This window comes from Saccostrea echinata, unplaced genomic scaffold, assembly GCF_033153115.1.
Source record: "Saccostrea echinata isolate AGI-Se365-2 ecotype Australia unplaced genomic scaffold, CSIRO_AGI_Sech_v1 ptg000034l, whole genome shotgun sequence".
Taxonomy (NCBI): Eukaryota; Metazoa; Mollusca; class Bivalvia; order Ostreida; family Ostreidae; genus Saccostrea; species Saccostrea echinata.
The window spans coordinates 6,615,158-6,759,336 of record NW_026889783.1 but is presented as its reverse complement, the minus strand read 5'-3'; the positions used below and the strand labels follow the sequence as shown (position 1 = coordinate 6,759,336).

The 144,179-nt window shown below is 33.6% G+C and overlaps 7 protein-coding genes across 7 annotated transcripts in view; all 7 read right to left on the bottom strand.

Moving 5' to 3' along the window:
• The window catches only part of LOC133199452 (uncharacterized), a 1,894-nt gene extending 128 nt beyond the window's left edge, over window positions 1-1,766 (bottom strand). The window contains exons 1-5 of the mRNA XM_061335253.1: window positions 1,535-1,766; window positions 1,297-1,323; window positions 704-838; window positions 449-599; window positions 1-278 (exon numbers count right to left, since the gene is read on the bottom strand). The exon at window positions 1-278 is cut by the window's left edge and continues 128 nt beyond it. Coding sequence (XP_061191237.1) covers window positions 74-278; window positions 449-599; window positions 704-838; window positions 1,297-1,323; window positions 1,535-1,580 — 564 coding nt within the window. The 5' untranslated portion in view covers window positions 1,581-1,766 and the 3' untranslated portion in view covers window positions 1-73. The remainder of the gene's footprint in view (window positions 279-448; window positions 600-703; window positions 839-1,296; window positions 1,324-1,534) is intronic.
• Window positions 1,767-5,558: 3,792 nt separating this feature from the next.
• On the bottom strand, window positions 5,559-11,900 carry LOC133199319 (uncharacterized). Its single transcript, XM_061335132.1, has 3 exons — window positions 11,783-11,900; window positions 7,464-7,632; window positions 5,559-5,976 (listed from the first exon to the last, which is right to left on the bottom strand). The coding sequence occupies exons 1-3, from the start codon at window positions 11,898-11,900 to the stop codon at window positions 5,697-5,699; spliced, it is 567 nt and encodes a 188-aa protein (XP_061191116.1). The 3' UTR covers window positions 5,559-5,696.
• Window positions 11,901-14,565: 2,665 nt separating this feature from the next.
• On the bottom strand, window positions 14,566-15,808 carry LOC133199451 (uncharacterized). Its single transcript, XM_061335252.1, has 4 exons — window positions 15,672-15,808; window positions 15,429-15,587; window positions 14,889-15,174; window positions 14,566-14,758 (listed from the first exon to the last, which is right to left on the bottom strand). The coding sequence occupies exons 1-4, from the start codon at window positions 15,754-15,756 to the stop codon at window positions 14,566-14,568; spliced, it is 723 nt and encodes a 240-aa protein (XP_061191236.1). The 5' UTR covers window positions 15,757-15,808.
• A 57,281-nt stretch (window positions 15,809-73,089) lies between these two features.
• On the bottom strand, window positions 73,090-101,419 carry LOC133199318 (uncharacterized). Its single transcript, XM_061335131.1, has 31 exons — window positions 101,414-101,419; window positions 95,894-95,990; window positions 95,503-95,700; window positions 90,646-90,776; window positions 89,989-90,097; window positions 89,746-89,906; window positions 89,472-89,600; window positions 89,259-89,370; window positions 88,892-89,082; window positions 88,536-88,646; window positions 88,134-88,217; window positions 87,153-87,288; window positions 86,038-86,202; window positions 85,558-85,785; window positions 85,165-85,274; window positions 84,320-84,359; window positions 84,120-84,217; window positions 83,790-83,901; window positions 83,489-83,667; window positions 82,138-82,248; window positions 80,214-80,294; window positions 78,022-78,145; window positions 77,619-77,798; window positions 76,094-76,318; window positions 75,715-75,833; window positions 75,533-75,593; window positions 75,097-75,333; window positions 74,768-75,010; window positions 74,214-74,450; window positions 73,663-73,752; window positions 73,090-73,351 (listed from the first exon to the last, which is right to left on the bottom strand). Exons 1-31 carry the CDS (start codon window positions 101,417-101,419, stop codon window positions 73,137-73,139), a joined length of 4,320 nt encoding a protein of 1,439 aa, XP_061191115.1. The 3' UTR covers window positions 73,090-73,136.
• Window positions 101,420-102,720: 1,301 nt separating this feature from the next.
• LOC133199317 (uncharacterized) lies at window positions 102,721-113,657 on the bottom strand. Its single transcript, XM_061335130.1, has 20 exons — window positions 113,461-113,657; window positions 111,841-111,937; window positions 111,272-111,426; window positions 110,907-111,094; window positions 110,524-110,725; window positions 108,305-110,310; window positions 108,059-108,116; window positions 107,592-107,842; window positions 107,397-107,454; window positions 107,009-107,277; window positions 106,853-106,931; window positions 106,503-106,708; window positions 105,996-106,044; window positions 105,654-105,898; window positions 105,478-105,544; window positions 105,153-105,376; window positions 104,947-105,010; window positions 104,676-104,850; window positions 103,203-103,294; window positions 102,721-102,972 (listed from the first exon to the last, which is right to left on the bottom strand). The coding sequence occupies exons 1-20, from the start codon at window positions 113,655-113,657 to the stop codon at window positions 102,783-102,785; spliced, it is 4,872 nt and encodes a 1,623-aa protein (XP_061191114.1). The 3' UTR covers window positions 102,721-102,782.
• A 14,836-nt stretch (window positions 113,658-128,493) lies between these two features.
• On the bottom strand, window positions 128,494-135,767 carry LOC133199449 (uncharacterized). Its single transcript, XM_061335251.1, has 3 exons — window positions 135,744-135,767; window positions 129,881-130,106; window positions 128,494-129,782 (listed from the first exon to the last, which is right to left on the bottom strand). The coding sequence occupies exons 1-3, from the start codon at window positions 135,765-135,767 to the stop codon at window positions 128,731-128,733; spliced, it is 1,302 nt and encodes a 433-aa protein (XP_061191235.1). The 3' UTR covers window positions 128,494-128,730.
• Window positions 135,768-138,342: 2,575 nt separating this feature from the next.
• On the bottom strand, window positions 138,343-140,315 carry LOC133199316 (uncharacterized). The gene is made up of 2 exons (XM_061335129.1): window positions 140,216-140,315; window positions 138,343-139,532 (listed from the first exon to the last, which is right to left on the bottom strand). Exons 1-2 carry the CDS (start codon window positions 140,313-140,315, stop codon window positions 138,343-138,345), a joined length of 1,290 nt encoding a protein of 429 aa, XP_061191113.1.
• Window positions 140,316-144,179: the final 3,864 nt, after the last annotated feature.

Here is a 144,179-nt window from a genome sequence, read left to right as displayed (position 1 = left end):
TAGGCTTGGTCTAAAAGTCACTACATCTGCCGTAGTTATTTCATACTGTACATTTATAATATTTTTATATTTATTATGTCTTTGTATACACTGGGGGAGGACTGCTGATATAATAGGCCGGGGTCACAGAAAGCCACGCCTGTTCACTCTGTTTTCCTCCCCCTGAAGTGACCTTTGTTGGCGTGTAATCTTTGCCCAATTTGACTTCACTCTTCTCAATATTCAGGTCTGTTTGGGAATCACTTATCTTCTTTTTGCAATACTTCACTTTGATAACGCTGTAAAATGATTTATTAAATAGAATTACTTTTATTTTAAACAAACGAATATAACGATATACAAAAATCAGCAACAGAAATTTCTGTTGAAGGACACGTTCACTACTGCCTTTTAATTTAAAAAAAAAAATATAGATTTACATGGCAACAGCTGAAAGTCATCTACTCACCATCCAACAACAAAACCAACGACGACGACAGCAACGACCGACACGATGATTATAATGACCTTCTTGTGATGTTTTCCTTTTCGACAATCATCTTTGCTTTTCCCGTCTGATTTTTTATCACAGTCATCGTCATCATGGTGATTCGGACTCCCTACACATACGGTTATATATTGTTATAAATCATGCTCTCTGACTTTTTATTTATTTTTTGTGAAATTTAATAAAAGTTCGCAATTTTTAAAAGGAATTGATTACCTGCTTTGATGCAGACTTTTCCGGAGCCAGTAGTGACATTGCAGCATTTTTCCCCTAGTACGGTACACTGGGAATCGTCCGAGCATGACAGCAGCGCTCCACCCCCTCCAGTAGAAGGTACTGTAGCTGGGCATACTATAAATATCATAATAACCGCAATAAATGAAATTTCCAAATTTTTATCTTAAAAATTGAAGATAAATTTCAACAGCACAAATACAAACGAAAAAAATGTTCATGTTTTGAAAGGAAACATTAAAAAGATATATAAATAAAAAAAAATAATTAAAAAAAAAATAATGAAAAAAGATGTACGAGATCAATTAAAATGAATTAAAGAAAGAAGACATGTCGTTAATAATTAAATCACAAATAAACCTAAGTAAATGAATGGAATTGTCCCTAAAATCGCTAAAAACAATTACGCTATTAATAAATGCCCACTTTAAGGATAAAATCGCTTTAAAATTTGCCAATCGCTAAAAGAAATATACGATATAAAAAAGAAAATGAAAAATGGTAGCATAGAATTTGGAGGAGCAAGAACAATCACTTGGATGATAAAAACAAGATGCACTGAATTTCTGTTTTACCTTCATGAGATGATGCAGCAATTTCACCTGTAAAAAAAATATACACAATAATAATATATTTTTTCCTCTTTTGTCCATTTTGATTATCATGACTTTATTAATAAAAGTAAAAAACAGTCTGATAAATAAATGAAAATACCCTTAATTTGTTGGATAATGCAATATCATTGTTTAGATGCATTATATAAAATGCAAAGAGATAAATTCATAAAAAGCAAAACTTCCACATTATTCTTACCTGCGAGAAAAGTAAGGAAACAGAAGATTATGATTCTACTATCCATGATAGAAAATTTACAGATGCTTCTTTAATAGTCCGCTTCCCAACTCTGTCTGGGCCTCCTCTGGTGTGTGCTCGATGATATAGTTAAACCCCGGTTTTTTTAACAATAGATATTGTTTAATTATCATGCCTTCAGTACTCTATCTGTGGATCATTGGTTTTGTTGGACAACTTCGTGCACAAGTACCTATTTCTGATTGCATCTTTCAAAATCTTTATATATACATGTATATCAAAACGCATTTTAAGGTAGTTAATAGAAATCGTGACTTTGAAGAATCCACTGCCTATGTGCAAATTAAATAATATGACCTTGAAATGTCTGGATCATTCAATGAACTCAGGTTAAAAAAGAATTCTCTCTATGAAACAATATAATCCAAATAAATATAAAGATGACATTTAAAAAAAAAAAAAATTATTATTATTATTATTATTTTACATTATATGTATATGCAAATAACCATTTCCATAGAGTGGAAAATGTAAGTATGAGACAAAAACACAAAGCCAGTAAAATACATTAAAATCCAATAAACTCAAAACAAACGATCATGTCGCTCATTGTATTCATCCTCCCGAGAAACGAAAACAGCTTTGATTTCCTGTTTGTACGGAAACATTAATCGATTCAATAATGAACTTAACATATTAAATCGTACTCTGTGAAAAGGTTGAAAATGCAGATCCAAAACGTATTCCTTTAAAACACAAAACCGCTTTAATAAGAGTATAATTAAGAAATGAGCACACATTTCTCATTCTCTTCATAGAATATATTTCTTGCATAAATATTACCAAGTTCACTTAATTTCGAAAACATTATGTTTATGAAACCTGAGAGTAAAAATAAAAACGTATATATTAACAACCTTGAATATTTGTCAAGATCGTTTCAAGGTTACTATATCTATTTCAACTTTCATCACAAAACAACTAAAAACTTTGCATAGTACAGGTTAAGTGCCCCATTTGCTTCAAATAAGACCCATTCTTTTCAAAAGAATCTTTCTACACATACATGTGTTTCTCCTTTATTTGACAAAAGAGATTTCATCTCTTCCCCTACTTATACATTCATCCTCAACAATGACCTGCATATTATGTTGTTTATGTCTCACAACTGATTCAATACGTAAGAGCATGTTCTGAGTACGATCAAACCGAGAGCGGCTACTGACAAATAAGTTGATCTTTCTCTGTCGTTTAAGCATTTCACAAATTCCATGGTGGTTAAAATGGTTATAAATTTTAGGAAGGGGGTATATTTCAAATAAATAACATCTGGTGCCTATGGTATTATTATGTTTCATCAATACAAGACCGACATGTTTATCAATTGACTGCCTTTAAGAAATTTGGTAATAAGCGAATTTCCAAGAGTTAAAGAATCAACTGTAAAATACTCTCTTATGACAAATTATTTCATCTACAGGTAGGTATAAGCTAAACACCTTAAATTGCAAATGTTGCCAATATTCATACAATAAATAATACTTGTATTATACATGTATAATAACTATTTCATATAAAAAATGCATTTATAAAGATCTGTTTAGATGTTAAAATAATGATTTCTTTTATGAAATATATAAATAGTGGTGCATTATTAATTGTATTTAATAAATCATCTCTATTAAAAGCATGGTGTAAATTATACTTTAGAGGGTTGATTTGATAGCAATTTTGAGCTGTGATTTGAAGGGCAACAAGGCAGGTCTTAATGACACATTGAATTATTTCCCATTTTTAGATTTGAAAATCAAGCAACAAAGTTTTTTTTCAAGGTTATACCATAGAACAAAATTTTTGATAAACATTAAACTTGTATTTATATAATTCAATATGTGCATTATGATTATAAAGTAAACTAATATAATTATGATACGCCATATATCAAATTCATTTATTAGTTTAAGATTTTGAAAAAAAAACCCAAAACACAGAAGGCTGTGGATATTCTAAACGAATAAAAAGAACTGTAAATCAAGACTGTGATGGAAATATTTTCCTAATAAATGCATATAATATGAAAAATGTAAAGTAATTGAATTGTAACCGAAGAGTAATTGAAATTACATGGTATTGTTCAGTGTAATTAATTAAATTACAATTACAAGTAATTGAAATAATGGTCAATCACAAATTACTTCCATTCACTTTTAAAAATATACTAGTAATTGATTACACTCAATTACTTTTTTTTCAAATACCCCATCCCTGTTATCTTCAACATTTTTTTCTCATTGACGATCACTAAGTGGATCTTATAATTACGAAAGCCCAGAAGGCTCATTCGAGATTTGAGTTTTTGAAATACGAAATTCGAATTTCGAGATTCAAGATCTAATTCGGATTCAAGATGCAATTCTTGATTCCGCCTTCTGACTGGTTTATTTAGATATTAAATCTCGCAATTCGAATTTCAGACCTGGTATTTTGAATTTCTATTTCGAAACTCGAATTTCGAATGTACCTTCTGGACTTTCGTATATAATGATGGGAACTTCATGTTCATATTTGTCTTGATTTTTACTATAAAAATAATTAAGTTGTCAGTTAAATTCTAAGTACAACAAAATATTTAAGTATGCATACATATATGGCAGACTCAGGGGTGTCTTATTTTCACTGGGATATATCGAGTTTACATATGAATGAAAATTATTGTTAATTGATGAAACGTCGTTTTTTTTATTTTAAATGATAAATTCTGCTTTATAAGATTATAAAAACAGGTAGATTTTTAAAGGAGCACAAACACTGCTTATTGGAATTTCAACAGATAGGTCTCCAAAGACTACATAGATATTGTCAAGACGATCTCAATTCGAATCGGTAAGAGACAAACCCACACAGTTCTATAAAATACAATAGCTGAACATGCAGATCTCAGAAATCGAAAGAATTGAGTCTTAATTTTGTTGAAATGCTGACAAGACCCTATCTTTAAAGTCATATATGGCGTTTTTTCCCGATAAGTTCAGACTAACTAAAATTAAAAAGATCTTTCTATTTGTTTTATTAATTTATATAAAGATAGGACTTTCCTGTAAATTACACAATTTAAATCAATCGCGTTTCATAGATATTAGAATTTTAAAACACTATCCGATTTATTTACCGACTCCGCATTTAAATGATATATGTGGAGATAACGAACAGTTTTCGAGTTCAAAAGTCCATTAAGCATTACAAAAAAAGGAGCAGAGCAAACACGGACCTCTAAAACTTCAGTAGTGGGATCAGGTGCCATGGAGGAGTAAGCATCCCCTGCCGACCGGTCACACCCGCCGTGTGCTCCTTGTCATCATCGGGAAATAACGGAAAAAGTCGTCGGCAATTCAGTGTATAGATAGTGGCCTAACAAATAGTATAAAAAAGGTCAGTCAGCATTTGACTTAATGATAGATTGTATTTGCTGACAAGGTCATTGTCATTGTATCGACCATAGAACTTATGAAATGGTGACTTTAAACGAGACTGTTGATATTCTTGTTTCATCAACTTGTTTGTCAATAACTTGTACCCCGTTTTAGAAATTGTTCATACGTAGAACATGCTCTGGCGTATCGAATCAACTGAGAGATATAAACCCCGTGTGCAGGTGATAAGGGTATATTGCTGCATAAGTATCAGACACCGTTTAAAGTCAATTTAACTTTAGAAATATGGGGGTTATGCAAGTTCAAAATCGGTGAAAATTTTAATATGAACGTAAACAACAAATATCATGTTCATCTACACTCAATCTCGTATTTTTATTTTTTTAGCTCAGATACGCCATATATAGCTTTAAGAAAACATGGAAAATACAAATGGATTACAATTTGTTTATGACTGAACTTAATCTAGAGACCTTTCAACAGTTTGATATTAATGTGGTTTACCTCAACTGAGATTAATTGAACTTGGGACTTGGTAAGAATAAATGGGATAAAAATTTCATAATTTGCGAAAAAAAGTCAAACAAGCTGTAAATGCTGAAAAGTGAATCTTTAATATCAAAGTTTATGGCCGACAAAACAACTTATGGATATCATTAAGTTTATTAAACAATAACAAGGCAGTATTTAACAAAGAAGAACCAGCAGTAAAATCACTGCGTTTAAAAAAATCAGTATTTGTCCACATGTCCACTCATTTTTGCCTGATGTGAATAGCTCGGTGGCGGATCTATAGAATAAGCAGGAGGAGCGGTGGGGGAGATGAAGTAGGGAGGTGGTGGGTTATCGTCAATCCAGCATTCTTCTTTTCTGGTGTTTTTTGTAGAATCATATAAACCTGTGGTTTTTGGTTTAACGATATAGTTTGAAGAACGTCCAGAGGGATCTTTGCCACGTATGTTAATTTGTGAATTCCCTATTTTGCTACGAACACAAAATCTTTTCACCGAACTGAAAATAATTAAAAAAATTAACATTATTCATAAATAATAACCCGAGATAATCCTCAATAAAAAATATCTATAGGTATTATTTTCAGACTTGGTTAAATGAAAATCTGCAGCAAATTTTTATTTGACAAAATACAATCCATCAAAAAAGACAGCAGGTGTCATTTTCTGTCTTCGGGATTTTTCTTGTGAAGAGGGTGAAAATAACGGACAATGATCGATCTAAATAAACCTACAAGCAACACAAATCTGTAAACAGTAGGGATGGCAACGAATATTCGAACATTCGAATATTCATTCGATGAGTTGATATTCGAATATGAATTTAAGATTCGAATATTCGGTGTTTTTCAGATTTCATTTTTTGATTAGAACAGTGCTTGAATTATCCCTGTTTAATTTACTAGCGATCAATTTCGATCACCTGATTTCTTTCACTACTTTCTTATCTTAAAGGTATACTAAATTACATTTATTTTGTTTTGAGTAAGGTGTTAAAGAGTTGTACAATAATGCTTTATGTATAATGCAAAACGCACTTTCATAATTTTTATTAGTTAGATACTATCGGATCTAGAATCGAGGACAGCAAAATGAAAACCTTCTTAGAATGTCTAAAAGACGCGAAGAGTATACTTTTCAAAATAAATTTAATTGATCATTGAATGAATGTCCGATAGAATTAGTCTGTAATTAATATTGCTCAATTTCAGAATAAATGTGTAAATTACTTGATTATCTCGTGTTGTACATAATCCTAAATTTTATATTCATTATCGGGAAATTAGTTAATTACCTAGGAAAATTGTCTATGGAAATATTTGTTTATATTTTAAAAACATTGTATCAAAGATTATAATCATATCTCTTATGAGGCAGATAATTGTAATTTATTACACGTATTGAAATCTGAACAGCTGTACACCGTTACGACTATCTTGCCTTTGGTAAGACGACTGGTTCCTCAGTTGGAGCTACTTTAAATACACATGTTTCATTTGTTAAAATTATACTTTTCTACAATGAAATCAATTATTTATTTCAAACATTGTCAAATATCAAATGGAATTTCTTATTGTACACCTACAAAAGTCTTCATACAATTTTACTTCCAATATAAGTATACCTACGCTAAACCTTTCATGAGAGTAGGATGGTGCATATATAAATTAAACAGATTTTATTTATTTTATCGAATATTCGAATATATTCGAATACTTTCATTGAATATTTGAATATGAATTATTGACAAAATTGACATCCCTAGTAAAAAGAGTATAAAACACAGACCCCTGGAAATTCCAGAGGTGGAATCAGGTGCCTAGGAGGAGTAATCACTCCCTGTCGATCAGTCACCGTGGGCCCTATATGTTGATCACGTAGAAGGAATAATCCGTAGTCAAATTTTGTCTCAAGAACTAGTCACAGAAAATGTCTTACTGATAACCGACATCACATAAAAACATGAAACTTCTAGCAGTTACTTACGTTATCATAACGACAAACAGCAGCACCACCCCTAGAACTATAGCTGTCACAATCACTGGATTTATAAACCCATGTCTGTGACATTTAGAATGGCGCTCTTTATTGTCATTTTTCTTATCTTCATCATCACAATCATTGTCATCATCATTTTCCTTCAAGTCATCTTTGCCTGGAAGAAAGACAGTGTTGACTCAATCACTTTGTTTAAAACAAGGTTAACTTAACCTTGGTAAGCAGAATGAAATAATAAGAAACCCATGGTGTGAGTATCATTAAGCAGCTTTCTTTCAGTAGGAAAAAAACCTTTACAGTTTCTTATCTATGTAAACTAAAGCCTGAATGTGTTCCAGTAAAGCGCAAATGGACATGATTAAAGGATTTCCGCTCTTCAGTCAGGAAAGATAACTCTTAAAATTATTATTTAATTTAAAAAGTTCCAAAATGAAGCTTGAAATTGAAAACTCTTTGTGCAACGATTTTCATTCCATGCATCTCAGTATGGATCAAGGTTCTTTGAAGTCTTAGAAACGGTCCTTTAAAAAGTAGACATTTGTACCCCATAAATACTTTTTTGGAGAAATCGAATTTCCTTAAATCTAGCCCTAGATATCAATGTCTATTAGCATGATATGAAATTAGAAATGATATAAGATGTCTCGCAATGATAGCACAAACTTTTTATTCTATGTGTCATATATCAGTTGCAGTAATTAGAAGAATGAAAAAGGTAAAGAAAACTAACAGTGATCGATCTACAAAAAATATAAACAATACAAATATGTGAAGATGGCATAAAACACGGATCTATGCCATTACAGAGGTGGGATCACTAAAGAACTGACGACTAAGACAAAAATTTAATTTTGAAAACTCTTTTTTTTAATTCGACCTGGAAATCTTTTTGATCTTTTTAAAGAAAAGGAGATGGGCGAACATAGCGTGCAGAAAGCCTATAGCTTCAGAAATATAAAAATCATGTTTAATTTGTAAATTTAATATTTAGAGTAAAGTTCCCATTATTGAAATTTATGAAATTGTGATAAACAAAACTTTTCTGAGAAAAATTTTCTCGGCAAAATTTATTCTTTTCTTAAAAAAAATTAATGTGGTATTGGTGGTGTTCGAACCCTAGCAATAAAAATCCTGAGTATCATTTTCTTTCGAGACTAGCACGCTAACCACTAAACTACACAAGTGTTGATGAACAGTGGCATTTAAATCATGTTTGTGATATGACCCTTGACTTGATGGACTTAAGTATTTCTCGAAAAGATGCGAATGTTATGTCATAAAAGTATATTTTTAAGGTATAGTGGGTCATTGCTCCATATTTTTGGTAACCAAAAAATGTATATTTTTATGCAAACTTTGAGGATTAAGTTTCAAAAAGATGGAGCGAAGACCCACTCATATCGAAAAATAGTGTTATAGTATGAGAAAATGACTCTTTTTGCCCGCTTTAGTGTGTGTCTAATATTTCACAGGCAAATAATTTCAATCTTTGAGGGATTTTTGCAAATTGCAGAGATTTTACATAAAGTATATTTTAATGTTAACCGAAATATCAAGGAAAATTTTGATATAATTGAAATTTAATTTTTCATCTTCAAGTTTGTCCCACTATAGGCTTATCGCTCGTCATGTTCACCCATCTCCTTTTGGAATATATATTTATGAATATAATTTTAAAATAGAATTATTTATTTTACAAGATTTTACAAGCAACTTAAATTTTTGGTCTTAGTCGTAAGTTCTTTTGTAAAACGGGCCCCAGGTTCCTAGGAGGAGTAAGCATTCCAAGTTGACCTGTCACTCTCGCCGTAACCCTATGTATCAATCGAGTAAAGGGAACATTCCGCAGTCAGATTCAGTATAAAAAAGGGCCTAACAATACGAATGAAACACGGCAGCCACAATATGACTCAACGATAGGTTATATTTGCTAACGAGGTCCATGATAACCATAGAATGTACGAAATGCTGATTTTAACGAGGTTGTTGAAATCACTGTAATATCAACTTAACTCTTAGTAGCCTGTCTCGGTTTAAAAAAAATTGGTCGTACTCGGAGCATTCTCTTGAGTGTCGAATCAGTTGGGAGATGTAAACACCTTCTGCAGGTGATAACGCGAGATTACTGCATAAATAAGGAAAGTTGACGATGAAAAAGCTGAAGTCATCTCGTTTGTCAAACAATTTAGTTGTTAGTTGGCCTTATCATCTGTAGTCAGTAAAACATCCTAGTAAGAAACATACGTGACAGACTTTGTGGTGTCTTTTATTTCAAGTTTAAGTCGACATATGTATTGAAGTAACTATTGTTAATTGATAATACGGCGTCGTCGATATACTAGTATCTAAATGTTGAGTTGAAGGCTACAGCAAGCGTTTTCTTCCCAGGTAGAATTTTTGAATAAACTCTGCTTTATAGAACTAAAGTAATGTATGAGTAAAGAAAACAAGTAATTTTCTCCGAATGCCTTGATACCTATAGTTTTTATCCTAAAATATATTTGTTGATCATTTTCAGTTAAAAAATGTACAGCGAGTGCTTCTAGTCGCGTTTCCTGGTACATTTAAAATATTTGAGATTCTATAATTTTCCCTATATAATATGATTAACTATAATGATGAACTTCGAAGAAATACCACGGGTAAAAACACATTACTTTTAGAATTCGGAGACATTTTTGTGGGCATTTTCAATTACTCAATTCGTGATTTTCAGAATCTTAGAATCTGATTTCCTTAAGCAAGCATAAATTAACGTTACATTTCCCAGCTGTATGTTACGTTAACATTCAACCCCTAGTATAGTCCAATCCCTATCCCGAGGATCACAGTTCAAAAAAGTCGTGATTTTACACTACATGAGTATGCTTTATAATACGACTATTGGCAGCCTTTTAGAATATATACAAAAACTTGGAACTACACGAGAAGGAGAAAACACTCGCTGTACCCTTCAACTCGACATTTAGATCTATCGACTACGTATTATCAATTAACGATAGTTACTTCCATTCATATGTCGACTTCATATATTCCGGTGAACTTGAAATAAAAAATACGACAGAGTCTGACACATGTATCATATTCGAATATTTTAGTAGTAAAAAATGTTAATGATAATCTAACAACAACAGTTTATGATAAACGTGATGACTTCAACTTTTCGATCGTCAACTTCCCTTACTTATGCAACAATATACTAGTACCCTTATCACCTGCTAATGGGGTTTATATCTCCCAGTTGATTCGATACGTAAGAGCATGCTCCATGCACGAACAATTTCTAAAACGAGGCAAGCTATTGAGAAACAAGTTGACAAAACAAGGATATCAATAGTCTCGTTTAATGTCAGCATTTCGCAAGTTCTTTGGTCGATACAATGACATCTTCAGCAAATACAATCTATCATTCAGTCGAATGCTGACTGACATTTTTCATACTACCGGGTAATTGTTAGGCCATTATTTAAAAAACACTAAATTGTCTACAAATTTTTCCGTTTGCCCGATCATGACAATGAGCACATGGCGGATGTGACCGGTCGACAGGGGTTGCTTACTCCTCCATGGCACCTGATCCCACCTCTGGTGTTTTTTAGAGGTCCGTGTTTGCTCTGCTCCCGATTTGTATTTCAATGGACTTTTGAGCTTGATTACTGTTCAATATCTCCATATTTCATCTATATATTTCTTTGTACATGTAAAAATGTTCTCTTTGCAGTTCCATCCCTTTTTCGGGAAAGATAGCTTTTATTAACATGAATCCACACAACACAGCAAAATTTGTATAGAAAATTGACAAATTGTAGTGTCGAGGGGATGTTACAGAAATATACAATTTTCGTACCCTTTCTTGTTCCATCTGTGTGATAGGACCTTGCTTAAACAAACGTAGATCTTAAACACAGTAAGGTTACTTTAAAAAAGCACTCTACATATCTCTGTCTGTGGACTTCTGTGGACTTCTTTTGAGACCTTGTGACTACAGTAAAACTCGTTTAGTACGAATACAGATATAGCGAAATCACGGATATTGCGAATTTTTCTTGGATCCCCAGCTATATAAATTTAACGAATTTCTTATACGGATAAAACGAATTGCAGATATAGCGAAGTAATTTCACAGGTCCCAGTGACTTCGTTATAACCGAGTTATAACGAGTTTTACTGTATTTTGAAGAAATTAGAATCGAAAGATTCCATTAAAGTTTATCATTTCTGACAAATTGTTTATTCAGAAAGTTTTATGTAACCCCACCGTATTTTCTTTTACTTCTGAATGATGTGGTACATGATCCGACACAAACCTGTATCCTGAGTGGCGAAACATTTTTGTCCTAAGGGTGTTTTACAACATTGCTCCTCCTTCTGACAGTCTCTGTCCCTGTTACACCACATGGCAGTAGTGAGGGTCACTGGGTCCATCTTCTGCACCTCCTCCCTGGAGGGACATTTTTCTTTATGTGCTATGATGGGTTACAATCAAAGAATATTTTACATCGAGGAGGTTGATTCAATTCCTATCATCATTTCTTCAAATTAACTAGTCAATCTTGTTTTTTTTTTTTTTATATCAGTGTCATTATTAAAATTGTGAAGTTATTTCAGAGGCAGATTACGAAATAATGTTTTTGGAATATAAAATAGGTAATCCCAGCAAATCACTGTTTTCCATAATGAAACTTATAAAAAGAAATAACCTACCTTGTACAAAAACAAGAGAAAGGACAAAAACCACTGCAAATGCGAGGGTTTTCATTTCGATTCAATTTATCGAAAACGTTTACAATGTTTTTTGTGCCATAATTATTGGCTAAATCTCAAAGAAGTTAAGCAATTAACAACACATGAAAAATTTAAAAGGCCTATGGTCGCAGCAAAAATAGATCAATACATGTACGACAAGCGATCGATATATCAAGCTTATTCTGTGCATTGTATGTAGTTTTGATATACATTTCATGGTGTATGTGTCACGTTTTCAAATAGAATTTTTTTTTCATCTCTCGTATTCAGTTCTTTGCTTTTGTAAGGGTATTTTCTTGGCACTGTATCAAAAAACGTGACGGATTATCATACCTTCAATACAGATTTTTTTTTCTTGTTTACAGTGTCATTCATCTCATATAACACAAAAAGGTCGTCCTTTTTAATGATTTATATTTAAATTACACAGTGCAGACTTCAGCTCTCATGTAATTGTTTCTCGCTTTAAAACACTCGGTATTCGCTTTTTTTGATATTGATCATTATAGCATTACCAGTACTTTACACAGTGGCGGATCCAGGAATTTCGTGACAGGGGGGCGCAGTATAAGGCAGGGGAAGGGGTTCTGGTGGATGCATTGAAGCCGCCAGTGGGTCTAGGGCAAGGCCCTGGTGGGGGTCCGAAGCCCCCGGAAGCTGACAAATTCTTACAAATAAGAGATGTTTTTCCTTGATTTTAGGATAATGGACATATAAATTCTACATACAAAAAAATTCAAACGTGGGGGGGGGGGGGGGGCACGCCCGGCGCGCCGGCCCTGGATCCGCCTTTGATTACATAAATCAAAGATACAGAGAACAAAGTACAAGGTATATCTATCCAGCTTTTATTTTATTTCTCTGTTTTAAGGATAGATATAAAAAACGTTTTTCCCCAGAAATCAGCAAAATTTCTCATAGATTTATATTCATAGGTATCCTGAATAATGTTTGCCAGGTAAAAAGGGAGAATTTTGCAAGACTTTGTCACAATTTTAAGAATGTGTACAAAATTTTGTATAGAATTACAAAGAAAACGACACAAAGTCGCATACCTAAGCACCGAAGAAAACTTATGATTTCTTTATATTTTAGGAATTTATTATGTCGTCATTTCCATTCAAATTCAGTCTCTCTCTCTCTCTATCTATCTATCTATCTATCTATCTATCTATCTATCTATCTATCTATCTATATATATATATATATATATATATATATATATATATATATATATATATATATGCATCAAATTTTTGTTTGTGTTATGTATTCTTGAATATCACTAATGAATGCCATACTGTAGATCTTTAAAAAAAAATTAGACATCCGGACAACAGAACCCCTTGGAAGATATATAATTATGAAATCTTGGCTGCTAACTAACCGTATATCAAATGATACCTTGGTACAACAGAGAAATTTTTCTCCTCCAGAAATCATATACATATATGTGTTTTTTTTTAATTTGCCTCACGTTTTTTCTCCCTTTCTCTTCACGTTTTACCATGATTGTTTCTATTCACGGCTTGTAAGCATTCCCTTTTCAAGAAATAGCTTCAACTTCCTGAATTCCTTGTTAAGAAAAATCAAAACGTTACAATTCCATATTCATAATCCGGTATAATGAGTGTTTCAAATGTGTACTGTATATGTATTGGTAAATATACTATAGTACTCATTAAAGAATTTTATTATATGCAGTACTTAAGGCAATAGAGATTGAGATACATTTATTTTATAAAACTCAACAAATCTACCAAGATTGTTCCTGTCCCGCAGGTATCTAACATTTTAAATGACCCATTAGGTCTACAAATCCTCTTATTAACGCCTTATGAACAAGAGTAAAAGTACATTTTGGAGGTGAGGTCATTCAAAACAAATGTAAATATCAACTGACATTAATAGTAGGCATATAAACGTACTGAATCCAAAGAACCTGAAAGAATTTGTAATTTACTTATACATATTGACAACATCACGTACATCTGTAAGAAGGAAAGGCAAATTCACAGTAGAATTTTCAAGAAAGAAGAGATTTCCATGTTGTACATTGATAGTAGAGCAGCAAGGATATTTCAGTATATCATGTGTCATATATACTTATACTTCAACAAAAAAATTCAATTTTCATACCGATATATATTTACATGTAGATCAAATGCTAAAGAACACGTAATTGCGAAAAGGAATCTATATATACACAACATGTGTCAAAAACAAAAGGTGCATAATTTATAAAAAATACAGATGTATAATATTTCAAAAAAAAATCATGGAACGTATACATGTTCTTTTTCGTAGTCCAAATCGAACCAATAGAACTTTTATTTCAGTTATTTTAAATGCGCTCTTTCTCTTCCTCCAGTTTCTTGTACGAGGGCTCAGAAGAAACAAAAACTTCCGGGGAGAATTCCAGGCCAAGGATTCCTTTCATTGCCGCCTTGTCTGGAACCGGGGCGATGTTTTCAGGTGTGTAAACGGATTTTCTGGCTTTCTCAGCAGCTCGCCTAATGCGTCGGCGCCGGATGCAGCTATAAAACGAGGAAAACAAACAATAGAATAAACACATTTACTTACATGAATACCTGTATGAGAAACATGCATCTTATATGAAATTTTATGATCATCCACTATTACATTTATTGAACAAATATAACATACCATGCCACAGTAACAGCAATAGCGACCATGATGATCAGTCCGACTACTGGTGCGACGATCCGGACAATCTTGTGCATTCTGTGTTTATGATGACATCTCATGCGATGTTTCTTCATCCCTGTGTGTCCCTTTTCTTCCTCAGCTAGACGATCCATCTCGTATACTCTATCGCCGTCCTCCTTCCTGTCATCGTCATCGTCACAATCGTAATCATCATCCTTGTGTTCCATAAATTCCCTCTTCAATTCCTCCCAGAAAGAGTCACTATCATCAGTGGATTGGTCTTCTGATTAAAGTGAAAAGGGATTTCATATAAATGATTGAGAGGATCAATAAAAGGATGTATCGTGTTTACTTAATTTTCTTAAAGCAAAATGTTACACGAAATTCAATCGATGACATAAAGCAGACATGTTAAACATAGAAAAATATCTTGTTTATCCTCTGTAAATTTGAGAAGAACAGAGATGACTCAGCGCTATGGATAGGTAAATTTATAAATTGTGGCAGAGCCTGACGACTCTGTTGATTACCACTTACCATCCATCCTGGGTCGGATACAATATTTTTTTCCTGTTTTAGGACAAGGACAACACATGAGACCCTTAGGACAGTAGGGTTTTTCTACATGACATGGTTTAGGCTTCATCACGTACTCGATCATCGGAAACTCTTTGGGACATTTTCCCGCTGATGGCTCTGAAAAAATAACAACCAAATTTTTACACTCAGTTAAGAAAAGCCGTCCAAATAAGATAAAATAGACAATTTTTCGTTCCTAACCTGCTGTTGGGACCCCTGGATAATCCTGTGCAAAGCACAGTCCAGCGAAAAAAACGACAACAAGGAGAGATAGAACGTTCTTCATGGCGGCAAACTCTAGTCCTCAGATCATCGACCGCACAGCTTTATACTAGTTTCAGGCACCCGTTCAATATACCCAGCTATGTGCAGTCGAACAGAACAGAAGTCCCGTGACACTAAGCTATATATATACTTAGTCATGATCCATGAACAATGCACTTCTTGTTTAAAAGGATCGAGGTAAACATTTTGTAGTGCAAAGGAATCGGAAAATAGACCATTTTAAATTTGTGTTAATTTTTCTGCATGGTGCATTACTTAAACTTCAGAAGCTATTGCTTCCACCAGTAAAAACTAATAGAAATACATATTCCTACTTTATTATAGATTTTTGTATTATTGTTTAATATTGTATACCTAATGTGGATCACTAAACTTCGACTATGTTCTAATTTTTGGCCCTAAGCTAAAATCAGAACATAGCTAAAACGAAAGTCTTGATTAGGGACCTTTTTTGACTCTCATCATAGACAGATGCCACAACAGACTTACTTTTCAAATTTCTTCCTTTCAGGGGATTCTTTATTATACATATCTTAAAATACATCATGAAAACAAAGACCCCAGTCTATCTAAGATAAATTTTGATTTAAAGATTTAAAGATAAACCTGGTAGCTGGACTATTTTGTGCTTTCTGTTTTCTGAAAAGAAATGTGTCTTTAAATTGACGAAAAATTTCAGATTTTTTTTAAATCTGAAAGGAATAAATGCATGATTTACCTTAGATCCTTTGCAATCCATTTAATTAAATATAGAATAAAAATATAATCACATACGTGTATGTTTGATTTCAAACTATTGCAATATTTCGAGAGAAAAAGGGTATGGAAGAGGTGGTATTTAAAGCAATATGAGCTGCATTTTTGAGAATTTTATTTTGCTGTTAAAATGTGCTGTTATGATAAATCTGTATGTAATTTAATCCTTTTTGATTCAATTAGACTAAATTAAAGCATTAAATTTTTTTTAGAAGAAAGATTTCTGTACAATGGAATGTACGATATTATATAAGAAATCAATATTGTACAGGACGACAATAATGTAATTTTGATTCAATCAAAGCTTATAAATAGTTCTTCCATCGCAAATATGAACAACAGAAGTTTTAAAACGTTCTTTTTTGTCATTGAAATAGTAAATTACAATATCACAACAAAAATTTTCCGACATCAAAGTTGCAGCTCATATTGCTTTAACTTGTTCTGGGTCTTAATAACATGATAGAGATATTAGTTCAGAATTGTTATCTTAAATGGAAACGAAGAGCAAAATCGTTTACTGAAGCGTATTTTTACTGTATTTATAAGTCAATATACACCTCTCTTTCATTTATGCATTAAGTAATTCTAGTATCTGCATTAAAATATTATAATTGTTTGAGGAAATTTGATCAATTTTTACTATTTAATTTTTTCTGATTGCTTTTTCTGGATTTTTTTTAAAACAAGGACTAGTAATGAAAAAAGAAAGAGTAAGTAACGTCTTTTAGACACTCTGAAAAGTTACATAACTATAACTTTCAGTGAAAAGGAGGTGGTGCTTTTCGATTTTAGGTAAAAGAAAGTTATTGTTTGATTTATTTATAAACAAAAAAATATGGAAACCACACACACACACACACACACACACCCTCACACACACACCGTTAGAAGCATTACCTAATATAAAATTTAATAGGAGTCTGCATAGCGGAAGTAAGGTGTTTGAAGCTGCTGTAGGGTTTGGAGCATTTCAGGAAAAAGATTGATGATATCCGAAATTGCAATGATTTCTTCTTAATAAGATCAGTAAGGTTAAAGTAATTTCTTACTAGTACGACTTTTCAACACTTTCTCCAAAATAAATTGAGGACCAGACCTTTTGACATCATAGACAGCTGCTTCTTCAATAAAAATGGATCAAGTAAATTTGCATACTTTGCCATTGTCATTCTGAAATTATTTTTGTAAAAAAAAAATCCGATTCTACATACAGGTACTCAAAGGTTAGTATAAAAATAATAGAGTTTCTCTTTAGTAAAATTAATGTACCTTGGATAATAACTGTGCTTCTTTTTTAGCAGAGCTGTTCTTCATTCAGATAAATAATGGGGGTCAGCAACTTTTATACAAGCATTTTAATTTACCTGATCATTCTATTTTGTCAATGAAAGTTAGAATTCTAGAGAAGATTTACCACCACACAAACAGCCCATCACCGAGTACACCTTTCCGTAGACAATGAGAAGAATTTTGGATTAGAAAGCTAGGGACAGCCTTTCCCTATGGATGTAATGACAATGTCGATAGTGTTGGAAATCTTTCCAGTCCACAGTGTAACAATGTAAATGTGATGAGACTTTTTAACCATACACAGAGACGTAAGCGTAGTCATGGGCATCGGTCTTATAATAAACCTTTAATACACGATGTCTCTTTTGATTCATTACTACCTTACGTAAATCAACAGTTAGGTCTACATCATATTCGCACCAAACTTTACTCTGTCCCTTTGAAACTTTTAAATAGTCTTCTTGAAAAGGTCAAGGAAAGTCCATTTTTTGATTCCTCGACACCAGAATATAGGCTCGGATCTGTGGTTATGGATATTGCAAATCATAGGCTTTTTAAACCCCCACGTTTTACTGAGGAAAATGCAGCTAAAACAATCCGTTTTTTCCTTAAACTTCAATATGCCAACAAAGGAATTGACGCGGTTGATATAAGTAATATTCTTAATCACAAAATGGTCCAGTCTTGTATTCCACCATATTTCAAGTTAAAGTCTACACCTTGTATTTCCTACAAATATACATCGACTATTGCTCCCAAACTTTTTAATTGCAAGAAAACTTTACAGGGCCTGGATATCGAATATTTGAAACATAATCCTCCATCGTGTTCATGTTCTTCTTCACCCTATAACTATAGTCCTGCTGGACAAGTTATTACTGGTGACGTAAATATAGTTAATAATGAGGACCTTAGATCACTAATTTTAAAAGGTCCTAAATATAGGGAACCCCGATCCTTCAACTGGCGTCGGAATTTCATAAATATTATGGATTCTGTAGAGGACTACGCCAGGCGATGGGCCAGACATGAAAAAGAAGACCTTGACACTTTGTCAGAATGGATTAAATGTATCAGATGTATGTTAAAATCGCGCATAAAAAGATTGAGGGGCAATATGAGAACCATCTATTCTTCTGTATTCAATAATCCAGAAGTGAAAAAAGAATTAGATAGATTACATGATCAGTACGTACTGGTCCCTGCTGACAAAGCAGGTAACAACATTGTCTTTGTTTGTAAGGCTCATTATATTAAATGTATTTTAGAGGAACTTGGATTTAATTCTACAAGTGGTAATCCAACTTATACTCTTAGTTCCCTTTCTAAGGAAGAAATTCTTCAAAATCATATGTCAGTTTTGAATATTTTTAATATTCCAAACAACCAAAATGAATTTGAATTACCATATCTATATTGGATTGCAAAACTTCATAAAAATCCTTACAAACAAAGATACGTAGCGGGTTCCAGTAAATGTTCAACCAAGCCCCTTTCTTTACTCCTCACTTAGATATTAACAGTAGTGAAGGAGAAACTTCAAGAGTACTGTGCAACAATATATTCGAGAAGTGGTGTAAATCAGATGTGGATACTTAAAAATTCCAAGGAACTTTTGGAAAATTTGAAATCACAAGATTTTACTAAAATCAACAGCTTAAAAACTTACGACTTTTCAACTTTATACACAATCATTCCCCACGATAAATTAAAGTCCAAGCTTTTTGATATAATTGACAGCTGCTTTTTCAATAAAAATGGAACTCGTAAATATACTTACCTTGTCATTGGTCATTTGCAAAATTATTTTGTTAAAAAACATTCTGATTGTACACACAAGTACTCTGAAGTTGACATTAAAAAGATGCTTGAGTTTCTAATTGACAATATCTATGTGGTTTTTGGAGACCAGGTCTTCCAAAAATCTATTGGAATTCCCATGGGTACCAATTGCGCTCCGTTATTAGCAGACCTTTTTTTGTATTCATATGAAACAGAATTTGTCCAAAATCTTGTACGTGAAAAGAAGAAAACACTTGCAGTGGCCTTCAACTCGACATTTAGATATATCGACGACGTATTGTCAATTAACAATGGCTATTTCCATTCCTATGTCGATATGATATATCTTTGTGAGCTTGAGATAAAAGATACCACAGAGTCTGACACATCTGTTTCATATTTGGATATTTTACTAGAAAAAGACGTTAATGGTAATCTAACAACAAAGCTTTATGATAAACGTGATGACTTTAACTTTTCAATCGTCAGCTTCCCTTACTTATGCAGCAATATACCTTCATCACCTGCATACGGGGTATATATCTCTCAGTTGATTCGATATGCAAGAGCATGCTCTACGTATGTACAATTTCTAAAACGAGGTAAATTATTGACAATCAAGTTGATGAAACAATAATATCAGCAGTCTCGTTTAAAGTCATCATTTCGTAAGTTCTATGGTCGATACAATGACCTTGTCAGCAAATACAATTTATCATTGAGTCAAATGCTGACTGACGTTTTTCATACTAATTGTCAGGTCATTATTTACACACTGAATTGTCGACGGATTTTTCCGTTATTACCCGATCGTGACAAGGAGCACACTGCGGGTGTGACCGGTCGGCAGGGTATGCTCACTCCTCCATGGCACCTGATCCCACCTCTGATGTTTGGAGGTCCGTGTTTGCTCTATTCCTATTTTGTATTGTTTAATGGACTTTTGAGTCTGAATACTGTTCGTTATCTTCATATATTTCATCTTATGAAGTAGAATTTATTCAATGACTTCTACATGAAAAGACGAAGTCTCTTGCTGTGGTCTTCATAGTTCAATATTAAGATATATCGACTACATTAAATCAATTAACAATATTGATTTTTATTCCTCATTTATTCCCTTGAATTCAACTGAAAAGACACTAAAGAGTCTGACACATGTGTATCATATTCTTTTTTTCTACTAGAGAAGGGTATTACTGGCAAACTAAAAACTAATCTTTTGATAAATGTGATGACCTGAACTTTTCCTTATTTATGTAGCAATATACCACTATCATCTACATATAGGGTTTGTGTCTCTCAGTTGATTTGATTAAACGAGGTAGTCTACTGACAAATGAATAAAACAAGGATATCAATGATTTCCTTAAAAATCATTATTTCGCAAATTCTGTGGTCAATACAATGACCTTGTTACAAATACAATCTGTTGATAGGTTTATCGTTGACTAATGTCTTCCATTAAAATTGTAAGGCCACTATTTTCACAATGAATTGTCAACGGATTTTTCCGTTTACCCGATCATGATCTTGACAAGGGGCATAAGGCGGGTGTGACCGGTCGACAGACAGGGGATGCTCACTCCTCCATGGTACCTGATGTCACCTCTAAATTTTGAGGTCCGTGTTTGCTCTGCTTCAAATTTGTATCGTTTCATTGGACTTTCGAGATTGAATACTGTTCGTTATCTTCACATTTCACTCTGTTTGCTCTGCTCACTCTTTGTATTGTTTAATTGGATTTTGAGCATGATTTGAGCATGATTATCATTCGTTATCTTTACATGTCATTCTAGTAAAACACAACAATACACCTGATCCAAAATGAGATGTTTTAAGAGGTTTCTGCATTTGCTCTGCTTACAATATATATGGTGTCAATGGACTTATGAGCTTGATTAATGTTTGTTGTCTTCAAATTTCATTGAATCACATAAAATGGTGGAAATTTTATATTTGGAATTTTTTATTTTTAAATAAGTATTGAAAATTATATATTTTTACGACTTGAGGAAGGAACTCGAGCATGTGAACAAGATAAAACACATATCTGTATCCATTCTCTATGTCTCGAATGATCGTGCATTGGTGATTAGAATATATATATATATATATATATATATATATATATATATATATATATATATATATATATATATATATATATATATATATATATATATATATATATATATATATATACACACAAAGCACTAAAAATGACCAACGACACGAACAATAATAATTGTCAAATTTTCGGGACGACCTGCCCCTTCCTCAGGACAAAGAAAAAGTTAAGAAGTCATAAAAACAAAGGAAATAGAGAAACAAAAACAACTAGCACTACTACTAAACTACCAAACACTAAATATTTACAGTGTTACATGTTTAATTTCAAGTTAATAAACAGTCGTTAACAAAGAAATCCGGAGCGTTATGAATTGCGTCCGGTCTATCGGGTGAACTCTGGTGAAGTGCGATTTACATAATTGAACGAATTAATTATCGCTAATTAATTACGACAAGCAGTAAATCGTACATTGTCTTATTCTCTCAAAATAGCGTAACTATACATGATAAAAAGAAATTAAAGAAAGATAATATGGAAGGGCAATTTTAAAATTATGAATTTGGATATATTATAAATTTGGAAATCGGATAAAAGAAATACACAAAAATGTAAGCTGTAAATATCTGGGTAGGTTGTTCCAGAATTGCTAATGCGAATTAACGGTAAAGTTTACACTATATAGAGAGAATGAACTTGTTTGTTACAATCCGGGATTGGGTCTAGTTCACGTTCATCCTGGTGAAGTCATTAAGTTTGTTAATACCATCAGGGCGGAATGACTTCAGCCTGTGCATCCAGAACTTTTCCTTGCCTTTTCTCTGAGCGTCTGTCCATCTTGGATTATGGTCAATAACCACTACTGTCATGTCCTCCCATTTGTGACCTTCGAGGTTGAAATGTTCCCCAACGGGTTCAATGAGTTTTTTGGTCCTAATGGTAGAACGGTGATTATTGACTCTCCTGCGGAGATCTCCTGTTTCACCAACAGACTGTTTGGAGCAAACTTTGCAACTGATGAGATAAATGCAGTTGTCTGTTTGACAGGACAAATTCCCTAGTATTTTATAGCTGCGGCCTGTAACGGGACTGTTAAAGCTGTCTGTGTCAGAGCTGTGCTTACAGAGAAGACATCTTCTGTCAGAGCAAGTTTTAAAGCCCCCGTTAGGTCATGGGTTGTCCAATCTGGTTCTTACTACCATATCCTTTAGATTCCTCGGGTGTCTGTATGAGGCAATGGCGGCTCCTTTAAGACCTCTGCCATTCGTTTATTTGAGTGGAGAATTGGCAGATTCTTTTGAAGGATACCGCTGAGGTTCTTAAGGACGGGATGGTATGTGGTTACCAGAGGGACCCTGCCGCTATTGTCTTTTTCCTTGTAGCGTAATAGGTTTTGCCTGTCATGTCCCGCCATCTCGTCAATAGCAGTTTGTACGGTGCGGGCATTGTAGCCTCTCTTGCATAAGTGGGACTTGAGGAGACCGCTTTGTTCCTCATATAAGGCAGGGGATGAACAGATGCGCCGAATTCTGGTGGCTAGACCCTTAGGCACACCCTTAAATGTGTGTGGGGGATGACAGCTAGTTGGCATAAGATACAAATGGGAATCTGTGGGTTTCGTGTGGAGACTGAACTCGATTTCACCATCAAGTGGGTGGAATGTCGCGAGAGCCTCGAGGCATTCATTTCGTTTGCCAACACCTTTCATCAGTCTATCAAATTTACAGTAGACGTATCTAATTCGAAAAACATATTCCTAGACACTACATCTACCCTGACTGATGGTGAAATCGAGTTCAGTCTCCACACGAAACCCACAGATTCCCATTTGTATCTTATGCCAACTAGCTGTCATCCCCCACACACATTTAAGGGTGTGCCTAAGGGTCTAGCCACCAGAATTCGGCGCATCTGTTCATCCCCTGCCTTATATGAGGAACAAAGCGGTCTCCTCAAGTCCCACTTATGCAAGAGAGGCTACAATGCCCGCACCGTACAAACTGCTATTGACGAGATGGCGGGACATGACAGGCAAAACCTATTACGCTACAAGGAAAAAGACAATAGCGGCAGGGTCCCTCTGGTAACCACATACCATCCCGTCCTTAAGAACCTCAGCGGTATCCTTCAAAAGAATCTGCCAATTCTCCACTCAAATAAACGAATGGCAGAGGTCTTAAAGGAGCCGCCATTGCCTCATACAGACACCCGAGGAATCTAAAGGATATGGTAGTAAGAACCAGATTGGACAACCCATGACCTAACGGGGGCTTTAAAACTTGCTCTGACAGAAGATGTCTTCTCTGTAAGCACAGCTCTGACACAGACAGCTTTAACAGTCCCGTTACAGGCCGCAGCTATAAAATACTAGGGAATTTGTCCTGTCAAACAGACAACTGCATTTATCTCATCAGTTGCAAAGTTTGCTCCAAACAGTCTGTTGGTGAAACAGGAGATCTCCGCAGGAGAGTCAATAATCACCGTTCTACCATTAGGACCAAAAAACTCATTGAACCCGTTGGGGAACATTTCAACCTCGAAGGTCACAAATGGGAGGACATGACAGTAGTGGTTATTGACCATAATCCAAGATGGACAGACGCTCAGAGAAAAGGCAAGGAAAAGTTCTGGATGCACAGGCTGAAGTCATTCCGCCCTGATGGTATTAACAAACTTAATGACTTCACCAGGATGAACGTGAACTAGACCCAATCCCGGATTGTAACAAACAAGTTCATTCTCTCTATATAGTGTAAACTTTACCGTTAATTCGCATTAGCAATTCTGGAACAACCTACCCAGATATTTACAGCTTACATTTTTGTGTATTTCTTTTATCCGATTTCCAAATTTATAATATATCCAAATTCATAATTTTAAAATTGCCCTTCCATATTATCTTTCTTTAATTTCTTTTTATCATGTATAGTTACGCTATTTTGAGAGAATAAGACAATGTACGATTTACTGCTTGTCGTAATTAATTAGCGATAATTAATTCGTTCAATTATGTAAATCGCACTTCACCAGAGTTCACCCGATAGACCGGACGCAATTCATAACGCTCCGGATTTCTTTGTTAACGACTGTTTATTAACTTGAAATTAAACATGTAACACTGTAAATATTTAGTGTTTGGTAGTTTAGTAGTAGTGCTAGTTGTTTTTGTTTCTCTATTTCCTTTGTTTTTATGACTTCTTAACTTTTTCTTTGTCCTGAGGAAGGGGCAGGTCGTCCCGAAAATTTGACAATTATTATTGTTCGTGTCGTTGGTCATTTTTAGTGCTTTGTATAAATTTCCATCCGTGACCTTGTATCTACTTAGTAGATCCGACACTTAGGATATACAGTGTTGTTGGTTTTTAGTGCTTTATATATATATATATATATATATATATATATATATATATATATATATATATATATATATATATATATATATATATATATTAGGGATGTCAAAATATTTATTTTCTGTAGTCGAACATTCGATTGCTTTATTCGAACGATAGTCGAATATATTCGAAACTTTTTCGGAAACTAAAATTTTATTTCAAACTTCAATTGTACATCACATATTTAACCCGAAGTCCCCTTTTCTTAAATTTATTAAAAAGTAACATCAAATGTTACACACATATGTTTACATGGACCTAAAATTATGATTTCCTCGTCAATCATGTTCATAAATCGATCTGTAAAATCGATTTTTAGAAAGCATAAAAAATGACAGTACGATATATTTTTTAAAGCTTATTAAAATGATTGGGGGGGGGGGGAGCACACACGGTAAATCTGTGATAATGTTGTATTGTTCAATATTTAAGGTCTTCCGTTTCCAACGGAAGACCTTCTACTGATTCTGATGGTTAAGATTATTCTTATTAAGGTCTTCCGTTTCCAACGGAAGACCTTCTACTGATTGTAATGATTAAGATTATTAAGGTCTTCCGCTCCAGGCGGAAGACCTTCTACTGATTCTGATGGTTAAGATTATTAAGGTCTTCCGCTCCAGGCGGAAGACCTTCTACTGATTCTGATGGTTAAGATTATTCTTATTATTCTTTTTTTTTTTTCCTAGACGCCAACTTTGAGACCTCATATCTTGCTCATTTCTCAACGGATTTTGCTCAAATTTGCAGGGTTTAAAGACGTTACAAAATTCTATCAGAATGCTGTCAAACATTTCAAAAACCCACTTCCGCTTTTGGGTTATCTCCCTTTAAATGAAAATTTACTAGGCTTCGTTTCCAGACAAAGGCTCAGAGACTACTGAAGCTGGAGTAGAAATTCTACCGAATTCAAATAATAGAAGCACTGAAGTTGTGCACATCGGTTTTTGTTTTTCAATTTCTGTATTCAAAATGGCGCTAGAGAGGGGTCAAAAATTAGAACGCCAAAAAGAGCGAAAATTTACACATATTTTCCTTTTTATCTTCTAAACTAAAAATATTTTGATAAAACATGTAGAATAAAAGTTGTGCACAATTTTAAGGCCTTTCATTTGAGACCACTAAAAAGGGTCTGGCCCCTAAGATTAGGGATCTGGAGCCCTTTAAAGTTTTTGCTTTATAACTCAAAAACGGTAAATATTTCGAAATAGCTGCCGTAATTAAAGTTGTTATTTAACATCTTATTGATCTCAAGAAAATGTTATTTTGTTTGAGTCTTGTGTTCTAAATGAGCTAGAAGCATAACACATATACAGGTAAGTGTTTTCATTCAGCAAGTAAACAAGAGCTCTTCATGCGTGTAATTAAAATAAACTTACTATAAATAATAAATCTTGCTATATTAGATGCTAATATTCTTTAGAATCAGGTTTTTGAAGTATTTTGTGCTTTATTTCCAAATTATTTACTGACAACTTTCCCTTTTATTTCGTTTGTCTTCAAATTTGGATAAACCAGTCTACTAAACAGGGAAGAAAAGATAACCTTTTCTTCTTATCATATAAAAACAAACAATAAAGTTAGAAAATAAAACAAAACTTTAAACATAGACTATTCACAGCCATTAAGTACACGCCTTTTACATTCACCTCGTGTGTTTACAATTATGTAACCCCTCCCTCGATAGCGCGTGGCAAAGGAGGTCACCGAGGATCAATCGGCGTGTGAACCAGCGACCTAAGGTCATACACAAAACAAACCATAGAATGACCATTCCAAATACATTTTAACTAAGTGATGAGTGGATAAATATGTTTAATCTTTCAGATTATTTCATATCTTTGATTAAGTCGCTAGTACATTTCGATTTATATTTTATTCGCTCAATTACAAGAAAGTTGCATATTTATTCTTATAAACATTGCATTGTTGAGATAATTGCGCTTTGTGGAAAATTACTTTAAAATCATTTCGAATCTTTCATATGATTCCGTCTTACTGTTTAATTATCACTCGCTCGTTTTAATCAGCTAGTCTTAAGTGCCTTTCACTTATTCACTTCAAATTCAATGCATTTTGAATGCCGAAAAGACCACTTTGTTTGCGTATTAAAGAAACAGTTTATTTATCTCTCTTATATATGTTATTATTTAACGAGTTGCTATTTCTTTCATGAACATTAAACAGGATGTATATAATTAAAAACGATAATTGTATGTAGAGGTCACATTTTTAATCGTCAGGAAAATCGAAAATAAAATTAAGTACTTTTGAGTTTGTATTATTTTCTTCCTAACTTACAATATTATTGCATACAAAATACTAGGTCGGACGCATGTAACTTAAGCGCCTCAATATTTCACTTGTATTTGAAAATTCTATCGAGCGTCGAATGAATTTTACCCGTTCAAAAGTGTACCAAAAAAGAACCCTTCCTATGCAGTTTTCTTTGGGAATCAATTGGCTTAGATAGTCTACTCCGACATGTGTTGACAAAACTCACGCAATGAGAAGCATGGATACATTTCAAACTTGTGACCTCTTGGTCCGTGCATGTGAAGATTACGCATGGCAATTAGTGTCTGGAAAACGAAGTATGTTTTATAAGTTATTTGACAGGTTAAGATTTGTTCTCATTCCAAATTAAATACAAACACAAACCCTTTATTTTCTTTGTTATTTTATACCGTCAGTTATATCAGATAGATTGTTTTAAAAACGCGTTGTTTAGGAAGATTAATCTTATGCATTTGTTTTATTTCATCTGATAAATTGAATTTACCCATGACACAAATTATTGGTACATGCATGTAAGTACGCGTAAATGCGATTTAACTTGTTTATGCGGAAGAGCGCCCAAAATAAATACACTTCGAACTCTGGAATTTCCCTATTTTACTGTTTAAATCATAGGTCCACTCAGCTGACGAGTTGTTTTAATAACGGTAATAAATTATATTCAAATCCTGGCCAGCGATCGTTACGGTTGGTGACATTGCAATTAAACAGGTCGATACTAAGGTACTAAGATACTAATGGGTGTATATATTTTCACCTAATATGTTTTCATTGAGTGTTTTCATAAGAAGTAAATTGCTGGAGGATATCATGTTCTCCCTGATCACATCGATACCGTGTAGAAACAGCGGTATATGAACACACGCTTTTGTGTACAAGCAAACGTGTAAACCAAAAGGATGGGGAAAAAAACGACGAAATAAAAACATTTCTCTATTAACTGAAATTATTGTCTTTAGACAGATAAAAATAAATGATTATCCGCCTGAGAACATGTGAAAATCATACCCAAATACAATGTAACGAAGGATTTTGGGTTTAATCCCGAGTACACAATTATAGTAATGATGTGTACATGTACATGCAGAATACCTCTTTTTTTATCCTTCGTCCATGTGTTCCTCCTTAGCGGAAAAAATTATCAGTAAATTATATTATACCGAACGAGGTTGAAAAATGCCGAACTTTATTTCTTAAAATTAACAGCAATTATCCGACTTTTCTCATATCACTATAAAAATGCCGTAAAAACTAAAACCGTCTGGTTTGACTTTGTCAACGCGTTTTAGATCGGGTTTGAGATTTTTATTAAATGTCCGGAGTATTTCGCTTATTCTGCAAGTCCGTATAATGAAAGAAAACACTGACAGATTTAGAGAAGGTTCAGGGGGCCTGCCCCCACTGGCGGATTTAAGTGGGGCTTGGGGACGCAGCCCCCCCCCCCTAAAATTTTCAAAATATGACATGACTAATATTAATAATGCCATACTTTGGTTTTATAATTAATGGTCAATTAAAAAATGGTAATTTTATTTTACGACCAAGTATCAGTTTTCTTTAAATCAAGTCTGAAAACCTTGCATTCCCTAGGCTATGAATATTATCTCATAATTATTCAAAGCGGAAAACGTCTCCCGATTTCGTTTGAAGGGTAGACAGCACTTGTCAATTTCCTATGATGATGCAAAGAAAAATACTGCAATATTTAAAGGCTGGTCGAAGGTAAATAACATTCGGCAAACCTCGGCTGATTCCGTCACCTTCATCCAGATGAGGTACGAATCGGCCGAGGTGTGCCGAGTGAGGTAAATAAATGAATTCAAAATCAGAAGGTCTACGTTACAAACCTATCCACTGATTGATGTATTTATTTATCAAATGGTGTAACTATGCAGTAATTTAGTTACATAGATACAAGACTTTTTTTTAACGTCAGGATATAGGTTAGGATGGTCACAGACGAGTGTAACTTCGACCACTTGGTTAATTTCGACTGTTCATAAATACCTTAAAATAATTTGTTTATAACCCATTATAGTGTACACGCATCTATTTTATGCAGAAAGAAAATGCATTTTTCATATACAAATCAATGTTGATAATAATAGGCGAAATTTATTTTTTTACTGGAAAATTACACCCAAGAAGAAACTTTATCGCCCGAAAAATTACGGACGAGTATTTTTAAACCATTGCGGGGAATTATCAGTTTATCACGTCTAAAAATATCTTGTATATACAGAAAGACACAGTGGATATTCCTGGCGTGAAATTTATCAACTATGTTTAAATTTGCAACTTAAATTCATACCTTTTAAATTTATAGTATTTAGTTTTTACAAATAAAATGCAAATCAGCTGAACAGAAATCGGCCGAAGTTACCCTTGGCATGAATACGGCGTCAGCAGGTAACTCAGTTCGACCAATGAAAATGACGCAATGCTATTTGTTACCAGAAAAAAATCATGACCACCATCCGTATAAAAAAAGTATTAGGATAATATTATGTACAAGAATACTCCGTAGAAACTAGTTCTATAACCGTGAAAAAATCATCTGTTTTGTTTACATGCGGTTTAGATGCCTGCGCATATATATATTTGTAGCATGCCTTGATAAATCGGTAAATAAGTCTCTAGGCACCTGGTGCACTTAATGTCTTCAAATTAGGTACATTTTGAAAATTGCTTTTTTTCTTTTTGTCAGCATTTTTTCACAATCTTTTATGTTTTACAACAGAATAATTTAAATTAATATATATGTATTTTTTTTAAATTAGAGATGACGCGAATAATTTCATTTATATTTGCACATCGATCGAAAATACCCCGTGTGCAGTTGAAGTTACCCAACACACATATCTTGTAAATCGAACACATTTATTTTATAGCATGACGAATAATACATATAACACAATGTAATCTGAACAATAAAAGGTATTCCGAAGGAAAAATAATCCAGTAAATGTTGAGCGTAATACATGTTTCACAGTGACTTTTTCGTCTGTGAAGTTTGGGGTAATTAGCCTTGTAGGATAGCTACTCGCTTTTTCTACTGTAATGCTAAATTGGCAAAGAGAAACAATTCCGATAAAAGTTGAACGATGTTTATTGTAAAGTCAGCAGATAGAAAGTGAATTTTATAGAAGTTGTTACACAAAAAAATTATAATAAACAGTACAAGTAATTATCGAATAAACAATGTCAGATAAGTAAATAACTTTTGAAACAACCTGTAGCGAAACCCGCTAAGAGAAGGTACGATTACTAAAACAACAAATAAAGATCGATCAGTTACGTGAAATCAGTCATGCATAGCGCTTATCAAAGTTTTTACGGTTACAAAAGTTAAAAATCAAAAGTAGACAATAAAATCAGAAAAATTACAAACATTTGACTCCAAAGACAATGTTTACAAAACTTCGGGAAAATTTAGTTACCTTCTCTGACTAGAGAGTTCCGAACAGGAAACATAATTCATAAGCGGTAAAATTAAATTGCCAAAAATTTATACAAATAGAAAAATTCCAAAAACACTATTTCGTGAGTAATTCAACAAAGAAATGATTGCTAATAATGTAATTATATAATTTTAAACATTATATGAACATTAAATGAAACCAGCAATTTGAAATTAATAAAACATTTCAGATATTTAAAAATGAAGTGTAAGTCAAATGAACAAAGTAATTTATCCTAATTCCGTATCAAAAATACTTTATAGGAAATCATTAAAATATAAATTAAAAATAACTATAATGAAAATGAAATTAAATCTAATCTTTAACTTTCAAATAAAAAAAACACAAGCTTACCTAAACTGGCAAAGAGAAACAATTCCGATTAAAGTTGAACGATGTTTATTGTAAAGTCAGCAGATAGAAAGTGAATTTGCTAAATTCACAATGTATCCGGACTCTACATCGGAATTGAACTCTTGACCAATCAGGAAGCTTGTTACAAAAATTACTACAGGTAAGTCGGCAATTTCTTTTGATAGGCTTGACACTGATTACTTACATTATCAAAGAGCCGAAAGGTGATGAAGTCAAGATTGTTATAGTTAGTTTTAAATTCTATGAATTCTAAAACTTTAATGTAACACATGTAATAGGCAGTGACATACTTGAACAAATCTAAATATAAAAAAATAACCGGTCGAAATTACACCACCCTACCCTACAGTGTATCTGTGATATCTATACTACTATATTAAAATAATAGACTCGAATTTTTGGCCTTTAATACCGATAAATCGGAAGAGTACTGTCTATTGTTTTATATATTTTAAACATCATTGGTACTTGAAGATTACCAATTTGTTTTTATTTTTTCTCAATTAAGCTTCGCTAATTAACAATCAACGAAAATTCCTCAAAAAATTCCGGAAATCATCTGGATTTTTTGGATTTTACAATCTTGCGCGTGCGCATTACATTCACGCTAAATCACGGTGTTCAAATCAGAGAAGACAAAAGAACTAAGTAGATATATATTTGTTATTTTATAATTTCTCTAATAAGAAATCATAAATATATATGAACAGAATATATAGCAAATTTCCAATGAAAATTTACACGTATTTGTATTATCGTTTTTGAGTTCATCCATGCAAATGTGATATTGTGGCCACGTGGATAATCATTCGACACATTTATTATATGTTATTTACGTCTCTGGCCATCTCAACGGAGGCAAAAACCTCATGATCGTAGGAGCAATATTAATGTAACTACCCGATTTTATTTTATCCTTCCTTTCTTTTATGCTTTTTTGAGGGGAAGGGGGGGGGGGGTGTTACAACTCCAGCTAGAATCACATTTTAGTGAAGTAGGCATTCTTTTTCCGCCAAAAATTACAATAACATTATTTTCATTTCTTAACTTTGAAATAAATCGAAATAATCAAATAACGTCAATATAACCGATATTTTCAATTTGAAATGTGTCTAAATGGTTGTACCTTGAATTTGTTCGCCATATTTACTATTACCTTCACTGCTGAGATTCATAACGCGGTAAATATGAAACATAAACTAAGGACAAAGAAATATTTGATTCCATGCAAAAAGTTCACATTATATTTCTTACGAGAGTGTAGTGAAATTAATAGCATTGCTTAGTTATGTAAATACATGACCTCTGACCCTGACGTTATATAGAAGGGACAGCCTGTTCTTCTGAATATGTAAAGATTGTCGAGGTAACTACGCTTAATAGGTAGTCTGAAGTCAGCCCTTGCGGCCCGTACAGTTCATTTTATCTATGCTGCTAAAATATCGATCATTTGCATAGGCGTCGGAAGCAAATTAAAAGTGGGGTGGCTAAATGAAAGTGGAGGGGCTAAACCAACGAAAAAAGGTAAGCCCCAATTTTCAATACCTATACTATGTCTATCTTTGCAAAAAAAAAAAAAAAAGTGGGGGGGGGGGCTAAGCCCCCCTAGCCCCCCCCCCCCCCCCCCCCGGTTCCGACGCCTATGATTTGTAAAATATAATCCATGCATAGTAAATCTCAAAACTATGAGGTGGGACAAAATTAGGATCATAAAGAATATTTATTCATTGATGAAATGAATTATATTTAATCGTAGCGAACGAACTAACGTTTAATTAAATCGCCAAAAGAAAAAATACACCAGCGTGAAACAAGTTGTCTTCTTCAGCAGCCATGACAGTTCTCATGTGATGTAATGACTTTTGATTGAAAACGTTTAATACTGCAGAAGATTAACTTTTGTTATCACTAAACAGATATATAAATGTTTATGAGGTATGTATTTTATTTTTGCTGCATTATTTACGTATGTAGTAAGAAAAATTCCCATATTCAGTTCAAGATCCGCTCCCAAATTCTCATTGGCTGTCCCAAAATAAAATCGGTCAAGGTCAGTAAACTTTAAAGTTTGGTAAACTCAGACTTTACTAAATATTTTGAAAAAAATATATACTTTGAATAATTACATCAAAAACATTTATTTTAAAATGTTTCTGATTACATTGTATGATTTCAATTAAAAAATGGAAATGATATTGTATGATCCAAAAAGAGTTGTAACCCCCCCACCCCCACCCCACCCCCACCCCCATGAAAAGGCTTCATTATTGCAGCAAGAAGTACTTTCAAGTTCATACTTTCCTACTTGGGATACCCATGGTAAATGTCCGATATGCACATGGATGCATTCATAACAATGTCAACCCGTGCACGCACGGGTCAAAGTCTAGTATGTATAATACTTATAAAAACAAACGTTGCAATATTTAATTTTTTAATATTCAGATATTCTTTGTGTATCATTGTGCTCGTTTATTTCATACTGCTATAAAGGGAACTGCACGTTACAGCGTGTTTGTTTATATTGTTTCGTTGGCTGCGGTGGAGATACATGTGTAGGTCAGTGAATGGAATTTAAAAAAAAACAACAACACTTTTTGGAATAACATTAGAGTTACATACAAATATCAGGTTTACTAGCATCCTTGCTGAAATAATAATGATTCAGAACGACTTCTGACATACACGAAGTTCGGAGATTCACGAAGTTCCGAGATACACAAAGTTTCTGCTTTCTCAAGAGTAAATTTGAAATAAAAATTATCAAATGATTAATAAATTTGTACATTATTCTTAAGCAGACGTGAAATTCCTACAAAGACTTTAGAGTATTGTAAGTTACAAACTTAATTCATATCTTATAGGCTTTTGTGTAAAGGAAGTAATCAATACAACTATTTTTGTGTCTGGTTTTACTGACTCTTAAAATTCACGAAAACCCAGGAGCTTCCGGGGGCTTCGCGCCCTGGGCCACCACCAGGGCTTCGCCCTGGACCCACTGGGGGCCTTAAGGCGGCCCCCAGACCCCCTGCCTGAACGAAGTTATCCACGCCCCCCCCCATCACAAATCCTATATCCGCCCATGGCCCCCTTTTGTATCCAAAATATACACAAGATTTAATAAATCAATTTATAATGTTGCTTTGGGCCCCTACCCCGACACAAAACTGGTCGGGCCCCCTTTTCAAGATTCCTGTTTCCGCCACTGAAAAAGAATGTGTTGTTCTCTTGGATGTCGATATCTGAATTATGTTTTATTTAAACACATAGTCTTATATATCATGGGCGCCAATAATAGGACGATTATTTGTTTTTTAAAATAAAGTGGTTCTTACAGATGTTAAAAAAACTTATAAACGGCTAAATAATTATTTAATTCATCTACAACAAATGTTAGTTTAGTTCTTTGCTTTCATAATCTAACTTTTTATAAATTAACACGAAAGTCGTGCGATCGTATACAAATACTCAGAAGCAATCTTTCATATTTAATGAACGTATAGGTGAATAAATTTCCTCTCATCACTATACGTAAACCCCCATCCTCGAAATAAATAGAATGTTTTCCTTCGCAGTCGGTTGGTTTTACCAGGTACATGTCAGTACAAGTGAGGATGGAGCTTTATAGAAGCAGGTGATGAATTCCGAGAGAAAGGCACTGCCTTTTTTATATACATGTACATTCTTAGGGACCTGGTTTTCTGAACCGATCTCACTGTTATTCAAAGACCTAGCTAGAAATTCTCTCTTTCTCTCTCTGAAAAGCAGGCCCGTCGATTGTAAAAAAAAAATGACAAAATAATTTCAATTTTTAATAAGTATCTCATCTCCCAAGCCAAAGACCCAAGTAAGCTTTTGCTGTTCATAATTCTTCATCTTTGTTTGCTATATTGGTGTATATGAGCATTATCGTCGTTGTTGTTCTAAAGCTACTCGTAAATTTTTCTCATTTTTATCTTATCAAGAACCACTGGACCATAACAACGAAAATTAACACAGAATATTTTTGGTAAAGTTTTGTTCAAATGAAGGGTCACATCCCCTTTTAACGGATACATGTAGAAAAAATTAGATGGGGTCCAGGCGCAGATCAAGGATTTTTTTCCCACGGAGGGGGGGGGTGGTGGAGGGGAGGGGATCCCAATAAAAAAAAATATTTCAACCCAGAAATTTCTTGACGAGCCAAAAAAAGAAACTCTTTTCCCAAACGTGAAAAACCTATTTCGTGTGTGTGTTTGTGTGTGTGTATGGGGGAGGGGGGGGGGGTCGTTGACTTTAAAGCTTCATACCTAAGACTTTTCATACCATTTTAACACTGATCCGCGTTTTCGAGGAAGGGTCCGTGTTTTCTAAGGGGGGGGGGATGGTCAGTTTTACTTGTTAGCTCACCTGAGCTGAAAGCTCAAGTGAGCTTTTCTGACCACCCGTCGTCCGTCCGTCTGTCTGTCCGTCCGTCCGTCTGTAAACTTTTCACATTTTCAACTTCTTCTCAAGAACCACTGGGCCAATTTTAACCAAACTTGGTACAAAGTATCCTTGGGGGAAGGGGAGTTTAAATTTTTAAAATAAAGGACCAAGTCTCCTTACAAGGGGAGATAATCAAGAAAAAACAAAAATAGGGTGGGGTCATTAAAAAATCTTCTTCTCAAGAACCACTGGGCCAGAAAAGCTGAAACTTACGTGGAAGCATCCTGGGATAGTGAAAATTCTAAATTGTTAAAGTCATGACCCCTGGGGGTAGGGCGGGGCCACAATAGGGAATCCAAGTTTTACATTGAAATATATAGGAAAAATCTTTAAAAATCTTCTTCTCAAGAACCACTGGGCCAGAAAAGCTGAAACTTATGTGGAAGCATCCTGGGGTAGTGTAGATTCTAAGTTGTTCAAATCATGACCCCTGGGGGTAGGGCGAGGCCACAATAGGGAATACAAGTTTTACATTGAAATATGTAGGAAAAATCTTTAAAAATCTTCTTCTCAAGAACCACTGGGCCAGAAAAGCTGAAACTTATGTGGAAGCATCCTCAAGTAGTGTAGATTCTAAATTGTTCAAATCATGACCCCTGGGGGTAGGGCGTGGCCACAATAGGAAATACAAGTTTTACATTAAAATATATAGGAAAAATCTTTAAAAATCTTCTTCTCAAGAACCACTGAGCCAGAAAAGCTGAAACTTATGTGGAAGCATCCTGGGGTAGTGTAGATTCTAAATTGTTCAAATCATGACCCCTGGGGGTAGGGCGTGGCCACAATAGGGAATACAAGTTTTACATTGAAATATATAGGAAAAATCTTTAAAATTCTTCTTCTCAAGAACCACTGGGCCAGAAAAGCTGAAACTTATGTGGAAGCATCCTGGGGTAGTGTAGATTCTTAATTGTTCAAATCATGACCCCCGGGGGTAGGGCGGGGCCACAATAGGGGGAATCTCAAGTTTTACATTGAAATATATAGGAAAAATCTTTAAAAATCTTCTTCTCAAGAACCACTGGGCCAGAAAAGCTGAAACTTATGTGGAAGCATCCTGGGGTATTGTAGATTCTAAATTGTTCAAATCATGACCCCTGGGGGTAGGGCGAGGCCACAATAGGGAATACAAGGGGGGAAGTCTGGTAATGAACAGCATGGCCAAAGTTACTCAGGTGAGCGATGTGGCCCATGGGCCTCTTGTTTAGTATATACATTTAACTGCCCCCAACCCCCTCTAGATCCGCGCATGGGGTCATTTGAAAATAGTATTCTCAAGAATCCCTGGACTAGAATGAGAAAATTTCCAACATAGCATACATTCATTTTTTTTTTTCAAATATTGATTCCAGGGAGAAGGTTTGGGCCGGAAAGAGTTTTCATAATTTAACAAAGGAATTTATATATCCCCCCAAACGAAGTGTGTGTGTTTGGGGTGGGGGTGTTTTGAGTCTTTTGGAATCTCACTGTCCGTCTGCCTAGCTGTCCGTCTGTACGTGATAGTTCGCCAAGGATATTATAACTTTGTTATGAAGAAACTGGAAGGTCATACTTGGTTCAAAGATTACTAATGATCCGAAGGTGTGTCATGGTTTTGATCCAACATCATTCCAGCAAGTTCAAGGTCATTGGAAAAAAATAGCAAGTATCATACTTGATACAGAAATTGCTTATGACAAAATTAAAGGGTTTGACACGACTTTCATCCAAGGTCATTCCTGTAAGTTCAAGGTCACTGACAGAAAACTGTAAGATTACTGTATGTGTTATAACTTTTGAAGCTCATACTTGGAACAAAGATTGCTTATGATCCACCGGTTTGAGGTAACATAGTACTAGACTGGCAGAAGAAGTGGCAAAATTCGTGCCTGGATTATAAATTTATAAGGGGTGGGAGGAACACAGGAAACTTTTTCTCAGATTGCTTGAGATGGGTTTTCCTGACCTTGAACAAAGGTTTTTTCGGCAAGTTCAAGGTCACTGGCAGATAAATATTATTTTTTTTCCACATGCTATAACTTTGTTATATAAAATCACTGGAAGCTTTTACTTGATACAGAGATTGTTTATGATCCAAGAATGTGTTTTGACCTTGATCCAAGGTCTTTCTGGCAAGTTCAAGGTCACTGACAGAAAAGTGCAATATTCTTTTTCAGGTATATCTTTGTCATTGGGTATCACTGGAAACTCATAATTTGTTCAAAGGTTGTTTTTGACATTAACGTAGGTCATTTAGGCAAGTTCAAGGTCACTGATATAATAAGTGTAAAATTCAAAAAGGTTTAGTCACCCAAGTGGCGCAGTGGTAAGAGTGTCTGCTCTAGAGTCGTGGATTATGGAGTTGATCCTTACGTCGCAGGTTCGAATCCCACTGTGGGACGCAGAGACTGATCCTTCGGATGAGACCGTACAAACTGAGGTCCCGTCTGGCAGTAGGTGCTGGCACGAAAAGATCCCTCACTGCTAAATGGCCATGTGTGCCGAGTATAGGTCAAAATTTGCAGATCTCCATCGGCAAATGGTGGCGTCTCCATATGATTGAAAAATTCTCGAAAGGGACGTTAAACAACATACAAACAAATAAACAAAAAGGTCTATACTTTTGTAATAGAAAAAATTGCATGCATTTGCATTTCACTGAAAAGATGATAAATATATCATCCAGAGTGTGTAATGGCCTTGACTTAAATTCGAGGTCACTTAGAATATGATGTTTTGGATGAATAGTCTGAAAGAATACGTGACTGTGATTTTTTTTTTTATGTCGGTGACATAAAGATGGTGTTTGCTCTTAACCAGCTGCAGAATGTGTCATGGCTTGACGCAAAGTTATTTGGACAAGTTCAAGTTCACTGACAGGGGAATTTTACATTCCTTTACTGTCTTTCTACTGTTGAAACATTGAAAGTTGATGCCCCTTACAGGATTGTTTATAACCTTAAAATGTTGCATGACCTTGACTCAAGGTCGCTCTGTCCTGTCTGGAGCTCCGACGGAAGACCTATTCGTTGCATTGCAACGAGCTCGGCTCTAGTTCTTATTATTCTTTTTTTTTTTTTCCTAGACGCCAACTTTGAGACCTCATATCTCGCTCATTTCTCAACGGATTTTGCTCAAATTTGCAGGGTTTATAGACGTTACAAAACTCTATCAGAATGCTGTCAAACATTTCAAAAATCCACTTCCGCTTTTGGGTTATTTCCCTTTAAATGAAAATTTATTAGGCTTCATTTCCAGACAAAGGCTCAGAGACTACAAGAGCTGGAGTAGAAATTTTGCCGAATTTAAATAATAGAAGCATTGAAGTTGTGCACATCGGTTTTTGTTTTTCAATTTCTGTATTCAAAATGGCGCTAGAGAGGGGTCAAAAATTAGAACGCCTAAAAGACCGAAAATTTACACATATTTTCTTTTTTATCTTCAAAACTAAAAATATTTTGATAAGACATGTAGAATAAAAGTTGTGCACAATTTTAAGGCCTTTCATTTGAGACCACTAAAAAGGGTCTGGCCCCTAAAATTAGGGATCTGTGGCCCTTTAAAGTTTTTGCTTTATAACTCAAAAACGGTAAATATTTCGAAAAAGCTGTCGTAATTAAAGTTGTTATTTAACATCTTATTGATCTCAAGAAAACGTTATTTTGTTTGAATCTTGTGTTCTAAATGAGCTAGAAGCATAACACATATACAGGTAAGTGTTTCATTCAGCAAGTTAACAAGAGCTCTTCATTCGTGTAATTAAAATAAACTTACTATAAATAATAAACCTAGCTACATTAGATGCTAATATTCTTTAGAATCAGGTTCTTGAAGTATTCTGAGCTTTATTTCCAAATTATTTACTGACAACTTTCCCTTTTTATTTCGTTTGTTTTCAAATTTGGATAAACCAGTCTACTAAACAGGGGAAAAAAAGATAACCTTTTCTTCTTATCATATAAAAACAAACAATAAAGTTAGAAAATAAAACAAAACTTTAAACATAGACTATTCACAGCCATTAAGTACACGCCTTTTACATTCACCTTCTGTGTTTACAATTATGTAACCTCTCCCTCGATAGCGCCTGGCAAAGGAGGTCACCGGGGATCAATCGGCGTGTGAACCAGCGACCTAAGGTCGTACACAAAACAAACCATAGAATGGCCATTCCAAATACATTTTGTAAACTAAGTGATGAGTGGATAAAAATGTTGAATCTTTCAGATTATTTCATATCTTTGATTAAGTTGCTAGTACAGTTCAATTTATATTTTATTCGCTGAATTACAAGAAAGTTGCATATTTATTTTTATAAACTTTGTATTTCTCGATATCGAGATAATTGCGCTTTGTGGAAAATTACTTTAAAATCATTTCGAATCTTTCATATGATTTCGTCTTACTGTTTATCACTCGCTCGTTTTAATCAGCTAGTCTTAACTGACTTCAAATTCAATGCATTTTGAATGCCGAAAAGACCACTTTGTTTGTGTATTAAAGAAACAGTTTATTTATCTCTCTAATGTTATTATTTAACAAGTTGCTATTTCTTTCATGAACATTAAACAGCATGTATATAATTATCACGATAATTGTACGTAGAGGTCACATTTTTAATTGTCAGGAAAATCGAAAATAAAATTATGTACTTTTGAGTTTGTATTATTTTCTTCCTAACTTACAATATTATTGCATACAAAATACTAGATCGGACGCAAATAACCTAAATATTTCACTTGTATTTGAAAATTCTATCGAGCGTCAAATGAATTTTACCCGTTAAAAAGTGTACAAAAAAAAAACATCCTATGCAGTTTTCTTTGGGAATCAATTGGCTTAGATAAGTCTACTCCGACATGTGTTGACAAAACTCACGCAATGAGAAGCCATACATTTCAAACTTGTGACATCTTGGTCAGTGCATGTGAAGATTACGCATGGCAATTAGTGTCTGGAAAACGAAGTATGTTTTATAAATGATTTGACAGGTTAAGATTTGTTCTCATTCCAAATTAAATACAAACACAAACCCGTTATTTTCTTTGTTATTTTATACCGTCAGTTATATTAGATAGATTGTTTTAAAAACATGTTGTTTAGGAAGATTAATCTTATGCATTTGTTTTATTTCATCTAATAAACTGAATTAACCCATGATATGAATTACTGGTACATGCATGTAAGTACGTGTAAATGCGGTTTTATTTGTTTATGTGGAAGAGCGCCCAAAATAAATACACTTCGAACTCTGGAATTTCCCTATTTTCCTGTTTAAATCACAGGTCCGCTCAGCTGACGAGTTGTTTTAATAACGGTAGTAAATTATATTCAAGTCCTGGCCAACGATCGTTACGGTTGGTGATATTCCAATTAAACAGGTACTAAGATACTAACGGGTATATATATTTTCAGCTAACATGTTTTCATTAGAAGTAAATTGCTGGAGAATATCATGTTCTCCGTGATCATATCGATAGCGCGTAGAAACAGCGGTATATGAACACACGCTTTTGTGTACAAAGCAAACGTATAAATCAAAAGGATGGGGGAAAACGATGAAATAAAAACAATTCTCTATTAACTGAAATTATTGTCTTTAGACGGATAAAAATAAATGAATATCCGCCTGAGAACATGTGAAAGTTATACCCAATACAATGTTACGAAGGATTTTGGGTTTAATCCGAGTACACAATAGCAATGATGTGTACATGTACATGCAGAATACCGCTTTTTTTATCCTTCGTGCAAGTGTTCCTCCTTAACGGAAAAAATTATCGGTAAATTATATTATACCGAACGAGGTTGAAAAATGACGAACTTTTTTATTTCTTAAAATTAACAGCAATTATCAGACTTTTCGCATATCACTGTAAAAATGCCATAAAAACTAAGACCGCCTGGTTTGACTTTGTCAACGCGTTTTAGTTCGGGTTCGAGATTTTTATTAAATGTCTGGGGTATTTCGCTTATTCTGCAAGTCTTTACAAGGTTAGCTTTTTAAAAAAAGCTGAGAGTCAGCCACTGGAATACAGAAAGTTTCTTTCATGATTTGTGATGGTATATGACTTGTTTTATTCATCATGTTGTGTTTCTTAAAAGTCATTGTAATCTACATTAAATTCGCCTAATCGTTTTCTTACTTGGAACACAATGTTGTATAAATAATAAAGCATAGAATAAATTTTAGTTAGACTACATCGTGATCATTATAATGACCTCCAATTAATTTCTCTTGGGCGCGGACATCAGAGAAAGTTCGTCTCAGAAATGAACAAAGCCAGTTAGAGCCCAGTCAATGAACGTTGACGGATGTATACGAGGGTTGTCCCAAAAAAAAAAAAACGCGAACATTTTCAATATTTTTTGTTTCACTAATATTATAAAGTTAAAAATTGGCATGCATTAAAATCAACATTTTTGAAATAATTCACAGAAATTTCAGTAAATAATATCTATAAATAGATTTTTTTTTATTTTGGTAAAGGAATCATTCAAAACAGCTGCCGGCGCAACACCGACGACGTCAAAACGTAATTCGTGGAGTTTTTGAATTTGTTCAGGAATCGTGCGTCTTTAAAAAATCGTTTATGCATAAATTCGATAGTGCATTTTATTTTCTTTTAGTTACCGAGTTATTTATTTCACACGTGTACTGCAGTTAAGAATAAATCAAGGATTAAATTCTTTTAATAAAAAATTTCCCAAACCCGATCATAAACCTAACTGCTCGAATACTTAACGATGGTCTCCATGCATGACGTCCAGCTCTAGCCTTTTCAGTTTATCGTCTTTTTTGTTGGTCAACCAAACGCTTCTTCCATCGGATAACCAGTCCATTCATATTTGAACCTCTTTTACTATGTACGAACCTGTGATCGATACATGTATTTGTGTCGTTCCCTCGTTCCCAGCTCTTTTTCCGTATGAACAGGAGTCAAACCCCGCTCCACACAACACATAGTGATAATTTGGTGCACCGCATTATCGCTCGACATTGCCATTTTTAGCAATATCTAATTATAAGTGTTTGTGAATATAACGGAATATTTTTGTTATTTATGAAGTCAGAGTATTGATTTTTTACACACGAGTACTCTAGATCATAAAGTTTCTATAATTTTTGTCACATTATATATCCGTATAGCCTGGTAATAAAGAAAACATTGCTGTCAATGCTATTTTTGAATGTCAAGAAATTGCCGTGCGCCGGCCACCGATATTTAACACATTGAATGATGTTTAAAAATGCAAATGGCATTGAAACCTTATTATATTTAGCCAAAGTTACAAAAAAATAATTTCCCAACTTTATGCAAAAATGAATAATTTTGGTCAGGTAGTTTATGTTTAAAAAGTTCGCGTTTTTAACAACCCTCGTACATTTTCATTGTTAAATTCTATAAATGATATAGATAGTGATACAAAAAAAGAAGGTAGACTTTGGGTTAGCTTGTTTTAATTATTATCAAATAAAAGTTTATAATCGTGCAGGTTCCAGGCAATGCATGATGGGGGGGTGGGGTGCATAGTACATGTATATTTAAATCAATTTCTTAGTTTAAGCATCCATTTTAGTGTTATTAAGAAAGAAAAGAATTGCTTCCAGAATAAGGTAGTGAAAGCCATGGAAAACAATTCAAACTGGAAATTCAAAATATGTTTATACATGCAGTGCGTATATACCCTAAAATGTAACTGATGATGTCTACCATCAAACCAAAACTAGATTAATTAACATACTGGATTTCATCTCTCTCACTCTTTCTCGTTGGGGGGGGGGGGGGGTCCTGTCTATAAATCCGCGCAGTTTCTCTCAACTATCGCAGTTCTACTGTGGTCATTTTTTCATCATCATGTAAATTATAAAAATCTATCTCTGATGTTTTCATAACTTTCATCATTAAAGTGAAAAGAGATTTTTTCACTGTTTTGGGACCTTTGTAGCCCCGGACATGTCTTATGCAAAGTATTGATCGCGGGAGTCTTGCATCAGGTACACACAAATCCTTGACTTGCAACGGCAATTGAGGGTTTATATATATCCATTTGTTATATGTGCTCAACATACAAACTTCGCATCTTTTATAAGAAACACTGAAATATTTTCATAGAATTATATAAAACAGCGCAAATTTCCTACTTAGAACAATCTATGTCTTTAATTTTTCGTCGAGAACGAAGCACACTCACGGCCTCGATCTATTTATAGACTGTATTGTGTGTGAAGAAGCACGCCCTCTGGTTGGAGTAAGGTGTAAATCTTTTCCCCAGAATTCCAAATTACGCAAGCGCACTTGCAGTTTCATCCCACCGTAAATAGTCAGCCCGCGGGCTGACTAATAATGAAAAAAACACTGGCAGATTTAGAGGAGGTTCAGGGGGCCTGCCTCCTTTTTGTATCCAAAATATACACAAGATTTAATAAATCAATTTTTTATGTGGCTTTGGGCCCCTACTCCGACCCAAAATTGGTCGGGCCCCTAGATAGAATGTTCTATCGTTAAAATGATAAATGTCCTACGGACCCGGTTTAACGATAGAATGCGTTCCGTGTATTGTCTATGTAGCAAAGAAAATACGGGAGATAACTCTAACTCAGTGCATTTACTATGAAAAATCCCGACAGTTCCGAATGTCAACATTGTGTATAAATTTGAAACGAGTAAAAAACGTTGGTGAAAAAGTGTTGAATTCTTCCATTATATGGATTAAATTTTTAAATGAAAGGTATTTACTGTCTCAAAAAGGCTTGTTATGATTAATTTGACTGTTATTTTCAATTCAACTTCATTAATTTTCTCAAAAATTGTTCCGGAGCGATTCTGCAATTTTCTGCTACATTACGGGTATATTGGAGGCATTCTAACTGTGGTGAGGGCCAGTCCCGAGACACAGTTAGATTATTCTAACTAGTCGGGTCCCCTTTTCAAGATTCCTGTATCCGCCACTGAAAAAGAATGTGTTGTTCTCCTGGATGTCGATATCTGAATTATATTTTAATTAAACATCCTGTCTAATATATCATGGGCGTCCATAATAGGACGATTATTTGTTTTTTAGAATAAAGTGGTTCTTACAAATATAAACGACTGAATAGAACAAATGTTAGTTTAGTTCTTTGCTTACATAATCTAACTTTAATAAATTAACACGAAAGTCGTGCGATCGTATACAACATGTACAAATACTCAAAAGCAATCTTTCATGTTTAATGAACATATAGGTGAATAAATTTCCTCTCATCACTATACGTATACCCCCATCCCCGAAATAAATAGAATGTTTTCCTTCGCAGTCGGTAATGTAAGTACAAGTGAGGATGGAGCTTTACAGAAGCAAGTGATGAATTCCGAGAGAAAGGCACTACCTATTTTATATACATGTACATTCCTAGGGACCTGGTTTTCTGACATGTCACTGTTATTCAAAGACCTAGCTAGAAATTCTCTCTCTCTCTCTTTGAAATACAGGCCCGTCGATCTTAAAAAAAAATGACAAAATAATTTCAATTTTTAATAAGGATCTCATCTCCCAAGCCAAAGGCCCAAGTAAGCTTTTCTGTTCATAATTCTTCATCTTTGTTTGCTTTCTTGGTGTATATAAGCGTTATCGTCGTTGTCGTTCTAAAGCTACTTGTAAATTTTTCTCATTTTTATTTTATCAAGAACCATTGGGCCATAACAACGAAAATTAACATAGAATATTTTTGGTAAAGTTTTGTTCAAATGAAGGGTCACATCCTCTTTTAACGGATACATGTAGTAAAAATTATATGGGGTCCAGGCGCAGATCAAGGATTTTTTTTCCACGGCGAGAGGTGGGGGGGGGGGGGTGATCCCAATAAAAAAAAATATTTCAATCCAGAAATTTCTTGACGAGCCAAAAAAAGAAACTCTTTTCCCAAACGTGAAAAACATATTTCGTGTGTGTGTTTGTGTGTGTGTGGGGGGGGGGGGGAGGGGTCGTTGACTTTTAAAGCTTCATACCTAAGACTTTTCATACCATTTTAAAACAGATCCGCGTTTTCGAGGGAGGGTCCGCGTTTTCTAGGGGCGGTGAGGGGGGGGGGGTTCATGGCCACTTTTACTTGGTTTAGTATATACAGTTAACTGCCCCCAATCCCCTCTAGATCCGCGCATAGGGTCATTTGAAAATAGTATTCTCAAGAACCCCTGGACTAGAATGAGAAAATTTCCAACATAGCATACATTCATTTTTTATGCCCCCGTATCGAAGATTCAGGGGTATATAGTTTTTGCCCTGTCCGTCCGTCTGTCTGTCTGTTTGTCCGCAAAAACTTTAACATTGCCCATAACTTTTGATTGGTTTGAGTTATGGCTTTCATATTTCACATGTGTATTCCATGTGACAAGACCTTTCTTTGGGTATCACCATATTTGACCTTTTTACCTTGACCTTGGAGTTTGACCCAGTTTTGCAAAATTTTACCCAACTTTAACCTTGGCCATAACTTTTGAACCGTTGGTGCTAGGGCTTTCATACTTGACATATGTAATCCTTGTGGCAAGACCTTCCTTTGGATACCAACAACTTTGACCCTTTGACCTTGACCTTGGAGTCTGACCTACTTTTTAAAAACTTTTAACCTTGGGCATGACTTTTGAACCGTTAGTACTAGGGCTTTCAAAATTCACATATGTAATCCTTGTTACAAAACCTTCCTTTGGATACCAACAATTGTAATCCATTGACCTTGACCTTGGAGTTTGACCTACTTTTGAAAAACTTAAACCTAGGTCATAACTTTTGAACGATTGGTGCCTCAGCTTTCATATTTCACCAGTATATTTCATGTGAGAAGGCCTTTCCTTAGGCACCATTAATTTTGACCATTTGACCTTGACTTTAACCTTTTCCATATCTATTCAATGTTTGCTGCTAAGGCTCTTATATTTCACAGGTATATTCCTCGAAACAAGACCTTACTTTGGGTATCAACATATTTGGTTTGCATTTGAGAAAGTTTAACATTTGCTATAAGTTGCCATATGGGGGCATCAGTGTTTCACAAACACATCTTGTTATTTTCAAAGCTTGATTCCAGGGAGAAGGTTTGGGCCGGAAAGAATGTTCATAATTAACATAGGAATTTATATATCCCCCAAATGAAGTGTGTGGGTTTGGGGTGGGGGTGTTTTGAGTCTTTTGGAATCACACTGTCCGTCTGCCTAGCTGTCCGTCTGTACGTGATAGTTTGCCCAGGATATAACTTTGTTATGAAGAAACTGGAAGGTCATACTTGGTACAAAGATTACTAATGATCTGAGGGTGTGTCATGGTTTTGATCCAACATCATTCCGGCAAGTTAAAGGTCACTGGAAAAAAAATAGCAAAGTTTTGTCCGACCCATTTATTTGTAATAGAGAGTCACTGGAAGCTCATTCTTGATACAGGAATTGCTTATGACAAAAGGGTTTGCCACGACGTTCATCGAACGTCATTCCTGTAAGTTCAAGGTCACTGACATGAAAGTGTAAGATTACTGTATGTGCTATAATTTTGGAAGCTCATACTTGGAACAAAGATTGCTTATGATCCACCGGTTTGAGATAACATAGCACTAGACTGGCAGAAGAAGTGGCAAAATTCGTGCCTGGATTATAAATTTATAAGGGGTGGGAGGAACACAAGAAACTTTTTCTCAGATTGCTAGAGATGGGTTTGTCCTGACCTTGAACAAAGGTTTTTCCCGGCAAGTTCAAGGTCACTGGCAGATAAATATTATTTTTTTTTCCATGCTATAACTTTGTAATATAAAATCACTGGAAGCTTTTACTTGATACAGAGATTGCTTATGATCTAAGGATGTGTTTTGACCTTGATCTAAGGTCTTTCTGGCAAGTTCAAGGTCACTGACAGAAAAGTGCAATATTCTTTTTCAGGAATATCTTTGTCATTGAGTATCACTGGAAGCTCATAATTTGTTCAAAGGTTGTTTTTGACCTTAACATAGGTCATTTAGGCAAGTTCAAGGTCACTGATATAATAAGTGTAAAATTCAAAAAGGACTAGTCGCCCACGTAGCGCAGTGGTAAGAATGTCTGCTCTAGAGTCGTGGATTAAGGAGTTGATCCTTACGTCGCTGGTTCGAATCCCACTTTGGGACACAGAGACCGATCCTTCGGATGAGACTGTATAAACTGTGGTCCCGTCCGACAGTAGGTGCTAGCACGAAAAAGATCCCTCACTCTTCAATGGCCATGAGTGCCGGGTATAGGTCAAAATTTGCAGATCTCCATCGGCAAATGGTGGCGTCTCCATATGATTGAAAAATTCTCGAGAGGGACGTTACACAACATACACACAAACAAACAAACAAAAAGGTCTATAATTTTGTAATAGAAAAAATTGCATGCATTTGCATTTCACTGAAAGGATGATAAATATATCATCCAGAGTGTGTAATGGCCTTGACTTAAATTCGAGGTCACTTAGAATATGATGTTTTGGATGAATAGTCTGAAAGAATGCGTGACTGAGAATTTTTTATGTCGGTGACATACAGATGGTGTTTGCTCTTAACCAGCTGCAGAATGTGTCATGGCTTGATGCAAGGTTATTTGGACAAGTTCAAGTTCACTGACAGGGGAATTTTACATTCTTTTACTGTCTTTCTACTCTTGAAACATTGCAAGTTGATGCCCCTTACAGGATTGTTTATAACCTTAAAATGTTGCATGACCTTGACTCAAGGTCGCTATGTTCTGTCTGCTCCGACGGAAGACCTATTCGTTGCATTGCAACGAGCTCGGCTCTAGTTCTTATTATTCTTTTTTTTTTTTCCTAGACGCCAACTTTGAAGCTTCATATCTTCCTCATTTCTGAACGGATTTTGTTCAAATTTTCAGAGCTTTTAGACTTTACAAAACACTTTCAGAATATAGTAATACAATTCGGAAATTACCTTCTGTTCACGAGTTATTCCCCTTTGATTGAAATTTTTATGCCTCTGGTTTCCAGACAAAGGCTAGGAAACTGTAATAATTGGAGCACAATACCATTTGAAATTGAAAAGAAGAAGCATTGAAATTGTGCACATCGGTTTTTCTTTCTTGATTTTTGCATTAAAAATGGCGCTAGAGAGGGGTCAAAAGTTAGAACGCGAAAAAGAGCAAAAATTTTGACATATTTTCCTTTATATCTTTAAAACTAAAAATAATTTGTTAAAACATGTAGAATAAAAGTTGTGCATAATTCCAAGAGCTTTCATTTGATATCATTTAAAAGGGGCTGGCCCCTATAATTAGGGATCTAGAGCCCTTGAAAGTTTTCGCTTTATAACTCAAAAACGGTAAATATTTCGATATGGATTTAGGAATTTTAAAGTTGCTCTTTAACACCTTATTGATCTCATAAAAATGTTGTTTTGTTCGAGTATTGCGTAATATGTCGTAATATGTAGGTAAAAAGCAGGTCCGGTAACAGGTAAGCGTTTTCATTCGGCAAGTAAATCAGAACTCTTCATGTGTATAACTTAAACAAACTTGCTATAAATAATATACCCTACTGTATTTAATGTTAATTTTCTTCTAAATAAGGTTTTAAACGTGTTCTGTGGTTCACTCATAAATTATTTTTTACAACTTTCTTTTCTTTTTTAATTTAGTTTTAAAGGGAACAACGTCTTCAAATAAAGGAAGGAATTAAATGTATCTATATAACTATGTAAGTAATATTAAACTCTAAGCTTCGAATAATTAATGATCATTAACTGTACGCATTTTACGTTCTCCATGTTCACCTAGATGTTTTTTGTTATGTAACACAATCCGCGATCCCACGTTGCCGAGGTCACCATCGACCAGCCACCTGCGGTCATAAACCATGTAAACAAAACAAATATCTGTGAAGACTGTGATCACGTTTTAAATCCATCGTGTAGAAACAACGACTAATGAAACATTGTGGTTTTTTTTTTAATCTTTAACAGTTTAAGATAACTTAATCTCATCTTTGATTTAATCTTAAATTCAAACACTAGTGCATAAAATCATTTCGAATTTTAATCGCTTTTACCGGCCTGTTCACTGTCGACACAGCAATACGATTTTTTAAAGTAAAAACAAAACAAACAATTTATTTCTCTGTCCTGTGTAATTGCATCTTTGATTTAATCTTAATTTCAAACACTAGTGCATAAAATCATTTCGAATCTTAATCGCTTTTACCGGCCTGTTCACTGTCGACACAGCAATACGATTTTTAAAAAAAAAAAACAAAACAAACAATTTATTTTACTCTATCTCACGCTTATTTTTATCAATCCTTACCGCCCGTGCATTTATTCATTTCAAGTTTTACGCATTTTAATTGCCGACTTAACCATTAAGTTTGCAACAATTTATTTTTCTGTCTCATGTTTTAAACTGCATGTACACATGCATGATAATTGTAAGTGGAGGTGACTTTTTCAATTCTCGGCATCCTCACAATGTCAAGGTATTGTGATTTCGGAACCTGAATTGACATTGTGAGGATGAATTCTCGGGAAAATCGAAAAGTTTTACGGATACATACATACATACATACATACATACATGCAAGTACAGAACATGCTCTTTTTATAAGCACGATCATGAATTCGAATGTACAAGTGTACATGTATATGCAAGAGCGCCCCAAATGTACGCATATCGAGTGTTTACTGAATTGATAATGAGTTGTTTTTATAACGGGTACATTTAGAGTATTCCGATTCACTTTTTACATTTTGACTGTAAACGATTTTATTAACAAGTTTATAAATGGTTGGTTGGTATTAAAGGAAAGCCAATTCAATGAAAAATCAAATCTACAGCACACGGCGAGTCTATCTACGATACAGCGGCCTTGACAGGGGTTATATTTACATCACCTTTTTAGTGTATTGCAGGTCACTTCCGGGTATTTCGAATCACCAGGTAAATGGCTAAAAACAGTCAGATAACAACATTATGATTAATGAATTAGTTGGTATTGTTTACCAAAAGAAAAGAATTATTTTCTTGTTGAATGTTGTTGTTTTTTATATTAAGTTATTAACCCCCCCCCTCCCTCCCTTCTGTAGACACACTATAAAACAGCGTTCTCAGAGGCGGATCATGCAGAAAAGCAAATACCAACAGAATATTACTTTCTGAAATTACCTGATTGTAAATTGTTGTCCTGTAAATATAATCATGATAATTATGTAATTTTTTTTACCTATATGATTTTTTTAATGCAAATAATTAACATTGAACAGTCATAATTCTACGAGTAGGCTACCAAATAATGATATAATGATGATAAAAAAATTGTGAAAAGGAATTAAACCAACTCATGTTTAGATTTCATGATTATCAAGAATGACGTATATCACTGCATACGTGTACTCGTACATATCACCATTGATCAACACTGATCAAGTGTATACCGGGACCCGGGATAGTCTTATTATAGCTCTTGCTTTGTCAAATCATTACTTTCATACCCTTTGCATTTAAGAAAAACAATGTTATAAAAAAACTAGTGCTAATTGTAACGGGAACCGTTACAGATGTTCCCCAAACGGCTCCCCAATCCCTTGTGATGCCCCATTCCCTACAAGCTTCAATAAATTAGACAATACTTTTGTAATATAGATGGACACTTTATTTTTAAGGGTATTTCATTGGAAAACTACTCCGATATAGCCATATGGGTATGAGCCAATCTAATAGCTACATTTTTTACATTAATTATCTTATAGTGTCTCACAATACATACATTTGTTTTAAATATTAAAGAATTTCATTGAAAAATAAGAGAGATGTAACCCTTTAAGTATTAGCCAATCAAAATTCAGCATACCCGCATGCATGGCCTTGCATTCAATTTTGATAGTATCATAATGTAGGAGCTCTATGTGCCTATCCATGTCTTAAATTTCATCCTGTTTTGTTAAAAACCAAGGGAGTTAAAGACATTTAAAGTTTCAACCAATCAGTTTGCAGCACACCTGCATGCGCGTGTTTTCAAGAAATTTCCTATATAACATGTTGTAGCACCTTATAATATATACTTATATTCTAAATTTCAAAGTATTTTGTCAAAAAACAAGGAAATTATTGAGATTTTTGTATCAGCCAATCAGAGAAGAGCGCACATGCATGCGCGTGAGTTCACGCTAATTTGACCATGTTGTCTTGTCTAGACTACTAATATATCTTTATATTTTGAGTTTCAAAGCAATTGATCAAGAAATATAAAAGTTACGGCTTCATCAAGTATATCAGTCATTTCACTCATTGCACGCGCGCGCACGTGCATGCATGTGCGCGCAAAATGACCTTCGTTCCACACACCTACACAACATGCCTATTAACCCTAAAAAGGTTTCATGTCAATCGGATGAGTGGTTCTATGAGAACACTCCCGGACAAAAAAGTACCGGAGAAGAAAGTAGAAAAAAAGAATAATAATAATAATAATAATAATAATAATAAGAAACAGAGTAAAAACAATATGTTCCCAAACTTCGTTTGGGGAACATAATAATAATCTGACATATAACAAGTATACATGTAGCTTGTGCAATTTATTTGGCTAGGGGCATGTACACACGTGGTTCGAAACTGTAGGGGGCTATAAATGCGGCCATAACTAGTATATTTTTAAGGTGTTATTAAAAACAAATAATACTCACAAAAGCTTATAAGATTGCCGTTCTATCGATACCTTATATGCCATGTTTCATCCACCAACAACGCCACGACATCGATGAGAAATACCATGCAACGTTTCCACACGGGCATTTTCTTCGAAAAGGATAGGAAGTTAATGAATTAAAATAATTAATTCTTTTACTTAACGCATTATGTTTACCTCTTTATTTGTTGTATGCAATAAGTATAGACCTTACTAATAATGACTGTTTGGTTGTCACACCTGTGCATGTGTCGTGCGAGGTACAGCGGTAACTAAGGTAAATTACCGAGAGTCGCGATTTGCGGGGTGATTCGGAATACCCTAAATGACTGTGGTCCATTGAATTTCTACTAGTAAATCAACCTGTCAAATATAACATGGGCCCACATAATACGACTAAATTCGTTTCATGAATGAACTGGTTCTTAACAAATATATGTACAGTATACAATATCTTTTCTTTAAAGCTGTTTGTTTATTATTTTCAACCACAATCTGCAGTACATGTATAGTTACACGAAATGCATGCACAACGTCGCTACACCTGTCAATCAAAATCACTCGATATTGTGAACTCAGTCTGGTGCTACGGTAGCATTTCCGAAGTGATTCAAAATATTCTTTCGGCTAATTCTAATTTTTCGCGTTGAATAATAATATTTTGGAACAAAGTTGGAATTAAGGCTGGAGCTGCATGCTGTGACTTTATCACACCTGCAGTCTGAAGTCTTCTCTTCTTACATGTATGTGAAGCATCTGTTGAGTAATGAATCAGAGAGCATAATATGCGGAACAAGTTTGATTGAGATTTTTACTTTTTGTTTAAGATAAAATGATTAATAACATAATTTATACATCTAATAGATACATATAAATGTACATGTATAGCTTTTTAAAAACAAGAATCTGTAATTGAAAATGTGAAAGTGAAGAGTTTAGGTAATAGTTCTTAACCAAAATTTAATGACAGTTCATTCCTTCCTAGTCTCTATATAACTTTTAATTACGGCCGTGCCCTCTCCCCTTCAATTGATGTCTTATACATGCTTTTAAATTCTGTTTATGTATCAAGAAATTTCCACAGGTACTTGTGGACAGGATCCCCCCCCCCCCCCCAAATTCAACCCCGATGTTTGTTGGACATTTTTTTTCCCACAAATTATATTTATTACACTTATTCATCATGTGTACCATAGGAAAAAATCGAGTACAAGTACCTATGGAAATTTCTATTTGCCCCCCCCCCCCCTCCCAAAAAAACTGAAATTGCTTTCTACGGGATTGACAACAGGTACTTGTTGACAGACCCCCCCCCCCCCCGATATTCAACTCCGGGGCTTGGACATTTTTTCCACAAATTATATTTATTGCACTTACTTATCATGTGTACCATATGAAAAAATCGTGAAAACCCCAAAATAATCGTTCCACACAAAAATGCCTCACTATGTATAGTTAAAACATTAAATTTTCATATTTCTTGATGAAATTAACATTAAAAAAATCAACACAAAATTAATACCGAATTACATATCACTTGAATTTATCATAAAGCAGAAAATCTGTTTTGCGGGCTTCAAGGCCAGCTCAGGAACCTAAAGATATCCTCATTTTCCAAGTCCAGTACAGAACGTAAAATAAATGAAATAAATCACACGATCACTGGGATGAACTCAAAGAAAGAAGACTCTTGAGGAAAAGATATTTTGGTTCGAATTATAGACTGAAATAAACCGATATTCTCTTTTTGCCACTCTTTCCTGGTGCCCTGGGACTCTGAATGTAGGATCAGTATTTTTTCACAGGTCCGTTGTACGGATTGTACGGGGGGGGGGGGGGGCAGACCTTCTGAAAATAGTCTTTTGCTGTAGTTTTAATATGTAAATTTTGATTTAGTTGCTGCTTGCCCCCTCCCCACTCTTTGTTTCTCTACGGTCATACATAGGCGAATCCCAGCAAAAATGTAATGACCTCCCCCCCCCCCCCCTCCAACACACACTTTTTTTTAATGTGTATTGCGATAGGACTTAAAATTGGAAAACATTTTCTGTATATCTCTACATCGAAAAATATAAAACAAATATTTTTTTTTATATTTCCTTTTTAAAACAACATAGATAATTATGCATAGCTAATTAAATACTGAATTAAATATTTATCTTTGCAGACAATATGCTCTGGGTTATAGAACATGATGTGAAAGCGTATCGTAATGCACCTTGTAATCCTTTGGATTTTCAGATTTAAGGCCAATGCAAAAACCCAAAGACGCCGACATTTTTTTATGCTGCTGTAATCGAAGATCCGGGGGGCATACAGTTTTTGTCCTGTCCACCTGTCTATTTGTCTGTTAGACTGTGTTAGCCTCTTTGTCCGCAAAAACTTTAACTATGCCCATAAAATTTGATTGGTTGGAACTACTGCTTTCATATTTCTTATGTGTATTCCTAGTAACAAGGACTTCCTTCAAGTACCAACATATTTGACCTCTTGACCTTGAACTTGGAGTTTGATCCTCTTTCGCAAAATTTTACCGAACTGTTATAACCTTGGCCAAAACTTTTGAACAGTTGGTGCTAGGACTTTTATACTTCACATCTGTATCCCTTGTGATAAGTCTCCTCCTTGGGTATAAATATGTTTGACCATTTGACCTTGACCTTGGAGTTGACCAACTTTTAAACAACTTTAGCCTTGACAATAACTTTTGAATGACTAGTACTAGGGCTTTTATATTACATAGGTAATTTTCTTGTGACAAGGCCTGTCATTGTATACCTATAATTTTGACCATTTTACCTTGACCTTTGAGTATGTCCTACTTTTGAAAAACTTTAACCTTGGTTTTAACTTTTGAACAGTTGGTGCTAAGGCTTTTTTAATACCACATGTGTTTTCCTTGTAACAATTAAGACCTTCCCTCAAGTACAAACAATTATGATCCCTTGACCTTGGAGTTTGACCTTTTAAAGAAATTAACCTTCGCCATAACTTTTAAACTGTTGCTGCTGTGGCTTTCATACTAGTATATATTTCACAGTATATTCTTTGTTCAAGACCTTTATTTGGGTAATAACATTTTTTTTTATCTTTTGATCTTGACCATGGAGTTTGACTTGCATTTGAGAAACTTTAACTTTTGCCATAAGATGCCATATGGGGGCATCAGTGTTTCAAAAATCACACGTTGTTCAGTATCCAAATCGGGCATAAAACATTTACAATGATCCTTTAAAGCAGTGAGTTGAACCTAATAAATTACGACTATAGAAATTATGATAATTTATTTCGATGTATGGTCTAAAAAAAAAGTTTATTATACCTCTGTGAAAACTAGCTTACAAGTGAAAAATCACTAGTAAAATAGAATTTGATTGGCCGAGAAAGTCACGTGTCCATCATGTTTGCTCTGCAACAAAACGTCGTGTTTAACGATTGTGACGTCACAATTAAACGAGTTAGGAATTAGATTGTTTATAGCGACGCTGCTAACTTCGTTCGCGCGGTAACAACAACTAAAAATTCACCCCAAAAAATCACCTTAATTAATAGAATAGCATACAGATAGTAGATTAAACGTTCTTTGTTAAAATGTTTGCACTTTTCAAAATTCGTTTATGGAAATACAGCTAACATACGTCATGAGACGTCACAGTCTAGACGTTCCAAATGTCTTGTGCTGTTTGAAGAGGCGGATCTTAAAATTAAGTGAACAATGCACTCACCCCAACGGTCGCACCGTTAACATATTATCGTTGATTGATTGTGTCGATTTAAATGTGTAAAAATGTAATGGTGGTGTTTGAATGTTACTGGTGTGATCACACAAACTTGTCACGTAGGAATTTTTTTTTTAATGAAACGAGGCTATTGGTATACCTGTAACTTACATATCTTTCATATCGTTCTCATCAAATGCATGTTTGCTTTATTCATTGGATCTCCTTTGTAATTCCTACATTTTGTTTAATTCGGTATTATAAACAATTTATTGCATAATAGTGAGGGAGACATAAAGATTTCTTCGCAAATGAAAAATCATATTTCCCTCGGGCGTTGCCTTCGGGGAGTATGATTTTTCATGGGCGAAGAAATCTTCATGTTGCCCTCTTGGAATATGATTTTTTATGGGCGAAGAAATCTTCATGTCTCCCTCACTATCATGCAATAAATGCAAACTGTGAACTTGTCAAGTGCGAAACACACAAAAGGGTATCGCTGATATCATACAGAGTGTTATCATTGCCTTGATCAGGCCCATAGGAAGCAAATTCAGGTTTTTTTTTGGGGGGGGGGCACAGCCATACACTTTCAGTTGACAGTTACGGGAGCACTACTACCATAAATTTCCTGACAAGCAAAAAAAAAAAAAGGTCACCAACTACCAAAAATTCCTTGACAAGCAAAAAAATCAGACGTTTTTATTGAGGTGGCACAAGTATAGTATCTATGTCTACTATAGTAATCTATATATCAGCAAAATTATTGGGGGGGCACGCCCCCCGTGCCCCCCCCCCTCGGTTTACGGCCATGTTGATTAAATTTAGGGTCACTAAGGAAAGAATGTTTTGACTGGATGAATGGTCTGAAAGAACATGTGTTAACTTGTCGAGTCTGTAACACATAGATAGGGTTTGCTTATAACCAGAGTGTGTCATGGTTTGATGCAAGGTCATTTGAACGAGTTCAAGGTCATCAACGGAGAAACAACATTCCTTAACTGTCTTTCTACTGGTGAGACATTGCAAGTTGATACCCCTTACAAGATTGCTTATAACCTTAGAATGTGGCATGACCTTGACTCAAAGTCACTTCTTCCCGTTCGCAGCTCCAACGGAAGACCTACTCGTTGCTTTGCAACGAGCTCTGCTCTAGTTATTCTTTTTTTTTTCCTAGACGCCAACTTTGAAGCTTCATATCTTCCTCATTTCTGAACGGATTTTGTTCAAATTTTCAGAGCTTTTAGACTTTACTAAACACTCTCAGAATATTGTAATACAGTTCGGAAACTTTCTGTTCACGAGTTATTCCCCTTTGATTGAAATTTTTATGCCTCTGGTTTCCAGACAAAGGCTCTGAAACTGTAATAATTGGAGCACAAAACCCTTTGAAATTGAAAAGAAGAAGCATTGAAGTTGTGCACATCGGTTTTTGTTTTTTGATTTTTGCATTAAAAATGGCGCTAGAGAGGGGTCAAAAGTTAGAACGCGGAAAAGAGCAAAAATTTTGACATATTTTCCTTTATATCTTTAAAACTAAAAATATTTTGTTAAAACATGTAGAATAAAAGTTGTGCATAATAGCAAGAGCTTTCATTTGATATCATTTAAAAGGGGCTGGCCCCTATAATTAGGGATCTAGAGCCCTTGAAAGTTTTCGCTTTATAACTCAGAAACGGTAAATATTTCGATATGGCTTTCGGAATTAAAGTTGTTCTTTAACACCTTATTAATCTCATACAAATGTTGTTTTGTTCGAGTATTGCGTAATATGTCGTAATATGTAGGTAAAAAGCAGGTCCCGTAAACAGGTAAGCGTTTTCAATCGGCAAGTAAATCAGAACTCTTCATGTGTATAACTTTAACAAACTTGCAATAAATTATATACCCTACTGTATTTTATGCTAATTTTCTTCTAAATAAGGTTTTAAACGTGTTCTGTGGTTCACTCATAAATTATTTTTTACAACTTTCTTTTCTTTTTTAATTTAGATTTAAAGGGAACACGTCTTCAAATAAAGGAAGGAATTAAATGTATCTATTAATTATTCGATGCTTAAAGTTTAATATTACTTATATTAAACTTTAAGCATCGAATAATTAATGAACATTAACTGTACGCATTTTACCAGTTTACGTTCTCCATGTTCACCTCGATGTTATGGTTATGTAACACAACCCGCGATCCCACGTTGCCGAGGTCACCAGTGTACCAGGCACCTGCGGTCATAAGCCATGTAAACAAAACAAACATCTGAGAAGACAAATCCATTGTGTAGAAACAACGATTAATGAAACATTATGTTTTTTTTTATTTATATCGAATCTTTAAGATAACTTAATCTCATCTTTGATTTAATCTTTACGAATTTTAATCGCTTTCATCGACCTGGTCACTGTTGACACAATACGATTAAAAAAAAATATTTCTCTATCCCGTGTTATAGTATTCTATTTCAATTGTAATTGAAAAGGTGCTACGGCAAAGAATTGTATTTAGTGATACTTGTGTAAAGTATAATTTTTACTATCAGTCTCTTGTTTCTTCATTTAATTTTTCATTTAATATTAAATAAACTATATACGTAAAATAATACTTTTAAACAAACAATAATTCGCGCCTTCTTACAGCAGACAGTTTATATTCCGCTCTGTCTCTGTGTTTAACTTCAAAATTTGTAACCCACTCGTCGTTCACACGTGGCCGCAGAGATTAGCGAGCCGCGGTCATATCGGTGTTAAAAATTTAATGCACTGTGTACTCATAGCGATTAATGGAAAATTGTACATGTGTTTGAAATCATTTCAAATCTTAAATATTATTTAATTTCACTCTATCTCACGCTTATTTTTATCATTATCTTATCCGCCTGTGTATTTATTCATTTTAAGTCTTATGCATTTTAATTGCCGACTTAACCACTAGGTTTGCAACAATTTATTTTTCTGTCTCATGTTTTAAACTGCATGTACACATGCATAATAATTGTAAGTGGAGGTGACGTTTTCAATTCTCGGGAAAATCGAAAATTAAATTAATCACTTCTGAGTTTGCATTATTTGCTACCAAACTTACAATTGTATTGTACAGAATGATATACTTATGCATTTCTTTTATTTCGTCGAATAAACAGAATATCCAAATACACGATTTTACGGATACATGCTTGTAAGTACATGCAGTTTTACATGGAAGAGCGCCCAAAGTAAATACATCCTGAGCTTTCAGAATATACATGCTTGTGTACAAAGCAAACGGGTAATTCACAGATAAGGAAAAACAGAAAAAAAACATATCTCCATAAATTAAATACACAATCGCAATGATGTTTTGATTGATCAGCATACGGTTTTTTATCCTGCGTCCATGCATTTCGACTATACGGAAAAAAGATCCGATTCGGTAAAATTATAGCAAACGTGGTTGAAAATTGTCGGACTTTTTATCCAAATTAAAAAAAATGTGTTGGTCCTTTGAATGGCAATATATCCGAATAGTAATTAAACAGCCTATCAAATATATCACGGCGTCCATATAAGGGTGAAACTTTGTTTGGTAAATAAAGTGGTTCTTACAAATATGTCACAAATCTTAAACATCTAATTTAAATAATTATTTAATTTATCTAACAAATACTAATTTGGTTCTAAGAAAGCCACGCAGTTGTATACAAATATTCCAAAATAATCTTTCATGTTTAATGGACTGACAGGTGATCAAATTTCCTCTCATTACGATACGTACCCCCCCCCCCCTTTAAAGAATACAATGTTTTTCTTTAGAGCCGAAAATGTCAATCGGTTGGTTTGTTCAGGCACGTATACATATAGGTGAGGGCTCGTGTTGAATTCCGAGAGATATCCACAACCTATTTTAATGTAAACCAATAATCATACGCGACATTCGTTATTCGCGAATCGTCAAATGAATGAAAAACAAGGTCTGCAACGATTATTATCTGTGACTAAGCTTTCCTATTTTATAAACTTTTTAAGGTCTTTTATTTTATTTTAAAACTCAAAAAATGTAACGATTTAATGTGTTCATTGGAGTGGTCAATTGAGCGTCGAAGTGTTTACTAATAGTTTCTTTGGGTGAGGGGAGTTACCATTTTCGGTTTTTGCATTTGATTTCCGGAATTTTGCATTGCACTTTCGACAATTAATAAATTTCACTTTTAACATTTATTATTTTCATTCCTGATTTTTGACTATATTTCCAGAATTTAATGTTAACAAAATAGATGGAATTAAAATTTTGATAGGATATAAATGGTGAATGGCTGAAAATTTATACATTTTATAATGTACATGGTACTTACGGCCTTTGAGCAATAAGGGATGGAAATCGGAGAAAATGATCAGCATTCCACAGGTGAAATGTTAATGAAAAATGTACTTTTTCTTTGTGGAAAAGAGTGAAAGAGAATAATCTAAATGTGGATACTACACTCTCTTTATTTGATACATATGTAGGTTCTGTTCTTCATTATGGATGTGAGATGTGGGGATTTCATAAAGCCCCACATGTTGAGCAAGTACATATTAACTTTTTGAAGAAAATTATGTCGCTTCGAAAATCTACAAATAACTTAATGGTTTATTTCGAATTTGGTAGATGCCCAATGTATGTTCAAAGAAAACTTCGAATTCTGAATTATTGGTGTAATTTGCTCAATACAAATAATTACATTCTGCGGACATGTCATAAACATATGTGAGTATGAAGAACAACAGGGAAATTGTACAAACTGTTTAAATGCAGTTAGAAAGCGTTTTTTAAAACGCTATTTGGTTTGAGTAATAAAATCCTTTAAAAAGAATATTGATGACTACCCTAACTCATCTGGAAAATCTGCAGCAAAATTTAAAATTCTAATGAATCGATTTCGACTTCTTTATCAAAATTTTTCCCGAACTTTTCCGTAGACCTCTGGCTTTTCCCTTTAATTCTGTAACACTCGGAACTCGAGAGTTACCCGCTAGGTGTCGTTTCTGCATCACTTCCGTATAATTTCTACTTTGATATTTCCAAATCTTACATTTCTTACGTTTGACGATGAATACTCGGATTATTGTGGAATGCATAGGCAATTAAATAGCACGATTAAAGACAAAAAATATCTACCGAAACAAGATATAATAACATATTTTGGTGACATGTGGTAGGTATATGATATTTTAGGCCCGATATCCAAGAGAGGTCCAGTGTTAACAAAATAAATGGAAGTGACTTACCTTCTCTATTTCATAATACCGCGGGTATGATTTTTGAATAAAACGTTAATTCTACGGTAATTTTTGATTTTTCATATGGAATACATTGTAAATGTGTACTAAAAGATTAATTTATGGAAAAAGACGAATAAAAATATTCTTGGACCCCGGGGTGTGTATTGGGTGTATATTGGGGGGGGGGGGGGGTTCCTGTCCACAAGCACCTGTGCAACATTCAAGCTTAAAAGACCATTCAAACAATATATACAAATTAGGAACAGTGCAAATCTTTTGAAAACAGAGGTAGAATCAAGTGCCATGGATCTGTCATGTTGTAAATTTTGAACTTACCTGTTGTCAGTAAATACAAAATTTACATGTCATGTTGTAAATTTTGTATTTACTGCCACCCGGTAAATTCAAAATTTATAGCATGAGATCACTCATGCTATAGCACTTACCCCGACACGAGACCTTATACGGTCTCATCCAAAGAACCGCTCTCCACGTTTTACTACTTATCCAAACTGAGCATAAAACATTCTCAATGAATTTTTAAATCATTGTGTTGAACCTAACAAATTATTCCGACTCGCTCTATGGTCTGAAAAAACATGGCTGAACTTATCCATTCAGAAACTCAGACTGGGATTGCTCTTAACCAGTGTGTGTTATGGTCTTGATGCAAGGTCATTTGGTCGAGTCAAGGTCACTGACAGAGAAACTGTAATTTCGCTACCGTATTTGTACTAGTGAAACATTGCTGGTATCATGCAGAGTGTGACATGGCCTTGACTCAAGTTCAAGGTCACTAAGGATAAGATGTTTTGACTGTATGTATGGACTAAAAGAACATGGCGTGTCACTGTGAACTTTTCAAGTCGGTAACACACAGATTGGGTTTTATGACGAGAGTGTGACATGGCTTGTCATTTGGTCATTTGGAATGTTCAAGGTCACGTACATTCCTTTACAGTTTTTCCTAGCGAAATATTGTAAGTTGCTTCCCCTTACAAGATTGCTTACATGTATAACTTTAGAATGTTGCATGACCTTGACTCAAGGTCACTTCTTCCTTCCGCAGCTCCAACGGAAGACCTATTCGTTGCTTTGCAACGAGCTCGCTCTAGTTGAATTTACTTTTTGTACCAACTATCAAAATGTCTTTAAAATATATAAAAGAATATTAATTTTATAATAATCATCTTAGTGTCCAAATATGTCACGGCTGTAATGTGTACATGGTATGAGATGAAGTCCAATTAATAATTTTACAAAGAAAGCGCAGTATAACGAGATAATTTTATTACAAAAACAACACATTAATTGACAAATAATACTCGCGGAAGAAAAGCGTTTATAATTACTGTACTTTCTACATATTCAGCCAGCAGTTTTTAATGAGGAAAATTATCTTTTTGACTGTGTCTGAGGAAAGACGGTCGGTTTCTCAATTTTAGGATGAAAATTCCATCTCTTTTTCACTCTTTTATTGAAATTTATTTATTCGAATGTTTTCGTTATTCGATCGTCGGTCCATTCGACTGATGGTCGAATAGTCGACTATTCGTTGACATCCCTTATATATATATATATATATATATATATATATATATATATATATATATATATATATATATATATATATATATATATATATATATATATATAAAACTTAGGAAATCCGATTTTATCTCTCTTTCAGTGACACTTCATGAGACTGATATAGCTTCACAACATTCTTTGTGTTTTCTTCAAGAAAAAAAATCACATACAGATAAAAACAAAACAATCAGAAACAATTTGGAAATATGAGACAACAAAAGCAATTTCCTTTAATCATTTCTACCATATAACTATAATAAAATCTAAAGATTAAGAAATGGGTTATTAATTTAGGTAGATCGAATGTTCGGATACGAAAAAAAAAAAAAGCAGTGAAGGATATTATGTCTTCAAATGCTCGGCAGGCTCACCTCAGCTAGTTTTTGCTTAGCTTACTAAAGATTAACTCAAACACATTCACAGAGATGAATAATGCCATTTATTTAAATGACGGTATAAAAGAAAATACTTAACGAGGTTCGCTCCTGAGCTTTTGAGCAAATTTTTATCTTAACCTATATTTCAAAAATTCTGCTTAATGTTTTAATTCTTACAATAAATTTGAATTCTACAATGCCAATTTAACTATATTCAGTTAAAAATCCATGATTAAATTCCATACTAAAAGCATTAAGCGAAGAACTATATTTTGTGGCGGAAGGTTTTTTTTTTTAGAAGAAAATGATCATTTTTTCTCTTTCGAAGTATTTAAAGTATGCTAAGTTTGGATTCCTATTTTTACATGCAGACTGCACACATAGTTATTTTGTGCATTGGACTGTTTTATATTGGTCCTAAATTATCTATTAAATAAACTGTCATGAATTCTATCATCATATATGATAAATATAGCAAATATATTGTGAACATGAAGAAAAAAAATAGCCCTAATTTAAGCTTAAAATTAGCACTATTTAGTAATATCTAAAAATTAACATCACAGACCTCCACTTTTGATTTTCTTTTCTGAATATATACGATACTTTTAACCATTCTTCTTAAATTCAGTAAAATGTCATTACTTTCGAATGATTTTTTTGCTTGTTAAATTTTTAATACCAGAAAAATGAAAATGTTTGAGTGCAAACAGGTCAAATAATTGAACATGCGGAGTAATTTGAAAATTTCTTCATTGTCACAAATTTTAATGTGTCTATTTAAGATGAAATTAGACCGATTTTGTCCCCATTATTTATTTGAACAAAAATTATTGAAGTAGAAACTTTAAAAAATTGATTTATGTGTAAGACGTATTTACAGTGCAAAAAGGTCAAACTAAATGCTCTGTAGCGCCAAAGAAGCGCATTGACCCCCATTTTTTGTTTTGATTTTTAATAAAGCTATGTGTATAAGTTCCAAAAATATACTTGATAAAAAAATTCTCATTACTTTTGATGGAAGGATCCAACCTCCTTAACACAAAAGAAGGGGGATCAGACTCACAAGCTCAGATTATAAGTTACGTAAAATATGAAAAATGTCTGAATTTTCAAAAAATGACTAGAAAAAACTACCTATAAAACAATAAGATCAAACCTTTTAAGAAAAACATAGCAAAAAGATGGATATCACTTAGATACAACACTCTGCTAATTACGGAGGCGTTAAGGTCTCCACACTTACGTTATAGTTCTGTACATTTTGTACATCGTCTTACTTTTTATTGTCTTATCAACAACATGTAATCTGTTACGATTTCTTATTTTCATGTATGTGTTGTATTGTATCTGGGTATTTTCACATAATTTAAAGCTTCTTCTCTGTATGATAAATTTTGTTGCTAAAAGTTATATCGACTTAAAAAAAATATTGATTTAAGCATGAAAATTTAAGATATCGATGTAGTTAACTCGACACACAACAATAAAATTATATGATTAATTGTTAAATTGATTTAATATGCTAGTTTTTCTAGGGGGAAAGTTTGAAAATATTGTCCTCCAAATAACTTTGCGGGCGCGGGAATTATAATGAAACGTCACGCAGATTTATTGACGGCACATGCACAATGTACCATATGTCCTCTACAAAAAATTAGAATTTTTCATTCTAAAGTCATATACAAATTTGAATTGAAAAATTCTAAATTTTTGTAGATGACACATATGTAAAGTGTCAGACATTATTTGTATGACTACTAGTATAGAGAAAAACTTATTGAAGAAGGGGGCGAGAGGGGCATTGATTGTCCCCATTGAAGCAAATATCGATTTACAGCATTCTAATAAAGAAGAAATATATATGCAAGTCTAGTGATAATTCTATATTTTTTTAATTAATAAAGTTCATCAACCTCTCTTTGAAATAAAAATTATGTGCTTGCAAAGTATGCATGATAGAAATTGCTATGATTAAAATAATGCGCGACAGCTGCCCCCCCCCCCTTCATTGTTTCAATGTTCCATTCATAAGTACATTTAGTAGTAGTCCTATTATAGTGGTAGAATCAAAAGTAACAATATTATAAAGCTGACACTGGCTATGTACTCTGTAAATGTTTGATGTTTTAACACTCTGTGGTAAACGAAAGATCCCCTTCCCACCCCTCGAGCTCAAAAATATAACAAAAGTCAAACAAAAATATAAGTGAATCATGATACAATATATATGATATAAAATGTATAAATATCAGCACATCAGATATCTTACATCTTATTACTTTGAATGATGTAAAAAAAAGTGTTCTTCTTTTCAGCCAATCTGCATAAGCTTAGTCACAAAGTTAAAAGGGGGAAAGAGTGGGGGTCAGCCAAATAAAATTAAAAAGAAAATTGTGAGTATTTTTCTTTATTTTTGGGATATATTAGCAGATCTATACTATACTCAGATAAAAAACTGGAGGTGGGGCACAAAGTCCCACCCTTCAAAAGTGGTGATGGGAACAGTACTCCCTATGACTATGATCTAACTGCAAATGCCTTTTCATCCCCCTTTTTCAAAACATTTTTTGAATCTGTTTTAGTCTATAACCGTATACAATAGAAAATACAAGGTACAGGATCTTTCACTGAATCCCGAGTGAAGTGAAGTTTCATTAGATTTCCCGCCCCGCGAAGTTTATTCAGTAACAATATTTTCTCACTTCTTTCTCGGAAATATTCATATATTTATATCGATATAACTCTATATTTATTTTTACATATCGACATTACTATATTGATATGATTAGATATCTTACTTTGATCAATATCTTAAAATCAATATTTTTTAAGTTGATAATACTTATAGCAATAAATTCAATTAAATAAAAGAAGTTGATTTACATTATGTAAAAACATCTAAATACAATTCAAAATATGTGTATAAATAAGGAATTATTACACATAATATGTTGATAAGACAATAAAATAGGAGACAATATACAAATTATAACACAACAAATGTAGAGACCTTTACGCTTCCGAAGCTAATTACATCGTCAATATACATTGTTTTATAAGGCACACAATTTTCAAATAAAACGTTAAAAGAACCTACAAGAGCATTTATTCAATCTAAGGAAAAAAAAAACATTCCAGTAATTAAACTCTTAGATGTAAACTATAAAATGTTAACAAAATATCAATAGTACTCTCTAATTGTCGTAAACCTGAGGTTGTTTTTTGTGATTCTATATAAAGATGATTTATAATGGAATTGTAACACATAAATTTATTCTTGGTAAAGAATACTTCCTATACAATATTGTTGTGATGAAAACGGCAAAAACATGGTGATCATTAGTGTAGTATAGAATTCATGTGGGTTTTTCCCCCAGAAAATGTAATTTCCCAATTAGCAGGTTACAATATTTTAATAACAATTTTATCATAATTTACATCCCATAATGAACATTAATGTCCCTGGGAATTATAAGTACCGGTAGTCAGTTGCACCAATGTCATTTTAAAGCCATGATTTCTGTTACTTAAGGTCAAGATCTAGTAAATGGAAGGAGCATACAGATTTCTCAAATTTGAGAAATAAATGCTTTAATGATGCTTTATAACTATAGCTGGGTCAAATAAGGTGTATCGGGGAATAATTTGTAGGTAATTAAACAAAACGAAAAATCATATTTTTAAACTGTCATTTTCAATGAAAAATTAAGAAAACCAGTCATGAATATAAGAGTTTTTTTCCATATCAGACAAAGAAAATGTATCAAGATTGCCTACAGTCTCTCAAAAAACCGTAATTTGTATAATTTGTATGTTCTTAGCCTTTTATTTGAAATGATATAGGTATCTGGATTCCTTTCAAGTGATTTCAAATTGAATTCCATGAAAATACTTTATTTTTCTTCATAATTCTATCAGAGCCGTTAAAAGTACCGGAAAAGGAAAGTTTAAATTGATTATGACGTCATAATGGATCTAGCACCAAAAAGAAGTCTAAAGTTAGATCTTGACCTTAAGTTGGTTCTAGGTTACAATTGGCAGTCGTCCAAATTGACAACCATTTCCTTGGAATCGGTTGTTACTGAGACGTCAGGATTACGAACTGCAGCAACGGAGACGACATCCTGTTCTACGACAACCGTCTTAGAGTTGGAATCCTTCTGTTTCCTGCAACTATTTTTATAAAAAAAAATTTTGGTATGTGAGACTGTGACAATTCTTTGATTTTAAGTTTCATTTTATCATATTTTTTTTTTCATCATAAAAGGTTATTAGCTATGAATGTGCTGTGATTGTTAAACCTATTTTGGGGTTTCTTGTAAAAGTTAATGCTTTCAAAAAAAAAAAAAAAAAAAAAAAAAAAGGCTTTTTTTTAATGTAACAGAACCAGTGGCTCAAACATCACACTAATATATAGGCTACATAATCCAGCTTCAGCAAAATTTAAAATTTGTTTCTAATATTATGTCTAAATCTTTGGTGGTATCCTTATTATTTATTAACTCAGACGGATAAATGAAAATTATCATGTTATTGTTCCTTTAGAAAAAGATTTCATAGCGATCATACCGTTAGACTGTCGTAATATCTTTTCAAAACAAATTGTTTCAATATGGATGTTTTCAAGGTTGAACATATTTTTATTAAGAAAAGATGATCAATGAACTTCAAATTTGTTGTGAGTATACTTACAAGATTGATATAGTAATAAAACTAACTGCCGCGCAAACTGCACCCAAGCAGATAATAAAAAACAGATGTCTCCACCTAGACACTCTGCCACACCCTCTTTTTGATCCATTTCCTTCTGTGCTCTGGCATCTTCCACCTTTTCTGGATCTCTTCGTTTTTTCAATAGTAACCGCATGGACACTCTTGTTTTCTGCGGGTTTCTCTAAATGTGATTGGTCAATGATGTTGGAGAACTTAGACAGAGGTCGCACAGAGTTACTTTTCATATCATCCTTGTTCTTGTCGAGGTGTCGGTGGCGAGGCTTATGATGGTGATCTATTATAGCGAAATGAAAAGTATTGTATTTACTCGTCATTTCTGAACTAATTCGAACATAAGAAGTATATACGTCATTTTTTTAATAATAAAAATCTGTTTCAGAGTTAGTATGACCAGATGCGGAATTCTTATTCATATATATTATAAAAGAATTCAACTGAAATTGTTCATTCCTTTGCATATGGTTTATCTTTGCCTTAAATTGTGCCTAAATATAGTCACTATGTTTGTTAAGATGATTATAGATGGACCCAGAATTTGAAACATGATTAAGCCAATTTTTTTTTTCTCTCGAACGATTATTCAATGATTTTTTTAATCATATTTAAATAATAAATTTTGGAGAAAATATCTTACCATGACGATAAACACACATATTTTGGCCCAATATCCCGCAACATTTACCGGAAGGACAATCGGAATCCTTCTCGCATAGTATCCCATTGGGTTTCATTTTGGTAAACGATGGCGGCCTTATAGGGCGTGGATTCATAGACCCGGGAAATCCAATAGGACATACGTCATATTCATTCACTGTATGCATATAATGGAAATCGGAAAAAAAAATAATGAAAGCAAAATAAATACATAAAATAAAGCTAAAAAGTAAATTAACAAAACTGTACGTTTACCTGCAAATCCAGTCACTACAAAGACAATAGAATATAAAACAAAGCACTGATGGTTCCTCATATTTAGACTATCCTTCCTAGAATATCAGTCTTGTTACGCGCTTATTTGTTTTTCCTACTCGTTATTAGAACATTTTTCCTTGTCCTCACACCGTATTAAGATCTCTCTAAATACTATATGCCGCAAGATTAGATCGATAACATTCAACTAAATGTAGGGAATTCGGCGGAGTAATATCTTTTAATAAATATATTTAATATTTAAAAAAAATCTCACATCAGAATAACCAGATTCTACAGATTTTAATTTGCTGCTGACTTGTTTTACTGTGTGTTTCATTGCAAAGAAGGTGGCATTTGCACATTTTGTTTCCAGGCAACCTGTTTTTACTGTTAGAAATACAAGTATATGTATTGGAAACATAAGAAGAAACATCTAGCAATAATGTATCTGCGAGATACTGTTACAGGTTTATAAAATCAATATTGGTATTTTTACAAATCTGTCAGAAAATGATATTCCACTCATTATACTTGAGCTTGTTAAATACTATATCAAATTGTGATGTTTTGGTTTCTATATACAATTAACATATCATATCTTTGTATTTTTCTTGTGTGCAAATTCATTCTACCTTTTCGAAGTACACGTCTTTCTCTCTCTCTCTTTCATCTCTTATTATATAACATATGCTATGTCATATAAAATTTCAGTAACAACAATCTAACAAACATAATATTAAACTGATATCAAGAAGTTAATAGAAATGAAAAACAATCTCCATCTTTTCCATTGTAATACTACGATAAAAATATTTAAATTGGCTAAATCTAAATTCATCGCATTTATTAAAGAATGATATATTTTTTCGACAAGTCTTTTCCATCATAAACAATTGGTGTACCTAAGGCATGCCAAAGTTATATAAATATCGATGTTGAATATGTTTAAAAAATGGAATAAATTATGAAATCCATCTCAATATTTGCATTTAAAATAAAGTTATCATTTATTTTAATACCAGTCATCCATAAACGATACCAGGTAAGCTAGATTAAGATGAACCTTTGGTTAAATTACAGATTTTCTTGTGTACTATCTCCATATTAAACAAAAAAAAAAACAAAAAAAAAAAAAAAAAAAAACAATGAACATGATTAGGGTTTTAACTAAAATATAAAACGTTGAATACCAAGTCCCTATCTTTACTCCTTACAGAAATATTAACTACTGTAAAGGAGAACCTTCAGAGGTACTGTGCTAAAGCATATTCTAGAAGTGGTGTCAATCAGAGGTGGTTCTCAAAAAACTCCAAAGAACTTAAAATCACCAAATTTTTCAAAAGTCAATAACATCAAAATATATGATTTCTCTACACTTTATACAACCATTCTTTGTAATGTCATGGATAACTGCTTCTTGAATAAAAATGTTACTCGGATTTTTGTATCTTGTGACAAGTCATCAACAAAATCAGTTTGTTAAACATCACTCTGTTCTACACACAAGTACTCTGTAGTTGATATTAAAATGATGCTTGAATTATTAATTGACAATATTTATGTAACATTTGGAGAGCAGGTCTTCCAAAGACTGTTAGAATTTCAATGGACACTGATTCTGCTCCATTATTAGCCGACCTGTTTTTATATTCCCTATGAAGCAGAATTTATTTAAAAAGTTTCTACACCAGAAGAAAACACTTGCTGTGGCCTTCAACTCGACAGATATATCGACGAAGTTTTATCAATTAACAATACTTACCTCAATTCATATGTCGACTCGATATATGCCAGTGAACTTGAAATGGAAGACACCACAGAATATGCCAAATCCGTTTCATATTTGGATGTTTTACTGACTAAAGACGATAAGGGCAAACTAACAAAATAATTGTATGACAAACGAGATGACTTTAACTTTTCCATCGTCAACTTTCCTTATGTATTAATATTTCGCTATCACCTGCATATGGTGTTTACGTCTCCCATATCATTCAATACTCAAGAAAATGCTCTGAGTACTATCATTTTTTAAACAGAGGCAGGGTTCTGACAGATAAGATGATGTTACAGGGATTTCAAGCAACTCGATTAAAGTCAGCATTCCATAAATTCATACTAATTGTTAGGCCTTTGTTTGTTTGTTTTTTTTTTTACTTAATTTGACTAATTTGAATGTTCTGTCAACCTGATCAATACATAGGGTTAACTGCGCGTGTGACCTGTCAACAGGGGATTTTTAGAGGTCTGTGATTGCTCTGGAATTTCCGGAGGTCTGTGTTGTATGCCATGTTCACGATTTTTATTGTTTGTCTATTTTATTTTAGATCACTGTTCGTTATATTTACCTTTTTCATTCCAATGATATGACTGATTGCAAATACCGTGTTTGATTCGGGTCCGAGGAACAGCATACTGGTATTTATCTTCAAAATAAAGGGGTTGACTCAATTCACAGTCATTATTGCAAAATTACATTCTGTGTAGAACCAAAACGGGTATGCAAAATAATATGATAATTTTTCTGAAACATAAAAATCCAGACTTTCAAAATATAGAGAATTTACACTTACCTGCCCTTGATTGAACATTAGGTATGCATGAGAGGTGGAGCTAAAATTGGAAGAATGGGTCTAAATATTAGACTTGATAATAACTTTGATATGTATTAAAAAAAATAAGAGAGCACTCTTTACTATCTTCTTCTTTATTCTGTATGGCAAAAGTGCACTATTTACAAAGGTTTAAAATGAAGTTAAAAATATGAGCACGTCATGCAAGTAAAGAATATTTCAAATCAATACCCGAGCACAGTATCCTAGTTAGCACAAGATAAGTTACCTTATTAGTCGTGTGACGAAATTTAGTATTCACAGTTATATGGTATAGTTTGTAATTGGTTACAACAGAAATAGAGCGAATATAGGAGGAAGCAGTTTTTTTTTCGCTTTTAAACCATCAGCGCTTGTTTGTCTATTAATCTATGTTTGAAAAAAAAACCATTAGTAATGCAAATATACAACTAATGTTAAAAGGAGAACAATAGACAAACATGCGCTGACTATGGATAAAGTCAGTAAAAAAGGAGGCGTCCTCATAATCGTAGTGATGAAATAGTGATGACACCCGCCTTTGAAAACAGGTTCGTACTTCATAAATACATACTTTTATTTAATGTAATTACGTAAAGTTGTAGATAAGATGTTGACCATTCTTGCAATTAAAAGAAAAATGCTTGTTTTGAAAGTTTATTTGTCGCAATTTTCGCATGTTCTTAAGTGCAGTCATCCTTTGAAACCAATCTTACATTACTGAAAGTTTTATAACTTTTGAAATTAAAAACAATCTGCATGTTTTACTTATGATAAAAACATACTTTCATAGAACAACAAATTAAAGGTGAGGGGACATATTTTAACAAACATGGATTACAAGTTGTAATTTGTTATCCATACTGGAATATTGTATTATATCCCAATTAGTTAACATCAAAAAGGCAGTTTTGCTCAGTTCAAACTTTCAGTGATAGATTACTGATTAACTATATGTGTATATGGAAACTGACAGATGGAATAGAATTAAAATAGATAAAAGAATATGTAGATTATGCAGATAGCAGATTGGAGATAAATAACATTCATATTTCTGTTGTTGCAATTTTTTTAAATAAGCCAAAAATTTTTTTTCACTAACAGATGATCTAAATTTTCTTTAATATTGCTGAACACCGAAATTTGTCATTAACCAATAAATTTTGTTATTTCATATAAATCAAAAACAAGTAAAAGATTTACTATTGCTTATAACTTACATTGTTATTTACTTTGTTTACTCAGCAATTCTTTAAGATTCATTGTTTATTGTTTATGTTCTATATTTTGTGTAAAATTTAACAAAAAGGAAATACAAGTTATTGTCATTCTCATTCAGAAGAGATTTTCAGTTTTTTTTTAAACAAAATTTTATTCAACAGTTTACAATGTATGTCTTAAAAATGTTTAAAACATTTACTCATTCTTTCCAACCCTTTACATTTTTGAGATTTCATTCACTCATGAACAAGAAAAAATTAGTTAATGCATATGCTGTCTCGTAAACAAACAAGTTATATATATATATATATATATATATATATATATATATATATATATATATATATATATATATATATATATATATATATATATCACATAGACAGACACACAGACAGACAGACTCTTTCATTATCGATTTTTCCTTGGTGACATGAAGACATTTGACCCCATGTTAGGAATCGGCAGCTTCTTCTTCTGGAGTATTTTCACTATTGCCATCCGACTCAGATGGTATATTATCATAGTTTGGATTATCTCCATATTGTTCTACTAGATCAATATTGTCGCCTAATTTAATAGCTTTTTTGTAATTATAAAAATACAGTCCTAATATTCCAATTGCTAATCCAGCAATGAAGAGGGAAAGGGCTACGCCAGCCATGGCTCCTGAAACAGTTAACCAAAAGACATTATTTTAAACAGTAATGGAATTTATCCTTTAACATACGTTTTGTATAAAAATAAATACTGTAAATCATGTTGTATTTTTGCATAATTCCGCGAGACCGTCTGCTCGCTTATAATTCTAAATATTATAGATACATAAGCAATAAACAATTAAAATTCATTAAAAAAAATGTTTCCCCTATAAATACCAAACAAAAATCTCGCTAATATAACGTGTCGTGAAAATTTAGTGATCTACAGTTCATACTGTAGCATCTGATAAGAGATCAAAAATTTTAATCTGCCGTTACCTGGACTGTAGCCGTTGGCCTGGCTCCTACTAGAAGTCTGAGCTTTGTTGATACTAGGTCCAGAATAGGACGACGGATTGTAGAATCTCCCTTTTAAAAAAAGACTTTTATTCAGCACTATCAAATAAACAGTCGATAAATGTTAACTCCAAGTTGAGGACAGTCCATTCTTTTAAAAAGATTTCGCAACGCTATGATGAAGTATGGTATTTTGCCACAAGGTCATGATAATGGGACAAGAAAACAATATATCTTTTTTCATACAAGACAAACATTTTCATAGGAAAACTTTCAATGTCACTTTGCAAATAAATTCATAGATTTTTTCGTTTTTTAAAGACAAATCTTTAAAGTTTCTTTATACGAATTCGAATTTTTTTCACTGAAAAATTATAACGAGGTAAAATTTTCTCTCAATTGTATAAATGGTAAAATTACAGGAATCTAATAATAACTATAATTCTGAATTGAAGGACTACGCACAATTCATTTGAAAAAAAAAATACGAATATAAAGTCTTTAATTTTATATGGAGTTTTACTTTAACTTACTGGAATACAAGTCACACGTGTCACTCTGGGACACAGAGTTACCAGCTTGTCTTGGATGAGATGATGTCAGTCTACATAATGACGTCATATTACAGTAGGCAAAGCTTCTACAAGCTGACCCCTCTTGCTCCACACACAATTTGGCACATTGAGAACTCGATACATTCGAAAACTCCAACACATTTGCAAATGTCATTGTCTTTCTTTGCAATAATTTGAAATCATGAATAAAGTTTTCTGTAAAAAAAAAAAATAGATGTTTGATTTGTAATACTTATTTTAAAAAATCAGAAGAGAATTTAGGCCTAGTTAATTAATACGCGTAGCAGTCATTGCACGTGTATTGTATTGCTTATATAGCACTGTTATTTTAAAACAATATCGTAAGTTTTGTGATTATGTTAAGTTTTCTCGTGTTTCTTTGACTTATACATATTCATTATATTTATAATTTATTTTTTGATAAATTTAAAGGAACATAATTATATTTCAGCAAGTAAAAGTGATCAGTAATAATTGTGAAAGATACAGTCCATTCCTACTCGCCTACTTACTACTATAGAAAGTACATGTTAGACTTGGTGAAGCTGCAGTGGCCTCCAGGTCGAGCTCATGTACCTTCAACAAAAGACAGTTCTTTGTGCTTGTACAATATTCAAATGATTTGCAGGGGAATTTGGTGTACTGTGAACACATTTTAGCGCATAAGTTTGCTGTAGGTACATTGGGAATGGTTGCGTCTGCTTTGACGGAATATGTCACTCCGGAAGACACGGTGTACTGATCCAAAAAGTAACCTAAAATATCAAAAGTTACTGCTTTACGTGTTTAGTATGATTTTCTGGATTAATCATAAACAATTTTGTGAAACCACGTGACTTACGTGAGTACAAGTCACAGTATTCTTGACGTTGGGCTATTCCAGAGGAGTTATCAGCGTGGATGTGACTAAGAAAACAATCTCCAAGATCAAAACAGTAACTGAAAGAAAGACACTCATATTCCAAGTTCGATATACAGCGCCTCGCGCAGTCCTCTACCGAAATTCCGCTAAAAGACGTGTCCGTTTTTGTGAAAATGAAGTACTGCCTATATATGTAGAAATGTGTTAGAAGTAGATCTGAAATGTAAAGGATACAAAACGGAGTAAAAGACAACAGGTTACTAGTAACCCAACTTATACAATATAGAAATGCTTCTTGTAACGGAATTTTTAGTCAAAAAACATTCCTACGACATGAGTTTTTCTAGAAAACATCATTATCATCATTATAAGTAATGCACTATGGCAATAGAAGAATAAAATAAATACTCAGTACTTGACTCGTTTGGTCTTCCATTTCTCAAAACACTAGTTCGGACCATTGTTGCATTGAAGGTCTTAAAACAAAAATAATTCATCAGAGCATTTCTGAAAGTTAAGTCGAGTATTGGTACGTGTATCAGTATGTCGATCTTACAATGATATTAACATTCTTGTCAATCTTTTATTGATACGTACATAGACCGATGTCCCATAACTAACGGGGAATTGGTACTCTCCGCCGTACACCGCGTTTGAAATTCTGGAAAGAGCTTCATCGACGGTAGGCTGAACTGCGATTGTAGAATTTACGGTTCCTGATTGAAGAGTCAAGAAAAAGACAGATTTTAACATGTGACCTGTACTTGTCAGAAACAGTGATTATAGCGGTAAATGTGGTAACTAATGCTATAAGGTTTTTTTAAAATTATTTTTCAAATTACAGTTGATAACTTCCAAATTTTAGTATATATTTTTCAGTTATGATGATCCTACGAAATTTTCATTAAAAAATGCTAAAATAACAATAAAAATATGACTCCAAAATAATACTAGTATTTCTAAAAATAGTAAGTACTTGAGTAATGGTCACACGATAATGCAGTGTAGAGTAAAGGACCGGAATCGACATGAGACTGACTAATTACACATGTTGAGCTCGAAACACAGAAATAGAATCCTTGGCAAAGGAAATTCTGGTTTTGCCGACACTGATTGGCACATGCCGCAGCTGATGTAATCTTGGAAATTGTGGCAGCGCTCTTTGGTGGATGCATGCCTTTTTCTGTTAATGTGAAATCATCTGAAAACAGAATTTTAATCTAAATCAGAACTACTTTAGTTCACCACGTATGTAAATTCCATTTATTGAAATGTCTGCTAATTTAATCGATTGTCTGTCTTGATCAATGAACACTTAAGGAGGTTGGATCCTGTCATCAAAAGTAATGAGAATTTTTTATCAAGTATATTTTTAGAATCTACACACATAGCTTAATTAAAAATCGAAACAAAAAGGGGGTCAATGCACTTCTTTTGGCGCTACAGAGCATTTAGTTTGACCTTTTTGCACTGTAAATACGTCTCACACATAAATCAATTTTTAAAGTTTTTCCTCCAATATTTTTATTCAAATAAACTATGGAAACAGAAGCACAGTCTTATTTGATCTTGAATAGATACATTAAAATTTTTGACAACAGAAAATTTTCAAATTACTTCGCATGTTCAATTATTTGACCTTTTTGCACTCAAAAAAATATCTTTTTTCTGGCATTAAATATTTAACAAGCAATAAAATCATTTGAAAGTAATGACAATTTACTGAATTTAAGAAGAATGGTTAAAAGTGTCTTATATACGCGGAAAAGAAAATTTAAAATGGGGGTCTGTGATGTTAATTTTTAGATATTACTAAAATAGTGCTAATTTTAAGCTTAAATTAGGGCTATTTCTTTCTGGATTTTCACAATATATTTGCTATATTGATCAAATATGATGATAGAATTCATGATAGTTTATTTATTAAATAATTTAGGACCAGCATAAAATAGTTCACGGCACATAATAACTGTGTGCAGACTGCATGTAAAAATAGGAATCCAAACTTAACATACTTTAAATACTTTGAAAGAAAAAAAAATGATCATTTTCTTCTAAAAAAAACCTTCCGCCACAAAATATAGTTCCTCACTTAATGCTTTTGGTATGGAATTTGATCATGCAGTTTTAACTGAATATAGTTTAATTGGTATTGTAGAATCCAAATGTATTGTAAAAATTAAAACATTATGCAGAATTTTTAAAAAATATAGTTTAAGACAACAATATGCTCAAAAGCTCAGGAGCGAACCTCGTTAAAAACTTATGGTCGAAAGCTCTAGACATTTTTGCATAACCTTTTATTCATCTTGTTAACTAAATGTGCTTGTAACATTTAGACAAGGCCTCTTTAAATACCGCTTTGTGATTTTTCAAGAATTCTTAAAAGGATACCTAATTAAAGAACATCATACTGTGACGTATAGACAATTGTTCAAGATTCATTTCTGCAAGTCTAAAGTAATAAAATATTTTAAAGTCAAAGTGAATATTTTACGCACCGATGCTTGGAGCTGGGTCAACAAGTGTTCCAATAAGAAATATGTATGGCGCGTAGCTATCGTACGAAACCTCCAAGTTTTGAAACCGTAGAGGCGAGGCTTTAGATGACTCCGCCATCATAATTCTAACTGCCTTCTCAAAGGTTTTTAGATTGACGTCTAAGTAAGGATGATAACTACCTACACGTAGTGGAAAAAAAGAGATCAAAGATATATTACAATTAAAAACATAATGGAATATTACATAAATAAGAATATCAGAATGGAAATAATACTCTCTTCCACACAAATATTGTTTCATATTTGCCAAATTTTGTGCTAAATTCTACCATAATATATCATAATATATATATACATATGATATATATGTTTTCATAAACAAATGTCTTTTGTAAATACAGACCATTGAATACCATGACAAAGTTTTCTTGTTTGTCCGCAGTGAAGCATGGCGTGATATCGAAATTCTTCAAATCAGGGTCTTCTTCGTTAAAGTTGTAGAAATTATAAGTCATGAAGAGGCCAACCTAAAAGTATGTAGCGACATGAATGTATACCACTGCTTGTCATCTGAACATATGTATTTTTGATCAACGATGTGCTAGTATTAGGCAGTTCTACATACATGTAAATATATAATGTAATCCTGAATTGATGTATGCATACTGATTTAACAGTTTTGCTAATGTGTACCTCTTCTTACTATTTCGGTAGATGTCGTATTTTAACATACCTTGAGTTTAATCCTATTCATGTTTTAAGTTTACACTCAATGTAATACAACCTCTTCTTTGAGATATTACAAATAATATTTACCAGAGAAATATAACATTGGCACAGGAAAAGCGGAACATCCCCTCGTAAAAGCATATGATAAATATATGCAATAGAGAACAGAGCGGATAAGATTCCCCTTTTGGCAAAAGAACACCTCAACCCCGACATAAATTGTAGTTTGCATAACTTCCGTTACGCACGCACTCACTCTCCCTCCCCCTCCCCCACTCCACACACACAAGCGTGTTACCATATTCCCTCTAATTCGCTGTAAAGGGATAACAATGAAACCAGGTGTTTCTGACGAGACTGTATTTCTAGTAGTATGTACTTATAACAGAGCACTTGAACTTGAAACTTAAGACAACAGTAATAGATAAAATCTTTGGTTTAGTCTCTGTGTGGCAATTTTTATAGCAATCTGACTAAAACTTGAGGAAGAGTAGCCTTTTAATAGAATTTCACAGAAATTTTCTATTGATAGTAACAAAATTGTTCATCAAATTCATTGAACAGAATTGTGTATCACATTAAATAGTCTACGTGTGTAATATTTTGTTTTGTAATAAGTACAAAACTGTACAAAAAGTATCGTTTTTAAAGAATTTCACAAAATATTCTATCTTTAGTAACTATGGAACACTGTTCATTGAAATAAAAAACATGCAGAGAATTATGTATACCTTAGTATAGTCTACTTGTGTAGAAAGTTCTGTTGAACTAAGACCGAAACTGTTCGAGGATTAGCATTTTGAAAAATTGTTTACAGACATATAGACAGACAGACGAACAGACAAAGCTAGACGTACGAAAGACTGACACCTTACTATCGCGAAAGCTCTTCTGGTCTCTGACCAGTAGAGCTGAAAATCAGTCAATACCTCAACTGACGATATTGTCAGTTTGACTGGTTGTGAGTTTACACACCTTGCCTAAAAATATTGTCAGCTCGGTTGGTTGTGAGTTTACTGGAGATATTGCCAGTTTGATTGGCACCTGAGGATATTGACAGATCGATTGTCAATTGAGGACATAATGTTTGATTGGCAGCTGAGGATGTTGACAATTTGATTGGCTGTATGTTTATATATCTCAGCTGAGGATGTTGTCAATTTGATTGGCTGTGCGTTTATATACCTCAGCTGAGAATGTTATCAATTTGATTGGTTGTGTGTTTTTATATCTCAGCTGAGGTTGTTGTCAATTTGATTGGTTGTGTGTTTTTATACCTCAGCTGAGGATGTTGTCAATTTGATTGGCTGTGCGTTTATATACCTCAGCTGAGGATGTTGTCAATTTGATTGGCTGTGTGTTTATATACCTCAGCTGAGGATGTTGTCAATTTAATTGGTTGTATGTTTACATACATAGGTTAAGGAAATTGTCAGCGGATGTTTGGCTACATATTTCAGCTAAAGATATTATCACTCTGATTGCTTTTAAGTTACATACAACGGCTATGAATATTGTCATTTTGATTGGTTCTGAGTTTACATACTTCACCTGAGGATATTGTCAGTTTGGTTCTGAGTTTTCATATACTTCACTTGAGGATATTGTAATTTTGACTATTTCTGAGTTTACATATCTTGCCTGAGGATATTGTCAGTTTGACTGGTTCTGAGTTTACCTACTTCTGTTAAGGATATTGCCTGTTTGACTGGCTGTAAGTTTACCTACCTCTGCTGAGGATATTGTCAGTTTGACTGGTTCTAAGTTTACCTATCTCTGCTGAGGATATTGTCAGTTTGACTGGTTCTGAGTTTACCTATTTCTGCTGAGGTTATTGCCATTTTGACTGGTTCTGAGTTTACCTACCTCTGCTGAGGATATTGTCAGTTTGACTGGCTGTGAGTTTACAGGATTGGGATCTGTATCGGATGTTTGTGACCAGCTGTCCTAAAAACAATTCGATGATAAAATAATTCTCTTATTTACAACATCTATTTTCCACCATCATCAAAGTTTTCAGAAAAGGTACAGAAAGAACTCAATCTGTATTACTAATAAAAGTATACTCCATTTGTCTACCTTATCAGATATTAATGTCTGAGAATTTCAAGATCAGCAGGATTTTTTTTTCTGAATAGAATACACAATATCCCTTTTCTTATGAAAAGGGTGAAGAAGACAACGAACATTGATCGATCTCAAAACTCTTAAAAACAATACACATTTTGTTTTTGTGTGTTTGTAAACAGGGTATAAGACACGGACGCCTGGAAACTCAAAAGATAGGATCAGGTGCATCCCCTGCATCCCCTGTTCACCGGTCACATCTGCCGTCAGCAGTCAGAAGTAGTCCGTAGTCAAATTAATCATAAAACAATTGTCTAACATATAGTATGAAACTTGTTAGCCGAGGTACGACAAATGATAGCTTGTATTTTGCAAACAGGTTTATTATAACTACCACAGAAATTTCGAAATGCTGACTATAAAGGAGATGGTTGAAATCACTGTAACATCAACTTATTTGTCAGTAGCCCTTCTCAATTTAAAAATTGATCATGCTCTTGCGTATCGAATAAGTTGGGAGTCATTAACACCATATGAAGGTGATAGTAATACATAAATTAGGAAAGTTGACAATCGAGAGTTTGAAGTCATACCATTTGTCAAAAAAGTTAAGTTGTTAATTGGCCATTATCGTCTACCAAAAGAAGAATATCCAAATATAAAACAGATATGACAGACTCTTTGGTGTCTTTTATTTCGAGTTCACTTGTATATATCGAGTCGACATATAAATGAAAGTAATTATCGATAAATGATAAAACGTCGTTGATTTATCTAAATGTCGAGTTGAAGGCCACAGCAAGCGTCTTCTTCTCTTGTAGAAGTTTTTGAATAAATTATAGGTCGGCCAATAAAGAAGCAGTCAGCAATATTCACCTTCTTTTAATTATCTTTGTATTGTTTCACATTTCTTTCTAGTTTTCGGAACGAAATCTGATCTTGACAAGAATAATAACTATATGGAAAATGAGGTACAGGGTCTAAGCAGTCATCCTAACTTTTTTTTCTGAATCACATTATCCTATTTTTTTCCCTGATCTTAGTATTACCTTCTAAAACTAGAAAACCCCAATACAGTCCTTTATTCTTAAAAGAAAATTTCCTTATCTTTGTAGAATTTTTTACACCCATGGTGGTCCCATTCGGTCTTTCCCAAAAGTAAATGTATGAGCAAACTTGAATCTACTCTAGAAGAAATGCTTGCATACAAATATGACTATTTGTTGTCTTGTAGTTATTGAGAAAAGGCATTATTAAAGAATTTCCTTACATTCAATGTAAAAAATTTTACCACTATTTTTGTCTCATCCATGCAACAAATGCCATGATTTGGACAGACTTTAATTTACACTACATCACGATGCTTAAACATTGTGTATTGTCAATTGGTAGACGTGTACTTCTTGTGAAGATTTTTAAAGATTTTCCTATAAAGTGCATTTCTTCGTAAGACTCTTGCCACTTCTGTGCCCTCATCCCTTTTTTCTAGAGGACATGGTTTGAACAAATTTGAATACTATTATACATGTACAATTTTGTAGAATGAAGCTTCGATTAAGTTTTGACGTTACCTAAGAATACAAAAGAGGCAAAAGACTTAAAACTTTTTTTTTTCATTATAAAATTCAGGTAACCCAAAAATTTAGAAAAAATCTAAATATGTACTTAAAAATAATTTAGAAAGTTGCTAAGCAATGAAAGTAATTAATAAGAAGGCACTCACCGTCATGAAAAAGAACTGAAGAACACTGGTGAAGGTTTGGGTGATGGATGGGACTTTAAAGTCCGTTGTAGTCGCTTCAAACACGTCACAAAGCATACCACGTACTGTTCTCTAAACAATGTCAACCAATCAATATTGTTTTCTTTTGGCGTTGCCAAAAATGAATATGTTAAAAGAATATGGGCATTCTCTATTCTGAGTGTTAGTTTACAGTAGTTGCGGAGTTCACCAGAATCATGATTTGTCAGCACGTATCTGTATATGTGGCAGTCAAGTAAATAAATATTTTATTTCAAATGATACACCGAGTTGGCAGTATTTCAGCCATATTTTGACATTTATATTGCAACTTAAGTATATTTCAAATGAAATGTCTACAAAAGAGAGACCTATGACCATAAAACAACTATTTTTTCGGAGGTCCAAACCATGTATAAAGACAAGGGATTATTATTTTTCGAATTCTACAAAAGCTTTGGCAAAGATTTTGACTATTATAATATTTTTTTTATTTGTTGTTTCCTTTTTAGTTTGGTTTGTGGGTTTCTTTCTGTACTTAAGGATGACGTTTACTCAGTTGACAGAAACGGATTGCTATAAAACACACTTTCTTAAAATCAAAAATTGTTCTAAATGGACAAAATAGGCAAGAAATAATGCAAAATCAATATAAAAGTTTAATGTTTCACTATTTGAAGTATGCCAAAACAAAGGTAAATTTATGGTGATGTAGAGGAAATTCGGACTAAATTTTGCGACTTTGCATTATTAGAGGGAAAAATATCAAAAATATTAACAAAAATCATTCAAGATAACCTATCTCGAGATTTTCATCACTGACCTCATATAATTTTAATACCAGCAAAAAAGAAAAAAAGAAAAAAAAAGAAAAAAAAAGCGCGGGACAATGCATGTAAATTATTGCAATAAATAATTTAGAGTTCATATCATTCAGATTTTCGTTATATTAGATTTAAATTGAGAAAATTTTGAAAATCGACAGAGAAAATTCGGACTGAAATAATTTAACAAGTTTATTGCTCAAACTCAAAATATTAATTTATATTTATAGCAACTTTATTCCAATTTCACCATATTTTATTATCAAGAGAGTTTCGTTATTTAGCATTGTTCATCAATAAAGAAAATATTGGTCATAGTGTAAAAAATAAAGGTATTTTCCAAGAAATACCCAGGAGCATATTAAAGCAGGTCATTGACCTAGTTATTTGAATGTGAATAACACTACAATCATAAACACTACAATGCACAAAAGGTAGTTTTTCATTCCTATCAGTGGATTTTTTTTGTCATCTGAGTAAACGTCATGACAGCTATAGGAAAAACATACTTGTCCTGCCCAGCGGTATGATTCATTCAAGGAGAATATGTCGAGTGGTCCCTTCATCTTTATTACAAAAGCTCCATTTTTCATCATGGCGGCTTTGTCTTGTTCTGTTCCAAAGGATCCTAGCTGTATAGAATTTACTGAGCAGTTTCCAAGAGACCGATCAATGGTGTATGATATACCTTAAATACAAGTAAACACCATAAAAACGCAAATATGACCATTATAATTCAGCAAGAACAAAAATGTCATAAGAACAAGAACTAATATTGATACATTTGGATAATCAAAATGTGACCGTTACCTGTATTGAAATCCTCTATCGTGGTGGTGGGATTTGTTGTGTAAAAAGGCGGAGTAGGCTCTGTATTTGTCAAATCGAACCTGACCAATCCGTAGGTCATATCGTACCAAACCTTATAAATAAACATTGTATTGTAAATTTTCAAATTATTTATTTACTTTTTTAATTATTCATTAGCGTATTATTATCATACGCTATTTAATCGTTAAACAATTTATAATTACTTAACTTATTAGATCATACTTCTCAGAAAACGTTGTATAGCTTAATTACATGCACAAAAGTTGATATCAAAGTATCAGACATCTAAGGGAGATTTTGTAAGCTTACATTAGAGGATATCACATTTTGTGTGGCTGGATCAACTATTTCTAATCCGTAGGAAAATTGTCCTGTTATGGAGGGTAAAGATACATTCTCCATCCAACCTTCAATATTCAAATTCGTCTACATAAAGACACTCCAATACAAAAACAAAGATTCTTTTTACTTAACACCATTACTCCATGTAATAAGATGTTATAACTTACCAAACAGAATTCTAATGTCTACTGCATAGGAGTCAAAGGTCTGCATGAAAAGAAATCAATCTAATTAATAATTTAAACTTAATTATGAAATATGTACAGTGTATATAAATTTGTGCAATGGAGAAGTTTAATTAATAAGTGACTTTTAAACCTCTTCTAAGGCTAAACCCAACCTGTTGTCCAAAAAGTTAATATAACCAGGTTCCATGACCATAAACTGAGAACAAACTGCAGTTCAAATTTCAAATCAATACATTATTTAAAACAATTTTGATATTGAAACAAATTTTTCAACTTGTGCATGAATTTGTGTATTATGCATACCTTCAAATTTTCATGCACATTTGTGAATATTTACTCAAGATATTCAAAATCAAAGTTTTGACTTTAGTTTGTTCTCAGTTTATGGTCTTGGGGCCTGGTGTCCCAAAGTCAATCTAACATGTTACTTTAATTTAAGATTATCAAATTTGCTGACCTCTTGTAGGTGTAATCTAACATGATTTTGGACTTTTCTACTGAGGTTAATCTAACAAGTTGCCTCAAAGGTAATAAACGCTAATCTTATCTGGTTTTGATTTAAAGATTTATCTAAGCTTTTTGTTTTCTTCTTCTAGGTTAATTTTCCTCTCATTTACTTTTCCTCTAAGTTAAAGTAACCTCTTTTTTTAAAACCCTTTCTGGGGTAAAACTTACCTTTTGTCATAAGGTTAATCCAGTCAGTTGATCTCTTGTATTTTAATCTAGCTTCTTCTGAAGTTTATCTAATCTAATGTTTAAGTCTTCTAACGTAAATCTAATCTAATTTTTGACCTCTCCTGGGGTTAATCTAACCTGTATTTTACCTGTTGTCCGAAGATTTGAAGTCGGAATTTCTTTTGATAAACAGCCGTCTTCAAATTATCGTATGCCTCATCTACCGGTGTTTCTTGAACTGTTGGCCCGTTTATATTTCCTGGAAAAAAGTGCTAGAATAAAAATACACAATATCTGTAGAGGTGCTGCTTTTCAACTTACCATTGCCATTTCATAAACTCATTACCTTTCTCAACCAAAAAGATAAATTTCTTTTTTTTTATTCGGATATATCACCATCTGTTCAAATCATATATTAAATCTACTTTTGTTATAGATTTATTGTATTATGAAATCCATACCACTAATATCATATCTCAAGAAAAGAATACTTCACTGGGGAGAAAATGAAGACTAGAATTTAGCCGTTTAAGATACACTACTTGAGTAATGATCGCACTGGCTTGAAGAAAGGGTTGTTGTCCCATCTTCTTTGTGTCGCCTGTTCAGTCTGCAATTTCCGGTACCAACGGGACAAAACTCGAAGCTGTTGCAGGTAAAATCATAATTAGTGATGCAGTTTTTAGCACAGTCCTGGGGACTGAGAACATTGCTGTACTGTAGGTCACCTGATCTGCTCAGTTCTTTTGCTGGTATGTACGTAAATTGAGCTACAAGAAACAAAGATGCAAGTTGACCATGAAGTCTTATTTTTTACCGATTTTTTAAACTTCAATATAATCTTTTGTTATTTCATCAGTGTCGTTGTATGCGTAAGCTATTCATTTTTAGAGATATTTTTAATTACATTGCCATTATTGAGTTTTCTTTGGGAAAAACATTCTATGAAATAATTGTTTACCAGAGTAAACTTTACATAATCGGATGCCCTGATATTTATATAAAGGTCAGTGAAGACTGACCTGATGGGGGTGTCCTGTCTAGTACAGTGGCTGATATATACACATTGGAGTTATCGTAATCTAAGCGTACGTCCTGTACTCGGATGTATGACACCTGAAGGATCTCTGCGAATTTTGCCTGAGCCTTGATTTTCATCAGGTTTTCATCAGTTTTGTAAAAGACTCCTATTTTGGGACAAAAAAATATTAAATCGGGATAATAAAATAAAAACTAGAATATGACGAACTTTTTCAAACGCATAATCATTATGCTCTTTATTGCAAGTTTGCTGTGTATGAGTTGCAATTGTTACTGTATTCTGACTCAGAATTGTAAGTTTGCTGTGTGTGAGTTGTATTTGTTATCGGGTATTCTGACTTGGAATGGTAAGTTTGCTGTGTGTGAGTGGTAATTGTTACCAGGTTTTCCGATTAGGTATTGTAGGTTTGCCGTGAGTGAGTTGTTTTTGTTACCGGGTATTCTGACTTTGAATTGTAAGTTTGCTTTGTGTGATTTGTGTTTGTTACCGGGTATTCTCAGGCCCGTAGAACGCGGGAGGGGGTGGGGATAGTATTTTATTTTAGTAAATTAGCAAATTTTCCTTTAGATGCTAGTTGTCCCCCCCCTTTTTTTTTCTTTTTTTCAATTTTGCTTTTCAGATAATTTTGGGAAGTTGTCCCCCCAATGTTGGTCGGTTTAGGTATTTTTTTTTTAATATGCCCCCCCCCACTTTTGAAACACTTGCTACGGTTCTGTTTCTGACTTGGAACTGTAACTTTGCTGTGGTGTAATTAAGTTGTATTTGTTTCCGGATATTCTGACTTGTAATTATAGGTATGCTGTGTAATGAGTTGTATTTGTTTCCGGGTATTCTGACTTGGAATGTAGGTTTGCTGTGTGTGAGGTGAATTTATTACGGGTATTCTGACTTCCAATTGTAGGTTTGCTGTGTGTGAGTTGTATTTCATACCAGTTATTCAAACTTGGAATTGTAGGTTTGCTGTGTGTGAGTTGTATTTATTATCGGGTATTCAGACTTGGAATTGTAGGTTTCCTGTGCGTAAGGTTGGTTATATTTATTACCGGGTATTCTGACATGGAATTGTAAGTTTGCTGTGTGAGGTGAATTTATTACCGGGAATTCTGACTTGGAATTGTAGGTTTGCTGCTGCCGAGTAACAAGAAGACACGTCGAACAAACTGATGTCTTGATCCTCAAACACGTAGTCCACAAAGTTATAAGTTACAGAGTACTCAGGGGAACCGTCCGTCTACAGAGAAGAGGATAAGGCTTAATGCTGTAGTAACCACATTAAGTATTTAGCATTTTATTTTTTCATAAAGAAGATGGGTGAACAAGGCGTGCAGAATGCCTATAGCTTCAGATATTAATAAAATCACATTCAATTTTTGAATTAAGTATTTAAAATAAAGTTCTCATTATTGAAATTTATGAAATTATGACCAACAAAACTTTTCTGATAAAAAAAGATCTCGGAAAAAATTATTCTTTTATTAAAAAAATAAAATGGTATTCGTGGGATTCGAACCCCTAACAATAAAAACCCGGAGTATCATATTGCTTTGAGACTAGCACGCTAACCACTCCGCCACGCAGCTTCTGTAAATAGTGGCATTTAAATCGTGTTTGTGATATGACCCTTGACTTAATGGACTTCAAGTATTTCTCGGAAAGATGCGATTGTTTTGACATAAAAGTGTACTTTTTAGGTATAGTGGGTCTTTGCTCCATGTTTTTGTTAACCAAAAAATGTATATTTTTATGCAAACTTTTAGGATCAACTTTCAAAAAAATGGAGCGAAGACCCACTCATATCGAAAAATTTTGTTAAAGTGTGAGAAAATGATCCTTTTTGTCCTCTTTAGTGTTTGTGTGCTATTTCGTAGGCTAATAATTTCAGTCTTTGTGAGATTTTTGTAAATTGTAGAGATTTCACAATAAAATATACTTTAATGTTAGATGAAATATCAAAGAAAATTTTTATTTAATTGAGATTTTATTTTTCACTTATGTTTGTCGCACTATAGGCACTTCGCCCGCCTTGTTCACCCATCTTCTTAATTTATTCAATTTTTGACATAGAAATTTACTTACACCTAGAAGTGTTACTAAAAGTTGATATGGTACATCAGTAGGATCATAACTAGAACTGTCTATCGAAATCTCTGAAAAATCTTCCTGTAAATTTATTTAAATTACGTATTAAATAACTATACTTGAAATTTCAACACATTTAAACAAATGTACAAAATTTTCTATTCTCTAAATGAGATTCACATAAGAATAATTAACATCTTTTTCACATAATGTTGCAAAATTTACTGTTTTATATGAAAAGATTTAACAATTTAATACAAAACTATTGATATATGTTCAAATGGAACTGAACTTGAACAGTTTGTATTTCATCATGTAATGGAAAATAAAATATGTAACGAACAAAAAAGACAAACAACATTCGATTTATAGCAACTGAATGAAAATCAGTAATCTTACTGAGAGAAAGTAATAGTCATATGTAGCATTCTTAATAAATCCATTAGTGTCCAGGTAATCCGATCGAATACCACTGAAAACATCGCACATGGCATTACCACGACAACGCCTCTATGAATTAAAAAGGAGATATCAGAGAAAGACGTATATGTTTCTATTTCAATAAATCAAGTTTTTTTTTTGTTAAATCACCTTTTTTGAAATCAAGAATTTAAGATCTTTTCCTTTAAAAATGTTATTTATTTTATAACAGATTTGTTTTTTTTTATAGCAGGAGAAGTTACATGAACTAAATTTTAATTAATAATTTTAAACATATATGATCAAACAGATAAAATCAATTTAATTCCCCTTACCTGACCAACATAATCATAATTAGTGTCTAGTTTTAGAAATTGAAGTGGGTTCTTCATGTGAAGGGAATATCCGGATTTCTCAGTTCCGTTCCCGTAAAAGGTTTCATGTGATTCAACGCTGTCTATGGAGCCATTACTTAGAGGAAGTACAGAACAGTTACCGATGACCAAATCCTTAATATACCGAACGCCTGAATAAAATATATATTTGATTTATAAGAAAGGTATTTGATTTGAAGCATAAATTTGCAGGAAACTTTTCCGAAGAGAAAATTTAATTTGAAAATTTTATAAAAAATTAATAATTTTACAGCTTGTAAATTCAAAGTGCATGTAGATTACAACACAATTTTTTGGCGTCCATTACCTGCGTTGTAATCGTGAACTTCAGAAAGAGGGTTCTGAGAATAAGTGGGTGGTAAGTTGGCTAAATTCTTGTAGTCATACCGCACAAGCTTGTAGTTTTCATTGTAATATACCTATAACAATAAATAAGAAGAAATGGTTCGGCTAACTGCCGTAGTATTTAACATGTCAAGATGACAATTCCTTTAAAGACCATCCCTTTGTAGATACTTACTATACTGGTTTGAACGTTTCCATCATACTCTGATATGACCTCTAGTCGGTAGTGGTAAGCCTTAGAATTAATTATTCCTACCATCTTCTTTGTCGGTTTTCTGTTTGCACAATAAACCCCAGCAGGTGTCTGAACACATACAATTTTATTTTAAAAGTAAACTTTCAGGTATTGAAATATGAAAATAAAAGATAATGGGTATTAAATGTTTTCCCAATTTTTTAATAGAAAACTTAAAATGTACTTTCTCAAGTTAAAAAAAAAGGGGACACACCTCAAAAATTGTATCCTCAACAGTTAAATCTAGCCGGAACTCAAAGTAGTCATAAATGTGGTGAAACATCCGTTGAGTGGAGTTCTTTGTCACCTGAACCCCGGTAGCCTCGGCTCTGAGGGGAAGTTGTTGGTAAGAAACTGGGTTCACCCAGTCCATAGCTGACATTGCCAAATAACAGGATGTTATAATGTATCTTAAAGTATGATATTTATAATTCTTGTGGATTGATAACAATCTTACCCGTAAAATAATAATCCAAAAAGAAAGTGGCATTAGGATTTGGCCATGATAAGCATGCTCGCCAGTGATCGGCATTTATTCCTCGTACAAGTGATTGTCCCATATATGTCTAGAGAAAAAAAAATCACAATCAATTGATTCGGTAAACGAAGTAATCATTTGTAAAAATTAGTATAAAAACAATGGTTTAACAATTATGAATCATCTGTCAAAATACTACCCAACGATAGGTTTTATTTTGGCTATATAAACAACCAATTTGCGGTATGCTGATTTTAAACGAGATTGTTGAACATCAACTTGTTTGTCAGTTACCTGCCTCGATTTAAGAATTGATCGTACTCAGAGCATGCTAGGATACATAAATACCCATATGCAGGTGACAGTGGTATGTTACTACATAAATAAGGGAAGTTGACAATGAAAAAGCTCAGGTTATTACATTTGTCATATAGTTTAGTTGTTACTTGGCCATGAACGTGTATAGTCAGTAAAACATCCAAATATGAAACGAATGTGGTATATTCTGTGCTGTTTTTTATTTCGAGTTCGAATTATAATGATAGAAAATTCAATACCCCCCTATCTCTCTCTCTCTCGTTCATTTATCGTTTCTAACCTTAATAATATTACGATCTCGAGAATTTATGTCCTTACCTGGCCGTACGTCTTCATAAAATGCAGAGCGCCATTAGAAGTAAATGTGTGGGGAACTCCATTCTGTATTTTATTTCCAAATAAGAAACTGTTTGGGTCGTGTAATAAGTCATTTACCTGGCACCGTCCACCTGAAAGACAGTCAAAGGCAACTAATTTGTAGTGAGAGTTTTGAAATAAATGAAATATATGTCATTTCCCTAACAAAAAATACTGAAGTAAACTACAGTTAACTATAGTAAATCAACGTTTCAAATTTATTACAATATTAAAAGTTTTCAAAGTTATCACTATAATGTCATAGTGATCACTATAGTAAATTAAAGTTTTTAAAGTAATCACTACAGTGTGAAAGTTTTCACAAAATTAAATCAAAGCTTTCAAAGTTATCACTATAATAGTAAATCAAAATTTTCAAAGTTTTCACTATAGTTAACTATGGTTTTCATAGTTTCAACGTTATCACTATAGTTAACTATAGTAAACTATAGTTAACAATAGCTAACTATAGTATTTTTTGTAAGGGTTACGTTCATTTCATAAAGGAATGTATACGTTTTTGTGTGTATAAGTCGATAACTGACCCAAAAGGAAGTGATGATTCATAGTATTAAAAGTTTTTTCATCGGTACTATATCACTATCTAGCTCAAACGTGATATATATACAGATACTGTAAACTTCACAAAAACTTATGAATAAACACTATATTACCGCTTTTAGACATTCCGACCATTTTCCTCTTGCTTATTTATATTATAGTGTTATTATTTGGATGTACTATGCCGAAATAGTAGTCAGGGTTTGACACATGGTGCATGAGCCGGAGGCGAGTGCACTATGTGTCAAACCCTGACTACTATTTCGGCATAGTACATCCAAATAATAACACTATTATAATTATTATGCTGACTGTTGTTTGTATACGACAATTTAATTAAATTCTCAAATCCCAAACCTGTTTGCAGACGTTAAATCTAAATGAAAATTTTCTTGAACATTCTTTGATCAAGCGTTATATCAAAAAGCGTTTTATTGACTCCGAAGAACCAGTTCATGTTACGTTGCAATTTTGGTTACTGAAAAATTCGATTATTTGTTAGAGAATTTTTCTTTAAGATCCTTATCAATAATATCAGTCTTTTAGAAATTATATTCATTTATTTCTTGTTTTGTGACAAATGTATAAAAACTACGTTTATATACTTGAAAATACATTCCCTAAAGTAGCGGTGTTTGTGGCGTAATCGTTTACGCGTTGGACTGACGTTCTCGAGATCGTGAGTTCGATCCCCAGCGGTGGTGCTAAATACATTTTCTCTAGAAAAGACAGCCGTGCACTATTTCGGCATAGTATGCTTACGCTATATAAATCCTTAGAACACTATGCGAAAATAGTTGGGTATTGATTATATAGAGACAAACTGACAGGAAGCATAATAATGAAGTTTAGTCATGCTAAGGCATGTCTGAAGTAATGATAACCAAATGTGAATACAAAAAATAGTTTAGAGGTCACTCGAGAGTTGATGCGCTATGAAGATATAACTCCGGATTTTACCAGTACATTTAAGCATTGAATCATTATTGCAGCCCGGAGGACCGGGCTGCTCTATACATATAAGTTTAAATGTTGGTATATGGGGATTGAGGTGGGAGAAGTTATTCAGAATTAAAGGTTTTCTAAACATTAAAAAGATTGTTAATCAGAATGTTCTTTCCCTTTATAAATTACGAGATACACAATATATTTACTTCCATAAAGTGAATCTGTAAAAATATATATGTTTTTCATATTTAATATATAAAGTTGCTTATCATTTACTATCGAAAAACCGACAGGTCCCTTTTTATTAGAACATCGAATTTTACTTATCGCATAAAAACGTAAAAACGTACTTTACACAGTTCGTGTTTTATATTCTTAAAGTGAAAGACATTTCTGAAAATAGGTGATGCATGTGTCTGGTTTCAATTTATATTTTATGCAGCCAACATTTATTTGAGGAATTGATAAAGTTTAAAAGATTATCGTTTTTGTTCGATTTTCATCCGACTATAGGTTTTCAAAATATTCTCGACTATCGTCTCCATCATTTAGACGCATGCCTTTTTCACATATATCGAAGCGGTTTGATAATCAAGACTCATTTCCATTGTTTACTTTATTTATTTCCCGGGCGACAATTGATGGTTACATCAATGTTTTCTTGTTTTTTGAAAGATATAGTCTCATAACTGCAACGGTGTGTGCAAACAAATTGAGTAACGCGTGTTAGCACGTTATGGAAATCTGTTTGCACACATCGTTGCAGTTATGAGACTATATCTTTCAAAAAATAATGATTCAATGCTTATATTTACATTTTTTAACTCCTTGCCTTGACTGCAAATTGACTTATATATCCAAATCCCTGTATTATCCTTCGGGTAAGTTATAATTAGGCTAATGGAAGAACCGTTGCAACAGCCTCTGTTGAATGTGAGCGTGAATTTTGATTTTCGCTTATGACGTTGCACTTCCACGGCGTTCAACGTTTGTGACGTCAAAATAAAACGCATACTTTAACCTTTTGACCCCCTGTCCGTGTTATGGTGTTTTGAATGCCGTAGCTTTCCTCACACTTTATAAGCAAAATGCATATTGAATGTAAATATGTATGTTTATTACTAACTTCGATAATATGTACATGTATCTATTGTGAAATTAATTTTTAGTAATTCTTCTAAGTCTATGCAAAAGACATCAGACCATCGGACCTGACCGATGTGCAGTGCCTCTGGCCTGATGTGTCATTTTTTACACCGGACCAGTATGTCTGATGTCTCAGTGTCTGGTTTTGAGCTTAACTATTTCGACCCGGAGTCATTTCAATGTTTGTTATGCCCTGTTCACACGGAGAGTTTAATTCGAATTTAACCTTTAGTTACTGCGTATTAAATTTGATCCGCGTTCACACGGAGAATTTAATGCGAATTAGTTTAATTCGAATTAGTTTACTGCGCATTAAATTACTTCGCATTAGCTCCTTGTGAACGCTAAGCGAAGCTAATTCGAATTAGATTTTGACGCATGCGTAAGGGCAGAATTAAGTCACAGGCGACATGTCGATGGTCAAATACTTGTGCTATTTTTGAGTGGAAAACAAAGGAAAATTATGTCAATCACTAAAATGTGTACAGACACTATGACATTTTATTCAATCTAATTAAAATTAGATCTTCCATTCGCTCCCCGATTATTTTTTGTCGCGAGGAACTAAAAAATCGGGGAGCGAATGGAAGATCTAATTTTAATTAGATTGACATTTTATTATACTTTCATGTTAAATACTAAAATCTGATTGGTTTAGACGCATATAACAATCCGTATTATTATACTTTCATGTTAAATACTAAAATCTGATTGGTTTAGACGCATTTAACAATCCGTAATGTTACCCTCAGCGTTAGCAACACACTTGACAACGGGTAACATTACGAAAATATCACATGCGTTCAAATCATGCGCATACGGTTCACCGTAGAATTCTCAAAACGTCGGTTGTGCGTTTGAAAGAAGCCGAATAAACGACGTCAATAAAAGCTTGCGTCCGATGTAGCTTACTTGAAAACAACAGACGACAGACGAAACATCCTTGCGAGTGCAAAATTTAGACGATAAAACTTTTTGAGTATAGCAAACAAACAATATAGAGGTTGGTAAATCTTTTCCGAAGCTTTCTTACTGAGAAAAAATAGAAGCGGGGAGTTTGAAAGCTTTCTAAGCGTGAACTTAATCTCCGAATTTTTTTTATGACATCCGAAATCAATAAGACATTCAGTATAATAAAATAAATAGTGCACGTTTTTGAGGGTAACAGTTGAAATTGACACCCCTCGGAAAACCATTGTCAACCTCCGCTGAGGCGTCGGTTGACAATGGTTTTCCTTGGGGTGTCAATTTCAACTGTTACCCTCAAAAACGTGCACTATTTATATAATGTTATCCTCAGCGTTAGCAACACACTTGTCAATGGGTAACATTACGAAAATGTCACATGCGCTCAAATCATGCGCGTACGGTTCACCGTAGAATTCTCAGAACGTCGGTTGTGCGTTTGAAAGAAGTCGAATAAACGACGTCAATAAAAGCTTGCGTCCGATGTAGCTTACTTGAAAACAACAAACGACAGACGAAACATCCTAGCGAGTGCAAACTTTAGATGATAAAGGACTATTTATATAATGTCAAATGTATATCTGCTCTGCACAAAATGACGTGATTTGTAAATGACGTCATAATAGCCTTACTGAATAGCCTTGTTGTAGAAATAAAATTTTAATTCGCATTAATTTACTTCGCATTAGCTGTCGTGTGAACGCAATTTAATTCGCATTAGTTTGATTCGCATCATTTTACTTCGCATTAATTTACTGCGAATTAAACTCTCCGTGTGAACAGGGCATTAAACTCTCCGTGTGAACAGGGCATTATAATTAAAAAATACCGTACAATTCCAAATACGTAAATAAATGTCATTAAAACCGCATGGACCGTCCATCGAATTATGTGGGAGCGATCCCTGGTAAAAGGAAAGCTATTAGGCCTATGTGTTAAATGATTACACAGAACCGAATGTCCTGTGTGGTCCAAAAAAACTTTCACATAGACTGTCTTCTAGTTCATTCTAGTCAACAAATTTTCCTGATGTTTTCTTTTAATATACGTGTTTGTTTCAAATTGTAAAAGTTTAAAGGCACCTAGATACATATAACTCTAACTTAAATATATAATTACAAGTCATATTAATGCTTTACTAATATTATTTTAAAAATCTGGAATTTGGATTCAAGAGCAAAATAAAACTTGTTTTACCGTGAACGTAGAAGAGTTGATTGTCGGTATAGTCGTACACCAGTGTGTCTGGCGTGTTGCCTTCTGAAGCCATAATCAGAGTTGCTCTGTCCTTTTGACTGTTGAAGTACTCCTGAGCAGACACTGTCATTTTCTTGTCAATAATGTTGGCCTCCACTCGGGTTTGAAATGTTCCGGGTAAGGTCGGGAAAGGTGGCGCTAATGTCGATCAAATGTAACGGTATATCACATACTGATACGGCATAAAATAGATTATTTCTTAATAATTATATGTTACATTGCTATCAACCTTTCTTTCAAAATCTTGATGATCCATGGATTGTTAAATTTTTTCCTAAGAAAACACATTTTTATACTACATAAACAAGTGTATATTATTTTGAACACTTACCATTGGGAGCTGGAGTAGATACAGTAGTGTTGGCAATACAGAATGGGGTAGCATTTGCGACCGAAATCAACTGCAGGACGAAAACTAACTGGTAAGCCTTGAAATGGAAATTGTTAATCAATGTGAAAGTAGAAAAATGTGTTTCTGTATAAAAGTCTATCAGGAATCGTTAGGCACTATTAACACTTACGAGAGTGGTTATTATAAAGGCTACCTTTTGTGTTAGATATATTCACAACCTGTGGTGTTTCATGATCTTTATGTTTGAATCGGAGACGGTAAAATTTTGGTTGGGATTTATGTCATATTGGCACTTTCCATCTTCTATATTTATATTACTATTTGAATAGCTCATTCAAAGATGAACCACTTATAATTACAAGAGTACATGTATTTTTTATCGTGGTGGTTTATCATTACTTTGGTGAAACGTATAACTAACTCCGGGTATCCAGAGAGACTAATAAGGAATAGCGCAATATGTATGTTTTCCTCATATTTTTAAAGTAGAAACAAGAAATATCACGGAACATTTTAGTCTTTGATATAAAACAATAAAATATGTGGAGATAACGAACAGTATTCGAGCTCAAAAATCCATTAAACATTACATAATAGGAGCAGAGCAAACACGGACATCTAAGACATCAGAGGTGGGATCAGGTGCCATGGAGGAGTGAGCATCCCCTGCCGATCGGTCACACCCGCCGTGTGCTCCTTGTCATGATCGGGAAATAACAATTTAGTGTATAAATAATGGCCTAACAATTAGTATGAAAAACATCAGTCAGCATTTGACTTAGTGAAAGATTGTATTAGCTGACAAGGTCATTGTATCGACCATAGAACTTACGAAATGATGACTTTAAACGAGACTGCTGATATCCTTGTTTCATCAACTAGTTTGTCAATAACTTACCTCGTTTTAGAAATTGTTCATTCATAGAGCATGCTCTAGATATCGAACCAACTGAGAGATACATGTATAAACCCCGTATGCAGGTGATACGGGTATATTGCTGCATAAGTAAGTGAAGTTGACGATTGAAAAGTTAAAGTCATCACGTTTATCATAAAGCTTTGTTGTTAGATTACCATTAACGTCTTTTTCTGATAAAATATCCAAATATGAAACAGATGTGTCAGACTCTATGGTATCTTTTATCTCAAGCTCACCGGGATATATCGTGTCGACATAAGAATGGAAATAACCATTGTTAATTGACAATACGTCGTCGATATATCTAAATGTCGAGTTGAAGGCCACAACAAGTGTTTTCTTCTTCTCATGCAGAAGTTTTTTGAATAAATTCTGCTTCATATGAATACAAAAATAGGTCTGCTAATAATGCAACTGGTACCCATTGGAATTCTAATAGATTGTTGGAAGACCTGGTCTCCAAAAACCACATAGATATTGTGAATCAGAAATTCGAGCATCTTTTTAATGTCAACTTCAGAGTACTTGTGTGTACAATCGGATTGTTTTTTAACAAAGTAATTTTGCAAATGACCAATGACAATTGTCAATATTACTTCAATTTCATTCATTTAATATAAACACCCGTGTCAAACGATCATACCGCATCTTCTACTTCAATGTTGTGCTAAACTCCGCGTAAATCTCATGATTTAGACTGTTTAATTTCTTTCGTGCAAGGTATTACATATTCATAGTTGCTTTTTTGTTTTAAATCCTTTTCAAAAGAAAAAGTAAGCCAGTGAAATTAATCGAAAAAAAGCGTCATTTTTGCTGGAAAATGTGTGAATACATCGTTTACTGACCCACTTAACACTTGCCATATACTAGTATAAGTAAATTAAACCGATTTCATATTCCACAGATACCATGGATGATCTAGCAGTATCAGCGGAAGTATCTTCCTAAGCATTTTCCAGTAATCCATTTTAGTTGATTCTTGTCTTTTCAAGAAATAACAAAAAAATATGCTTTCCAGTGAAAATTTAAACGATGTGACCAAAACCAAAAATATCTCAAAATCTTTTAAAAGTCCTTCGCATTCAATCTCTGTTAAACTTTCCTTAAAATGCTGTTAATAATTTCTTTGATATTACAGCATTTGTAGTGCCATCAACTTCAGAAATGTTCTGAGAATGCCTTGATGTGCTGTTCTTTTATGATGTACATGTAACTGAATTATAGAGGTTCCATAGATAATTCTTTTATAAGATGAAGCACTTCCTTAAGCTTCTTATAAAGACGGCTTATAGGTGTTAAAAGTATGATTAAAGATCATCTTTAAGTCATCCCTAAGCTAGCTATCATTTAGTATAATACATATATATACACACCATCTTAAAACTATCATTATGCCGTGCTTTAAAGATGGATTATAGGTGCTTAAAGGTAGCTTTTAGACAGTCTTCAAGCCACAATTAAGCCAACTTTGAGCCAGACGTAAAGGTTCCTAATATCCAGGATAATATAAAGATGGTGACACCGGGGACATACCATAGCTATGTGCTTACATTTATTTATTTTATGGTTCGTGCAATCAGAATTTGACTTTTTAAGGACCATCCAGGAATTAATTGCACTGCAATATATTCTTTCATTCTTTCCATCCAGCTTTTTACACTTCATGATTCTTGTTTTATGTAACCCCCTAAACAACATTCTATTTTTAGAATAAATGTTGAATTTTTTGAAATGTGGACTCAAAAAACTGCTTTCTAGTCGTTAAGAAATTTTCTCTGTAAAAAGATAGAAACCGATCAAAGCATACAGGGAAATAATTAGAAATCACTTTTTGGTATTGTTACTATAGGAAACAAGAGGCCCATGGGCCACAACGCTCACCTGAGTCAATATGGCCCTGCTGTTCTTTGTCAGCAGATTTCTTCTTCTATATATTCATACGTAAAGCTTTGATCAACTGTTCTAGGCATAACCTATCCCCATTTGCCATGTTTTGAATGAAATTGAATCTAAACTTTCTGAGGATGCTTCTATATTCATATAACTAATCATGGTTTTGCTGTTCTTGAAACGGAATTTTAAAGATGTCTGCCATCCTACCCTGGGGGGAAGGAAGGGAGGGGGGGTTCAAGATTTGAACAAACTTGAATATACACTACCTAAGGATGCTTCCATATCAATATGACTAATTATGGCTTTGTTGTTCTTGAGAAGAAGATTTTTTAAGATATTTCTTATATATATTCTTTTGTTAAACTTTGATCCCCGATTATGGCCCCACCCTACTACTGGAGGATGCCTTGAACAAACTTGAATCTACAATACTTGGGGATGCTTCAATATCAAAATGACTAATCACGGCTTTCCTGTTCTTGAAAAGATTTTAAAAGATTTTTCCTATTTATTCCTATGTAAAACTTTGATCCCCCATTGTGGACCCACCCTACCCCCGGGGGTCTTGATTTCGACAAATTTGAATCTACACTACCTAAGGATGATTCCATATCAATATGACTAATTGTGGCTTTGTTGTTCTTGAGAAGAAAATTTTTAAAGAATTTTCCTATATATTCCTATGTAAAACTTTGATCCCCCATTGTGGCTCCACCCTACTCCCGGGGGTCATGATTTGAACAAACTTGAATCTACATTACCTGAGGATGATTCCATATCAAAATGACTAATTGTGGCTTTGTTGTTCTTGAGAAAAAGATTTTTAAAGAATTTTCCTATATATTCCTATGTAAAACTTTGATCCCCTATTGTGACCCCACCCTACCCCCGGGGGTCATGATTTGAACTAACTTAAATCTACATTACCTGAGGATGATTTCATATCAATATGACTAATTGTGGCTTTGTTGTTCTTGAGAAGAAGATTTTTAAAGAATTTTCCTATGTATTCCTATGTAAAACTTTGATCCCCCATTGTGGCCCCACCCTACCCCCGGGGGTCATGATTTGAACAAACTTAAATCTACACTACCTGAGGATGATTTCATATCAATATGACAAATCATGGCTTTGCTGTTCTTGAGAAAAAGATTTTTAAAGAATTTTCCTATGTATTCCTATGTAAAACTTTGATCCCCCATTGTGGCCCCACCCTACCCCCGGGGGTCATGATTTGAACAAACTTGAATCTACATCACCTGAGGATGATTTCATATCAATATGACTAATTGTGGCTTTGTTGTTCTTAAGAAGAAGATTTTTAAAGAATTTTCCTATATATTCCTATGTAAAACTTTGATCCCCCATTGTGGCCCCACCCTACCCCCGGGGGTCATGATTTGAACAAATTTAAATCTACACTACCTGAGGATGATTTCATATCAATATGACTAATTGTGGCTTTGTTGTTCTTGAGAAGAAGATTTTTAAAGAATTTTCCTATATATTCCTATGTAAAACTTTGATCCCCCATTGTGGCCCCACCCGACCCCCGGGGGTCATGATTTGAACAAACTTGAATCTACACTATGTAATGAAGGTTTCCCATAAGTTTCAACTTCTCTGGCCCAATGGTTCTTGAGAAGAAGATTTTTAAAAAAAGACACCAAATTTTCACTTATTCTTAATTATCTCCCCTTGGAAGAGGGCATGGCCCTTCATTTGAACAAACTTGAACCCCCTTCTTCCAAGGATGCTTTGTGGCAAGTTTGGTTGAAAATGGCCCAGTGGTTCTGGAGAAGAAGTCGAAAATGTGAAAAGTTTACAGACGGACGGACGGACGGACAGACGGACAGACGGACTACGGACAAAATGTGATCAGAAAAGCTCACTTGAGCTTTCAGCTCAGGTGAGCTAAAAAGTGTCGCACCTCTTCCTTAAAATAATATAAGGATTTTCCTTGATTAATCGATTACATTTCAACTTATAAACATTATCAACGTTAAAAAATATCACATTTCTTCCTTAAAAATTATTAAAGATCTTTCCTTATTAATCGGTTACATTTCAACCAATAATTGCTTTTATTTTTGGCATGTATGACTAATCAAAATAATGAATTAAATAATTGCTTTTCAATTCTTTGTTTCCAAGGTTACGTATGAAATATATGGATATAACGAACAGTATTCAAGCTCAAAAGTCCATTATACAATACAAAATAGGAGCAGAGCAAACACGGACCTCCAAACATCAGAGGTGGGATCAGGTGCCATGGAGGAGTGAGCATCCCCTGCCGATCGGTCACACCCGCCGTGTGCTCCTTGTCATGATCGGGAAATAATGGAAAAATCCGTCGACAATTCAGTGTGTAAATAATGGCCTAACAATTAGTATGAAAAACGTCAGTCAGCATTTGACTCAATGATAAATTGTATTTGCTGACAAGGTCATTGTATCGACCATAGAACTTACGAAATGATGACTTAGACGAGACAGCTGATATTCTTGTTTCATCAACTTATTTGTCAATAATTTACCTCGTTTTAGAAATTGTACATACGTAGAGCATGCTCTTGCGTATCGAATCAACTGAGAGATATATACCCCGTATGTAATAGTTGCTTTCTTGAATATTTCTATCATGCGTATAAGAAATCGGGTTTTTGACTTTTGAAAACAATTACTGCCATTTTTCTAATTGCTGCAAATGATATGAGGTTTTCAAAAACTTTAACAAGCTTGAATAAAATTCTGTAAGTACTAGTATGTGTGCCACTGTTCCTATATGAAAGTGAAAGTAGTTACAGAGAATTGCTCTTAATTTTAAACATTGATGTGAATCCTAATAGATCAAGTAAAAAAATTGAATGAACAATCATTATATTTCAGAAATCTTACAATATTTGCATCAAAATTTGTGTTAATATTTTCGTCGGAAAAAAAGAATAGCTGACGATCGAACTCCCGATATACTTTTCATTACTAAGTATATAAAGCTCCTTCTGCTTTATAAAAGATTAAGTGAAATAAATCTGGCATCTGTTATTTAATGACGTACTTCCGGGGTATCTTTCATCAGCAGTACACATGTACTAGTTAAATGGGGAAAAAATAAGATAAAACAGACAACAAATGTGTGATTAAAGAGAAAAACAACGAATTTATTTAATATATTGAATAAAATGTACCGATAAGAACGAAAATATTATTACAAATTGGTAACAAGTGATTCCTGATGCGTATCCCTTTTCTTTTTCTCTATATAAGACGTAAAAATAAATTAACTCCTTCCCCTTCTATGGTTATTTAGAGCATGATTACTTTTTTCCTTACCTGCATAATAATAGAATTGTTTCCTCATTCAGCACGTGATATTTTAACTACTGTAAATTAACCGGTCACAAATATGGCCTTTTTTGTAACACGTACTGATGTGATACAAGGTAATCTTATCAGCCCTGTATCATTGTATTCCATCTCTAATCAAACATATCAACCCATACATACATGTAAAGCATCGACTAAGTAGCAGTGTGACTTCTTTAAAAAAGGTATATGCAACATAAATTAAAGAATTTGCTATTACTATTAAAATGATTTTATTCATGTGCTGCAGATGTTTGTGAAAACTGATGTACACGTATTGTGTTTATTGATCATAATGACTGTTAAATATTCTGTGACATATATGTTTTCTTTATTTTTTCTTTACAGCTTAGTACAACATTTTTAATGAAATATGTACAATGAGTTCATAAGCAAAAAAATACAATTAATTTAGTTCAATTTTTTCTTAAATATTTGAAAAGCTTTGAACACAAACAACTGAAATAAATCTTCTAATGTCGTTATCTCATCTTTATCTTTTCATTCAACATACACACACACCCTCACACATGTATACACATACACGTGTCATGTAGCTACATTGTATGTTATCATACCGAAAACATATTAGACCCTTTATAAAAACATAAACGTAGTCTTTGCATGCCACACTCCTCTTTCAAGAACTTATTAGAACACGTCTAAATATTAAACTTGATCCGTGCCCTACTCTTGGTACGTCTCGGTATAAGCATCATTCACGATGTAGGTGGTTTTGGAATAGTCTGTGTCTTCATCCTCTACAGTATACAGACCATTGGAATTCTTCTCCATCACTGGCTCCTTAGAAAAATGTTCTTTGTCGTAACCATTCATCTGCTTCGGGTCCTGTTTTAGTGTTCTTGACTGACGATGACTTAAAGATAAGCAGTAATGATTAAGTACAAGGCCACAATCTCAAGATTTTAACGATACGATTTTTGACGTGATGTTACAACGCTTAAGCTTTAATTCTCATTTTTACCAGTGTTTAGATATGAGCCAAAACTTACGAAAATTAGTTTCGTACAATTGTGAAAGATTACTTTTCGTATACACTATTTTCATTCTATTATACTGATATACCGTATAGTTATCTGTACATACTTTCTAGCTCTCACGACTGTGATCAGGAGCGTCGCTAATATGATGATCAGTGCAAGGCATCCAATAGCTATAACTACATAAACCCACCATTCCTGTAAAGAGAAGGTATCTGAATTAAAGTCAACACAAAGTGAATACAACACAACCTCCAAAATAAAAATAGAGTTATTATCATAGTTTCGTATTTATCAGAAAGTTCATTATCTGTACTTTCTCAGCTAATATATTACGACGAACAACACTGCTACAGGAATTCCAATTTAATTTTCATACCATTGGTTATGGTATGTTGTTCTTTAAAAGACTTTGAAAGATTTTTTTTCATCCTATGTATTCCAATGTAAAAAAAAAAAAGAGATAACTTTATTATGACTCCATCCTCTTGGAAAATGATTTTTGCAAACTCCAATACGCTTTATTTAAATATCATAAAAATGTTATTGTATTGAATTCTTTGATCCCAGCGAAGAATGTATAAATAACCTCATGCTATCTTCTAAAATCTTCTTTCTTGGAAGACTCCAGTTCATCATCTTTCATATTGTTAATTTTGAATTTACCGAGTGGCAGTAAATAAAATATACAGAATTGTGTAATATCTCGCTTTCACCTGCATATGATGTTTACATTTCCCAACTTATTCGACACTCAAGAGCATGTTTCGAGTACGATCAATTCTTAAATCGAGGGCATGCTTTTGACAGATAAGTTGGTGTTACAGGGATTTCAACAACCACGTTTAAAGTCGGCATTTCGTAAATTCTATGGTCGTTATAATGACCTTGTTAGCAAATATAACCTATTATTTGGTCGTATTTTGGCTGACTTGTTTCATACTAATTGTTAGACCTTTGTTTTTATACTGAATTTGACTAAGAATGTTCCATGTAATTGATCAATACATAGGGCTCACGGCGGGTGTGACCGGTCAACAGAGTATGCTTGCTCCGCCTTGGCACCTGATCCCACCTCTGGAATTTCCAGGGGTCCGTGCTTTATGCCTTCTTTACAGAATCGTCTTGTTTACAGATCTTTTTGAGATCCATCACTGTTTGTTATCCTCACCTTTTTCATTTGTTGTAAATTTTGTATTTACTGCCACCCGGTAAATTCAAAATTTACAATATGACAATTTGAGCAAAGTTGATTTATTTTATATGATCATATTCAGTTCAAATAAAACTTCAATTGAGGCCTTCATTTTCTTGTTACCGTTTGATCTAATTTGTTCATATACAAGCAGTATTAATCCGCCTAATCCTGCTTTTATCTGTATCATAAGAAAAAACATAAAGTGTTGGAAAATGAAACAATGGTACGAATTTTCCTGCTTTTGAAATTGAATCATTAATTCTTTAACTCTTTAAAAATATATCCATTGTATATTACAGTAAAGTTCCTTTCTTGATAAAAACATTTAAAAACTTTATCCAATAATGTTCTCGGATTTTGATCGTTTGTAACGTAACCCACCGTTCCTTCCGGTTCTGACTTTTTAGAGGCAGTAGAAAACACACGTGAGCCGGGAACTAGTTTAGACAGTTCCTGCTCTAACTGTACAGAAGAAGGTTGGTTCAAATCTTCCTCCTCAACTTCAGTTACCCCTTTCCTTGGCTGTACGAAATATGTGTACATACGTACATTGTCTCTGGAAAGTATTGTACATTATTCATTATTAAGGTGCGATGCCGACGAATGTTTACATAATATGCATTCTCTTTTACATTGTAACTTTTTTGCATACCCAGATCCAGCGACATATCCGGATTCTGTATTGAGCACTTTAACTGGAATTATTAGACCAAGACCTAAAATATGCCAAATCAATGCGTATATTGCTTCATTCAATCTTTCAACTTTTCTTTGTTTCAAAAGAATTTCATTAGTGGAATCCATATCATTACAAAGAATTGCATTTAAGCGACTAAAGTTGCCTTGTAGAATTTTTACCATTATTGGCGATGATCCAGGCATTTGATACAGCTTTCTGTATAATTGTTGAATTGAATCCCTGCATGTCCTTTGTCCACAGCATTCTAACCTTATAAGCTCTGCAGTCACACACTGATTTTAGAACGTTCTCCATGACTCCGGCGCTGGGAGGGGATACCGCTGCTAGACTGGAATCGGCGTTCATTACAGTTACTGTGTACTTGATTAATGTTACTGGTTCCCTGGGAATAGAGGTTATAACAAACTACATGAACAACACAACGTGGTTAACATACAATGTATAGTTCATCAATTTATATCTTTATAGAGTTTATGTCTTTACCCTTTTGAGGAAACATAAAAATTGTTCCATGATTGGATGTCTGTGGTCAAAACATGCTGGAAAACATCTGAAAAGTGAAAAAAGGTTTCAATATCGGTAGTCAAATATTATACCTGAAGAGGACATCACGTTAAGTGTAACTGGAAGAGCCTTTACAAGTGTCAGCTATACTGTACGTTTATTTGCTGTTGCCCACGCAGTGTTCAGTGAGTGTGAAGTTGGCTTTTGTTCTGATCTTGGAACAGCTTCCTTCAGTACCAGCTGATGTAACTGCTTCATCCTATTTACTGCTAACTTCCGGTTTAAACGACTCAGAGAACTGTTAATGAAGTCTAACTTTCCCTCCATATTTGGTCTTGGCCACTCTGTCTTTGTGTCATTTGGACTACTCGGTAGATAGTACAGTCTTGTGGCAATTGAACTAGATTTGCATGATAGAATGATCAGTAGTTTAATATAATTATTTAATACTAGTAACAGAAAATATATCAAATATGAAGTAATTTCTTCAAACTTACTTTTGGGTACTTAAAAAGGATTGTTTCCACCAGGAAGTATCAACGGTTTCTAATTAAACAAACATTAAACCATTAACAGAGATGCAGAAAAGGGCAATAATGCCCTATTAATGAAAAGTATCCAATCTCATGAAAATGCCCTCCTTCAATTTTAATGAAATAGGGCATTAGATGTAGTCTGCATATGAGAAAACCATTATATTATTTGTTTGATTTTTTGTTGTATTTTCAAAATCAAATTTATGGTCAGATTTTGTTTTTTCTTCCATCTTGTCCCTATGTGACAAAGCATCCGAGCAGATATGAGAAATCTGAAGAAGATATAGCACTTGTCAATCAGAAAATGTTCATCTTGAAATTAAACCTTTATGCCCATGCCTCTAAGAGTACCAGCAAAATTGAAAGAAATCTACGAAAAATATGGACCCTAAAACGTGCAAATAAATTGTCATAACTTTATTTAGAATCATGCATTGTATAAAATTGAGGAAGAAAAAGAAAACTCACCAAAAACTGTATTTATTGCATTTCTGATGTTATTTTCATCTTTGAGCTTCACACGCCCAGCTACGTCTACGTAATGGACCCGTGGGTTCTTACAGTCCTTACAAATCTGATAATGGGTCGATAGCTTGGTCGTCAGTGCTTTAAGAATTGTTGATTTTGTGGTGAGATGTCCATCTAACGTTGGGAACAGAACGACATCAACAGATCTACAAAGGTAATGCATCAGTTAATCATTCTGTTTCATCTTTAAGAGTTTTTAGCATTGAGTGACTTTAGCATTTAGAGTTATTAGAATTGAGAATTTTGAATCTTTCAAAAGACTAATTAAAACTGAGTCTTTTGAGAAATACCCTGGGTTTGTTGGCGTTTCCTCTAATGGAGAGAGCTTCATTCCAATGGTACACGTTCGCTGCAGACAGAACCCATTGTCTACAAACAAAAAGAGGATTTTACTATTTCTTGTAAAATGCTAACGCCTCAATGCTTATTTTAAGACATTTATGTACCTTTGAGGATGTTTTTATATGCTGCAAGAGCTTTATTGTAGATATCAGCAGCGGTGAGGGCGGTGGTCCTTTTTCTTTGTTGTAGAGACAGTCGAAGTCCTGATTCATATCCGTAACTCTCGTTCCCGGAATACAGCAGGACTTGCATATCTGGAAATTCTGTTTGGAACTCTTTATGAAACGACTGGTCTTTTGGGATGCTCTCTTGCCTAGGTTGTAGGAATTTTAGGCCACTTGTAACTAGGTATGATATGTCCGTTATATATATTCTGTAAGAAGAATTTACAATTTATCTCTTCTCTTCCCTTAAATAACTATTTCAATGAATTCATAAGCTCCAGAAAGTTTGTAATGACTAAATATTGTGCATTATACTGGTGAAAATTACCCATAATCTCCAATTTTGTACGCAGCGTCAACAATGAGAACATCAACATCCTTGTTTCCTATATTATGAAAGGAATGGATAAGTTTGCACAGTCTTTAAATGATATATCTCTATTATCAGTCCCGACATATGTAAAAATAAGGCATTATAAGCATAAAAATGTATTTAATATATTTATAATATTTAATATATTACCTGCGTTCGACCATGCTTGTTTAATGGCGGCCTTGATGCCGCTTCTGTAAATATTGTACACGTATCCAACCAGAGGCACGTGGTAGCTTCGCCCCAGTCCTGTTGTTTGACCCTTGAACACGCCATGATTACTGAGCTGACCAGAGTGGGCAAGTTGGTTGTTTAGAGAATGTGTGAGGTTTGGGTTTTTATGTAAGTCAGATGCGTCTGGACAATCTGAGCTGTTGTAGATGACTTTTGTGTATACTTTTCTGTTTTATAAACAAATATAACAAAATGAATAATTTGGAAATATCACATTCATAGCAGTATACTATTTTGTGAATGCTAATTTGAACTCGTATGACATTTGGCATAGGATTCGTTCCCCTACCTCTATTTCGTAGTGAGGTAGGCATCGGTTTTTGGTGCTCCTATGTACATCGCATACCTACAAGTTTCCAAAGATCAGAAATAAAATAGTTTACCTGGAGATACTGTAAAGATACTCTTTTTCCAAGATGTTGATGTCAGTACAGTTCTCACCTAAATAAGAAAAGAGTGGTCGTGATTTCTTTGTTATTTATTTTTTTTCAAGTTGTCAAATATACGGGTAATATCAGATAGTTATCCAAAGTGGATTCAAAAAGAAATTAATTGTTGGATGCCATTTTGACAAGCACAAAAGCTGTTTTAAACATGATTGTTTGTATAAATGACTAGTAACTGTTTACCTTTGGAAGTGTTTTTGACAGCATTTGTTATCACCTGTTTGACCGCTGGGATTTCCTTATCGGGAATTTTTCCGCTTAGTGTCACAGACATATTTCCTCCATTATGGGATGGGGTCGAGTGTACTGTCGTCACAACCACCTCGGGTGATGATGAAATTCTGAGGCTGGATTTAGAGTTCATTGTTGATAATATTGGTGTTGGACTTGTCTTGGGGGAAGTTACCTGAGATGTCGTTTTGGAAACACCCGTGGGTGTGGTCGTCTGAAATGACGAACTTGAAGCTATGCTAGACGTTACAGTTGTCATTGGATTATCTACAACCTTGCAATCTACTATAAATATTTTCATCATATCTACTTTCATGCAATTACATTCAGTTCTACCAAATGAAGTATTTAAGCAGGTTCCATTCAAGAAACATTGATCACCATGACAGCGAGCAAACACTGAGTCAGTGGTTGTAGGGCCCTGAGTTTTATTTGTACCTATGATATGTTTCGTGGTTCCGGGAGGAAGTGTTGTAGAGTCTGTTTTTGATACTGTGGTGGACACATTAGTTGTGGTTGGAGTAGCTGGCTTAGTTGATGACGCAGCTTTTGTCATCAATGATACATTCCTTGATGCAAGAAACGATGTTGGAGTATTGATTAAACCTGTTGTTTGTTTTTCTGTTGTTTCTGGTGAAGTTGTTGTTTTAGATGTTAATGATTCAGTTTGCACATCATGAGAAAAGTCTGTAGTAGGGCTGTTAGAAAATGTTTCTTTTGATGGTGAATAGGTGGAGGATGGGAATGTTATTTGTTGAGTTGTAGTTGGTTTGTAAGGATGCGTCGTCAGTTTAGATGACTGTGAAGCAGTGGTAAATAGCGGATAAAATATAGATATTTCACAAAATCGTCCAGTGAACCCCGTTTTGCAGTTACACTCAAAATCGTTGTATATATTTATACATGTTGCATTATTCTTACATGGGCTACTATCACAATGCAGTATTTCTTCCTCACAGAATTCTCCTTTATATCCAGGCCGACAACAGCATCTTCCATTAAAGCAATGACCGTCGTTCTTACATACAACTCGTGGGCACTCCAGATCCCGTGATAAAGCAATGGATCCATTTCTACAAATTGGGCCCCTCCAACCATGCGGGCAAATTTCTGTGTTTGTTCGAAATGATTTTAACATACATTGACTGCCACTAAAACATAAAGCATCTGAATAAGGACGACATAATGTATTGGAATGGGCACAAGTCTTCCCGCTAAACCCTGGTTTACACACACATATTGCGGTCCCATTTCCCAACATTAAACAAGAACCATTTCCACAAAACCTACATGCATTAACTGTTGGAGAAACTGTACTACTACCAGCAAGCTTTTCACACCTAGACCCTGCAAAGCCATTAAGACAGTCGCACGAATAATTCCCAACAACATCATTACAATATCCCCCATTCAAACATGTGTCATTCTGGCATTCGATTACTTCCTTCTGGCAAAGCTCTCCAGAAAACCCTATTAAACACTGACATGCACTATTAATACATTTACCATTGTTCCTGCATGCATTCTCTGAACAGTTATATGATACCTTTCCGGATGATGGTGTGACTATAATTGACGTCATGCGCTTTGTGGTAAGTGTGGTGCTTGTGGGTTTCGTTGTTGACAATGTTTTTGTTGTTGCAACAGAGGTGGTGGTGCTTGTAAACGTTTCTGTAGTTTGTGTTATCGTTGGTGTTGTAATTGTTGTTGTTGTAGTTGTCGTTGGCGTTGTTGTACTTGGAGTAGTCGTTGTGGTTGTGCTTGTTGTGGATTCTGTTGTTGTGGATTTGGTAGTGGTGCTTTTGATTGTGGTTGTTATTACATTTTCACAGAACATTCCCGAAAATTCTGAACCACAGTGGCAGGTAAATGTGCCGTTTGCCGCATCAGAACATTTTCCATTAAGGCATGGATTGTCCTTACAGGTTGTTGGAATTTCACAGTTCATTCCGCGATATCTATCAATTTGTGTGAAAATAGAACATACATACATATATTTTTGGAAAGCAAACAATTTATACATCTTTTTTTTGTTTAAGCATCGGCTAAATTGAATTAATGCGTAAGTTGAAGAAAAATGAAAACTGTAATTGGTCTAGAGCGTTAATTACTTTATCAGTTAAATCAGGTAAAATATTTTTCAACCCTATCTTTTGAGACGCTGATGATACCTCGGGTGGCAGTTACAGATGTAGCTCCCCGGGGTATTACGACAGGTTCCACCATACAGACATGGGTTCTGCCTACATTCATTTAGATCGATTTCACACCGGTTACCAGTATACCCAGGAGGGCAACAGCAGAAAAAGACATCGTTAGTTGTGTTGCTGAATTTATCCATGGAACAAGTCCCACCATTCTCACAGTGTTGTCCTGCAATTTATTTATTTTAATACATGTAAAACAAATAGTAAGTACTCCTTAAATTAGTAATATTTCTCCAACCATAAGGGATATACTAATTATAAGTTGGAAAATGAAATCTCCGCCTGTTACTAATTATAATATGTATATAGAAATATTGTTTCTTTTGAACCGTATTCAGATGTTATACCTGGACAGCTGCCATCTCCGATTGGTCTAGTACAGTCCTTGCCCTCCCAGCCCTGGTCACAGATTTTTGCCCCGGTGCTCTCGTCACAAGTATAGTGACCTTTACAATCCACGGAGGGGATACAGAACACAGAACATTCATCACCATAGTAGTAAGTCTGGCACTGTATCGCCATTGATAGTCTCAGTCTGGATAAACATTTATACTTGATATGGATCAAGGATAATACGAAAAAACACGCATGAAAAATGATGATTACCTTAATACAGAAAAATCAGTTTTACATTTCTTTCATTTGAAATTTCAAAGTGAATATTTATAATTGAATTATAATATTTTTAAAGTACAGCTATTTGATGATATACCTTGATGGCCTTTTACGTGTTCCATTCAATAGAAGTTCCCGGGATTTTGGAATCTTGCTTCCTTTTTCTGTGTAAATAAACGAGAACCGATCGACGAGTTGTTGTGTGAAGGGACCATCTATGTCTGTTATACTGATGTCTACACGAGCACTTCCCTATAACACGATAAGTAACACAGTTATCTTATATGTCAAGATCATTTTGAAAACTAATATCTGAATTCAGAAATAGATGACTATCATTTAACTATGATCAAACTATCATTATCCAAGGATTTTTAAGTTTTTTTTCTCTTTTTCTTTCATGATACTTCAGGAAAGAAAGGAAATTGTTATCACTTTGTCATAAAACTAGAACTTCTCCCACCCATGTCATGCGGATGTATTTAGAAACATTTTCCCAACATTGTGATTTGAATATATGTTATATGTTAAGTTGAAATAAGTGAATAACAATAAGTACTTAGCAATGATCTCATCAAGTGTTCGACTCTGAATCTCTTTACATAATGCAAGATTTGCTTTTTGCATATACTATGCCAAATGATTTCATCCTGTTTAATTCATAACCTTCCATTCTGTAATAGGCAGTTCTCTTGGTGTCTGATCTAGGAAGACAAGGTCTGGTGGTTGATCTGCATTTAATTCTGCGGATTGACACCAAGTCCTGTTGGGGGAATATATTTATAAATGAGAAGAGGCATTATCTATTTATCTGTTTGTTCAAGAATGATTCATGATTTATATTATAGATTACAAACAAAGAGAAAATCAAAGAAAAACAAAAGAAAAAAAAACAAAGACAGGTTTTAATATATATTTAAAGTATGAATACACGTTCAATCATTCCTGTGTGATTAAATAGAATGAATGCCTATGAAATGGAAATGTTTGTGTTTTGTCAAACAAGAAGTATAACATTTATACGCACTCAATCGATTACATCTACGGTACTTGGCTGTAAGTTAGTCATAATTTCATCTTTGCACTTTGTTTTAATTAAAAAATTTCTTTTTAAAAAATATATTGCAACGTTATATGTAGCTCATTGTTTATGGATATAACATCATAAAAAGCAGAATTATTTGCAGTTTCTTCACAGAATTTCAAAACATTTTTATTTGTAGATGTCGGCGTGAAATCACACATCAAAAGCAAAGTTGAAACTTTATGGCACACTTTTGTTAAGTTACTAATAACTTTGAGGTTAAAATTTTTGACTTGATGATTTCGTAAATTATTTTCAATTTTTCAGTATATCAGATTTTGCAAAGTTTTCAAAGAAAAGGGAAATTTTAAAAATGCTGGATAATTTAGTGGAAAAAAAATTGGATATTGGGCCAAAATTTACCTCACAGTAAGTTTTTTTTTTAAATTCAAATAAATAGAGTTTTTCAATGAAATATACAGAGATAAAATGAAATTAGGACTCACTTATGGCCATATATTGTAGATGTTATGGCTATCAAACATATTATCTTAGGAATAAATGCGACAAATCCGAAAAAAGAAACACACTTCCTTGTTCTGTTTGTCCAAATAATGAATAAAAGTGCAGTGACCCATAACAGGAAACAATTTCTTTTTTGTTTTTGTAAACAGTGTGTTCTATGACTATCAGGCAACTAAAACAAATGTAACCTTTTTGCTGATAAATTCCTCATTGTACATGTATATTCCTTTGAAATATTTTGATGATATTGGTGTAACTATGTATTTTAAGTGTTCAACGACGTCTTCACATTGCATAAAAAGACATTTTCAGATAATTTATTTAAGAGAGGCATATACAAACAATATTTTAAAAGAAATAAATTTTAAATTTTAAATGCTTAGATGAAAATCCCAGTTATGAATCATTTTGATAATGCTTCTTCGAGACAGATATATATTGAGAAACTGAAGGATATGCTGATGCTGTGATATATTCAAAATTTAGGACTATCAAAGTAACAAAAATTTAATTCTTAAAATGAGACAAATGAGAATAAAAAAATGTATTTTTTAATTGAAACAAAGACAAAGCGCTATCATAGAATTTATAATTTCACGTACCATTTCTACTTATTTCAAAACATTGGGGCTATTGTTAAGTTGTTTTTAAAATTGTATTCAATGGCACACATTAATTCTGAATTGACATAAAGTCCTTTTAGAACCACTATAAACAAAGATAAGGATTGTACTCACCCATTTCCATTTGGCGATACACATATTCTGATGACGTAATCACATCTGTCTGAACTGCACTTGTTTGACACGGCGAGTCCATCACAACAGTTTCCATCAAAAAGCTCGCTGTTTGTGTTGTTGTATTCCTTTAGAGTGATAAATAAAGTCGCCCTGGTGCTCTCCTCAAAAAACGGATAAAAAATTGAAGGAAACATGCTTGAAATAAAGCAATTCTTGTAGAGAATGATCAAAGTAAACCCAGATGTAAAACATTGTTTCTTATCAGCAGCAGTATATAAAATTATCAATAGAATATCTATTTGTATATGGTACCATATTTAATTAGATTTCTGGATTTCTGTGAGTTTTTTATTCTTTGATTTTTTTTACATACTTTATTTACGGAGCTTTATGTGATATTGATATAGAATCCCTCGTAGAGGGCCACAAATGTTTAAGGATATGGGATACTAATATCAAAGGATGACTGCACTTAAGGACATGCGAAAATTGCGACAAAATAAACTTTCAAAACAAGCATTTTTCTTATTGCAGGAATCGTCAACATGTAATCTACAACTTCACGTAATTACATTAAACAAAAGTATGTATTTACGATTTACGAAGCTGTTTTCATAGGTGGGGGTCATCACAATATCTTGAATCTCCGTACGATAATGAGGATGCCCACATTTTCACTGACTTTGTACATAGTCAGCGCATGTTTGTCTATTGTTCTCCGTTTAACAGTAGTTGTATACTTGCATTAATGATGTTGTGTCAAAAGGAGATTAATAGACAAACATGAGCTCATGGTTTAAAAGAGAAAAAAACTGCTTCTTCTTAGATTCGCTCTCTCTGTTGTGACCAAGGGCTTTGACATGTAGAATAATATAATTCACCACGTGATTTCTTACCTCAGGTAACTCTGTGAATACTAAATTCCGTCACGTGACTTGTAAGATACCATGTTTTGTGCTAACTAGGACACTCTTCTCGAACACGTTGAATTGTCGGGCATCGATTCAAAATATTCTTTACTTACATGTATGTGCTCATATTGTTAATTTTGTTTTGAAACCTTTGTAAATAAGTAGTGCACTTGAACCATACAGTATAAAGAGAGAGATGGGAAATAGTGATCACGTAATTTAATACATGCCAATTTTATTTACGTAGTCTAATTTTAGAGTCATTCTACAATGTTAGCTCCACCTCTCATGCATACCTAATGTTGAATCAAGGGCAGGTAAGTGTAAAATCTCTATATTTGGAAAGGAGTAGGGACAAAAAAAACCCTAGAATTTTTTATTCCATCACAGTCTAAAATTATTTTAACATTTAAATTTGATGCCAAATTGATAGAAGTCCATAGTGAATATACAAAAGTGAAATAAGATTAAGATATAAAAGCAACAGAAGCGACGGAAAAAGACCCAAAACCCAGCGTTAAGTGCAGTTATCCTTTGTAAAACTGTACAGACTATATTTATTGCTAAAATACACATCTATTACAAGTTTTCCTTTAAAACCATCCTTATTCTGCAATCTTCTTAAGAGAATATATGTATGTATATATATTGAAATCAATATAATGCAAAAACGTGAAAAATTGCTGATACTTCAAGTGGTTTTTCTATATATTATTATTTCTATAGATATATAGAAATAAGAATGTCTTTAAAGAAACTTTGTGATCAATGTGACTTTGTGTTGTAGCAAAAATTAAACCTGTACAGACTGCTTTGCAAATGAATTTTCTAAAACACATAATTAGTATCCTATATCCATAAACTAACAAACTTATACACGTGTAGATGTTTTCTAACAAATCTAACTAAGGAATAGTTTCTATTTATTAACATATATAGTTGTTAACTGTCCCTCCATCCTTTATATTGTCCTTTGTAAGGATGTTAAGCCACTTTATGTAAAGAATTTCCTTTTCCACTGAACACATACTCCTGTTTCCAAGTAAATGTCATTATTTTACCTTCTTTTCTAAAACTGTCCAGACATTGGACATCTAAGTATCTCTGGAAGTTTATTTTCTCCTAGATACAGAACATTATGTCCTATACCTAGCCTCTTCTGGTTCAATACATCCTGTGTTTTGATAATGTTTTTGATAACATCTAGGCTCCATCAATCATTAGACTAGAAAACTTTATTAACAGTATGTACATTTTTTGCATTTTGCATGAGTTACATGTACTTGACATGTTCCCAGATTAAGAAATTTAAAACAATTTTTAACACTTTTTGAATCAAAAATTGGTATGAATGACATAAATTCAATAAAATAAGATACTCTTTGTATCCATTCCGTCTTTTCTTTCAAATGTGTTGATTCCGAAAAAAAAAAAAACAAAATATATTTTCTCTTTGAAATTAAAAGATATGAAAAATCATCTTACCTGCTGCGACAAAGATGTAAAAATACAAAGAAAAAGGGCAATTCCGAAAGCATTCCTTACGATATCCATATTCTTCACAATCAAATAAAAACTCTATTGATATCAGGTCTAATATTTATAATCCATAGTAAAGTTATTTTAACTTGAGATCTGACCAAATTCTGGGGGAGGCGGCATCCGCCTAGTAATTCAGACACGAACTTTATTTCAGCCAGCCCTTTTATGGCATAAACAAATGTAAATAATGAATCAAGCCCGCTTAAATTCTTTTAAACAATGCGTTTAGGTTTCCTAATCTCTTGGACTACTGTTGCAGAGGTGCTGAAGACCTGATAAGCTGGGCGCTTTCTACCACCGGTACTGTGTCTTTTGACGAGGGTTTGTTATCTTCAGTTTGGATAATGATGTGTCATTTGCAGGCTAATAGTTCCTCATTATGTGTGACATAATTAAAACCTAAACAAACTTAACCAAAATATTTTGTTTACAGATAGTGAAATGTAAACGTCTTAATATCTTCATCTGACATGATTATCTTCGTAAAAATATTTTTTACAGAAAAGGAACTTGAATAAAATGCGAAAATAAGTAAAGCCAGAGATACAAAAAAAATTACTGAAATAAATTTTAACTATTTATCCCAAGGACTTTAAAAAATGCAATTATTTTTAAGATGATCAGGATTTTTTTAATGATAACTTTGATAAGCACAAATTAACATTATACAAAGTTCTTTATATATAATCAGAAATTACCTCCTCCCCTTAAAAAAGTTTATTTTACTTATTCTTAGCAATATTTATGCAAAAAATTGGAATAGATAGGACAGCATCTTCTCCATCTATTAACAAATAGTTTGTTAATAATGATGAGAAACTTCCTTTTATGGGATAACATGTTCTGTACAAATGTAATAATTTGTATTTTTGTTTATTAAATTGCTATTCAATGATGTTCTAGTCATATAATTGAGTAGGAAAACAAACTTTGCAATCCAGTTCACACCACCGTTGCTTCTTATGAAAACAAGCAAACGTGAAACTCGAAAATCAATATAGTAGGGCGTAACAAGGTAGAACTAAACACACCCAGCTCTTCACTTGTTTACACTTTATTGTTATCGGTGCTTTTGTTTCTAATGGGATGGAACAGTAAGTTCTACAAATACCACAGATTATCTTCCTAAAATATTAGAGGGATAGATGGCTATGATATTTTGAATATATTGGGTCAGGCTGTGGAAATCCTATCCAACAGTCAACAAAAGTTGAAATGCGCAAAAATAGATATCTGATTAATTTTGTAATGATAGATTATAACCGTTAACATAAGAAAGCTTATAGTGAATGATTAATAGAAGAAGTCCTTCGGGTGTTATTATGTTCTACTTAAACCGGGATCAAGTTTAATGATTTTACGAGTGTCATAGGGTTTCTTTTCTTGGAATTTATATAAATTTGCAATTGCGCGTTGAATTTATTGATAAAACACAGTGCATGGAAGTATGGCTTTCTTTCTCTCAGACCCAACTTTTAAGAATTGTGACAATTAGAATGTGAAAGTTACCAGTACATCATCTTTTCTCTCTGTTGATTGAGCTAGTTTCGTTCTAACCTGAAGAATATTAATTTAGTTCAATTTGCTTTTAGTGTACTTCAATTCAATTGAACTAGGGCTGAAAATTTTGAATTATTTTTAACTTTGCTTCGGATTGGGCATTTGCTTCTGGTTCGGACTGTTTTAGACGTAGAACCTGGTCTGTAACAATGCTACAGTCAAAATGAATCCAACTTACTCTTTAGAAAAGCAGCACATTTTAACAAGGTATGTATTGATTAACACAAGGTTATTATATGCAGTATAAAGAAATAGAGTACTAGCTAAAATATATTCCTTTATCTGGATATTATGAAGGCTTAAAAATATGCTTAATAGATGAAAAAGACAAATGACGGGTGTTTATTTATTATTTTTGAAAATCATTCACTTGAATTTCTTATTTATCTTATCAGATTCGTACTTGCACATAAAGTATTGCTTAGTGACGTTTGGTTTACACACACATAAACCATATAGATATTAGGATTTATATAAACATTTCTAGATGTAAGAAAGTAAAATAAGAAGTCTTCCATCACTCATATTATCTAAAATATCTATTTCAAAGTAATAAAAGAATCGATAAATTGAATATACGAAATATAACATGTATAAATAGGTGTAATTTTAAGCATTGCTAAAGGTGAACTGTCATCGTTATTATAATTCAGGCCCCAAAAAATATCAAAATGTCTCAGCAATGCTAGTCAGTTATCGTGAAATATGAAGATAAAGAACAGTATTCAATCTCGAAAGTCCAATGAAACGATACAAATTTGGAGCAGAGCAAACACGGAATTCAAAATTTAGAGGTGGGATCAGGTGCCATGGAGGAGTGCGCAACCCCTGCCGACCGGTCACACCCGCCGTGTGCTCCTTGTCATCATCGGGGGAAAAAACCCGGAGAAATCCGTAGACAGTTCAGTGTATAAATAATGGCCTAACAATTCTATGAAAAACGTTAGTCAGCATTTGGCTCAATGATAGGTTGTATGTGCTGACAAGGTCATTGTATCGACCGTAAAACTTGCAGAAGGATGACTTCAAACGAGACTGTTGATATCCTTGTTTCATCATCTTGTTTGTCAATAGCTTGCCTCGTTTCAGAAATTGCTCATACGTAGAGCATGCTCTTGTGTATTGAATCAACCGAGAGACATAAACCCCATATGCAGGTGAAAAGGGTATATTGCTACATAAGTAAGGGAAGTTGACGATTGAAAAGTCGAAGTCATCACGTTTATCATAAAGCTTTGTTGTTAGGTTACCATAAACGTCTTTTTCTAGTCCAGTTAAATATCTAAATATGAAACAGATCTAACAGAATCTGTGGTATCTTTTATTTCAAGCTCACTGGGATATATCGAGTCGACGAATGAAAGTAACTATTGTTAATTGATTATACGTCGTCGATATATCGAAATGTTGAGTTGAAGGCCACAGGAAGTGTTTTCTTCTTCTCATGTAGAAGTTTTTGAAGAAAAATTCTGCTTCAAATGAATACAAAAATAGAGATCGTTTCATTTGTCAAAGCAGAACAAATTCCATTTTATATAGTAGAATAATAAAATTTACTGTAGGAAAATCACTGGAATTATCAAAATTGTCAGGGGAAGAACATTCACAAAGCGAAAACGATTCATGAAATATCAAGTTTATGATATTTAAATATGTATAATAAATCAATTTAAACAATATATCAATAACACAGATTTGCATCTGAAAAAATTACGAAGACGTTCACTGAGGAAAAAGATTATCTATTGGTAATTTCTATTCCTTTTTTCAGCCATGAAACAATCAACTGTAAATGCATCCAAGTTTTCAACTTAGATGTATGACAGTTCTAAGCCAGAAAGCATTTTTTTCATATGTATATTTAGAACATATTCAAGTATCTATCAAAATGTCATCAGTTTGTTTTCTTTCCAAAAGAAGTTAAACAGGTATTGGAGAATAAAAAATCTTGTTTTTCCTAGATACAGAGCAATGTGTATCTTGACATTCTCTATAGTATTAAATGCATCATGTTGTTTTCCCCTTTCTTTTTAAGGTTGACTTTTCTCATGAGAGTTGACGTAATAAAGTCGTAGATTTCATTTCACCAAACAATATACAGTATAAAAGGTGAAGATAACGAACTGTGATCATTCTAATAAATCCAGTGAAGAATATGAATTGTGAACAGGGTAAAAAAAAAAATACCCAGACCCCTGGAAACAGGTAGAATCAGGTGCCTAGGCGGAGTAAGCATCCCCTGTCTACCAGTCACATCCGCCGTGAGTCCTCTGTATTGATCAGGTAAAACGGAGTGGTATGAAAACTATGACCTAACATGTTAGTACCACCCAGGTTGTATTTACAAACAATGTCATTATAAAAACCATAAAATTTGCAAAATGCTGACTTTAAACAATATAGTTGAAAAATATGTTACATCAATTTATACGTCAGTAGCCTGTCACTGTGTAAAAATTGGTCGTACTCAAAACAAACTCTTGAATATCGAATCATTTGGGAGAGATAAACACCATATTCAGTATTTTGGATAGATGGCATGCATTTTTAGTATATTTTCTTGATCTGTTATTTTTATAAATGCTTCATCGATTTCATAAGTCACGGTAGCCTAGTGGTAGGGCGCTTGCTTCGTGATCTGGATTCCCGGGTGCGTCGCGCCACATCAAACCTAAGACGTAAACATAGGTAGTGACTGTTCCTTCGCCAAGCGCCTGTCACTAGAAGTGAAAGTCACGGGTCTTTTGGATGAGACCTTAAAAACCGAGGTCACGGTAAGCATTGCCACGATTAAGAACCCTCACTGCTCAATGGCCCTGAGTGCCGAGTATAGGTCTAAATTTGAAGCCCTTCACCGGCATACGGTGACGTCTCTATATGAGTGAAAATTTCTCGAATGGGACGTTAAACAACATACAATCAATCAATCATCTAATATTTCCTCAGGTTCATGTAAAGATGATAGTTCTTTATAGATGTTTGTTATGATTGTCAGTGTATTCATGATTTCAATACAATAAAAAGTTCAAATAATATCACAGTAAAGATTCAAATTTAACTAAAAGTATTTCTCTTAATATCTTCAATTTTTGCAATGTCAGATTATTTTCAAAATCTGTTTTAGTTTAAGAACCAGATTCGGAATATTCACTTTGCACATAATTATGAAGATGTACAAAAGAGATAATTCAATTTTGAAATTAAAACACGAATTATTTTAAGTCGATTAGGTATTTTAATTATTTTTTATGCTCATATATCATGAAATGGTATATATCAAGTTTACATCACAACTGTTTATAACATCTGAAAAGTCACTTATACTCTCCTTTTTATACAATGTATAAACAGTAAACATAAAATTGGATTTCCCCATATGCAGGTGATAAGGGTATATTTCTACATGAGTAAGGGAAGTTGACGATTGAAAAATTGAATTCATCATGTTTATCATAAAGCTTTGTTGTTGGGTAACCATTAAAGTCTTTTTCTAATGAAATATCCAAATATGAAATAGATGTGCCAGACTCTGTGGCATCTTTTATTTCAAGCTCACTGGGATATATATCGAGTTGACATATGAATGGAAGTAACTATTGTTAATTGATAATACGTCATCGATATATCTAAATGTCGAATTAAAAGCCACAGCTAATGTTTTCTTCTTCTCATGTAGAAGTTTTTGAATAAATTCTGTTTCATATGAATACAAAAATAGGTCTGCTAATAAGGGGGTGCAATTGGTACCCACTGGAATTCCAACAGATTGTTGGAAGACCTGATCTTCAAAAACTACATTAGATATTGTCAATCATAAACTCAAGCATCTTTTTAATATCAACTTCATAGTACTTGTGTGTACAATCAGAATGTTTCTAACAAATGAAATATCTGGAGATAACGAACAGTATTCAAGCTCAAAAGTCCATTAAACATTACAAAACAGGTGCAGAGCAAACACGGGCCTCCAAAACATCAGAGGTGGGATCAGGTGCCATGGAGGAGTGAGCAACCCCTGCCGACCGGTCACACCCGCCGTATGCTCCTTGTCATGATCGGGAAATAACGGAAAAATCCGTCGACAATTCAGTGTGTAAATAATGGCCTAACAATTAGTATGAAAAACGTCAGTCAGCATTTGACTCAATGATAAATTGTATTTGCTGACAAGGTCATTGTATCGACCATAGAACTTAAGCAATGATGACTTTAAACGAGACAGCTGATATTCTTGTTTCATCAACTTGTTTGTCACTAATTTACCTCGTTTTAGAAATTGTACATATGTAGAGCATGCTCTTGTGTATCGAATCATCTGAGATATAAACCCCGTATGCAGGTGATGAAGGTATATTACTGCATAAGTAAAGGAAGTTGACGATTGAAAAATTAAAGTCATCACGTTTATCATAAAGCTTGGTTGTTAGATTACCATTAACGTCTTTTTCAAGTAAAATATCCAAATATGAAACAGATGTGTCAGACTCAAAACAAAATAATTTTGCAATTGAATAATGACAAGGTAAGTATATTTACGAATTTCATTTTTATTGAAGAAGCAGCTGTATATGATGGCAAAAAGCATAGACTTTAATTGATCGTTGGGAATGTTTGTATATTGTCGTACGTTGTAATGTTACTGATTTTGTTAAAATTTTGTTATTTCAAATTTTCTTAAAGTTCCTTGGAGTTTTTAAGTATCCACATCTGATTTATATAGCACTTCTCCAATATACTGTTATACAGTACTCCTGAAGTTTCTCCTTCACTGCTCTCTCTCTCTCTCTCTCTCTCTCTCTCTCTCTCTCTCTCTCTCTCAGCTGATTTGGTACTCAAGAACATGTTCTGAGTACGATCAATTTTTAAACCTTGGCAGATAATTTGATGTTACTTTATCGTTTAAAATCATCATTTCACAAATTCTGTGGTCATTATTATGACCTTGTTTGTAACTACACTCTACTGTTGAGTTTTGACTGATGTGTTTCCCACCAATTGTTAGGCCATTGCATTTATATCTTTTTGACCAGGATTACTCCGTTTATTCGATCATTGCAGGTGTGACCGGTCGACTGGGAATGCTTACTTCGTCTAGACACCTGATGCCACCTCTGTTGTTTCTAGGGGCTGTATTTTTGCTCTGTTCACTTCACGATTCGTATTCTTTACTGAATTTATGCGTTTGATCACTTTTCGATATCTTGTCCCTTTTCATGTAATGGAATCAAAGAATGGAATACGCACGTTTCAAGATATTGATGAAAACATGCAGTGTCTGCAACGAGTACCGGGCATATAAATTATATGTTCGGTGAAAAGGTGAAGATCTGTAAGTTTTTATGAACAAGATAATATAAACAAGCATCCTGAGAGTATTGCATTAGCAATACAGTGTACTAGTCCCCTACCTGCAAGTGTAATCTGGTTCCCGTTAAAAATTGAAAATGCCATAATTCCGTCAAAAATCATTAAAGCGGAACGAAATGCAAACTTGATCTATAAGTAAAACTCTTAAAAATTGAAAAGGTCGTTATTCCGTAAAAAATCAATGAAGCGGCACGAAATGCAAACTTGATCTGTAACTCGTCAGGATACACTCACATACCAAAAATCAGCTCAATATCTGCAAGCGTTTAGAAGAAAAGTGCGGAAAACTAAGTGGACAGACTGACAGACAGACAGAGGGACAGAAGGACAGACAGACAGACAGCTAGACAGACGGACGGAGAGACTCAGAGGAAACCTATAGTCCCCTCCGGTTTCACCGGTAGGGGACTAATAAAATAAAGAAAAGAAATTTGCAAACTAGCAATTTCTTTTAGATAAAACTTTTAATAGTCTCCTCTCGGTGTTTTTTACAAAGTTAAATTTCAGTGCCAATTACAGTCCCATTTTCATTCCTTACTCCAAATAAAATGGTCATTACAAAATAATTGCAGTTGTTTTCTGTTTCATTTTTGACATTTTATATTGGATAACAGCATTCTACCAGATGTACATAATAGCAGAACAAAATGATGCATCAAACCATGCAATTATCATTAATACATGTACAATCTTCTGTTGACTTTGTCAATGTAAAATTATCACTTACTCGAGGATGTACTTTGATAACCATATTTAATGAACAAATAATTATGTAATCTGCATACATATAGCTGTACTAAGTTTTTCCTCTTACATATCCTTATACAAGGAGGAAATAAATTAAACAAATGCACTTATATATGCACTATAATACATGTTAAAAACCATTAATGTAGCAACCGTCAAAAAGACAAAGTTTACAAAACAAAAAATTCAGGAACAAACGTCAAATATAATATTATATGCTTTAGTCGATCCCACACAGTACCAGGGGCATGACTTTTTGCATTACTAATGTATCTCAATATGAATGCATGAATATAAGTTGATCTTCAATTTAGGTTCAATCAATCAAGTTATCTAAGCTCCTAATATTAATGTATTGCCACATCATCACGTTAAAATCCTACAAGAACTTAACATTACGAAAACGGCCACATATTGTGGAAATGGGTCCATCATTGTTCGTGATTTCCATTTCAAGCGAAATTAGGACGAAGCGCAGGTTCGAAATTAATTTGGAGGTCAGGGATTACTCAAGAATTACTACTCACGCTGACAATGATATAATTTGATAGACTGCGAACACTATTACCGTTTCGCACCTACTTCCAGGTTAGTGAACAAAACTTTTCATATTCCAATGATTTTTCGTATAATTTAAACAGATCTTTATGTCAATTTCCATAAAATTTGGATTATTTATCAAAAGAAAGAGATAAAATTCCATACTTTGTTTAAACTTGCAAATTTTACTAAAGAAATCAATGGAAATCAGGAAGTGTTTCTAACCCCCATCCCACTCCATCGACATGATCCCCAATCGAAATTTCCTTTTACAAGTTTACAACGCTGCATTTCATTTCCGGAATTTTGCTTAGTATTTCCGACATATTTTAAATTTTATTTCCGACAATTTTTATTATCATTTCCGACATTTATTCTTTTTTTTCATTTCCGGAATTTTTGCAGGGTACCTCTCTGGCAATTTAATGTTAACCAAGTAGGTGGAAATGGAATTTTAAAAGACTATTTCAAAACACATTTTCAAATTGTTTTTTAGCAAAGAGGTGTAATTAAGAGCAATTAATTATTGAACACTGCTAGCTATCAGGGTTATTAATGAATTACTTTAATGAAGTCTACTTTGCATTCAAAATAACTTGCGTGGCATTTTCCCAAACATTATGAATAATGTGAGTGTGAAATGTAGGCAGGAATCGAGAGTTACTGTTTGCAATTCTTTGATGTGGATTACATCAATGATAAGAAACAAGATAGGGAAAAAATCTGTTTTGAGCGATGCATCTAAAGAGACAATACTTGTAGTCTGTCAGCTTACTCGCTATAACTTTGAATCAAAACTTCGTAGGTTTATCCAACTCTAACATTGCAATATATTTAACAGCTGTAAAATTAAGCAGCGTATGAATTTCAGGCGAACCTATCAATATTCTTGTCAAATCAATCAATGCTTAGTTAGTTGTAGTTCTGTTTAATTTTTCCCATTTGAAAATGAATTGTCAACCAATGTCATTAGATGTTACAAAATAATATAACAGATGATCACTAAAAGTCGTATTTATTTCAACTGACAAAAAATTTTCCTTCCAAATATATTTGTCAACAAAGCAATCCAAAAAGATGGACGAAATTGTCACAACAGTCACTATTCTGTACCTTACAATAACATTCAGAAAAAATTTATTCAAATTTTAGATTATCTTTTAAAAGAGCAAAAGTATTCAATATTGAATTGAGTCTTTAAGAAAGTAAAGCTAAGAAATTATCAAATACATTAAAATATTTCGGAAAGCCATGGTGCTTTAATCAATAATCTACTTATTATATATTACACGTATTTGAGAAGATTGCACTTCATTATCAAGTTAAAGTAGATCGTTATCTTGTCATATTGTAAATTTTGAATTTACCGGGTGACAGTAAATACAAAATTTACAACGTGACAACAATTTTGCATTTTACTGTCACCCGGTAAATTCAAAATTTTACAAAATGACAGTCTTATCACACAGATGTACTTGATCTCCACAATTTTCCGTTTCCTTCACGAATATACAATTTTTCTATTATTGTTCCTCACGGTATTTTTTAGAGTAAAATATCACAGTTATCTGCACTCCATTCCAAAGAAATGGTCTAGCTAATGTGAAGTACAGTTTTAAAACCACGACAGACTATACTGAAGTAAAATATACACTGAGCTTTATATCTATTAATAATTCGAACGAAAAAAGGATGTGTGCATATGTTTATTTTTCATTTGATATACATGACTGTATATTTTTTATTATCTATCTATCTATCTATCTATCTATCTATAAATATATATATATATATATATATATATATATATATATATATATATATATATATATATATATATATATATATATATATATATATATATATATATATATATATTCTTTCACCATTTTAACCCCTTGCCTTCATTCTGTGAAAAATCATCGATACTAACGATAGTTATGTCAGAAACAATTCAAGTGCACCTTTGGACTGCCAAATGTTATTAAAACCAGCTTTGTAACACAGATTTTAAACTGTAGTTAGCTTTGCTGTTAACCTTAGTTCCATCTGGTCAACACCAAAAAAGCAAAACCGAAAAAGTACGTACGTATTAGTGCTGTTAAATATTTATCAAATGTTTATCAACATCAAACCATTCTAGACAACTGTCAACAGAATATGTATATTTTAGAAAGTGTTTCGTTTTGATGTGGGGTGGAGCTTAATTGAAACGGCTGTGAAGCCCCGAGGGAACCAAGCTGGCTTGTGTATACCTACCTATATACACAGGATGTTACCTGTATATTGCCTGTAAATGTTTTCCTAAGACATAGTTTAACTTCGCGTGTTGGTCAATCGAAATGTTGATCGTCAAATTTATGAAATAAAACATGTTAAATTTTTTATGTAGACTGATTCCTTTAGTTAGATTCTTTTTTTAAAATATGTTTGAATAAAGGAGACAATTTTAGTTTAATTTTTGCGTTAATAAATTTCATGCAGTTCTGCAACAAGTTCTGCAACAGTCCTCGAATCATGTTAACTGAATTTTCGGAAATGGAGAAATTTTGGGATCGACGCTTTCCAAGCATGGAGTATCTCGTAATTAGGGAATACCAAATTGGGAACATCTCGTAATAAGCGTTTGTCACACATCCAACAGCGAAGAAACCGCCAAGAGTCTGTTGGTTTAACAATAATTATTTTATTTCCTAAGATGGTAAGGTGTAATGTGAAACCATTATCCATAAATATTTTCTCCCAGATTATTTTTTACTTTTAATAAATTTTATTGAATTTTTACATTTCCACAACGTAAAAAAGGCCGTGTGTACGAACTGACTTTTTGCATTTGTTTCACGTTCAGCAAACTTTATGTACGAATTGACTTCTGTGGTTTGCATTGACTTCTTATATACGAATCAGTTTTTGTACGAATTAACATTAAGTCGGCGTAATTTAATGAATATTCATGAGGCGAGAAATATTATAACGGCAAATATCAGTAATTAAACTTTGCGCCAATCAACAAAATGTCATTGATATAACTTGAGAACAATGTACATTTAATTTTCAAACATCGAAACGACCCGACTTTCATTATTTTGTCTCTGCAAAAATTGCCGCTAGGGTCCCCGTCATTTTACACTGTTGTTTATTCATCGCCCAGACTAGCAGCAATAGCCTGTGGCTATAAATAGCCACCGTCTAAAAAACACTTGACTTATTAATTCTTATCACAAAGAAACAGTGTCGTCTATCTAACACAATATGAATAGGATATATGCAAGTATTTACATCCGTACTATACCGTCCTTCATCTTCCTATAAAACAAAAGTGTGTTTAACATATCTTTCAAACATATCTTAGAAAAATAAATTTAAAGAATATTAATTTGTATAATAGCAGAGACATATAAAAATATATATGTCTCTGATAATAGTGAAAGCTTTTTATAACCCCTTCGCAACTAAAATCTATAACAGTTATTGAAATTTGGAACTTTTTGAGGAATTTAGTCGCATCTGTCCAAAGTACTTAGTATATTTGTTCATTTTTTTCCGGTCATAGCGCATAATAATTATTATGTTAAGAATGGACAACAGACTTCTCCCTGTTTAATATGCAGAGAATATGCAAATGAGATGCAGAATTTAAATACTGTAACGATTAGAAAGAAGACCTTTCGAAGCCCAGGTACCATTTAATCAAGATTAGGTTCACTGCCTATAGAAGTCATTGAAAGTAACTGCTAATGATACTGGCAATATGCTTCCACTAATTTTACCACTTAACCTTTTAAAATTCTTCCCATTTTATTCTGTTGTTTTGGTTATTTCGAAGTCACCTGGGATTTCTTTTTTTGTACATAGTCCACTATTCATATTATTTGTAATCTTACAAGATTTGTATTACAGAAAAAAAGCTAAATCTTACTACATCTGAACCTACTAGAATGCATTCTGAATTATTCTTGAAATATTTTGACTTCTTAGCACTTCTGAAGTTTGTTTGTTTGTTTGTTTGTTTATTGTTTAACGTCCCTCTCGAGAATTTTTCACTCATATGGAGACGCCACCACTTGCCGGTGGAGAGCTGCAAATTTTGACCTATACTCGGCACTTACATGTACGGCCATTGAGCAGTGAGGGATCTTTTTCGTGACAGCACCTACTGCGACACGGGACCTCGGTTTATACAGTCTCATCCGAAGGACCGGTCTCCACGTCCCACAATGGGATTCGAACTCGCGACGTAAGGATCAACTTCGCGACTCTAGAGCGAACGCTCTAACCACTGCGCCACGCAGGCGACCACTTCTGAAGTTATTTTAGGCTTAGTTTCATTATATTCTTTAATGCCTTTTTTCTGTTTTACATTTACTGTATGTTATTTTTATGGAATTACATACATGTATAATATTGTTCTGAAGGAATACATACATTTAAAGTGAATCTAAATCAAAATGTCATCAAATCTTTGATATTTTGCTCGACTTGCTAACTTGCCTCACTTATTGTACATTGTCCAACGTCAGAGTACAGACGTACCGATATTCCGATGGGGTATTAACGTATATGCTATTTTGATGTTGTCTTTGCTATTTTGATGTTTTGGTTATTTATCGTCTTTCGAGTCCTGGGAAAAATCAGTTGAGTTCATTTCACTGGACGCAAAGCAGCTATCTGTTCGGCACTTACAAAAATACGCTTTATGAAAATCTCTGTCATGTCCCCTAACAAAACATTGGTACCGTGCGTCCTCACTTAACCCAAAACTTGATTCTGTACTAGACTGATCTTTGTTTTGTCGGCTCTGGAAGGTTTTATACCAGTGGTGTAGCACATTTGCGATCAGAAGATTTGCTGTTTTGCTTTTAGCTCTGACGTTCCCATTTCGTCTCTTTCTTAGCTTTGGTCGTCGACGAACTTCCGTGACTGCATTTGTAGGCTGGGATTTGCTTAACTGAGTTTGTTCTATTCCTCCGGAAGCTTGGACGTCTATTGATGAAGTCGCTGCTTCTCTCGAACTGTCTTGGTCAAAAGAAATACGTTCACCATTCTGTTTTTCCTTACATATGCATTTCACTGTGAGTTCGTTAATGACAAAATCAGAAAAGTCAGAAAAAAGACTTCTGTATTTCCTTTGAATAACATTTTGTAACGATTCGTAATACTTGTTTCGATCTTCAACTGAAGCATATTGCATTTTTGAGAAGACCTCGTTCCAAAGATGTTTTCTTTCATGACGACAAGGAGTCCCAACCGCTCGTTGCAAGAAAGATTCATCCACAAGACCATCAGTATAGAGATCATCAACAGCATCTTTGATGTCCACTTGATTGTAAATGCAGCACCTTAGACAGATTAAGTTTTCCTCGGGATGTTCAGATTTTTGTCTTTGATAATCGCTCTGGAGATTTTTAGCGAGATCTGGCCGTTCTGAATCTAGAGCTGTTACGAACTTTAGAAAATTATCTTCGCCGTAATGAGAAAGACACATCAGAAGACTCCTGATTTGATCCTTCTGGGAGCTGCATGACATTATTGCTTCCTGATCCGATTGATAAATAGCCTCGTTTTCAATAAGATCATCAATGACGTGCCCTCGAATACACAATTCATTTACAAGCACTTTATGGTTCTTCTGTAAAACTTTGACATGGAAATCTGAGGGTAAGATTATACTTTTTATTTCACAGAAATATAAAATAGGAGAGAAATTTTCATCATGAATTAACATTAAAACGTAAGAAAACAAGTAATACCAGGCATGTATCTTTTCTTCTTCTCAAAAGTTTGTTGGTTTTCATCCAGTTTTCCATTTGTTTTGAAGTTTTGTCTCTTTTTTTGACACGTATCTTCAGTTCCATCCTTACATGGACGATATCCACGTAGGAATTCCGTGATGTTTAAAATCTTCTCCAATTTCTCCTCGAAAGAAAGAATTCTTATGAACTTCTCTTCAATGCGTTCAAGCTTTTCATAAATTTTCTATAACCGAAAGGAAAACAAGGTAAGGCTATAGATACATGCATTATTCTTATCAATCTTCACAATGCAAGGAGTTTCTAACGTAGTATGATCAAATAATATTATGATTATCAAGAAATCGATTGTTGTGCTTTAAAATGATGGTAAATCGGTAGATATTGTCCTTTGCTTGGAATACTGTAGTCGTACTTTTTTCCGCGAGAGATTCATATACGTTGTGTACGCGGTCACAAATTTGTCATTGCTAGCGTTCTTAACGTAAAGACCATAATTAAGTCACATTTGCAAACAGTTTTGCCCTGTTTTAAATTCGCCCAGAAACAGATATGGTACTGTTTACTTTGATTTCGCCCGTTTTAAATTCACCCACTTCTGACGAGGGCGAAAGAGGCGAAAATTTCTCTGTATACAGTACATATCGGCGTAATATTCCGTGGAATTTTGATCCCCTGGGAAAAAAGTATACTACATATAGAACAGTATATTAAACCTTGTATTTTATTAAAAAATTCAAATCCGAACTTATTTTTCTTCTATTAAGATTAATTTACTAAATATCAACGAAAATAGTTATGAAAAATCCGAAATTTGAACCCGTAAATATTGCGTTCCTAACATGGAATAGTTCGTTCCGAACCCGGAACAATTAGTTCCTTGCATTTGCGTAAATAAAGCATTGTTATCAGCAAAAGCAGCGAATTCAATTTCTAAGCGAATATTTTTAAATATATGAAAAAGATAAAGTTTTTTAGTGAATTGAAAAAGAATTTCAACAGAGACATATTCCAGTTCCCACTTTCTATCAATATGCATATACATATATAGCAAAAACTAACAAAAATAACAATGAAGTTTAAGGCGTATTGGGCCTCACCCAACAGTACGGAAGTGTATAGGTCTCTACATTTGTATTATAACTTGTACATTGCCTTGTTCTTTATTGTCTTATCAACATATAAAGTGTTACATCTCCTTATTTATACACATATTTTGAAATGTTTCTGGGGATTTTAACATAATTTAAGGTTCCTTCTTTTATTTGATTGATTTTATCGTTACATGTTATATCGACTTTAAAAATATTGATTAAAGCAGGAGTTTTCATCATAACAACATAGTTATGTCGATATGTAACAATACAACAATACATATATATGTATATCGGTATGAAAATACTAATATTTCCAGGGAAAAAAGGTGAGAAAATATTGTTCTTGACTTCGCGGGGGCTTGAATTCTAATGAAATGTCCTTTAACTCGGGATTATGATGTTCTTGTTAGCAAATATAACCTATCGTTGGGTCGTATTTTGGCTGATGTGTTTCATACCAATTGGTAGGCCTTTGTTTTTTTTTTACTGAATTTAACTACGGAATGTTCCGTTTACCTGATCAATACATACGACTCACACGTGTGTGACCGGTCAACAGGGGATGCTTACTCCTCCTTGGCACCTGATCCAACCTCTGGAATTTCCAGGGGTCCGTGTTTTATCCCTGTTCACAGATTTGTATTGTTTATACTTTATAGATTGTTTTGAGATCATCATTATTCGTTATCTTCACATTTCTCACACAAAACATGTACCATATACCCGGTATTTTCTTATATGATAATAAATATAGTGTAAAACATATAATTATTTTATTAAAGTTTTCAAGAAGGGGAATGGGGAGGCATCAGCAGTTATATCAGAAGCGTAGTCATAAGGGGCTATTACCCCCACTATCACTTCTGAGGAGGGGCAAGAGTACTCTTCTGCCCCTCCTACAGCTTTTGTGATCTGAGTAGTAAATATATCCTGAAAATAATGGAATTGAAATATCAAATCTCTTTTTTTTCTTTTTGCTTGTCAGATATTTCACTTGGATGACATCCCCTTTTTTCTACTGGTGACTAGGTTTATGCAGATTGATGAAATAAAGCAAAAGTAATGTTTTGTAATTTTAAGTAATAAGAAGTTTGATCTGTTTGGCTGATATTGACATTAATTTGATATGATATTCTGTCATGATCCACTGTTTATATTTTGTTGGGGGGGGGGGGGGTTCAAGAGCATGGCGGATCCTATGTTTATCACATGGTGTGGTGACAAAACTTAAACTATTTACAGAGTTTACAAAGCTAATGTCACTTTTTTATATCATTCCTTTCGCTGTATCCACAAATAGGCTTAGTACTACATGTATTTAGGAAAAGAACATTGAAACCGGGAAGGGGTTGGTAGCTTGTCGGTAATTATTAAATTATTTCACTCATCACAATATTTATTATGTTTACTTTGCAAACATATTTTTATTTCGGAGAGAGATTGATGATTTATTTTTTTTATTAAAAGAAATTATAAAATTTTCATTTGCATATATATGATTTCTTATTGCTAAGACTGATTTAAAGTCATGTATGGCATATATTTATGATATGTTCAGACTTACTAAAATTATGAAATAAAATATGGATGTAACGAACAGTATTCAAGCTCAAAGTCAATTTAAACAATACAAATCGGGATCAGAGCAAATACGGGCCTCCAAAAACATCAGAGGTAGGGTCAGGTACCATGGAGGAGTGAGGTTTCCCTGCTGACCGGTCACCCCCCCCCCCCTCCCCCCGTGTACTCTTTGTCATGATCGGGAAAAACGGAAAAATCCGTAGACAATTCAGTGTGTAAATAATGGCCTAATAATTAGTCTGAAAAAATGTCAGTCAGCATATGACTTAATTATAGGTTGTATTTGCTGACAAGGTCATTGTTTTCACCATAAAACTTGATGACGTCAAACGAGACTGTTGATATCCTTGTTTCATCAACTTGTTTGGCAAGAGCTTGCCACGTTTTAGAAAATGTTCATACGTAGAGCATGCTCTTGCGTATCCAATCAACTGGGATACAAAAACCTCATATGCAAGTGATAAGGGTATATTGCTACATAAGTGAGGAAAGTTAACGATTGAAAAATTGGTCCTCACGTTTATCATAAAGCTTTTTTTGTTAGGTTACCATTAAAGTTTTTTTCTTGTAAAATATATCCAAATATGGAACAGATGTGTCAGACTGTGTGGCATCTTTTATTTCAAGTTCAATGTGATATATCGAGTCGACATATGAATGGAAGTAACTATTGTTAATTGATAATACGTCGTCGATATATCGAAATGTCGAGTTGAAGGCCACAGCAGGGGTTTTCTTCTTCTCATGTAGAAGTTTCTGAGTAAATTCTGCTTCATATGAATACAGAATAGGTCTGCTAATAAGGAGGGCACGATTGGTACCCATGGGAATTCCAACAGATTGTTGAGAGACCTGATCTCCAAAAACTATCTAAATATTGTCAATCAGAAACTTAACATCAACTTCAGAGTACTTGTGTGTACAGTCAGAATGTTTTGGAACAAGGTAATAATAAATAAATATAAAAATATAATAATAATATAATATAATAATAATAAAAATAAAAATAAATAAATAACCAATGACAAGGTAAGTAAATTTACGAGTTCCATTAAAGCAGCTGTCTTTGATGTCAAAAAAGCCTTGACTTTAATTTATCGTGGGGAATTGTTGTATAAAATATTGAAAAGTCGTACGTTTTTAATTTTATTGATTTTGGTAAAATTTTGTGATTTTTCAAATTTTCTAAACGTTCCTTGGAGTTTTTGAGTATCCACATCTGATTTATACCACTTCTTGAATATATACTATTGTACAGTATCACTTAAGTTTCTCCTTCACTGCTGTAAATATATTAGTGAGGAGCAAGGAAATGGGCTTGGTAGAACATTTACTGGAACCCGCTGATGAAACGTCACATCACTCGGAATTTAGCGACGGCATATGTGCATTGCACCATGTGTAAAGTGTCAAATACTTGCTATATGATTATAGAGAGAATAGAAACGTTTTGAAGTTGAAGGGATGGGGGCAGGGATATGAGCAGATAGATTGTCATCAGTGAAGCAAATATCAATTATCAATCATTCCTATTCAGAAGAAATCAAATACCAGGTATGTGCAAGTCTAGTAAAATTTACATAATTTCTCTTGGCAATAAAAGTCATCAATCTTTTTTTTAAAGCAATATGAGCTGCAACTTTGATGTTGGAAATTTTTGTTGCAATATCATTTACTATTTCAATGACCGAAAAAGACCGTTTATAAACTTCTATTGTTCATATTTGCTATGGAAGAACTAATTTTTAACTTTGATTGTATATAAGCAAAATTACATTATTGTCATCCAATACAATATTGATTTCTTATATAATACTATACATTTCATTGTACAGAAATCTTTCTTTTGAAACAATAAACTATAGTAATACTTTATTATAGTCTATTTGATCATACAGGTTTAAGTTACATGTACATACATATTTATCATAATAGCACATTTTAACAGCAAAATAAAATTCTCAAAAATGCAGCTCATATTGCTTTAAATAAAAAATATATGCTTGCATAGTATTCATAATGAATATTGTGATGAGTAAAATAATAAATGAAAAGGTGTCCCACCACTCAGGTTTCGCTGTCCTATTCCTAAATACATGTAGTACTGAGTCCTGGCCCTATTTGTGGATGCATCGAAAGGAACAATATATGAAAGTAACACTGGTTATATGTATAAACTCTGTAAATGTTTGATGTTGTGTAATCATGTGGTAAACATTGGATCCGCCACATAGACGTGAATCTCCACACATTTGATTCTCTTCTCCCTCAAAAAAGTAAACAGTGAATCAAGGCATAGTATCAGATAAAATGTCAATATCTGTAGTTCATATTTGACTCCTTATTACTTAAAATGAGGTTTTATCATTTTGGTCCATTGCGGACAATCGCATAAGTTTAGTCACAAAGTTAAAAGGGATGGGGGTCAACCAAGTTAAATTTTTGATAAGCAAAAAGAAAAAAAAAAAGAGATTTGATTATTTAACTCCATTATTTTCGGGATATATTTACTCAGATCAAAAAGCAAAATATACGTTTGTCCTCCTCCTCTTTAAAAGTAATGATGGTGGCAGTAGCCTCTAATCATGCTAACGACTCAGCTTATGATCTTACTGCTGATGTTCCCAAACCCCTCTTCGAAACATTTCTGAATCTCAGATATAATATATGTATCACACTATATCGTATACGATAACAAATACTCAGAACATGGTACACTGGTGCTGTCTCCGAATCCCTAACAAAGTGACGTTTCATTAGATTTACGGCCACCGACGGAAAATACTGTTATTTTCTTATCATTTTCCCGAAAATATTAAAATATTTATACGCTTCAGCAATTTTCACCAATACACTACAGTTTTTAGAAATTAAATCTAGATATAAGTATATATTTTGCTGATTTGAAAGTGTTTCATAGCCCTAAAAGACGATTTGCACAATATACCGTTTAATAAAAAAAATTGTTAATACATGTATTATCATCATGTTAACTTTTCCTTTTGAAAGATATTTGCTGTTTTTAAACATTGACAGTATACTGTTTTTGACGACAAATTTCAACCAAAAATACATGTCAACACAGCGACAAAAATGAAGACATAAAAGCTTAACATAAAGTCACGAATGATTATTTAAAATACAATCTTCCGTCGTGTTTCAAATATGTAGAAGTGATCACTTACTTGGAGATGAACCGTGATAGCCATATTTAACGGGGGAAAAAATTATGTGCTCTGCGTACACAGACACGGCTGTTGTAATAGGCTTCCTCTTTGCAGTATTTTTTAATATAGGGTTGACATAATTTATGCGCACTAACGCACCATGATCCGGAATGTATAACTGCGTCAACTGTCGAAAAGTGAAAGGTTTTTTGGGGGGGTTGTCGACGGAAATTTCTAGTATCTAACTAAAGTTCACATGGACATCAAGGGCATTAGTCAAGTGCCGCAATATATATATATATATATATATATATATATATATATATATATATATATATATATATATATATATATATATATATATATATATATATATATATATATAATCCAAAGTATGAGAAAGAAATCCACACAAGTATTCAAATAATAAAAAATAACAAATAACAGAATGCCGATTAAAACTCTACCGGTTTCAATTGTATCATCAGGAGTTTTGACATATTGCTATATTTACATTCCACATGTATTTTGCTTATAAAGTGTGAGGGAGGCTACGGCATTCAAAATACTAAAACACGGACAGGGGGTCAAAAGGTTAAAGTATGCGTTTTATTTTGACGTCACAAACGTCGAACGCCGTAGAATTGCAACTTCATAAAGCGAAAATCAAAATTCACGCTCACATTGAACAGAGGCTGTTGCAATGGCCCTTCTTTTAATTGTAACTTACCCAAAGGATAATACAGGGGTTTTGAAATATAAATAAGATTTGCAGTCAAGGCAAGGAGTTAAAAAATGTAAATATAAGCATTGAATCATTATTTTTTGAAAGATATAGTCTCATAACTGCAACGGTGGGTGCAAACAAAATTTTCATAACGCGCTAACGCTTACCCCTGTCCGTGTCATGGTGTTTTGAATGCCATAAATTTCCACACATTTTATATGCAAAATACACTTGTAATGTAAATATAATTGAAACCGGTAGAGTTTTAATCGGCGTTCTATTATTTTATACATACATACATACATACATACATATATATATATATATATATATATATATATATATATATATATATATATATATATATATATATATATATATATTAGAGAGAGAGAGAGAGAGAAAGTCCCTAAAATAAAATGAGAGAATAGTAAATGTATAACTTAAACCACTTGTAATTTTTTTTTTTTTGAAAATTTTTATAATTTATTTTGTTATACCTTTAAAAATTGTATCCTATATAATTCTATACTAAAACAAGTCTAACATGAAATATGTGGAGATAACGAACATTATTCAAGCTCAAAAGTCCATTAAACATTACAAAATGAGCAGAGCAAACACGGACGTTAAAAAATAAGCAGAGCAAACACGGACCTCTAGGACATCAGAGGTGGGATCAGGTGCCATGGAGGAGTAAGCATCCCCTGCCGACCGGTCACCCCCGCCGTGTGCTCCTTGTCATGATCGGGAAAATCCGCAGACAATTCATTGTGTGTAAATAATGACCTAACAATTAGTATGAAAAACGTCAGTTATAGCATTTGAATTAATGATAGATTGTATTTGCTGATTATGTAATTGTATCGACCATAGAACTTACGAAATGATGACTATAAACGAGACTTCTGATATTCTTGTTTCATCAACTTGTTTGTCAATAACTTACCTCGTTTTAGAAATTGTTCATACGTAGAGCATGCTCTGGCGTATCGAATCAACTGAGAGATTTCCAATGTTTTACTGAGCGGTCATTAAAAAAAATCGATGTTTGACTACAGAGCGAGATATTGGACATGTCGATAAGATGTTGGACCGCTTACGTCACAGTTTGGACGGGGTCAGCTGTATCTTATTTGCATTCGTTAGAGTTCGACAGAACTTTATTGAATTGACCAAGTTTAAACCGCAGTAGGGGTAAACAAAATTTACATCATGTTATGTCAAAATAAAAAGTAAAAGGTATAACAAAACACTTGTTGACTGTGTTCTCGGGCAAAATGCGTTTTGTAGACCCCTCGAACCAAACTGTTTGCCTTTGGCCTAACGCCCTTTGGCAAACAGTTTGGTTCTTGGGTTCGACAAAATGTATGTTGCCCTCGAACCCAGTCAATAAATGTATAACGTTAAATTCATTGGTAAACGCTTTGTCTCAAAATTATACTGAAAAAAAATCTTTCAGTAAGCATTGTTTTTTACTACAACTTGGCGTAAGATGTAAGTTGGATATACAATCGTGGTCATTACATACTTGCAATTAACATTCCGGATAGGGCAATATTTAATTTTCTTCGCATGCAAATACATGTATCAGTATGCTTTGTACAATTGGGGATTCGATAAAAGCTGAAAAGGGTGGATTTCACTGAGACCAGTGAAGAGAATAGAATTGAAGTGGAATTTCCTCATAGCAAGTTCCAAGTTAACTTGTTGAAAGCATTAAATATTTAGTTATTTACACAAACAACCCTTCCGTACTTGAAAAAAAAAACATTTAAATAAATGTTAGTGCGATAAAACAATATTTTTATGTCTGGTATTTGACAATATCTCCACAGGTAAGAATGGTCAACAATTATATACAATGATTAATTCTTTAAATATATACAATCAAACGATAGACTCTCCCGATTCACCAGCCGACTTTCTCTTAGGGAAGAACGTTTTCCACATATCCTCCTTTTCTGGGCCAATTTTTTGGTGTATTTCACCATGGATAGTAGTTGAAGATATGAAACCATCAAAACATGGGTTTTTGTAAATAATTTCATCCTGTCTGTCTTCTTTTCGTTGATAAGTATTTGAAATATCTATGATGCTCCTTGTGGTGTATTCAGTTTGGGGAGGTCTTAATAGTTGTTCCGAGTTCTTTTTTGTTATTGTTTTGGGTACAGTGATTAAAGACGAATCTTCAGTGTCTACATCGAAATACCCTGACTCCGTCCTGCCCCCATTACCCGACACACTTTCTTCTGCAGTGACTACAATTTCTGGATTCTGGGTATGGAGAGGTGAAACTATCTTTTCTTCTGGTTGAGTTAACTTTTCCTCGGACTTCTTGGTGGAAAATGGTGTCTCAAAAAAAATGTCGGGGGTATTCGAACGGGATTCACATTTTCGGGCGATGACGGAGCTCGCATCACTAATGGAGTGGAGACGTCCTTGTGTAGACGGATCCATTGCCTCACAAGTGCAGTCCCAAGAACACTCTAAACGAAGCTGGCGACTTTCTGCGATATCAGAGTATTTCTTTGCAAGAGCTTCTTGCATCATTTTGGAAACATGAATCTCATTTCTCTGTAAACTTTTCAGATTATCAAAGACGTACTTCCATACCTTACTGCCTTTGAACTCCGAGTTCGGTTCGATGTATTTTCTAAGTGCTGTAGCACCAATGATTCCACTAGAGAACAACTCATCGATGACCTCTCCAGGTTGTATTCGTCTGGAAATTTCACATCTTATACAGGATATCTCCATTCGGTCTTCCTCATACAAAATATCATCATTTTCTTTTGTGTCGGACATATAACTTATCAGCTCATCTGCTATATGATTGTGTGATTCTTTTAGAACGTCAAGAAAAGCTTCGAATTTCGTTGTATCGTAGGACCCTAGTTTAAGTAAGAACATTCTCAGCTGGTTGGCTCTACTTCCTAGGCATTTTATTTCCTCCCATGTTTCCCGTCCAATGACGTCGTGTTGAATAAGATTGTCTATTTCTGATTCAAGATGAAAATCCTCCATCATTCTCTTGTGAACTTTTCTGAGGGCGTTTTTGTGTAGTGGAGAAAATTGAGCTATGGTAAAAAATAATACTAGTTCCATAAAAAGATTCACATGTGAAAATGCTTTTTTGAGAAGTTATGCAAAGCATGACAATTCCACCAAAAATGTTAAAGATAATTTTGCTTTTGATAAAAAACTAATTCTATGAATCATAACTTTTTTGGTGAGGAATTTCTACAAAGTAATTCAAGATTTGAAATACTTAATTTATCCTGCCTCTGATTAAATCTTGAAATTTCATTGGTCGAGAAGAAAACTGTATAAAACCATGTTTGACCTGTATTAAATATATACTCAATAAACGATTTCTTATAACTTTACAGCTTCAGTTAACATGTCTCAACTATAGTGTATGGCGCTTACTATAGTTTTGGATTACAAGTCTAGACATGTCTATATTTTTCAATTCATAGTGTAGTTTAAAATGAAAACTAATTGTAAGAGTCCACACTAGACCGCCATTTTCATTTCAAAAAGTATTGAGTACATGAAAAAGTAATCATGTACTAGTAACCTATATTTTGCTAAGTACTATAGTAATCTATATATTGCTAAGTACTACATGTACTAGTAATCTTTATATTGTTAAGTACTAGTAATCTATATATTGCTAAGTACACAGTAAATCCTGTTGTATTCATGTACTCCTTGTATCTATCACATAACACAGTAAATAGTAATATATTTTGCGTACCATGTACCCTTTTTAGCTTGGATCTACTTTCTCTTTGTGCCAGAAGTTCATCCAGTTTCATTTCTATTTTCTCCAGTTTCTCCAGTACAGCGGAATTCATCTTCTTTGTTCAACGGTAGCAGATTTAGACTGTAAAACATTGAGAAAAAAGTGAGTACTTCCACTGATGTCTGAATAATATCAAATAAGTAAACCTGAAGATAATTTCTTGGAATATTTATTAAATCGTTGTACTGTTTGTAAATACTAGTAATGCACCATATGTGCAAGACTAAAAGCAAACCACTCAAGAAAAGCACAGAGGTGATATCGTTCAAGTTGAGTTTGATCAACTAATTTCGAGTGCATCAATTCCTGTTAATAATAATAATATAATCAATACAATCTTCATCGTAATCACCATTATCTCATACTAGTAATGCTTGAGGACTGATTAAAATATTACTAAAAGTGATACTATTTTAATTTTATAAGATGATGCTTTTGCATAACAAGCTGTGGTTATTTCACGACACGAAGATGCTTTTGCATTATATAGTGTAATTCTTTCATGATATGGTTGTGCTTTATCATTATGTTTGGTTATTTCATGACAAGCTTGTGTTTTTGCATACGTTGTGGTTCCTACATGATACACTGGTGCTTTTGTCATTATTTGCTGTGGTTCTTTGTTGAAATATGGAGATAACGAACAATATTCGAGCCCATAGTCTATTTAAACAATACAAATCAGGAGCAGAGCAAACACGGACCTCCAAAAACATCAGAGGTGGGATCAGGTGCCATGGAGGAGTAAGCATCCCCTGTTGACCGGTCACACATGCTGTGCGCCCCTTGTCATGATCGGGTAAAAGGGAAAAATCGAAGAATTTTCAGTATGTAAATAATGGTCCAACAATTAGTACGAAAAACGTCAGTCAGCATTTGACCTAATGATAGATTGTATTTGCTGATAAGGTCATGTATCGACCATAGAACTTGCAAAATGATGACTTCAAACAAGACTGTTTCATCAAATTGTTAATAGCTTGCCTCCTTTTAAAAATTGATCGTACAAGAGCATGCCCTTGCATATGGAATAAACTGGGAGATATAAACCCCATATGCAGCTGATATGGGTATATTGCGACATAAGTTAGGGAAGTTGACGATAGAAAAGATGAAGTCATCACGTTTATCATAAAGCTTTGTTGTTAGGTTAACATTAAAGTCTTTTTCTGGTAAAATATCCAAATATGAAACAGATGTGTCAGACTCTGTGGTGTCTTCTATTTCAATTTCACTGGGATATATTGAATCTATATATAAATGGAAATAACTATTGTTAATTGATAATATGTCAACGATATATCTAAACGTCGAGTTGAAGGCCATGGCGAGCGTTTTCTTCTTCTCATGTAGAAGATTTTTAATAAATTCTGCTTCATATGAATACAAAAATGGGTCTGCTAGTAACGGGGCGCAATTGGTTCCCATGGAAATTCCAACAGATTGATGGAAGACCTGATCTCCAAAGACTACATAGACTTTGTCAATCAGAAACTTAAGCATCTTTTTAAGATCAACTTCAGAGTACTTGTGCGTACAGTCAAAATGTTTTTAACAAAATAATTTTGCAAATGACCAACGACAAGGTAGGTATATTTAAGAGTTCCATTTTTATTGAAAAAGCAGGTGTCAATGATGTCAAAAAGCTTGATCGCCCATTGTGGCCCAACCCTACCCCCAGGGGTTATGATTTGAACAAACTTGAATCTACACTTTGTAGTAAACCTTTCACGTAAGTTTCATCTTTTCTGTCCCTGTGGTTATTGAGAAGAAGATTTTTAAAAGAAATTTTCACTAGCTCTTTATTTTCTCCCCTTGAATGCTTATATCTAGCAGTATCCCCCTCCAACAACTTCCTATATCTCTCGGGAGTCGCATGCTTTTCTTGTGTCATCAATTTGCAACTGAAATTTCCCAAAGGTCTAAATATTCTTCTTAGAGAACTGGACAGGACTTCGATATTGGCTATGCCCATAAACTTCTCTAGAGATTTAAAAGTTCTGCAACAGTTTTTCTCTGTATCTTACCTGCAAATATCGTAGGCTTTTTTAACTTTCTGTCTTCATGCAGTACAGTGGCTATGTAATCTGTTAAACATAAATATACTATTTTGTACGTTGACTAATAAAGCAAATACACTTATCACAACTTCATTGTAATCGAAATTCTTGATAATCTGTACACTGTGGGACCTCACTAATATAATATAACACACTCTATTTATCTTGTCCAAATCAAAAGGTTCAATAGAAAACACGGACATTCGGATAACTGCCATTAAAATACTAAAGGAACATTAAAACATTTACTAGTAAATACTGTCACTTTAGCAATTGATTTAGAGAGAGTTGTGTCCCCACCCTTAAGGGAGGATGCTCAATATGTTGTCCCGGACCTCTCACCCTCCAGCTGTTGCCAATCCTTCCCAACACATACAGGATCCGCCATGTATTTTGCTTTGCAATTTTAACCATAACTATATAAATATTAAAATTTATTAACAAATAAAAATAGGGTAAGATGTGTGTACAAAACTAATCCAAGTCTGTTCCATTACATCATAGCGCATAGAGTATGCATGCAGACTTTATTTTGAACGTTCATATTTCTTTTATACAGACCTTCTACATAACTCGACTTAAATATTATAACGATGGGATCAATCAATCATCTGTTTATCTCTCTGATCAGAATTTATATGTGTTCAAATACACGTGTAGTGATATGAAAAGGACGTGAAGTAAAAGATGGCAAAATGTCAAAGGTAACAAAATTAATTAAAACTAATGATTAAGTTCAGGTTTAAAGTTCGATAAAATAGTCTATTTATGTATGTAATGATAAGGATGTAGCCCTAATTAATGGGGTTTATCAAATAAACAACTTGGCTAGAATGTTATCGAGTACTTGGGGATACAATGGATCCCTCTCTCTCTCTCGACACCCCTTCCCCCCCTTTCTACGAAGATTTGGTTTCCAGAACTCCTCTCATATTTTGCGCAGTAGCCTAATCATCTTTTGGAATATGACTGGTGGTGTAACGTAGATGTGCATTAGGTTTGGAATTTTCATTTTAATTCTTAAGACCAAATTGGGGTCGAAAAAGTGATTTTTCTCAAAACCATTTTCACAGAACTCCTCAAACTTTTGGAATATGACTGGTGATGTCCTGCAGATGTGAAATAAAATTTCGTATTTTCATAAGACCCGCTCTTGAAAGGGGGGCTAAATAGTAGCCAAATTTAAAAAAAAAACGCCCCTTTTATAAAGAAAAACCTTTCCGTGCTCTTTCTTAAACAGAATTTATGATTCATTAAATTCTTTAATTTTAGACAATGAATTTATTATTTGAAATACTAAACAGGAGGCCCGTGATCCAATCCAATTAAAATTAGATCTTTGATCCGCTAGATAGCTTAGTGTAGCGATCTATTTGATCTAATTTTAATTAGATTGCCCATGGTCCGTTTGTTTAACAGAGCATTTTCAATTTAATTTGATACAAGTATTAATTTGCATTAAAGAATAATTATTGTGACCACTCCGCTAGTTCTCCATGAAGAAGGAGAGTATGACGTATCACATTTCCTCGGAAAATTTTCCATAAAATGTTTTATTACATTTCTGCAAATGAGCTCTCATACTATTATAGTACTACATAATACAGTAAGAAAGAGTGAAAAAGATATGCTTACTTTCTTTGGATAGAACATAAAAAGTTCACAGAAAATCAAACGTGGTGAGAGAAGAATTAACAAGGACAAATTTGGTGCCAGAACAAACATGCATAGGCGTCGGAACCAGAGAGGAGGCTAAGCCCCTCCCCCTTTTTTTGCAAAAACAGACATAATGCAGGCATTGAAAATTGGGACTTAGCCCCCCCCCCCCCCCCAACGTTTTTTGGTTGGTTTAGCCC

Coding starts and splice junctions, on each gene's coding strand:
- LOC133199319 (XM_061335132.1), bottom strand. CDS start 11,900: ATGGACCCAGTGACCCTCACTACTGCCATGTGGTGTAACAGGGACAGA. Junction 7,633..11,782: donor TTTCGCCACTCAGGATACAG/GTTTGTGTCGGA, acceptor TCTTTCTTCCAG/GCAAAGATGACTTGAAGGAA. Junction 5,977..7,463: donor CTGTTTGTCGTTATGATAAC/GTAAGTAACTGC, acceptor AATTATTTTCAG/TTCGGTGAAAAGATTTTGTG.
- LOC133199451 (XM_061335252.1), bottom strand. CDS start 15,756: ATGAAGAACGTTCTATCTCTCCTTGTTGTCGTTTTTTTCGCTGGACTG. Junction 15,175..15,428: donor TATCCGACCCAGGATGGATG/GTAAGTGGTAAT, acceptor CACTTTAATCAG/AAGACCAATCCACTGATGAT. Junction 14,759..14,888: donor ATTGCTGTTACTGTGGCATG/GTATGTTATATT, acceptor CTCGTTTTATAG/CTGCATCCGGCGCCGACGCA.
- LOC133199318 (XM_061335131.1), bottom strand. Junction 87,289..88,133: donor TTTTAGTAACACTTCTAGGT/GTAAGTAAATTT, acceptor TCTTCTCTGTAG/ACGGACGGTTCCCCTGAGTA. Junction 86,203..87,152: donor ATTCCAAGTCAGAATTCCCG/GTAATAAATTCA, acceptor GTCCCAAAATAG/GAGTCTTTTACAAAACTGAT.
- LOC133199317 (XM_061335130.1), bottom strand. CDS start 113,657: ATGTTTCCTTCAATTTTTTATCCGTTTTTTGAGGAGAGCACCAGGGCG. Junction 111,427..111,840: donor TGCCTATTACAGAATGGAAG/GTTATGAATTAA, acceptor ATCGTGTTATAG/GGAAGTGCTCGTGTAGACAT. Junction 110,726..110,906: donor CGGAGATGGCAGCTGTCCAG/GTATAACATCTG, acceptor AATAAATTGCAG/GACAACACTGTGAGAATGGT.
- LOC133199449 (XM_061335251.1), bottom strand. CDS start 135,767: ATGGCTATCACGGTTCATCTCCAA. Junction 130,107..135,743: donor CTATCACGGTTCATCTCCAA/GTAAGTGATCAC, acceptor TTTCGGTTATAG/AAAATTTATGAAAAGCTTGA. Junction 129,783..129,880: donor GAAGAAAAGATACATGCCTG/GTATTACTTGTT, acceptor TCTTACCCTCAG/ATTTCCATGTCAAAGTTTTA.
- LOC133199316 (XM_061335129.1), bottom strand. CDS start 140,315: ATGAATTCCGCTGTACTGGAGAAACTGGAGAAAATAGAAATGAAACTG. Junction 139,533..140,215: donor CAAGCTAAAAAGGGTACATG/GTACGCAAAATA, acceptor TTTTTACCATAG/CTCAATTTTCTCCACTACAC.